General features: G+C 39.7%; 2 protein-coding genes across 6 annotated transcripts; one reads left to right on the forward strand and one right to left on the reverse strand.

Moving 5' to 3' along the window:
* Positions 1-7,313: 7,313 nt before the first annotated feature.
* On the reverse strand, positions 7,314-16,431 carry LOC102792010 (protein phosphatase 1D-like). Its single transcript, XM_006799494.2, has 6 exons — positions 15,762-16,431; positions 13,757-13,985; positions 11,566-11,690; positions 11,268-11,449; positions 10,804-11,031; positions 7,314-9,485 (listed from the first exon to the last, which is right to left on the reverse strand). The coding sequence occupies exons 1-6, from the start codon at positions 16,276-16,278 to the stop codon at positions 9,048-9,050; spliced, it is 1,719 nt and encodes a 572-aa protein (XP_006799557.1). The 5' UTR covers positions 16,279-16,431; the 3' UTR covers positions 7,314-9,047.
* Positions 16,432-34,681: 18,250 nt separating this feature from the next.
* Positions 34,682-117,956, forward strand: LOC102791155 (roundabout homolog 1-like). 5 transcript variants are annotated; one of them, XM_035911464.2, is made up of 29 exons: positions 34,682-35,248; positions 56,197-56,523; positions 92,428-92,585; positions 95,960-96,080; positions 97,481-97,619; positions 97,729-97,859; positions 100,483-100,607; positions 100,706-100,877; positions 104,920-105,125; positions 105,217-105,298; positions 105,383-105,551; positions 105,668-105,834; positions 105,935-106,056; positions 107,930-108,164; positions 108,298-108,419; positions 108,585-108,756; positions 109,094-109,291; positions 109,938-109,964; positions 110,563-110,602; positions 110,789-110,943; positions 111,093-111,452; positions 111,543-111,662; positions 111,753-111,888; positions 114,083-114,235; positions 114,328-114,773; positions 115,447-115,587; positions 115,681-115,902; positions 116,093-116,247; positions 116,538-117,956. In XM_035911464.2, exons 1-29 carry the CDS (start codon positions 35,191-35,193, stop codon positions 116,550-116,552), a joined length of 4,674 nt encoding a protein of 1,557 aa, XP_035767357.2. In that variant the 5' UTR covers positions 34,682-35,190; the 3' UTR covers positions 116,553-117,956. The 5 variants fall into 5 exon arrangements, with proteins under 5 accessions (XP_035767357.2, XP_087703291.1, XP_006799554.2 ...); XM_087847165.1 differs by having other exon boundaries at positions 114,379-114,773; XM_006799491.3 differs by having other exon boundaries at positions 97,732-97,859.
* Positions 117,957-125,439: the final 7,483 nt, after the last annotated feature.

Raw genomic sequence — 125,439 nt, forward strand, 5'->3', positions numbered from 1 at the left:
CCCTTTTGAATGACCAAGCTCCTCATCCCATCTCAAAGGGAGAGCCCATCCACCATCGAAGAATGCTTGTATCCTTAGCGAAAATGTACTTTTTCAAAACCCAAACGGTGATTTTTATCTTTAGGTTCTTTATCTTTTGATTAGATCTTAGATTGAGACACTTGAAACACTTAATTTGATCAGTTTGTATTAAATTACCATTTGTTTAATATTAATTTAGTTCCTTTTTATTCTGTTTTGTACAAAACAAAATCGCAATCTCAGACTGGTTGGTCGTGAGGGAAATCTGTACAAGGACACAAAACAGTCATCTGGTTACTGGTCAGCCACTCTAGTCTCACCCAAGATGCTCATCCATAATTTTTATCTGGCCATCCAAACACAACAGGCTAGAGGTGGCACTTCTTCACACTCTTAACTGATAACTATGGCCAAAGTCCATGATGCCCATCCAAAGTTCACCACAGTCTTGGACACACATGTGAGGCATATCACACATATGTGATGCAATCACATATGTGCATATGTGCATGACAATTTTTGTCTAAAACATGTTGCCTAGCCCAGCTTTGACAGTGTTTAGGTCAGGTTAGAATTGTCTCTCTGTGTGTGTAAGACCCTGTTTGGCTCTTGAAGTCTGCTTTTCTTTACAGGAGGTTGTGCTGAGTATGTGAAACTGTTGGTGCTAAAAGCACTAGCAGTGACAGAGGAGGTGTTTGACAGCTCTCGCACTCCCGACATGTCCTCCCGCCTTTGCTTTCACCCTAAGCCAAAGTGAAAAGACAACATAGTCTAGCGACACACATTCAGTCAGTGGAGTGCTGCCTTTGTTGCCAGCAAGAAATCAGGAATGAGATGAGTCAACGATTTCTTTTCAATTCTCTCTATGGTTTGGCATCTGTGGGCATCTGTATGTGTGCATGTACTAAGATGTGTCAGAAACAATGAGCGAAAACAGTGAAGGACAAACAGCAAGGGAGATGCTCCTGTTGTATAAGCTTTGGAAAAAGTTTTTATTAGACGAGAACTTTAGGAATTAAAATATGTTCATTTGTCCTTCCAGAGTCACAGCATTTTATCTTTGCGTTAAAGTTCTTTAAAAACAAATCAGTCCAAACTAGAAGCTTGGTGTCAAAGTCAGGACAAAGAGCCACTTGCAGACACATACGAACATTACGTTATAATGAGCCGCCTGGAAAATAATTTCCCAGTGGTTTTTAGGCACCAACAACTGGATGTGTTCCTCTTCTGTGAGAGTGTCACGACTCACGCAATAAAGCCTCTCTTTGACCAATACAAAATGCGGGTAGGTCAGGGCTGTATCATGGTGCACCATGTCATCATCAATTTTTTTCACTTGGTCAAAGGCTGAGGGTGGGGTGTCATCACGAGACTGCTCTAGTGGAAAATCTTCCATGGAGTGAATTACTGGAGCCAGCAGGGCATCACGAGAAGGCCTGTCTCTTCTTCCCCACAGTCAGCGTCGCACAACCCTTTGTCAGAGCTGAGACTACACGCTCAAACTACAAACTCAGAGACTGCACGCCACTAAAGGTCGTGAACGCATCCCCACACAAGGTCCAGACAGGTCATTAAACTCTGGCTAATCTGTTTCCAAAATTAAGAGATCAGTTAGACGCGTACCAACTGCTGCCTTTATGTGTTTTGACCTTATATTTGATTTGCAGTAGCACTATGGGATATTTGTGGACGTCCCCATGCATACACCTATCTTGCAGCCACTCTGCCTCCAGCAATGCCCCCAGCCAAATCAGGGTTTGGTGAAACAGGGTTTATGTGCAGCCTGAGTCCATATTGCCTGGCCTATCTTCTCCAGCAGAAAAGATTAACTGGCTAATGCTTGGATTATCTGAATTGACCCCTGGGCTTTATTTTGAGGTATAAAGACAGATTAGCCATAAAGATAAGCAGTTTGTTGAGAGCACATGTCTTAACTTTGGGAATATTAAATTAATGGGAGTCAAATCCTACACAGCATGGGTATCATATTAAAAGCAAACTAAAAGCGAACACTAAAATAAAACCCGTCACATTTTCTATTACATTAGCATATGTGGTCACAGATTTATAAGCTTAAGATCTGCACACTGTTTAATCAGGTCAGCTGGAGTGCCCATGCTGGGTGTCAACACTTCTCACCTCTGCTTCGACAGTGATGACCCTCTATGGCGTTATAATCCAAGCTTCAGAGGTTTGATCAGAGTAAGAACCTTATAAGAGATCGGAGGTCAGATTGATGTCTCAAACAAGAATGACTTGTGAGGACACATTAGTGGAGGATTAAACGCCATTCGGCTCTGTGGTAACGTGGTTACCAAAAAACCACCACAAAAAGGAGTTTACTTCCCGTGGATGGCAAAAGCTCATCAGCAGGTTGTGTTTTGGTGGGCTATCTCTGTGAGAGCACTTTGGTTTGATAGCTAGTGTGTCCTTTACTTAAATATGAACAATTCTTATAGACAGATTTTAATGATTGTGCTGTTTTTTGCAACAATTCTCCAGTAAACAAAAACCACAGACATTCTGAAAATATTTTCCCAGACAGCGATACATTACTAAACCCGACCTTGTACCTGGGCAAGTCAATCTGCCTTCAAACTGCTCGTAATGTGTGTGAGGTGAAAAAGATTTTACAGGGAAACAATCAAAGGACTTAGAGACAGTTAAGAATCTTAACCTCACCATACCTCTAAATCCTGCTCCAATCTTGGGCCACATCACTTACTCCCAAGCTGGCTGTAATTTCAAATTGTCTGTTGCGGCAAGTTCAACAGTCTAGACACTGTGACAGATCACAGCAGGAAAATGGAATATAATAAGTGTTATTATTTACACATGTGTTTCCCAAGTCAGAAAGCCTGTCTTGAGAAATGAAGTAATTAATGCATAAATAGTTTTTTTTTCTAAATGTATTTCTTTTTTAACTAACATTTTATATTTAAAACATAAAGCATATCATAGTAATGATATGTCAAGGTATTTCTATCCATCAGAATTTGGTGTAGTATGTTGTCTCGCTGACTTTAGCCAAAGCCTGTCTGCTCATAATGTGATGGAGCATTATTCATTGTATTTGGACACTTGGGCACATTGACACCTGGCTCAGAGTTAAATGGATTTTGTGATCAACAGGCAAACCTTTCTCAAGCAGTTCACCTATTCCTGGAAAACAGGAGGGTTGGAGGGTTTGAGGATACAGTGAGTAAGCCACGTGAGTTCATATAGTGCTGTAAAAAAGTATTTACCCCATACCCCAGATTTCTTATTTCTTTGCATATTTGCCACACTTACATGCATCATATCACCAACAAATTTTAATATTAGAGAAAGTAACTTGAATAAATAGAAAATACAGTTTTAGAATGATGATTTCTTTTATTAAACCTACCTGGCCCTATATGAAACGGTAATTTCACCTAAAGTTAATAAGTGGTTGTGCCACCCTTGGCAGCCAGAACTGCAATCAAGCCTTTGCAACACCTGGAAGTGAGTCATTCACCTCAGTGTCGAGGAATTTAGGCCCACTCTTATTTGCTAAATTGATTTAATTTAGCCATTTTTTGGTGTTTTTTGTTTGTTTTATATCATAAACCATGAGCTTTTAATGCAAATTTCCTGAGAGGAAGCATCATTGAACATTTTGTCCAAGATGATTCGGTTTTCGATTTATAAAGTAAAGTAAGAAGTGTTGAAGTCTGTAATATGAAGCAGGTTCATCATACTGAGCAGCTTATAGGGCTTTATTGTGCTGTTTTAGGAATGTGGTGCTTCTTAAGCACAATAAAAACTGATTGCTGCCCAAAAAGCAATTTAAATTTACACTTACCAGAAAGTCACTTTGACAGTACCATTTTGGACCATATTTGGACCATTTCTTCATGGCAAAGATTCAACAAGGTGCTGGAAACATTTCTCAGAGATTTCAGTCCACACGGTTTGTGCATGGTCTCCACATCCATGTTGCAGATTTACCATTCGACAGCATCCCAAAGATGCTCCAGTGGATCAAGATCTGGTGAATGTGGAGGCCATGTGAGTGCAAGATAGAGGGACACGCTGTGGTCATAAAGGGATGAACACTGCCACAACAATACGCAGACTGTAGTTTTTAAACCATGCTTACTTTAAACTTTAGAAGGTTGTCTTGACCATGTCAGTGTGTCTAAATGTACTGAACTGATGCCATGTGATTGGTTGATTAGATATTTGTGTTAATGAGTAGTTTGATTGCTTAAGCAATCATAGTCCATACATTTAAAGTCCCTACCCTCATTTCCACACTTCTGCCTTCCCTTCTCTCTTGCGGTCTCTGAACACGGATTCCCTCTTTTCCTCTTCCTTTGTCTTTAGTAGGACAGTTTCTACTGGCAACCTATTAGCCAACAGCACCAAATGAAGTCTCAATTAATGCAGACTCCTGCTGACCCAGTTTGAAAATCAAATTCATCACCATTTTTGATTTGGTAAAGCCTTTACATTGGATGCTCTTCTTCATGCAACCCTCCCCATTTATCAGAGTTTGGGACCACCACTAGGAGTACATTGGCTTGTGGTCCCTCTTTTCCCTGAGTGGGTTTGCAGTATGAGCGAATGACCGAAAAGAAGGTGTGGTGGTACTGTAAGAGAAAGGAAAAAATAATATGGTGAAAGATTCCTGCCTGATTTAAGTGCATATTGTGCAAATGGAAAGGTGCAACAACACAGTCCATCGAGTTAAGCTGCATTACTTTGGAGCCTGGTACTATTCAGTAGCTATCATCAAGAACAGTTAAGAAGCATAAGTGGAGACTTTATGATTTATAGGACAGTGCCTTTGAACAAAGCTACTAAGTAGGCTTAAAAAAGCAGCAATAATTTAGGACATCTGATGAATAAATCAAATAATGATGACTTATAATTATTATGGAAAACTGGAAAACTATCCAAGTCTAATTTTTACACTAGTAAAAAGATCAAATTTTATCTTTCAAACAGTATTTGAACACAATCCAGCACACATTGTTTGGAGAGAGACCAGGGGGAGAAAATGAGGGCACGTCATTTTACATCATGTGGAGAAGTCTCTCTCGTCATAACACTTACTCTAGAGCCTCCCAAGAGTGGCGCAGGGCAAGCCATTAAAGGTCTGCTGAGATGCTGCCCGAAGGAGACGGGACACTTGGAGAGAAACAAGTCAATTAGTGAGAGTGTGAAGGTGACAGGTGAGGAAAAGTCTAAGTTAATCAATGGAATTTCATGTGACACGTGACAATGAAGTGCAAGATTACTAAGCACATGTAAATGTTTGCTGTAGATTGTACTATGTACACACATGAAAGAGTTTGGGAAATAAACTAAAGAAAATCACATTATAAATAATGTCTGTGCTAGCCACTGGGGGACTGATTGCTGCCAGAAAAGCTTGAGCTTCAAGTTGTTTATAGGAGCTTCTCCACTAAATCACTCAGGTTTTCACTTAAATCTGCGACCGCATCCGCCTATGAGACTGAAAGTTTGAACTCTTTCCTCCTACTCCGAGTAATCTTTGGAGTTCTTTTCTGAACTGAGTTTTTCTGTCTTATTTCAGGCCTGTTTTCAGAACAAAGTGCATCGGATGTTGGTGAGGATGGTTCCCTTCATGGCAGCTACCCTTCGAAAATCCTGTTCTAATGGTGATCAAAACAAAGCCCAACAGTATGGGGGAAGGAATGAATAAAAGGGGACATTTGCAGACTAGAGATGCAGTTTGAATGTATTCATGGCATTTTTTGCTCCTCACTTTTTCCAGATTTCCCTGGAATATGGAACAGATGTACCTGATCTTCTCTGTTCCTTTTCTTCTAGCGGGACATGTCTGACTTTTAGTATTGTCTTTTTTTTAAAATAAATTAGATAGCAATTAACTGGCAACTATAACTGTCAGAGTGAAAAGTACAAAACTAAAAGTACATTAGTCTCCAAAACACAGTGGAGTTTAAGGAAGAAGCATAACCTGGAAATATGCGAGTGCATCAATAGCGTAGAACATTTGTGTAAATGCACTTAACGACATTCCTGTAGCTGTCACATCCAGTTTGCTCTCCACTGCCCTCCTCGGCTGGCTCTGATCATACTTATTTGTAAGAAATTCAGACAGGCGGAGCAGAGAGAAATGCGGTGGACACAGTGATGCTTCGCTGGCTGATGTACAGTGACAGACTGCAGCAAAAGGGAAACGTTGCGTGTTAGGTGGGTCAGCAGATGCCGAGCTGACAGTCGATGAAATATTTAAGTCAACACAACGCTATCATGGATCTGATGTCTGTAACGTGTAAGTGAAATGCAAAGTAGAGAGTGTGTCAGAGTCCATGTTACTACAAAAGATTTTATTTCTTTCTAAATATAAATGATGGTATGTAGCATGAGAAATTACATTTAACTATAAATAAAATCCCCCTATTTAACAACATATATTAAAATAGCGTAAATTAGCACAATCCTGTATTGAAATTTGTTTTTTCCATGTATTTTTCCTTTTAAAAAGGTATAAAAATACTGGACAGCCAAAGCATTTGCAAAGTCAAACCAACCTTTTTTCTACCATGTTGGGAGTTTGTTTGTTTTTTTGTCCTAAAACTGTAGCTCTTATCAGTCCATGTTTTTGACCACTTTTCTTATTGAACATCTAAAAAGAGAGGTTCAACAAGAAATTATTTGTCCAAAAACTGTATCATAAAGAGCCATATTGCAAGTCATATATATTAGTGATTTAGATCCAATTTGTCTGGTAAAGATGGCATTCAAACCCTTTACATTGCTGCCATCTACTGGATAATAGCAGCAAATGCATGGTCTATTACCTCTCTTCTCCCCCTCTACAGCAGCGGTCCCCAACCCCCGGGCCTTGGACCGGTACCGGTCCGTGAGTCGTTTGGTACCGGGCTGTGAGAGTTGAGGCTCAGGTATGAAATGTATGGTTTTCAGGGTTTTTATCGGTTTTCAGCGTTATTTTGTTATTGTTTTTATCGTTAATTCGGTTTTCCTTGGTCTTTTCACGTGTGTTATGAATAAATCTTCTTTTTTTTCGGTACCGGTACTAGTTTTATTTTGTTGTATTTATCCGCAACACCTTAAAGGCCGGTCCGTGAAAATAATGTCGGGCATAAACCGGTCCATGGCGCAAAAATGGTTGGGGACCGCTGCTCTACAGTATATCTCAGCGCCACGCTAACTCAAGACTATATACTGCGCACAAATGTCTACTGATTAAGCAGCTTTACCAAACAGCTAATCTAGTTATCAAAGTTGGGAAACTATTGAATGATGACGCTGTGTGAAAAATGAGAACTTTATTACAACACGCAAACACTTTATACCCAGTCAACTTTCAAAGTCTGTAACTTACACAGTTAAATCTTGAAAACCGGCAGCATTTGGATACAAAGTCAGACCAAAGCATTTTAATTTGTCATAACACACCACATGCCCATTAACACCCATCTGGACACGTCACAACACATGGAATAGATCTGAGCATGCCAGACTCCTGAAACACCCCCATTACTTTGCATAATGATGTACTGTACAAACTTCTATTGCATATTGACGCACCGTACAAAAACGAACAAACCCTCAAAGTAACAGGAACAAAATATTAACCACGCAGAGCAGATTTAGTGTGATGCAGTGCAAATGGTAGAATTAGACTAACTGAAGGTGCGTGGGGTTCGAGGCCGGGCCACAGAGATTGTCACCAGTTCAGTTCCCAAATATGTAAAATAATGTGAAGAGCACGTCGGACTCGGCTGTGCTAAGGCATCCATGACATTTTAAAATGGAAAAAGAAGGCAACGAATGAGCCGGGACTTTTGCTGAGCTGCCGTATAAACACAACACCACGAATCGGGCACTTAATGTAGTCAACTCACGGAACATAAAGTGTTGCCTTCGCAGAGTCAAACAAGCTGCGGATGCAAAACCATGCATATACAAAGAATACAGTATAGAACAACAAAGAGGAAGACATGTTGAAGTTGTTAGTTAGTGCCTAGTGGACAGGTAGCGTGCTTGGCTTTTCCAATGCGTAGACACCCGTTCGAGTCAATAACCTCTTTTGCTGCCTTTATTAATTAAAGTTGTAAAGAGGTCCAAAAGTGTCATTCAATTGGCCAAATGATAAATAAAAATAAATTAAGGCGAGTGGAACAGAACAATAGGAAAACCCAAAAATGAAAAAAAGAACTTGAAAACAGTAAATGACCATTTCACTCAAATTGTGTACAAACAAGTACAAACTATTATGAGAACATGTAATCTGGGTGAAGTTAGCTTTTAACACAACACAAGCTATGCATGAAATTCATCAATCATATGAGTAAAAGCTGTGATCATAACAGCACATAATTAATACAGATTAAAACCCGGAACCTGCATAATTTCCTCACACCTGTTGCTTGAACCCTAAAGAACAAGTACTAGAGGCATCTCTCCAAGTGAATACACAGAACCTGAGCCTCCCCATTTGATGTGAACTGGCTCTGAACCCTTTCCAGATGCTGAGTCAGTAGCACATTTAAACTCAGCAGGGATCCAAACAACTGATGTGAAATATTAAATCTAGTCAAACAAAGGCTAGCATGTAATACCATCCACCAAGTTAAAAACAACAACAACAAAAAAACCCCAATCTACAATAGTTCATGAATAGTTGATTAAAAATCTCGAGGATCACATGCTTAACAGTTCTGCTGAACTGATGTTGTGCCAGATTTTCTGATCTCCCATTAGCTGGCTTCTGAATATATTGTACAAACTTAAAAGTATGACACTCGGTAGCGTAAACAGGGCAAATCAAAACTCAAACACAAAGTGGGGGCAAAAAATATATAAAGGAATAACATATTCACAATATCTGATATATTTACAAAAGAAAAAAAAAAGGACTTTGTAGTAAAATTATACATTTAGGAATAGGCCTGTGGCACACCTGGTTCAAAGTCACATGTGCACATCATTAGTTCATTAGTTCAGCGTCGTGGCCACAAACCACCTTGTGTATGAGACCGGATTCAGCACACGCACAAGGCAGCGTTATGGTGCTGTGAAAGGATGCTGCGTTCCTCAGAGGAACTTCTTTCTCTGCTTTGAGTTTGAAGGGACTGTTCGTTTTCCGTCTCGCCGTGAGTCGTCTTTGGGGACAAACCTTTGTTGGGAGGCCGGCCGAGCCGACGATGAGGACCTTTGAGTTCTGGGGAGACGTGCGAACAGCGGCGAGACCTTTTTATTGGCGGAGGGGAAGTAGCACAGTCCATCTGCGTGGTTGAGTCTTGCTTTTCAAAAACATTGGCTGAATTGTCTGAAGGGGGCAGCGCGTCCCCGACGGAGTCGATGTCGGGTAAGAGCTGTGTGGTCGCACAGAAAGCGGCTTCGTAAAACCCAAATGCCTGCTCCAGAGTTGTGGAACTTTCTTTGAAAGGCGAGGGAACATTCAGTGGTTCGCCACTCCACTGAAATAAAGCGAAAATTAAAAAGTTAGCATTATTATTGAGTGATTAAATAGAATTCCAAAATCTAAGTACACATTCTTTTATTTTGAAATCCAAACACAGTTGTCAAGAATAAACAAAACAAACAAATATTTGCCATTTAATAACTTACGACTAAAAATGAGATGGACTCATGGAAGCTATATTATATGAATGGAGACAAACTCAGAGATATAAAAATGAAGCTACACGGAGTTTTATGCGTATTGCATGCACATGTGATAAATGTGCAATTGATGCAAACAGTAAATATCGATATATGACTGGCATCTGAAAGAATGATAAAGGTGAGTAAATGCAGTCCTAAAAATCCCCGTCTTCCATCTGTCCGCCTAAATAAACTGGTCATCGTTAACAATCATCATCTTCTCTGGAAGTGTAAATATACTCTCCCAATGCCATCTCACAGCGTTAGATGAGCTGCAGTTCAGAGTATGTGTAAAAGCGCTCATATCATAAACTCATCAGGGTTACCGTCTTCTTGACTTTAAGGATGCTAAAGGCACTGGCGTCAATAAACACTGAAAAATTTGACATTTTAAATAAGATCTTTGACAGAAAACACAATGTAACACAATTCCTAGACGCCAGCTGTTGTGCCAGTGCAACCTGGGAATAATCTGAGAACAGCAGCCGTTTCACCGTCTCCCACCACTGGTGCTCATTTGTCAGTAATGTTCTGGTAAATACCAATGAACAGATTTAAATAAACAAAAGCGCTACATTGGAGGTAATAATACCAGTATTTCAGAACAAATTAACTTAACCGGTTGTACAGAGATGTGGTCATCCTTTGATGCAACCAGCTGCATTTTCCTATCAGATTCAGTAAGACCAGCCTGGATCTTGAGAAGGACAAATCATGGGCTAATCATTTTTGACACATTTTCATTGCTGAGTCAGTCACCTCACTACCACTCCAGGCATGTCCATCCCTCATGTTCTTCTCCAAATACCTCATCTTCTTCATAAAACATGCCATCCACATGCTCCGCCTGTTGGGCCCCGAAAACAAAAAGTGATTTGGTAAACCATCGGTCTTCTGATGGAAACTGACTGTGTGACCTTTGGCTAATTTCTCTAGGTGTTTACCAATAATCATATTCCAACTGGTGAAAGTATTAAAATGATAATTTAAAAAAAATGGACTGAAATATATATATATAGAGGACAATACAGTGAATAGCCAAAGACAAACACACACTGTGAACACACTGTGTATATATTTTAATGGAAACAGAGCAAAAGGAAAAGGCTAAAGAAAAGCTAGGGCACTGACCTTTGGGACCTCACATGTGTTATAAGTCGTCCCTGGGCCAGGAACGTGGTCAATTCCTGTAGCCATGTCGACAACAATCTCATCTCGATGCATAGGGATAGGTGGGCCACCGCGTTCCTGTAGGGCTAGGACGATCACTGTCGTATTATCTGCACGGAGCATGCGTTCCTTCCAAAACAACAGAGCTGTGCATCCCAGCCGGCGGGCACAAGACATTCCCTTTGGCCCCTTAATAAATTAAGAGATAAAGAGAATCAATGTTTTCAGGTTTCCAGTGATACCACTTTAATTGAAATTGTGTTTACTTGAGGTGAAAGTGTGAAAATCAATTCAAAACTGCCCCACTCTAATAGGTACAGCAGGCATCTACCTTAAGAAATGTTGTAACCGTTTTAAATTCCAAACCACTTTCTATACTGCATGTAAACATAACGTAAAAATATTAAAATGGTACTATTACGTACCACCATTTTGTCGTGACTATAACACATATTAACAGCATTCTTGGGTGGCATCATGTTCCACAGTCCATCACTGCCGAGAATAATGTAGCGATGCCGTTTGGGGTCAAGGGTCATCACGGTGGTATCAGGCTCAGGAGAAACCACAAACTCTCCACTGTAGAAATCATAGCTCCAGAGGTCACCTGTCAACACACAAGAAATTATAATTAGTGGGAATAGATTAAAAAAAAAAAAGGCCATCACTCACATCGTGCACTTACATTTAAACATCTCATAAATAAAGAGTTAAATTTCTCACCAAGGGATCGGGCTACAGCCAGGAAAGGGATCTGGTCAATGACTGTACTCCTCCTCACAGGGCCATTATGGGTCAGCCTAGGCCTCTTCCACACAACACGGTTCACCCCAGATTTTTTCATTACACTACAAAATAAAACAAAGAAACGCTTCAATACAAGGTTTTGCTCAAAATCATTGTTATTAATGACACCCGCACACATCAAGTGAACTGCAGTCATCATTCTACTGCTTGCAGTTAATTGCAGCTTGTGTTCACACAGTGATAATAGATATAATCCTGCACAATGCCAGTTAGGCTGATTTGGGCATGATCAAAAAAAAAAAACAAAACACATCTAGTTAGTTCCAACTTGCTGGCCAAACATCCTCTGACTATTACTGTAGATAGCTAGCTATAGATACACCCATTGTCCAGTATGTTAGGAACACCTGTTCAGCTGAGTGTTAATGCAAATATCTAATCAGTCAGTCACATAGTACCAACGCAATATGTTTAAGGCATGTAGACATGCTCAACACGAACTGATGAATTTCAAACCAACCTTCAGAATGGGGAAGAAAGGTGATTTAAGTAACTTTGAACATGGCGGTGTTTTTGGTGCTGTCTGAGTATTTTGGGAACTGCTGATCTACTAGGATCACACACACAACTATCTCTAGGGTTTATACAGAGGTCCCTCCCCAAAAAAGAAGAAAAAAAATCCAGCAAGCTGCAATTCACTGGGTCAAAATGCCTTGTTGGTGTCAAAAAAGGGCCAAACTGTGTCAAACTGATAGGAAGACACTAACTCAAATAACCACTGGTTACAACAAAGGTAGAAGAAGATGATGCAGAAGAGCAGTTCTAAATCGACCACACACTGAACTCTGAAGTAGATGGGCTACAGCAGCACAAGACCACACTCGGTGACAGTCCTGTGAGCTAAGAAGCCTCAGGAAACTGAGGCTACAGTTCACTTGGCTCAGCAAAACTGAACAAGAAAAGATTGGAAGAGCCTTGATTTCTCCTGCAACCCATGGATGTTAGGGTCAGAATCTGATGTAAACAACACTAAACCATGGCTATTGCACCACCAGGCTGCTGGTGGTGCAATAGTGTGTGGGGGAAGTTTTTGTGGTACACTTTGCGCCCTTTAGTGCCAAGTGAGCATCCTTTAAACACCACAGGCAACCTGAATATCGTTGATGAACATGTCCATCCCTTTAGAACAATGTATCTAGATGCTTATGGCTGAACTTGTGATGCTCATCTTGTAAACAAGGACCGAAATGTCTGAGGAATGTTTGGTTGCTGAATCTATACCATGAAGACTTTTTCAGTTCTGATGGTGAAAGTGGCTCCAGTCCACTACCAACTAGGTGTACCTAATAGAATGTCTGCTTAGTGTAGTCAGTATTATGAGAAATGCTAGCTAAAGTTAGAAAAATTGATTTGAGAAATCCCAAGCTGATGTATCAGTTCAGTCTCAAGAGTTTGGACGAAATAGCCATACCCATATTTATCTGAAAGGTTACAATAACACTGTTTATCGTCTGGTTAATGCTAAGTAATATTATCTAATATGCAACCAATGCAAATTGCTCAATAGCCGAAGCAGCAGCTAGCTAGCCTTAGCAGGCTAGGTTTCTAAAGTTCGCACTAGAAAAATGCTAAATGGATTCTATTTTATGCTGGGACCAAGCACACTTGGTTATGTTTATTTCATGATTAACGGACTCCTTTTTCTGCATTATCATTAGCCAGTTTAGGAACAAGCACAATCAAGACAGCTTTTGAACTTTCACTGAGAAGCCAACCTTCAACCATTACATGTGGCTTAAAGGTATAAGACGCCACCCACTGAGACATTAAAATATTTTCAGACATTGGTAACAAAAGGTGTTTAATACATGGACAAGCTATCCAAAAGACATTTAAGCTTGACAGAAGATCAGCAATGCTGGAACTGAACAAATGCCTGGATTTGAATGGTAAATGGGCTGGTTCTTATATAGCACTTTTCTACTCTAGCAGACTGGAGCAGACGGGGATAGAACCACTAACCGTCTGATTAGTAGGTGACCTGCTCTACCTCCTGAGCGAGAGCCACTTTACATTTATTATTTGGCTATCTGACAGAGCCTCTAACTCTGTAGTCTTGACAAGTTCCTCGCAGAAGAAGTTCTCTGAGGTTCTGTTCATGACTCACCTGCCACCAAGTCGTTCAATCCTTTCCTTCTCTTTAGGAAGTTCAGGTTTATGGTCTTGTGTTACTTCAAGTGCCTGGAGCGTGATGTCAGAGTCATTTTCTTTCACTCCAACCACTACAGCTGAATCCCCTACGTGGGCAACATACATGTGAACCCCACGGATGACAATGACACTAGCTGTGGTGCCCGATGTACTGGGCAGCCCAGTAATAGTCTTTGGCCACTCAGCTGTAAGGGGAAAAGAAAAGTCAAATGTAAGTCAGCTTTCTGAGACCACTTAGCAAAAATTCTAGACAAGCGTACCAATATAACAAGAAATGGTACATTAAAAGGTAAGCAGAAGTTACATTAACATTATGAATATGATACTTAGAAACTTACTCCAGACCTATGAAGCATAGAATTATAACGAATGCAAGGATTAACAGTGGATTTCTGTTTGTGTGTTAAATCTATGCCTTAGATAAGTTGTAAATAAAAACCTTAAGCTGATGTAGGTTATGCCGTTGGCTCTACAGAGATTCACAAGTCTAAATGAAGCTTCAGTGAGCTAAAAAGCTGATCCAATAAAGGTGTTAGTACTATCCGAACTAAAGGGAAGTGGTTTCAAATGGTCCAATGATAATTGAGTTAATTGATTCCCATTATCAATGTTGGTATATGTTTTGTTTGTTTCCCCTAAAGTTGCACTGGAAAATAATGACGTTAAACTCTTACCAATGGAGCTGCTCCCTGCATAAGTCGCACACAAGAGTATTTTTTTCTTTTTGTCAATATTGTATGATAATAAAAACAGATGCATTGACTGTAAAACAACAAACAAACAGAAAAATACAGGCCTGCTTTTTCCCTGCATCGAAAAACAAAAAAAGAAACTGAATTAGAAATCTAGGCAGAATCACAGTTGGAAAGCTCATATCTAAAACAGCCTACCACATAAAAAGAAAAATTACAAGGTAAGGTAAGAGTGAGAGGCATATGTTCACTTTTGAACCCCGAAATAAAATTTTATAAAAACCTCTACACTGCCTTATAACCTTTAGGGAAACCACAGGAAACTGTGGATTTTGCATCTTTGTGACCTCTTCTTACAGCACCTACAGGAGGAAATGAAGACTGTGTGTTTGTGTGTGTGAGAGAGAGTGTGACTGTGTTTTAAGGGCGGAGGGAGGGGGCACACAGCTGAAAACTGTTTTTTCACTTTAAAAAATCCAGTCCCATAAAGCTCATGTTACCATATATACTTTAAAACCCGCAGTCCCATACTATTTGGGAAAGACTGAACATTGACTCGTGGTTAATTGCATTTCATTCCATTTATCAAAAATAATGAAACTATGAATATTTTCTCCAAAGTTCTCAGAAAAAAATAATCTCTAAAACAGTATTTTCCCTGCGTTTTAATCATTAATGTCTTTCGCGACCGGGCTTAGGGGGTTGGGAAGCTCATCTGTAACCGGAAGGTCGCCGGTTCGAACCCCGGGCTCTCTGTCCTGGTCGTTGTGTCCTTGGGCAAGACACTTTACCCTACCGCCTACTGGTGTTGGCCAGAGAGGCCGATGGCGCGATATGGCAGCCTAGCTTCTGTCAGTCTGCCCCAGGGCAGCTGTGGCTACAACTGTAGCTTGCCTCCACCAGTGTGTGAATGCGAGAGTGAATGAATAGTGGCATTGTAAAGCGCTTTGGGTGCCTTGAAAAGCGCTATATAAATCCAATCCAATCCAATCAATTAATGTCTTTGCATCCTATCATATCAACATCATATTGTGACAGCCTCGAAGGCTGAGTCGAGGTCAGATGACAGCTCGCTGTTAATTGTAACGGGATTGGCCGTCGGGGGAGCAACCAGCTGAGTGGGATGCTGCCTCACGTGACAGCATTTTGCCATCTAAGATGCCGATACTCGTAATTGTTAGATTTTACGCCCGTCGTGCTGCAATAAAGATCACAAGCGAAAAAAATATGAGGGAATAAAGTGCAAGTTAGATAACTTAGATGACTCACGTAGCTCTTTCCACATTGCGTGGTGGCAAGCGATGAAGCCTTTCCGTAGAGCGGTACACACTTCGCTGTGATCCTTCGACCAAAACCCCCGTTGCCTTTTCAGCAGACCCCACAGATTCTCCCTGGCGAAATGTGCTGCTTCTCGGCCCCCGTGGCCATCGAAGACGGCGAAAAACGCCACGGACCTTCGAGTATCAACTAGATTTTCCGCGTCTTTTTGGTCTGATGTTGGTGCACTGATGTTGCCGCTATTCCCATCTGATAAACTCTCTGTCCACGCTGCAGTAGCTGGACTCGACTCGGCGGAAACCTCGTGTCCGTGGGTCTCACTCTGAGTCTGTTTGATAGCTTCACTTTCCGCTTTCCCCGGTCCCCCGTGTCTCTGAGAATTTGGATAATCTTCGGCTGGCGTCGGCGTCGGCTCGTACTCGAGTCTTATCTCGACAACATCCTCCATGTATTTTCTCCCCCCTTGCTCGGAAAATGCACTCATACGGAATATCATTGCGTCGTCCATGACTGTGAACTCCGTGTGGCACGTACCTAAGCAATAAAAGGCTGCATGTAGTTGCGAACTGCAGCTCCAAGCTAAATTTTTAAACCGATTTTGCCGCGATTGTGTAGCCGAAGGCTTCCTGTCTTTTTTGTTTATCTTCTCAGCGACGTCCCGCTGTACGTAATGACGTCGCTTTACTCTCTCTCTCTCCCTCTCTCTCTTTAAATGCATCAACTCAGACACTTCGCTTGGCACTCCCGCCTGTCGTGCTGCCTTCATGGCAGCTCGAAAACCTTGCAACGACAAGCTCATGTTATATTACACCTGAAACATTTGCTTTGGTATTATAGTGGTAAGAATAAATAATTTTCAAAATCCGACTCTTTATTTGGCTGAAGCAAATCACCCTAAGATGGCAAAAAAGTAGACTTATTAAACATTATTTATTAATTTAATTTATTTTATTTATATAACCGGACTATCAGTGACTATGTGTTCAGAAACTTCAGTTTCTATAAATTGGGAAAAGACATTTAAACATAACTGGAAGTTATGCAAGGTTTTGGTCTCAGTTATGAAAAACCGATCTGAAATAAAGCCAAAAAACCTTGTGCTTTTCAAGGTAAAGGTTTCCAATTCACACAAAAATTACTTACTAAAATAACTGTATCCCACTCAAACTAGTTAAGTATTAACTGCACATAATTTGATGGTGGCTGTAACAAAAGCTTATAGTACTAGAGATACTCTACAAAAAAATAAAAAAAATAAAGAAATAGATAAAAAAGTTTTTAGAAAAAATAGTTTTGTCTCCCTCCATGGTTCCACCCCGCTTTGCTTCCTGTTAAAAATGAGTTTTTCCTTTCCACTGTCACCAAGTTGTTGTTCATATGGGTTCATCTGACTGTTGGGTTGTTCTCACTATTACTGTAGGCTGTACTGTCTTTATCTTACAGTATAAAGCACCTTTAGACGACTGTTCTTGTGATTTGGAAATCTATTGAAAACTGAAAATGTATTGGAAACTGAATTTAACTGTGTTTTTATTGATTGATTTAGTTATTTTCCCTTCATACTCAATCACCTCAAATTACACAAATTTATCATGACTAAGCTAGCTGTTGTTCCAGTATCCTAGCATTGTGTATAAATTGTGCTATGAGAAACAATGTTTGTGCTCACACAAAGCTACAACTGCTGGACAGAAATCTCCAACACATTCCAGATAGTGTGGAGGTGTGCGCTGGTCTTGTTATCTCTATAAGCTTTTTTTCATTGCTTGGGTAATGAAAACATTAATGTAAAAACCCACTGTGGAGATGCTTCTTACAGAGAGCTTATTAGTGTTTGTCGATAGTATTATAATTTTGGTCATAGTAGACATTTACTGGCATAATGCTCGTTTCTTGCTTAGCACTTAGTCTTTCCTGGCAATGGAGATTGATCATGTTGTAAAATAAAACCACAGATTTCATTAAAACACACCACATGAAATAATGTACAAAGTTTAGGACGTCTTACTCCAAAGCTGTGGTGGCTTTATGAGCACTTCGAGTAGTGTTACAGTAATGCCAGGTGGAGGCAGTGTTAATCCAGCCAAATAAACTATCCCTTTTTTTTAACCTTTTCTCTCATATTCAAAGATTTCAAAGCATATAATGTATACTTTCATTTAATATAAGAAAAGAAAATATTTGATCTTATGTGTCATGGTAGAACTATCATGGTTTTGTTGTTCTTCATATAAAAGGTGCTTCCACATTCCCTGCCTTGCTACAAGTAAACCAGATACACAGTTATTTATGATTTAGTAATCTCATCATTGACTCTGGCTGTAGTGCATGTTTAATGTGAATTTCTAAGCAAACATTCAAGTTTGAGGTCACAGGTGTTACTGTGCATGCATGCAGCAGCTTTGCAGCAAGCATGGAGAAGCAAACAATAGATTGGCTTTGTGGCTTTCTGGAGCCTGAGAGATGTGTCAGGTGTTTTGCTCTTATCCCACCTCACAGGCCTTTTTTCTTTTGGAATATTGACATTTTTAAATATTGGTTTAATTTGAGATATGATCATGGAGAAATATTTGATATAAACACGAAAGGAAAAGAAAATCTTGCATTCAAACATGTCTTACTGCAATCTAACAAGGCACTGAAACATAGACTATATGCATTTTCAACAAGTGCTTAGATGTGAGCTTTGTGGTGGATGTTTGCGCTTTAGGGGGAAATCTTTATGTCTCTTTTTAATGTGGGTATGTATTCCTGTCCACATGTGTGTGTCCGTGCATGCAAGAGAGGGAGAAGGGGAAAGAGAGGATCCAGGTTTAAGTGGAGAAAAAGGAATTTCCCACATTATGCTTTCTCTCAGAGTCTCTTCTGCTGCTTTATCCCTTAATACCTAAAGCTTTGACCTTGACTTTAACCCAGAAAACCCCAGGTTTTAGTATGCACCCAATTTTCTTTCTTCTTTTTCTTTCTTTCTTTCTTTCTTTCTTTCTTTCTTTCTTTCTTTCTTTCTTTCTTTCTTTCTTTCTTTCTTTCTTTCTTCCCTCCCTTCCTCCCTTCCTTCCTTGTTTATGTCCATTAATAGTCCAGCCCTCAGAGAGGTCCTGTCTGCGTATAGACCACTATTACAGATGAAGAGGCAAAGTGATTTCCATGTAAATGGTGTCAGAATGTCATTTTCAAGTGAAGCTGCTGAGAAAATGAATTCCTGAAGACGAGAGAGATTACCAAGGGGCAATGACACCTGGATTGCATTCTCAGAGATTCCCTGTGCAGCTCTTGTATAATAGTCCATCCATAAAAATAGCTTCTTCTTTTTTTTCTTTTGGTTTTCGCACAGAGTAGATACTAAAGTGTCAGTCAGGCCAACCAAAGAGGGTAAAGGAAAAAGGACTCAAATATTACCATATAAATGTATGCTAATATAGTCATTGGTCATTATTTGATATGAGCAAATCACAGTTAAACTGAATGTGAAAGAATGTGAGCAATCTTACTGAAGAAATGTATTTACACATCACTTTGTAGTATAAGTACAAGTTGTCCAAGGTAAGTAAATAGATAATGTAGAAATCACTAGACCTTAAATGTATGCTTTGTCTATGTGACACGTTCACAATGAAGAAAAAAAAAAACTCAGCGAAGGAAAGACAAAACAATTAAGAATGAAAGATGCCAAAAAGGCTAGGACCAAACGTCAACATGTTTCTCAAGTCCTTCAGGAAAAAGCCTGTTGCCAAATTTCACAAACCTTGATATAGTTCTTCATCATTCCTGTGTGACTAACCTCATGGAACTTGATACTGAGAATTTAAATGAATTTGAGATTCTAGGAGGTTTCGCTTCTGCTGTGAGAAATATGCTGTGAAGCATATCATCTGTGTCTGCAAATGCAAATGAAATGCACTACCACACAGCTAATGCGGATACAAATTTCATTAGCATTCCCATTAGCTGTTTCCTTCATTTAGTAATAGCTTTAAATAAATAACTTAGATCGAACAAAATGCAAGAGGATATCATTCACAACATAGTGCGTTTTCTGGGATAATGCACCTTTTTCTCTTCAAAGTAATTTGTGCAGCTATTGCTGTTTTCACAGAAGAACTCCAGAAAACTTGCTTTATCATTACCACAAAATACTGCATTATATAAATACATCTCACATAGGTATAAACAACTGGACATCGCACAGACTTTGTACCGTAAAGCTGTTGGGTTAACAATGATTTAATATCTGATCTGAGTGCATTGAACATTTGCATCGGCACACGCAGCTCTGTCAAGTAACGGCTAGAAGTTTACGATAATGAGTGATATCAAAAACAATAACAAGAATGATAGATATTATAAAGGTGACGAGGAGTTCATTTTTATCAGCCGAACACTTAATAGACATAAACAGGGGTGTGGCAGTCATTTGCATTCATTAAAATACAAATATTTTGCTCTATGATCAGCTTCTCCACACGGTCTCTCTTTTGTTGATTCCACCTCGGGTTCAAACTGCAAGCAGCCTGGTCATTCTAATCACCGAAGCATCATTCCTGCCAGATACAGCCATGTTTCCTTTTGATTATCTTTCCACTGTCACACTCACAGGTCTGCTCCTGTTAGATCGATGACCGTGATATTGACTTGAGGTTAATTCAAAGCTGCACTGCCGAGTTAGATGAAGGATTTCGATAAAAGTGCTGATGATAAGAGTGCAGTTGAAAAGAAAAGGGCTTTGGGTCACATGCCCTGACATTCCTTCATCGCAGCATCGGACTATGTACGGTTCCCCATCTTTTTTTTGTAAGAGCACTTAAAAGCTGTTATTATATGTGGTGTGTACTTGAATCTACAGTGCATTGCACAGGTTGGCTTAATCCTGCTGATTTACTGTTGCTGAATCCTGTATGACACATAGCTGTTCAATAATCCTGCGGATCAATTTCTTTTGTTAAACAACATCATTTCACACAAGAAGATGCATTTATCAGTCGACATTGCCCTCATTAAAATAACATAAAGCCAGTTGCTGCTGCTGCACAGGTGACGTGTTTCTGAAAAATGAAAATCACACAGAAGTGTATGGTGGGAGACAATAGAAAAGGGCAGAGCTTAATAGTCATGCGAATCAGGTGGCCTCAAAACCTCTAAAATTTCTATAGGTGAGAATGTGTTTGTCTTTGTTATCTCTATGATGAATTGGGTATTTTCCTGCTTTGTGACCTATGCATCTTCAGGTTCGAACCACCCCCCTCAATGTGTATAGCTGAATAGAAATGAGAAAGAAGAAAAAAGCATTTCAATTTCACTCACTGAGAGCACCGGCAAGAGACGCAGGCTGGTTTTGCTGCAGGTAAACGTGGATACCCTGTGGGATACTTTTTGCAGATTGTGAGCCACAAAGCAAGGCTGTTTCTCCACATTGCAACAACACACCATGGTTCTTTGCAGGTATCCTGAACTCTGCATCTTTATCGAACAGGTATACACAAATGCACTTGTTTCCAAATTGTGCCAAATCATCCAAGATGACAGAGCTTTCTGCTATACATAAACAGTTGCGATATAATCGTTTTTGTAAGAAATGAGAGGGTGGTGTTGAGCACAGATGCAGTAAAATTAATAAAATGCACATTCATTTAGAGTTGAGTGCAAAATAAAGCACTGGTATTTCTGAATACAAGAATATATTTCCTTCTCTTTTTAATAATCCCAGAAAATAAGACCAAAAATATTATTTTATTTTAGTTGAACAGTTTCTAATGTCCTTGAATGTGTGGGGTGTTAGTCCTCATCTGTAAGAATAAACTGTTAGAGTGTAGCCTTAGGACCCTGAGGATATTGGACCTAGGTTGCTGCAGAGGTAGGTCTGTGATTTGTATTCACCCCATCTGATAGCGTCTCCTAGATCACAGATGGATTATTTAGGCTCTTCCTCCAGCATAGGCACCCTCTTTTAACCCCCACCACCACCTTTTTTTTTATTTTTTTACACACGTCTAAAATGAACCCTCTTTTTCTTTTTCTTTCTGCTTTCATTGTGGGCTACTTGAATGCCTCAACAAGACACAGTGGCTGAGACTTGGCTTCACTGGGAAAAATGAACCAGTAATACTTGAGGAATAACCTGGAGGGGTAAGTTGTAAAGTTGTACTCATTCATATTACTCATTGCTTAGTAATTTTGCTGCTGTTAGTGCAGTTTTTTTGGCATAGGTGGCTTCAAAGGCAACTGAATCCTTTTTCAATTAATTTAGACTTACACGCACAGACAGTCCACGTGCTGTAGTGCTGAAAGTTGTTCATGTAGGCAGTAATGCTATAGCGTACCTGTAAACCTTAACCTTTTTTTTTCATTCTTTAAATGTGTTCTGATTATTAGTAAATCATTATTGAATGATTCTACAATTTGCAATCTACTTAGTGTTCACATGTTAAATAATAGCTCAATCATAATTTTTCACCTTTGTTATTAGGTCTTAGATAATAAAATGCTAGTCTATACTGTAATCCTAGTGGATTTGAATGGTGTCAGACCAAAAATAACCCATGCAAATTTTAAAAAGACATAACAGCCCTTTAAGAGAACCCCTTTGATTTCTAGTTCTAAAAATACGTTGGTGGTTCTAGATGCATTTGGCTGTGAATGTGTGCAATTTAATTATGCTAGAATTCAAAAGAATAACTCATACGTTACAGCTTCTCTTAATTTGGTAGTTTTCGTTTATTTATATGCATTTTAAAAGTTGCTTTTAAATGACTTTCCCAGCCAAATTAAGGTAAACAGAAGTACTACCCACTGAAAATTAACAGTTGTCACACTGAGTGGAATTAGTGTATGTATTTCCCTTAAAATCTCTTGATCTGTGCTTGTGCTGTATCAAGCACAGTTTGCTGCAGTAGACTCATTGCTGTAATTTATTTGTTGTTTTCTTGATAAAATCTAAATTCTTGATTACATTTTTACTGCTACGAATCCAATAAATCCACAGAAATAACCCATATTTCAATAATTATTTGTTAATAGAAGCCAAGAGCATCTTGGTCTATGAAAACTCTTGGTCCTGACATGCAGGGTAATTCATCCTCTGGGGTCATGCCCTTTGAGGCTGCTCCGTGGGACCATCAGTTATCTTCTTGCTGTGGTTCCTGCTCCACAGTGCCTACTCAGCTGACTGTGACTTGTTACTATGAACCCTGACGGAGCTCTAGACATATCCTCTCATACTTTTAATATCTTTTGTCTTGCTCTGATAGCTCCCTTAATGCATTATAGTGGCAGTGATGAAAGCTTGTATTTGTCTCGCTACCATCCATTTCCCCCAAAAGACACAGATGTCACCAGTAACTGCCAAGCGTTGATAAGAACTCCACAGAACTCCTTAGTTTTTCCCCGAGAAAACAGTAAGCCCTGTATAATGTAAAAGTATGTGATGTATGACTTTACCTGAGTGACACTAATATATGCAGGTGGGATGCGTGTTGTGTGTACATCAAATATCTGAGCCTCTCCTACACAATAGCGTGAGCCTCTTCCTTTACATACCACCCACTGTGGCCTTGATTTAGACTCCAAAATTGTCAGCGAATCATACTTCCTGGTGGTGCCCCCTGCTTTCAGTTAGCACCCTGGAGCTGTTGCACTGGAGAAGTCCTGATCAACCATCACAACCTGTGCAAAGTGATTTAAATATGATTGATGTTAAACCATGTAAAAATTACGTAGTACTTATTAATCATATGCAGTAGAGTCCTGCAAGGTGCATTGGATATGTCTGCATTGCATTTTGTATCCATAGTTTCTTGACAGACGTTCTATGTATCTAAGTGTCTACACTCCGCCTTTTGACACGGTACACTTGGCAGCATATTGCACTGCACGTTTCTGTCTCCATGAGGACATGGGATTAAATTTTTGGAGGTTGAAAAGATGGGAGCGCGTGTATGTGGGGAGGTGTTGAAAAGTGATTTTGTTCACGGTCCAGTGCACTCTACAGTATTCGATCTCTCTGCTCGGGTATAGGGGGAGTTCTAGTCTGCAGCATCTTATTGACAATATGTTAGATGGTGAGCCGTGATTATTTCCCAATAGGCAGAAAACGGAAGGGGACATCAGCACTTCCATCTCCTGTGGACTGCACTCTCTTCCCATTAGCTCAAAGCCTGTGCAGATGAGCCTAGTAGATACTGTCTTTCAGCAAGGGCAGCTCTGTAAGTGTTGGCTGTAAGTGGACCTGTATCCACAGCATCAAAGTGTCACACAAAGTAGAATGCAAGCTATTGAAATGCTTCTCACATACAGTAGAATTGTACTATTATGATGATTACAGATACTTTTAATCTTTACATAATGCAACTTTCTCTCTCTCTCTTTGCTTTTACTGTAGATTTGTTGGTGTGATTTTCTTTCCTATGGAGTTTTCAGCATATTATGCATAACCCTATATGCCTTTTCTGGTTGATTTTTCTTCCGCTGGCATATTTTAAAATTACATTTTGATTTATACATCCACTTTCTACCATTCCCCTCAGTATTCTCCAACAGATGTTGGATAAAGCTAAACAGTGCAATGTTATTATTACCACCCACATTTAATATTCAGCATACTGCAAAAATCTCCCTCGCTCATTATGTTAGCAGTAGATTTCAATATGAATGTTATTCATATTTCATATTTTATTCCTATGAAATATTATTGTTTCTGGCTCACGCTTTTTGAGACATCAGCATCTTTACTAGATTTGCAGAGTACTGAGCCCATCACAGTAGGATAGCTTTGAAGTACCTACAAATATGTCTAGCACACAGTGTTTTGCAAGACTCTGTGAATAACTATTAACTGGATAAAATAATAATTTAAAAAAACTATATAAAACTAACAGTTTGTAAAACAGTTCATTGGAACAGAGATGTTTTAAGCTAGATCGTTTTTGGTTGCACGTTAAACAATTCAAGTTAAGTTGGTAGAACCTTTGCAAATTAATAATTTAGAGGTGAGCCATTTACAAGCTGTTGGTTAATAACTAAATCGGTGTGTTAAGCTAATTTTTACTCCATTGTGTTGCACGGGTGCCACAGCTGGCACACGAAGGGCTAACTGATGGCACGACCATAGCTGGACTGGCCATCAGGCATACCAGGCATTTGCCCGGTGGCTCGATGGGGATTTTTCGTTTTTATGGGCCGATTTTTTTTTCTTCTTCTAACGGTATAAACAATGAAAGGTGGTGGATTTGACAGATACTGGCATTTTTTGGTGTAAAAATCACTCAGTTGCTTGGTGGTGGCTATGGCGGAGCTTCCACAGAGGCCAGCCAGCGGGTGGATGAGGGAAAGGGGAGGCTGGAGTGTCGGGAGAACTGAACTTCAGGTAAGAAGTTATGACCTGCAGTCTATCTGGATCAGATATAAACCAAGTTTAGGTGTAGTTTGTTTTCGTTGTGCTAACCTTTTACAGTCAGTTACAATAATAACTCGTACTGTGTACTAGCTAGACGGAGTTTCTATACACCTGGGTGGGTGCTATGATGTTACTGATAATGAACTTTATTTTATTCATAAGGTTAGTTAGTAGAGTTGCTAACCGTCCCGTAAAAACCGAATCGTCTCTTATTCAGAGAAAATATTATGCGTTTCGTATTGATTTGAAAAGGAACACAGTTTGTCCCGGACTTCAGCTAGAATGGAAAAAGACACAAAGCTGGAGTTATTCTGTGTCTTTGCTGCACAGCTGCCTCTTCTTCTCTCATTCTCTCCCCTCCCTCTCCTGTTGTTCCTTCAATCATGAAACTGATCAATGATCAGCTGATCGGCTTTTCTCTCTTGTTTGTTTATCACCCACTTTGCGCCAGAAAGAGGAAACCATCAGATGTTGTGCTAAAAAACAGCAGCACGTTTAAGCTTGATCAGCTGTTGTTAGAATTTATTTAATATTAATTTCTAGTATCAGCTGATGTTTGCTGGAGCCGTAAAGCTGCTGGTCATTATATCGGTTTGGTTATCTGGTGAGAGGGAAACATGAAGATGAAACCAGGAGATGTTCTTACTGAATCATCAGAGCTGTGATGGAGAAACAGGTTTACCTTTTAGGTGACATGAATGAGTTGAAGGGAAGTTATGAACTGTTTCTGAGAGACAAATAACACCAGGATCCTTTTTTTACATAGCTGACAGCTGGTAACTGTACAGGGGCGGGTCTAGCAAAGTTTTGCCAGGGGGCCAGGTAGGGCATTAACAAGGAAAGGGGGGCACAAAGAAATACTTTTCTTTCTTATTCTCATTTAAAATCTCTTGCCTTTAATAAATAATTATCTGAATCTTACAACCAAAGTTTTTATTTGATGTAAATTGTATAGAAATCATGCATATACCAACAAGACAGTGTTCATCACTCATTCAAAGGCTTTATGGCTTTTCCTATAGTACCTGGTGGGCCGGTCTCTAGTCAAAATGCCAGGGCCGATTTTTTTGTCCCAGTCCAGCCCTGTGCACGACACGCAGTGAGTTAATCTGAGAGGGTGCATTAAAAAATAAATGGTCGGGCCAGCGGTGCACATTGCAAATTAGCTCGCATAGACACATTAGTTGTGCCGCTTTGCACAACAGGCATCTTAGCTAACAACCCCAACTACCAGATTCAACTTGTAATTGGCTAAAAATCACTTAGCCTACTGGTGACAGGGACGTTGCTGGCTGGCAGTTTTTTTCAAGCGATGTTGAAATTTCTACATTCCGACATTTCAAACGCTTCAGGAGCTTTTCACTCAGCGCAGCATCAGCACTGTGGAAATACACGGATACATCCATAGGCTCAAGACAGAATTCACAATGCTTTTTCTGGACTTTCAGGTGTTTGGACCAATGTTTTCTTTTCTGATCAAACCAGAAAGCTTTAATGAGCAGCTGGATTTGTCTCGCATTAGCTGGCTGAGTTAATGCCAGTTAATGCGACATCAAAATGCAGCTGATTAAAATGAAAACCTCGACTCTGTGGGGGTCAAAGTTTGCAGAACTACGAACGCAGCTGGAATCTATAGCTGTGCGTGTTCATGGAGCTTTTATTTTCACCTGCTGGACATCACTACCTGACAAGTTTAACTGTCTTCAGAACATTGCAGAGGCCTTATTGACAGTATTTGACTCTATATATCTGTGTGAGCAGATTTTCTCTCACACGAAGAGTGTCCTCAGGTAGCCGTCTGAATGCTGGACACTCAGAGACCATGTAACATGTGTATCTCTGTATTAACAAACATGCCATATTGGCCCAGTTCATTTTTCTTATCACTGTTGCGAGGAGACCATAAATAGCATTTGCATTTTCTCTTGTACAGTTCATTTGCTGTTATGGAATTCTTGTTATGGATAAAAAGTGTCTTTTTTGTTTCAAAATAGCTGATAACTATTCGCTGATAGCTGCGAACATCTGCGAACATCTGCAAACAAATATAATTCTATAAAGTTGTTCTATATAGTGTGTAACTGTTAATATAGAGTGTTATTAAATTTATTGCTAATGCAGTCATATGGCACACTGACCTCTGAGGAAATTTTAGATGGCACTCATCATCAGAAAGGTTAGCCTACCCCTGCTCTAAGGTATCACCAACTGTTGTTGAAATATTTAAAAATCATTGATGTCAGCTGCTTGAGGATGCTGCGGTTTAAATATCCATCCATGCATCCATCCATCCATGCATCCATCCATGCATCCATCCATCCATCCATCCATCCATCCATCCATCCATCCATCCTTCCTCTTTCCTCGGGCTGCACCTGAAATGCCGGCTAAGCTAAGCCACTGTTCATCTGCAGAAAAGTTACCTGGCGGCCCCACCTGATCTTTTTTCTGAGCTTAAAAAAAATGCCAACCTCATTGTGGAATCAGAAGAAAAGAAAGTTATAAACAAAGCAATCTGAATTCACGCTCTATATCTCTACAAACCTTCTAACAGAAGAATTGTAAAATCAGTAATTGAGGTTTTTTAGTCCGGTGTGATTAATTCACATACCTTTATACACAACTGTCATATCTAGTTGACTTTTATAGAAGCACAATCAATTATTTAAGTAAGCAATTATTAACAGTCTTCAAATAGTCCAGCTTGATTTGATTTTCTTGGTTCTAAAATAAATGAGTTCAATTTTAGATATCTAAATTAAACAAATCAAATTTTTAAAAGTGCAGTCATGAATCTCATGAAACACTCACACTTTGTCAAACGACACAAAAAACCCCCAGAACCTTAAGCTAGTACAGTACCGTAAATATCCCCCTTTACACGCCAAAACCCATATCTGTGCTATGTGCACAGAATATTCATGCTTCATTCAAGTTTTTGGCACATTCACAGTGCTGGCTGTTGGTGCGTAATTCTCAGAACAATTAAAGTGGTGCATGGAGTTGATGGCCACAGGGTGCCAAGACATCCCAGGAATCTGGCTGTCCATCAGACAGCTAGGAAGAGTTGCAGTGCTGTTTGTACCACAGATGGCTGATCAGTAGAACTGATTTCTTTTTTTTCCTTGCCTGGAGCTGTCATTGTGTCTCATCACCACACTCACTTGAGAGTAATGGTTTGTTTCATTTCACTTTGTGTGTGAAAAATGTGTATTTGCAGCATTAGGATGGGCTATGCAGCAGGTAAACGTGACCATATTTCAATGGTGTTTGACTTGGAATATGTATGAGCGCATGAAATTTTGATGGAGCACTTCAGCACAAAGCGTACTCCTACTCACTTTTCCACAAAACAGACAGAGAGCGTCTTTAAGATTTAGAGGCTCGCCTGTGTTGGGGTTTGAAAGGAAATTCAGCACAGACACCACAGCAATCTGCATTCACTTGTTAAGGTTGGACTGGATCAGACTGAAGCAGGCAGACCCAAAGTTTGTCTGTATTCTGGATGCATTTCAGAGCAAAGTCCATCTGTCTGCCTCTTTTTCTTTATTGTAGAACTTTTACACAGAGACACGCCTGCACAAACTAGCCAGCAGCATAGATGATGGAGAAGGAATGATTTCACTTTGGAACTGTAATAAGAATATCTGTGGTAACAAATTCCTACATTTTTTGGGAGTTTAAAATGGTTTAAAATAGCAATAAAGCACACAAGGAACTATATATACAGTATATTGAGCCATTTATTTCTAAAGGATGTTCCAAATTTGAAATGTGCTAACACTCTTTTCCCCTATCTTTTTGTCCAAGCTTCTTTTTCGAGGTCTTCCCGAAGACCCACTTTGCCTTTTGGGACTATGCTGGTTATTCAAATATTCATTCTCATTGGCCTGCTTTGTATGAACAACCTGCAGCAGGGCTGTGGCATGGACTTTTTATCAGGTGAGAATCTCATACGTGGGTGTGAGAGCGATGAAGAGTAATATATTAGAACGCACTATTGTGATTTACTAACTTGAACTTCTCCTGCAGGTGCATTTATGTTCTCCTGGATGAAAACATGAAAACAAGGATCACTTGCATCTGTTCTTGTCTTTTTCAGTGAAATGCACACCCTGCCTTACTGTACAATGCGCATTGCTGCTCTGTGTATGCAAACTTTCATTGTAATCGAGCTCACTGATTATAATTATATACACTTTGAGCTGTCTTTGAGTGAGATTATCTTCTACCAGTTATTATGTAAAATAGATTGGAATTTGTAATTTTGCTTGATGTTCTGTTCTTTTATTTCAGTTTCAAATGACTAAATCTCCTTGTCAGATATGTAAACCTTTAGCTTTTCTTATATATTGGCGTTTATGGGCATCGTTTAAAAAACTTAAACACTTAAGGACCGAAACTATAAAAGCCCAAACATTATGCCTCTGTTCCATTTTCTTGCACCCAGCTCTGCTGTATTGATTAGGCAGTGGCGCCCTCTAGTGGTAAATTTTTAGAAAATATCTGAAACTATACAGCATATCACACCCATACCACTCACCATTAATTTCCCCCAAGATCGTCCCAATCTTGGGGGAAATTAATGAAAACCTTGAGGTTGATCTATGTGAGCATATGCATATGAATAGAATGACCGCTCACAGTATTGCAAACACACAGAAATGTACCTAAAACATTTTGAGAAATGTTTCATTCTCAGTTTAAGGTCATAATACATATATATGAATGTCAGTAAGCTATAAAAAAGTTTTACTGCATACCAAGCTAATTTGTTTATATCATAATTGATGTTGCATTAGATTTAGTTTCGGCTTACACATAAAAGATCACATTCCTCTTGTGACTAAGTCATTAGGAAAACTTCTGCTACTGCAGGATTAAATTTGAATACACTTCACAGGGTTGGCATTTATAAAAATGTGCTTCCAAAGCAAAATGTATTTATCTACTGGGAAACATCTTCTTAACTTCATCTATTTATTCACTTCCACCAGCCCAGTCATCATTTCAATACCATTAAGTCCTTTTCTAAAATGTCAACTGAAGTTCATAAAGCTTCTTTGTTAAAAATGCTTCTTTCTTTCGGGTACTGAGAGATGATTTACATTTATTTGTTCATTTTTTTTAAAACCTATCTTACGGTGTTCACAATCATTCTGCAACAATTTTCAGTGTAGTTTACTGTTTGTGGATACATTTAGGCCATGAAGATATAGATTACATATATTATGTAGGTCAAAAAATACTGTATTTTTTTACACTTGCTGTTGTTTTTCCATGCAAACAAATATAGACAAACACAGAGGAAACCACGAGGTCATCACCCAGTCGCCCGCATCTGAACAGGAAGTCGAACAAGGCAACAACCAGGGGTATAAAGGTATGATCCACTCATCAGTCTTGCGTAAAGCCGTCGATGTCGTTGTGACTACAATGTGCAGAATGCTCGAATTAATTTGGTTTTATGCTTGCATGTTCCTAGTTTGCATTTACTTTTCATTGCATTCTCTATTGCCAGTAGTTGTTCAACTAATCCTGTTGCTTTTGCTTTGGTTTTATCTTGCAAAATAGCTTCAAAGAAGCGTCTGAAATAAGCTTCAACAAAGCTGCCGGTGAAGTGTTGCCCCAGGATGTGCTGATTCTGTATTTGTCCTTTGAAAGACACAATTTTGATCCCATTTTCCCAGGAAGAATACCACATTTCCTTTTGCTGACAAAGACTCTAATACCATTTAATGCCAGTTCAGCAGCTGTCGACCGCAAGTCCTGTGTCCAAAGCCAACACAGTTCAATCCTCTATCCCTTTGCTCTGACATTTTATGGTGAGGGCTTTGACATGGGGGTATACTGTGGTGGAACAAAGCTAAACATTTAAGTGTTCTTCTGTCTCTGCAGTCTCTGTGGTTTCTGAAGATGAAAAAATCGCCCTCAATAAACTGATTTATATGCTGAGCACTCTTCCTAGCCTCTGAAGCAAAGTTAAATTAAACACAAACAGAAAATGACACGCCATAATAATTATGTGAGTGTGTTTTTCTAATCCATAATGGGCACCATGAAGATGTTTTCTTTTTCTATTATGAAATCAAAAGTGGAGTTCCATTGTTAGCTTATGTGGCACTAATGGGTGAAAGTGGAATTCTTGATCCCTTTGTCACATCTAAAATCTTAGTAGACCAGCAAGGAAAGAAAAAAATACTGTGAGATGGCGCAAAGTTGAAAAGATATCCAAGTCTTAATGAATGATGAGAGCATCCGGGCAGCTGCCAGTTTGCCAGTTTGGAGGAAGACCGAGAAAAACAGAAGGCACGGCTGTTGCATCAGCTTTTCTGACTGTGTTGTTAAATGTGAAGGCAAGGGCCGCTTCTCATTTTGCCTCAGTACTTTGCATGACCCTGAGCAACTGTAGTGAAAGGGATTTGACAACTATGATGCAAACAAGACATGAAAAAGCCAACGAGCTGTCAGATGAGGAGCAAAGAGCGGTGAATCAGCATGGAAATTACAGCTAGTAATGGGTAAAATATGTGAAAAGGAGCTGCTAATGGCAGTGATTTGTCACATGCACAACTGGTATGTGCAAAAAAATATCATGAAAGATCTTTTTTGTGTGTGTGTAACAGCTTTTAAAACCTGTCTGCATCTTTAGTGGATAAAAACAGTTGATAGTGCTTAACAGACGATCGAGGCCAAGTTTATTGCTCTGTTGAGATTCCAAATTATTTATTTTTTTGTAAATATTTTTTTTGGGGGAGGGGGAAGAGGGGCGATTTGGCTTTGTGCTTACTGGAGATATTTTCTCCCTTGGATGAGAACCAACTGGATATCCACTCTGGGGTGAAATAAATAAATAAAATTAGGTCTCAGTACCTGGCACGCTCTCCTTGAATTCCTTGCCATTTTATGCGCTGTTGTCGTGAAGACGTGCACGTCTTTGTGTTCATTTTTTTTTCATTTTATACCATCTGTTCCTGGAAATATTGGTGCTTTGGGTTGTGAAATACACAACAGAATTCACAAACTCTGCATTTAGCGGCACACACCTGCACCTGGCATTATGTAGAGGCCACGCATGCATAAAACAAAAGATGCATGGGTGAACCTCTGTTTATCTTCTTTTTGTTGTTCTTTAGCTCTACTGTGATTCCAGCCAGTATATTCATATTAATGCAGTGAATTGAGACTAATGATGCAGTTATTACATCACCAAACGATATGTCTTGCAATACAATCACAGGCCTGCTCTTCCTTATAGTCTCAGCCAACTGGGCTGCCAGAGAGTCATATTGCAGGGATGATATTTACGTGCAAGTAATAAAAGAAATGTGGGCAAACAGAGACCCCCTTTGGGAAAATAAGAAGGAAAATGCAATATGTGCAGTAAATAATTCAAAGCGAATAATGGAGGAAAGCACTGTCCAATTATCTTTTTTAATATCACTGTGTTGTTAAAATGATTTTAAACACTATAAATGGTTTAGAAAGGTAGAAAATGCATAAAGGCGGCAGAGAATCTGAGGTGTTTACAATGAAAGCCATTGAGTGCGTGTTTTATGAAGCCAGACGAGAGCTCATAGTGAGACTGTAATTTCCCATATTTTACTGGTTGTTTACCAGCTGTGATGTCTTGGCATGGAAAGCTGAAAGCATTCAACAGAGCTACCAGAGGTCCACAATGGGCAATTACAGGATTTGAGGCATGAGGGCAGGGACGGCTGAGTAAGTAAACTTTGTTCAGTCTAAATGTGACTTAAAAGAGCAGAAGCTACTGAAGATTACCACTTCTGTGGCATGAGAGTAGGCCGGGGTGGTCACATTTGCCCTAAATGCATAATTACTGTTTCCTTTTTTGTTACTAATTTCAGTCAGATATGTGGAGGAATTTTTTAAATGCACGCTTTTTTATTGCAAAAATTGAGGGGTACCTATTGTGCTCATTTCCGAATTTATTATATTTCTGCTTTTTTCTACTCTGCTAGAGTGGCTTTGCATGATTCACGGTTCAAAATAATACTTATTTATTTTTTAAAATCTGTCTGAAACAAACCATTTTAGCTCCTTTTAAGCTAGCTTTCTTAGATTTGAACTGTGGGTGGGTGGAGCGTCTGTGCATACAGAAAAATAAACATATAAGGTATTGCTGTGCCATACTCCAGATTTTGGTATCAATCCAATGCAAGTAATTACAGGACTAATATTGCCACTACCACTATCAATACCAATACTTTTACCCATCTATAAAAGCAGCATATGTAGGAGAGAGAGCAAAGAGATTAATGGGATGTCTCATCATTAATTTGCAAATTCTGAACACACTTTAATGACTAGTGACTTTGACTTACTTAGTACAGCAAAACACACCATTCAAGTTTTTATATTTTTGACATTGTTCTTTATTTGCGAGCTGAATTATAAAGGTGCATGTCTCTAAATGACTTTGGCTATCAATAAATTAGATATGACAGTCAACACAGAAAGGTAGACAGACAGACAGAGTCAGAATTCAACGTTAACATTAAATATCACTAACGTACTACTAAATTTCTAAAGGAGAAGCGAAATTTCTCAGGAGCAATCCTTCCCATGGACTGTGCTGCGCTCTTGCAGCCAGCAGAGGGAGCCCTGACCCGCTCAGACAACAAATACATTTCTTTGGTTCACTAGGTTAGAGAATTAGACCAACTGCCAAGTTTATAGTTTTCTTTATGGATAGAAAGTATTTATTTAATCGGATTATAACTGAGGATATCCAGTTATTACTTCAACGTGACATTAGGACACAATCCACGAGATATTACATTTCAAATATCATCTAATTTCACAGGAGTATGAGTGGGGGTCAGAGGGTGCGATCTGGATCGATTTTTTCAATTTCCCTGAAAAGCACAGTGACGCTTCAGCCTCACAGATGAAGGCACGCTTTACCAGCTCATTAAGATTGTAGCAGTTCTTTGTGTGTTGCCCGAGCCTGTCCCTTTTGGATATAATAAGAACACAGTGCACGTCTCTCTCCTTGATGGTGGGATAAAAATAGTATAAATCATTCATCAAGGTCAGTTGTTCACTTTCAGCAGTAGTCACACTTTAAAATATCGAGTGTAGTTTAGATGTGGGAAATCTGCATGTGACTAAAAGCACTTCTTAAAATATTGGGTAATGATGGGCACCTGACAAAGGGTTTAGTTGGAGTTTACTATAGTCCTCTGCAGGCTGCCGCCGTTCATTAAACAGGACTGATGTTGCTGGAGTTGCCTGATGTGTTACATGATCTTGTGACACTTTGCTATTTAATTTATTAAACTGGATATTCCGCGTTTCGATGGTTTTATGACATATATTAGACTTCTTCAGCCTCATCTTTTAAAAAGTTGAGCACGATGCAAAGCCTACTGGAGCCTTTTTGCTGTCAGTGTATCCGTATGCGGTTAAATGGTGCCTGATTCGCAGGAATCTCCTCTGCACAACAGAAAAGCCTGTGACTGGGTAGGCAAGCCAGACCAGCTCTGAGCGCAGAGACGCACGGCGCCTCATCCAACCAGCGTCAGTCCCACTAAATCGGGCTAACACTACACATTTTTAAACCATTAAAGTGACTGCAAGTGGACGTTTCGGATCTTTTTTTTCCTTCTTCTTCTCGATCCTTTCTCTTCATTCAGCTGCGGAAATCTTCTTTCGAAGTCGGACAAATCTGATCCCAGATGAATTCCGTGAAGTTAGCGGCATTTGGAAGTGAGGAGCTGGGTAGTGGGAGTGGAGAAAATCCAAGTGGTGTTGAGTGGATTAGGGCTACTTGTCGGATAACCCGTAAGGATGTCTCCGACTGATTCGAACTTTGATTCAAACACAAACTCAGTGTCCGAGGAGCAGTTGTGAACATTACTGTCTGTATTACCGCGGAGCTCAGGAACTCTCCCTCCACCCAGATCCCCCCTCTGTCTTCGGCTCTGCTGTAGAACTTCCTAAATTAGATGAAATAGACAAGAAAACGCATTCTCACTGGATTAACACCGTTTCCAGCTGCTCTTAGAGATGCCTGCTTATCTCACAGGAGTTTACCTTCTGCTGGTATTTCTAAACATTTCTTCAGGTATGAGTTGCTTATTGCCTAAACATTTTTCCCCTCTTAGCCTGTGTTATAGTGATGGAAAGTTTCCAAATAATACCCGACGGGCACGTGCATATGCAAAAATGTAGCGATGGTGAAGCAGAAAGTGAAGGGAAAGAAGATGATGGATTTTCTCAGTTGTATCTGTAACAGCAGCCCGCAGGTATTTGGGTCACCTTTGCTCTCTGCAGACAGCAGTACCGGTGTGTGGCCCCTGACCCATGCTGCGTGCTGACTGGAGTAGCTGGAGGTGACCCTGCTGTCCAGTGAAATACTTTTTATAAACCACTTATTATAATTCATTGGAGCTCACAGCTGAATGCATGGCCTGCTGTTAAGTTTATGTGAGAATTCTCAGTTTTGCAATAGCATGAGATCATTTGCATGACTAAGTGCAGGAGGAGTTAGCTGGACGTGGTAGGTTGTCGCCTTTTTAAATTCATTGTATAGGGGTGTACTTAAGAACAGAGGCTCTGCAAAATATCCTCTCATGTTCAGGCACTGCAAGTTGGGAAATCAGCTACCGGCCATCTTTAAACATCATTCTCACTGGGAGAAATCTGAGACAAAGACTGAAAAAAGAGAAAAGCTTTTGGATTACCAGTATGCACATTGATTATTACCCACAGAGTTTTATTTTTGTCTATTGAATGGCCAAGGTTAACCTTGAGCAGTGAAGTCACGGGTGGAGGTTGGGGGTGCATAACCTGAAAGAAAGGTTTTATTGGAGTGTTTTGTGCAATTTAATGTGATGTGTAATTTGATGGATTGGCTCAGTCTATGTTGAATAACCCACAATGACCATTTGAAAGCACGCGTTTCCAAATGTTTGCAAATGTAGCCTTAATATGTGTGCGTGTGTATTTCTGAATGCACTTTAGACTCAAAACACATGAAATGACATTTGTTTCATTTACTATTTATATATTTATTTATTTATTTATTCATTCATTTAAAGAAACCCTGATGCTTTGTGCTGGCGCCAGACTCGTTCACTCTGTACAGCAGAGGCAGCTGTCAGTAACATTAACAGTGGCCACAAGCTGCAAAAGAACTGCTGTGTTTTCAGCGCTAGAGCTTTCGTAAGTGTCTGACACTGAGTGATGGTTTTATCTGATGCAGAACTTCCTTTCCTTGACAGCACACAAGGTGATTCTTCCAACGGTTACAGCAGCTCAAATAACTTCAGAAAAGACGTGTGGCTTAAACACAACCTTACTTTTGGATCACATTCTTTAAAATAAACATACGAAAAGTTGTATTTACTTCACACTTTCCAAACCGCTGAATATGTCCTAAATGGTCTTCCAGGCCACTTTAATGAAAGCAAAAACAGCGCACAGCAGTAACGTGGCTATAACGCAGCTTTTAACCTGCTCTTTTCTTAAATTTCAGTGGCCAGTCAAAAAAAGGGGGAAACACACTAAAGCTTGCCCATCCTCTTCACCAAGAGCACTAAAATGTGCCTGACACCAATTTTCCAGTACGTTGTCTGTAAATTTGCACACTGACAAATTTGGTAACCGCATAATTCCAAGAGTTTTCAGGGAGATTTGAGAAGTACGGCTCACTCGTCTAGTTTTTAAAAAAAATAATGTCTCTGAACTCAATGCTTTTTTTTTTGTCAGGATATAAGAAGAAAACTGGCAAGAGGAAGTTTCAAGTGAACATAATAACTTCTGTGTGGTTCATGTGAACAGCCCTGCGATGAAATTAACCCCTTAGTAGAAGGCCAAATATTAATAACAGTATTTACTTCATTCTCTTTTGACTAATGCAGTGGGCAGATTTTTTGACAAATGGTCACCAAGTGAGTTGGAAGAGGTTATTAGGTGCAGAGTACATGCAATACCACAGTTTGAACCCATGAGAGCATGCTCTTATGATTGATTATAGAGAGTTTATACCTGAGATAGCTGCCATTTCTCTTGCAAATGGTCCAAATTGCAATCAGAACGATTACATCGTTTTCCCATTTCTAATGTGTTTAATATAAACACACCTAAATATGGCAAACATCCAGCTCTTCAAGCTGGATGTTTGGTGACTTGATCATACACAGAAACCTTCAGCTATCGGTGTCATTTTAAGTAATAAATCAGATAATAAGGATGATGTTCAATAATCGAAATGACGCACATAAAAAGCACGTGCTCTTGTCGAGATGGCCTTTTCCTTTTCTTCCCATGTGCACATCTTAATTATGCGTCCCCAGAGTGTTGTTGTCTCACCATTCTACCTGCTTTGTTTAAAGGTCTGCAAAGACTGCATAAAAAGGTACTTCAGGAAAATATAAGATCGGCCCATTCTGTTGTTCTTCATTAAGATGGCTGTTTTACAGCTGCGCTTTCAAACTAAGTCGAGGATCATTATAAAAACACTGCCAGCTTAACTGTCACTAGGATCATTACTTTAGCCTTTAGCAATAAGTATCCAAATCCTCTGAGGTGACATCTTACCTTTATAAACCTTCTCATCCATGCGCTATCAGTGGATTAGCTCACTGACAGCAAAACCATATTCTCAGTCAGTATGATTGTTAAGTACAAGAGGGACTCAGAGACCAGCAGGACACAGCCCAATTTTATCATCGCTGTGAACGGCAACCCTGCAGAGGGTAGTTTAGCTCAAACATCTGGCCTATCTCCTGGAGCTTGCTGCACGCAGGTTACAGATCACACATACTTATCATTTTGTTTCGTGTCCTGGATGCTATAGGTTGACTTTTGTGGCTGGACAAAACGTCCAGCACCTGTTACTCAGAGCTAGACCTCAAGCAGTAATGGTTTGACTGGGGGAAGCTGACCCTAAGCTAACAAGACTCCCTACAGTCGTTGTGATGGTGACAGTGATGAGATGACTTCCACTACTAATGAGGATTTCTTTGCTATGGATGATAGGGCTGATAGGATGTCTTTGTATGCCAAGAATTCCTTTGTTTGTTGGTTGAAATTGTGTTCCTTAGGAATAATGCAGCTTATACGCTACAGTAGACATGTGTTTGGTTGGAAAGAACCTTCATGAATGTTTATTTTGGTTTGAATACTCCAGTATGTGGAGTCTTCTTCACACTGACTGAGTACACGCTTCTTAAATAACCCTAAGCTGGTTGCAAATTTATGTGTCCCCATGAGTAGCTTTATGTTTTTCTTACTGCTCTTTAAGATACATCAGACTTATACATCTGAACATCAGATTATATGGATGCTTCATTTTAACCATTTGAATGTGATAGACATCCTAAATCCTAGTGGAATTTTTCATTGTCATTCAAAGCATCCAGATCAGAGAGTGTAAAAAAATTAGGTCGTTTCACATGAACGTTGTTTGACACAAGCATTTACTCATGAGAAGCTGGCCCATCAAGAACTGTTGAAACAGAATAACTAAGACTGCATGTTTACTCCCCCCAAACCCCTGCAGATGTTGCTGCAATTGTTTGGTTCAGCCCGAATGTGCATAAATGCATACGCAATGCCGTTAGCGTGAGCTTGTTTTTAATGTGTGTTTTCAGATTGTCTGCTGAAAGCTGTGATTCATAATTGCTTCCCTTGTTTACTCACTTGTTTCTCGCGGTGCTGTGGGGCTGAATGCGGTTGCTTGCCTGGGGAGGAACAAGCTACTGGGAGCTTCGACGAGTGCCTGTGGGCCTGTGGGCAACAGGTCATCACACCTTCGCACAGACACACAAACATACACACAGAGAGGCAAAAGTGCTTGCACATCTCATTTTGAGGGGGATCGATTATTGTCTGCCTCCCCTGCGAAGGTAGCAGGTTGCTTGCCTGGAGGATCTTCACAAATCTCTACTACCGTCTCAGTCTTTTCAAGTCATATTTTAAAAATAGAACACAAACAAAAAAAATAACGTAATAATAAGAGTTTAAACTGTTTACCTCAACAGGATAATATTTATACAGTGTCACAACTTAATAAAGCGTAACAGCAACTCATGCATGTGTGAAACAAATTATGTTGTTATAATTAAAACGTTATTAAAAGCATAAAGCTCAGCATAAAATTCAACTCTATGTCTCAGTGTAATTGTTACCTCACTGTGTATTCAATCAGGGTGATATAATATATAGAAAATCAATGAAGTTTTGTTCATTTGGCGTGAATCCAGATCAAGACACCCTCCCCCCCCCCCTCAATATTTGGTGAGCTTTGCAGGCTTTGTTCAGCAGCAATATTTTCTTTGAGAAGAAAAAAATAGTTTGGTATGATCTCTCCAAATTTGCAGACTATTTACATGCACAAAAACTGTATTGTACACTAAATGGAAAGACCTAAAAAGCAAATATGGGCAACCTTTATTTTTATTTTTTAAAATTTGGCTGTTATGCTTGTCAATCTGTGGTGTTGTTCTCCATTCCTCAAACCCTGTCAAGAAAACCTTAAATAGTAAAGCAATAGCTTTGCTCATCTGGAGAGAAAAAAATGTCTAAGCTTCAGAAATGGCTGTGGGTTTGTGGTTTTCTCTGGGTTGTTTGTACTCCTCTGGCCATAGTTTCCTGTTCTGAGGTTATTGTCCAGCTATGTCTGTGTGTTGAAGCACTTAGGATAATTACTTCTCTAAATAAATCAGCTCTCCATTGTCCTGAGGTTTTATAAATATTGTGATATTCTGCACCCAAAGTGTGTGGTTAATCTGCATAATCTGTTGTGTCATTCTCTGACAGTCAAGATGGGTTATGGCATGCTGTGCTGATATTTTCAGGGAAATCTCTGAAATTTATCATTGGGACCCATTTCCCATTGGTGCTAGCAGTGATTGGAGTGCTATAATGGTGGCAATACTTTAAAATGTAATTATCTATCCTTCCAGGGTTTGGATTTGAAAGGGTCAGAGTAACATGACCTCAGAGATACTTCTTGAAGTGACCTCTCTGAGTTATCTCCTTTCCATCCAGGCATACAGTAATCAATAGAGTCAATATTCTGTTTGATAGGTTTTTAGAAGTCGTTCCATCGTAAAGCTCAGACATACGTGGAAAACCACATGTATTCTCTTACATATCTATTAGGCTACCTCTGACTGTTAAACCTATACAGTAACACAGGCTACCAAAGAAAATGGCTGAGGATTGCGATAGACCCCATCAGTAATGCACATTACCCATTTCCTCAATCCTTCTCATCTTTCACCTTTATTTGTCTCCTGTCTCTCCCCGTCATTACTGACAAGCTTCAAAGCTCTCTATGTGAAGACTCCAGGATAAAGAACTGTTTCCCACCAGAGCATCTCCCACCGAAGAGCCCGAAACGTGCATAAATTTCTTTTAATTAGGGCACCTATTATTAGTTAGCACTTGAAACACTGTGCTTTGGATCAGTGTTTCCTTTAGGATTTTGTCAGCATTGGGGTGGGAAAGGGTTTTGTTGTTCCTGGGTAGTGCATGGGTAGTCTGTTGGGAAAAGTGTTGGGAAAGCGATGCTTGACTGTAAAACATTCTAAGGAAATATTAACTGGCATCTATTTGTTAATACATAATTCAAATTTAACATGCAACTTACAGGATATACATTAGCCTAAGTGGCATTTTATTTTTGCAGTCTGAGTTAGTACACTTCATTTTTGTGGACGTTTGTGGAAGAAGAGTGTTTGATGAGCAGTAGATAAATCTTGCTGAGAAACCGAGGATATTGCGCTTTCATATGAAAGTGACTTTTTAGTGTGATCTACTTTAGGAATCCCGCCTCAAAAAAAGAAAATGTCACAATATATTGTGAATTAATCACGTTGTTTTGCACGTTGAGGTATAATAACAAAAAGACTGAAGGAGTTTTATATTTGAATATATTCCAAACATGTTTTAGAAGAAAAGTAAAGAGGAGCTTTTCATCACACTGGATATTTTCAGACACCAGGATAGGGACAGATGGTGTGGTGTCAGCTTCTCAAGTATATGGAACTGAGCCACTGGGTGCTAATAATATATTAGAATTTTATGTCATTCAAATTCAGACGCCGAGATGAAACGCAACAGTCTCGAACAGACGAACAGAATCTCAAAGCCAAACACTGTACCCAATATTCCCGTCATTAGACAGAGGTTGACGCAGGTGAAAGCATCTCAAGCGTTTTGATATTAACTCTCATTAGCTTGTGAAGACAGTGGAAAATATGTGCCCTATGTGTTAGTCACCATATGCGTGGACATGTGGACTCTTTGTGTAAAGGTTCAAAGTATTCTAAACTTTAAAACCTATAACTTTGGTAAAGTTAGGAAATATAAATATATATTCATGTAAAATGTTAACGTCAGTCATGTTTGGTGTTTTTTGTTTTTTTAATAGAGGGATATGAGCATCTGACAGCTAATTTAGCATGCTGTAAAAGCATCAAACATACATGTTACAAATGTATGATGCCCATTGTATTCAGTTTATCTTTCACTGCTATCGCTGAATAATAACCATTTTAGTTGAATAACCATTTTCTTCGTCACTTTTCTATCATTTTTCAGCCACTCCACAAGAAAAATAATTCTTTTTATTGTTTGCCTGCTCTCATCAAGAATTTTCCATCTTTGAATTCAGCTCTGGACTTTGTGTAAATAAGGCTGAAACTAATATTGTAATAAAGCCAGGCTTAGCCTGCTTACTAGATTCAATTTTCTCTCTAGCAGTGCTGGGCTTCACTGTGCCTGAAGGCCATTTTTTGATAGTCTGTGAAACTGAGGCTTGCTGAGTGATACGATACGCCACCGGCCAGTGTCTCATCCCATTAGAAAATGGCTCAGGTTAATGAGAGAGAACGAAAGGAGCAAATGTTGACAGGGATGGCATCGGCAGGCTTTGGTCACGGCGTTGTGAAATACGTTAATTAACCCGTGTTCAGAATCTGTATGAAAACAGAGATAAAAAGAAAGTTCAGTTGCTCATTCATCTCACAGAGGTTGTGTTCACATTGACTTTGATTTTCCAATGCAACGAGAGCTAAAAGAGCAGATTTACACCATATTTAATTCCAATCCACAAAAAGAAAATACCTGCGGTGTTTTGCTGACTTCAAACAGCTACTTTGTCATGAACTTGATCAAATGAGAACTGTAGCCAGATTTGGTTTTATTTTCCACAAATCAACTGCGTTTACATTGTGTCAATACAATCTTTTGTAAGCAGCTCATTACATCATTATTTCTGAAACTGAAAACAATGTGTTAACTCTTAACACAAGTTTGTACAACACACAAAGAAGCATTTTTACCTCAGTAACACCTTTTTTTAATAACCGCGAAAGCATAAAGAGGTTATTGGATCATTACCCGTCAAAGAATCCAAAAGCAAACTCAAAAGCTGGGCTTATGCGTCAACAATCAACCTAAGAGCCTGTGCCAACACGTGCGATCTACAGCACCATTGCACATGGAGCCAAATAAAAAGCTGTTCACACAGATAAATTCTCAAATTGCTGCCACATGAGTAATCACCCTGAAAAAAATCTATTGGCCTCTCCTATGGTAAGCTTTTATCTTTTACAGAAGTAAAAAAAAACAACAACGAAACAAAAACCTGAACTTATTAGCGCTTTAGTCTTTCAAATAGCAGATATAGAGTGAAAAGAATAATATCTGTGGAGTGGAAGTGACTGACAGGATTGTTAAAAATAAAGAAATAATGGTCAGGATATTATAGACTTCCAGAAGCCAGCTCTTATTCTCTCACTGCTGTGCTTTCTTGCCACTTGTATGTTACTGCATTACTGCTTCATGCTTTATGTGTGACACTGGGAAGTCAAACTCCCATAATCAGTTTGAATAAATTGCATTACCACCATTTGTTATTATATGATTTATTTTAAGCAGTTTTACAAATGTGGGAAATACTACATTTTTTAAAGAAAGATAACCCCCCCCCCCCCGATTCAATTGGATTAAAACTGCATTTTGCATCGCAAGTCCACTAAGGCCTAATATTTCAAATGAGGAATGTGTTTTTATGGTGGTAATATAGCACCAGCAGCAGCAGCAGAAGCGGCAGCTGTGTTTTGATAAGACTTACATGTGGTTCCTCGGCATGAACGCTGCCAATGTGTGAAACACCAGTTGGTGTTTTTAAAATGTTCAGACCTAAGATTTGAAACTGTTTTGAGAAAAGACAAAATTACATTTAAATGTCATATACACTGCTGTATAAGCATTTCCAGGTGAACCTGCTGATTTGTGGTTAAAAAGTAACATGCCACGCTTCATTTATTCAGTACTTGTTAAAACCAGCTTTCAGAGAGTTTCCTCATTACAAGGAACCAAAGGACGTCTAAAAAAACAGATTCCCTGAAGGTCTGATGAGTTAAGCAATCAGAAGATATTTATTTCCCTTTTCTTTGTTCCACAAGGAGCACGAATAAGTCCAACAGGTGTCAGCCAGCTAAGATAACAGGTTGTTAGTATCATAAGAAAGTGCAATGTGCTTTGCAAACTGAGAGCGCAACCCATTTTAATGTCTTAATGTGCAGGAAATGAGCCCATTTTAAGAAATGTGCTCATTTAGTTTCTTTCCAGTGATTAAGATTAAGAAGACTATTAACAATCTTAATGTGTTAATTGGTAAACGTCAGAGATGCTTGTGGATGGATTTCCTTCTCTTTAGTCAAAGATTCCCCTTTCAGTATTTAAGTTATACTAATAATCTGCCTGTAGCAGACACAGGTGAGAACAGAATTGATCGTAACATAATTCTTGGCAAGAATAAAAACATAAATATTGACTAAAATGTAGAATATGTGTCAATGTAATCTATCTGCAATGCTAACAGCAGCACTAAAAAAGAGAAATCCAAAAAATACAGAACAATATAGCATGAAGGAAATTTCTGTATTATTTTTTATGGCTATTTTTCAATGGATTTTTTAACTTCACACCAAATGTTACTATTTAAAATGTACAGAAATGCCCCAAACACCTGAAAAAAAAAATCAATGAAGTATATACTGTATATCAGGTATATGTCTACATTTGGGTCTTATTGCACAGCAGGTGAAATTTATTGAGCTATAAAACTAATAACTGTCTTAATAAGATCTTGTGTTTGCTGTAACTATCTGTACAATCCATGACTTAGGCATCGTGTTCTGCGTCTTCATTATAGAGACCGAATTTGAGACTTTAAGAAAGAAGGGTTTGGAGGAAATTGCAAGCTTATTTGGGGGTTTAATTGTATGTGTGTCCATTAATATTATGACATGGCATAAATAGCGTGTGTACAGTATGTGTTTGTGCATGAAATGGGATTTTGCCAATGAGAAAGACTTCTATTATAGTGCTTCAGTTTTGTAGTTGAATTTAGTGCTTTGGGCAAAGTCTGGCTCCCCTCACAGTGTGACAGTTAGTTCACATCTGGGCTGTCACTACCAGGGGCACAATTAGGACCAAAAATAAATGTAGGTCATGCACATGTGACATGCAATAGCGCAGCATGAGCCTAATGGGACTTTAAAGTATTGATTTATTTAGTTTAGGAGAAAATGTTTTATGTAAATAAAACATTTATTTTTTAAGTTTCAAGTCTCTAAGGGCACAGGGAAGAAAAAAACATAGACTACAGGTGGTCTGATGTACTCAGTTTAACTGATTATACTAAGACTGTAGACTACACTGTAGCTTCAGCTAGTGAAATGATAAGACACACATTAAAACTTTAAATAATGCCTTTCATTAAAAAATCTAAATGTGTAATAATTCATTACAGATATACAAATGTGTGTGTGTGTGTGTGTGTGTGTGTGTGTTTTTCCTGTAATCATAACAAATGACCTTTTTGCCAATTCACTGTCTCTCTATTCATGGGAGGTTTTGCTCTCGGGCTCTGCTTGAGTGATAATCAATGGCCTGTACAGCCACTTTACTTTCCAGTGAACATTTAATGGAGTGAGAATAAGCCTCTCAGATGGGCTACTGGCCTTTCCAGGCAGTAGTGTACCGGAGATAAACGACTGAAATCATCTCACCTTAGCTTATGGTGCAGGAATAAACAATATGGTCAGCACATAAAAAGCCAAACATGTAGAATCTATTGACAATATTTCACAAAGCAGACTTTACTTTTAAACAGCATTAGCATAAGCTGAACGGCAATGAATGAATGGACTAATACAAAGGGGGAAAAAGTTATCTGATTCTTTCTCTCTGCAGGGACATAAGACACATGCAATATGTTTGCCCCCTTATGTGAGTTATAGACAGGTTGATGGATTCATCCTGCAGTTAATGTGTCCTGGTGACCTACTTGGCTCAGATGATTATCATGTACCAGCAATGTTCTGGTTCGAGTATGCCCAGGGGACTTTATTGTGTGTTACCTTCTCAGTGAGCATTTAACAGATGGCAACCCAAAGTGTTTTTTTTTCCTCTCTCTTTTATTTACCAGCCATAAGAGCCTGTCTGGGTTTTGTTTTCACTATGCGAGTCTGTATGTGTATAAGTGTGACAAAATGTGGTACTGCCCACTCTACTATAGTAGAAACTAGTACAACAGAGGCTTAAAGCACTTTTGCAGCTGTTTGGAGAGGATGTCTGTCAGTCTATGAATAGATGCTTTAAGTTTGGTAGATGCAGTCCAGAAACAGCACAGAAGCTTTAAAATTTAGAAGATGGGTATGGTTTAACCAAACAGCTCAAAAATTAAGCCTATAAACACACAAGTGTCAAAAACTGCAGCTTCTCAAATGTCCATGTCCAAGCTGCTGCTAACAGATTTTATTTTAAGATCACATTTATAGCAGAAACAGACACATTTACAGCTGGTACAGCCTGTCTTTGATCTAATATTCCCCTTTATAGTAGCAGTTCATAATAGCTGAAGGGATGTGCCTGAAAGAATCAAGCTAGCTAGTGTCTGCTCATTAATTGGTACTCCACCTTCTTGTCCAAACCTGGTCATTTCTGGCTCAAAGAAAAACAGAACACCTTTTGCGTGCAGTGAGAAAATATTTCCCCCTTTCTGATTTCTTAGCTTTTTTTTTTTTTTTCAAAAAACCTAAAATCAATTGTAATTCACCACATTTTTTAAAGGCTCAGTGTTACTAGCCACACCCAGGCCTGATTACTTCCAGACCTCTTGAATCACTCAAATACAACCTGTCTGACAAAGTGAAGTAGGCTGAAAGATCTCAAAAAGCAACATTTCGTGCCACGATCTAAAGAAACAGCTGAGAAAAAAAGTCATTGACAAGGATCAGTCAGGAAAGGATTAAAAGTCTGGACTTGAATCCAACTGAGGTGCTTTCTTGTGACCTTAAACATGCCATTTATGTTCAAACCCTCCAAAGTGGCTGAATTCTGCAAAGAAAAGTGGGCCAAAATTCTCTGCAACGATTCGAAAGACTCAATGCCAGTTATTGCAAAAGCTTGATTACAGTTCTTGTTGCCAAGTGTGGCACAACTAGTGATTAGGTTTAATTGTATCTTCAATTACTTTTTCACACAGAGCCAGGTAGGTTTGGATAGATTTTTTTCCCTTATAGGCACCAGCATACCTGCCGCATTGCTCGCTTTGTGCCCCGCCATTAACATCATCATACATCCATTTATGCCCAACGTTATGGTGCAGGTAGTTGCTGCAGTATTTTCCTGAATGATAGGTGTTGCAACTCACATTAAACCCAACATTAGTGCTGATATAGGAGGAAAAGTCAAAAGCAAAGGGATTGCAGAGTTTTCTTTTCAAACTGTTGCAACATCTCCCTCTGTGTAACCGGTGAATCGGTGAGCTTCTGTACTGATGTGTCATTAAAACGGCAGTAAAAAGCAAGATGATTGTACACTTGTGTCTTCAACCCAGCTGTGGTGGCAGCAGCACAACAAGGCCGGGTTACAAAAATCGAGAGGGGCACGACCTGCAGAGATAGCGACATGATGTCAGTGTGAATAAATAACTCAAAATGAGTTGCCGTACTCCCACCTTTATCTGACATATTTGATCTTACCAAACAAAAGGAGGTGCAACAGATTATTTACAGATTTATATGATTAACAAAAGAAATGACAGTTGCTTACATCACCCCTTTTCTCTTTTGTGACTTGTCTCGAGAATTTTCTTGTACCTGCTTTGGTCTTTTCACTGCTTATACAATCATTCATACCGAGACTGCTGGTTGAGCTCTAGATATCTTTAGCATTAAGCTCTTTACCTTTGTCAGCTTATTTAAACCACACATGTGAAGCTTGGGGAAAGTGCTTGAAGTTTTTCATTAACAATGTTCTTATAAATATTTTTCATGGAGGTTCCCCTATGGTTGACTTTGGCGAAGCACTTTCATAATGTCATTGAATGCAAATGATTAATTGGACAGGCAAGGAATGGTGGTTGGTTGGAATTTGGTATTCATTTAATTGTGAATGTAATCATTAAATATTAATCTCAGAATAATTTTAAAAATAAATGAAAAATGAAAATGCCTTTAGTCCAGATTTTCATTAAACCTAATTTTAGGCCTGTGGTAAGCCTATTTCCACTCTGCTCATATCTTGCCCCGAACATCTGGGTGCTGCAGTTGGGAGGTGTTATCTTGTCCATGACCTTGACTGTCCTCCCTGGAGACTGCCTCACTGCGCATTGTGTTGCAGGAAGAGAAGAAAGAAACCCTAATTTACAGCATTGCAACCAAAGTTGATCATAACTTCCCAGTAATTAGAACCATATGTACAAATGCAATTCAAAATCAAATGTTTCAGCAAAATATGAGACAAAGTGCGGTTGTAGACACCTTGTCCTGGCCGCACACAGGCATAAAAACACACTCACATTCCTTTTCCTGCATTCTTGTGTGAATGACAGTGTTGAACTGCTCCACTTAATTGTAGTTTATACAGCCTGAGAAGGAATGTCTGGCATTCATTGCGTCTTTCTGTTTTACTTAACAAATGAGTATGTGCAAATCTTTATAATATGTCTCTACCACAGATGCGTAGCCTGATTGCTTGACAGTTTGGGAAGTGCATTTCCTACCAAGAGTGAGCTGAGAATATGGTTGCAGCTCTCACATCTTTAATATGAAGCCACTAGCACGACATGGTTAGCTTACCTCAGCATAAAGACTGGAAACAGGAAACTGTAAAAAAAAAAAAATGTAAAAACTGTAAAAATGAGTTGTGGTTTGATGGGGGCAGTGTTGGGGAGTAACGGAATACATGTACCGCCGTTACGTATTTAAAATACAAAATATGAGTAACTGTATTCCGTTACAGTTACCGTTTAAAAAGGTGGTATTTAGAATACAGTTACTTTGTTGAAATAAATGGATTACACAGCGGTACTTCCCTGTTTCATATTATCGCAGGTCAGGACTGTTTGGGTTTTGTTTGACAGCTACGTTCTGTTGTTCCAGGCGGCAGCTTTATGGTTGCCATGGTTACAGGGTGACGCTCTCTCTCTGCGTGTTTCCTGGGTGAGAGAGCGCCTGCTGTTGTTGTGCTAAGCTAAAAGGCAGAATGCTACAGGTATAGCTCTAAAGAATGTAGCATCATAGGCAGTGTAGTCCGTGCTGCAGGGAGAATGGACTGCTGTACACGTTATGTGTCTGTGAGCGAGGGAGGGAGAAAAAGGAAAAGTACGAGCTGTCATCGAGCAAAAACGGGAGCTGGAAGCATGTAAATATAATAATAACCACTGCAGCCAAGAAGAGTGCCTGACGAGCCCAGTTGTAAGTAAGCTATTAAGACTCGACTGTACACCGTGTTCGTGTTTTCCTCCAAAAACAATAAGTTCTGTTGGAGCAGCCTTTCAACGCCTCTCTCTGTCTCTGCTAGCAAAGTTGACCCAGACAACAAAGTAAAGCTAGTTTTCAGCTACGAGCCCGACACAGAACCCACCGTATTAGCCAGAGGTCCCTTTACTACGGTTCGGAGCCGCGGACCTTCAGTAACAGTAATAAATCACAGCAAAAGTACATTCATGTAGTTGTAAACAGCATGATAATATATTAAGTAATCCAAAGTATTCAGAATACGTTACTCTCATTGAGTAACGTAACGGAATACGTTACAGAATACATTTTGGGGCATGTATTCTGTATTCTGTAATGGAATACATTTTAAAAGTAACCTTCCCAACACTGGATGGGGGGTTACATGCTAGAGTATATCTTGGCAGGTAGAAGCTCAGATCACTTTACCTCCAGGCTGTAGCTTTTTAATGAACAGACATAAGAGGTGGATCTTCTCTTCTGACGTTTGTCAAGAAAACACACTTGTATATTTCCCCGAAAAACATGTCGTTATTGTAGAAAAATAAAACCTAATCTGTTTATGAGACTTTTCACTCTATGATGTACTTCTGTGGCCTTATTAAAGCCAGTATTCTTGTGAGAACTCGGAGCCATTAAACAATAGCACATCAACCTTCCTAAAAGCCTTAGCACAAGGCCTCATCTTTGATCGGTAGTTTAATCGTATTTCCCTTTCTTTCAAGTTTTATAAATGACAAGTTAAATAATATGAATATTCCTCATTTGACATTCACACTGATCAATTGTTAAAGTAACGGGGGCAGATGCGACATTTACGAGCTCCCCTTTTGTGATAATTATGATTCGAGATTGGAGAAAATTAATAGTAAGTGACCGTGTGGGCTGCTTTTAAAATCACTATTACACCGTGCAGGATTTTACCTTTTGTGTCCATGTAACCTTTAGTACTACACAGTTATGTGAAACAAGCCTCTGGTCTCTCTTGCAGTCCCTTTTGATATAAAGCTGAATCCACATTAGTGAGATCATGGCCTTAGAGAAGTGGATTTGTTAGGTGTTATGCTGACATTTTAGTATAATAAGATGTGGTTAAAAGACCCACGGTGGTGCAGCGATGCAGAGCAAACACTTGCATACTATCATCTTGTCACACTAATACCTTGGTGCTCTTAGTTAAGTCTGTGAAGCACTCATTTCTTATCCAGGCAGAAGTCATTTCATACTGAAGCCACTATTTTTTTTTTAAACTGAGGTGTATGTAGATGTCTGCCCAAAGGTGGAAGTAACAACTTTCATGTGGCACTTACTGGCTCCTCAATTTAAAAATATTACCTTTTCTCCTTTGGCTTCTACCTAAAACTCAAAACACCTTCAGGCATTTTACCAAGTTCAGTTAGTTTTATTGTGCTCCAGCAGTGCTTGTTGATACTATGGTGGTCATTTGGTTGTCATGGCGGTCTCTCAGATGCTCTTTTAGCCTTTAAATCTGTCTCGTTTCAATCCCTTTCCTTAAACTCTGCCCTGAGAAGCTGTCTGTTCAAACATGCGCTGTCATTTGATGCACAAGTACCGAATTTAGAAGCTTCTGGAAATCTCTGCCTCTCCATTAAATGTGTGGACTTTGATCCGCGATCTAGCCCAAGGCTGACGAAAAAAGAAAGCTAAATGACTTTTTCCACACTGAAACAAAGGGACTGCCTTAACAAGATGTAGCTGTTCCACTTATTGCACACTCTTAAGCCTCACAAAAAAATATCTGCCTGCCTTTATTAGCTGTCTCTGAGTCCTGCTTTTCCAAAATGGCCTTGCCGTTCAAGCACAGGTAATCCCATTGTACTGGAGGTAGAGATTTACCACCACAAGAGACTCTGGTAGTCTTGGCGTCAGCGTTACTCTTGCTGCTGCTGGCAGCTGTATGATCGTGTCATACAGCTGCCAGCAACAAGGTAGGAGGAAGCCGCTAAGTCTCCAGCATCCTACACTTGCTTTTCTAGTACTTGCTTGTTTGGACAAACCACAAAGAGACAATTATGCACATTGTCTAAGAAGCGCATCTTAAGACTGAAGAACAAGATTTTGAGACTGAATGTGAACCAGAGGTGAAAACTGTAACCCAAGACTACAAGTGAGGGTCCAGAAATGTGTGTTAGCATGTGTGCTCATTTGGTTCTGCTATTTGATATCTTTCTTTGACTTGTTTCCAAACTGTCATACACCCCTTTCATGCGCCATACATCCATACATTATTCTACAGTAGATGACACTGGGGTGGGCTACCTAAGACCACCAACATTGTGCTAAATTACATTCCCATTGTGTTATTACAATCTCGGTGCTTATGATTTGTTATTTTAAAGGCCCCTCTTCCCCTATTATTACATCCTTTTTCCTCCTTGCATTCTTTTCTCCCTTACATATTCAGAATTTGAATGGCATACAAAATACCAGCCTTGTTATCCAAATATAGTTTGACTTTCTACTGCATTTAATTCTCCAGAGAGATGCACTATTCACCTCTTTTCTTCACTGTCTGAAACAAAACTACACAGACATCCGTACAAGACAACAGCGCTGCCTCAGGAACGACTAACTAAAAAAAAAGAAGGGAAAAAAAAAGATTTTTAGGTTCATAGGTGCTACAAATGACCTTTGTTGTGTGCGTGTGCACTCCATTGTGCACCTTTGTGCATGTTTTTGCATACTGATTGTCTGCTGGCTGCTGGCCCTTTGCAGATAAAGCCTGGTCTTTTTGGGGGCCACTTGTGGCAGGCTGATATTGCCTTTCAGTAATGCCAAGGAGCTCAGGGACTTCTGTGGACCCCTAGGCATCAGCCCAACACAATTAAGAACAAGGAAAACAGCATGTGTGTTGTGAGCAGGGACCGAAGGCCACACTGGCTGCCTTGTTTGTATTGTTCTGATACTGGTTTAAATGTCTAGACAGTGTGTAAAATTGCACTCAGATTAAATATTTACAGTTTTTGCACACAGCAGTATTGGTGGGATTGCCTTTTCTGTTTTTAAATATTTGGTTTGAAAAGCTGCAGAATGTGTTTTGCTTTTCTTTGTAGTGGTTAAGATTGCTAAACATCTTTTCTCTCTATGATTCAGAGCTTTTTAAGCATCTGCTTCATTCAAGCAGCATTGTTTTCAGCTTCAATTGTGGGATCAGAATGATGCATTAGAGATGCTGCTCTGTGCTGCTACCTTCACAGGCTGTGCTACTGGAGAGTTACTTACCCAATTTACTCCCCCCCCCTCCTCGGAGCTCTAGCAATTTCAGTGCACATCTTAAGTGCAAATGTTAATGGTGTCCAGAGGATGAATCCTCAGAAGCTTACTGATTCACCTACATTTAATCAAGTACATCAGATCCATTTCTTACTTCCATCAACCACTGCTTTAAATTATTATATTAAATTATTATATTGTATTATTGTTGGTCCTCTACCTTACAATATAAAGCTCCTCGAGGGGACTCTTGCGATTTGGCGCAGTATGTAAAAATGCATAAATAAACCTTAAGATGTTAACATGTACATGCTCATCTAAGATGCTCAGAATGGTAAGGTGTAAGTGCTACAGCTTACCATTCTCAATGTTAAGGCGTAGCATTTACATTTTACTAGTGGGTAAGGTGTAAATATGACAGATTATTAGGACCACGTTAAAAAAAACCAAAGCAATATTACTGCGAATTTCGACTTTAATCTGGAAATTCTGACTTTATTCTCAAAAAGGTTTTTGTTTTCTTAATGTTGCCCTAATATTCCTTCATATATAAGATGGAGGGTTTGCGATTGAATGGGGTCAAGCTGGCAATTAAATGCAGTTTATTTGGGATAGTACAAGTGAAAAATGGCCATCTTCACACACACACAAAAGTTACATGAAACAGAAATTCACATTAACAACAAATGTTTTACCACCGATAAACAATGCAATATTAACATTGTGATGGCCAACATATAAACGTAGCATCATATATATCATTACCAAGCAACTGCTCAAAACACCACAAGTGTTGGAGACTAACTAGCATTGCTTCAACATTGTAACCATCATTTTGTAGGCAGAAATCCCAGCTGCAAAAGAAAAAAAAGGATAGTTAAATGGGTTTTCTAACTTGTACAGTGGTTCCAAATGGTCCCTTGGTGGGGAAAAAATTTCCAGTTGATTCTAATTTGATCACTATTGATTGCATGTGACTGTACTGTGAACCTTGTGAAAGCCCTCTGATCATTTAGACTCAGTCAGTCTACAGTCAGTGTTTCAAGGCTTCCAGTTTGTGCTACAGTCGTACTAGGGAAAACAGTAGTCGAAGACCACAGCACATTAGTGAGTTACTGCAATTGTATGCAGTGAACCTGCAGTCTCCTTGTCTCTGAAATAGTTATTTGACTAGGTCACTTGCAATTAGTGCCATCTTCAAAGTGACTTTGGTGCTGCAGGATGGCAATTTAACTGCAAAATGACAGTTGGTAACCAGAATACAACCAGTTGGCAACAGGTTGAGCCCCATACTGCAAAGAGACATGTCACAGACAAGTTTTACTCATAAGTTCAGACTGACTCAAGTTGATTGCAACATCTTGTCTGCATCTGTGTGCATTTAAAAATTAGACGGCTGTTATTTGTAAACCTTTGACAATCTGATCGCAGTTAGTCTGAGTCCAAAAACAACTTTCTGGAGATGAGTTGCCTCCCACCAGATGACCTGTGGAGTCACCTTGCAATTGAAAGTGATTTGACCACTGTAGCTACTTATAATTTGTCACTGAGTGCAATCACTGAAAAACCACCAATATTTCCTAGTTGCAAAGAGGGTTGCTGTACTATTGTCGTTCTAGCGTGACTTAGCTATTGGCTGTCTGTTATATCTTTTCCAAGAGATAACTGGACTTTAGCCCTGTGTTGCGTGCACTGATCTCTTTAGGACAACAGGAGCTTTTTAAAAAGATACTGAAAGCGATACATCATTTTCAGACACCGAAGCAATCTCTCCATGTGATTGCCAGCTTGCAGTAAAAGCCCACTCAGATGGCCAAAATCATGCTCCATGCTTAAAAATTCAGCGCATTCATTTTCAGGCATCTGTTTAAACAGATTTGTATCATTGCTACATGCCTTCAGGCTACTTTTCCGCCATGCCAAGGTGTTCTTGTTAAATAAGAAACTGCTGTGGAGCTCCTGCTTGATTCTGAGGATAATTTTTTCCTTTACATGTGTAATTATCTGTTTTATGTAGAAATCAACTTTTACCAATTTTTGCATTCATTAACACGTAGCCTATTAGTTAGATCAATCATTTGACAGAAAAAAATGACCAGTAGACAGAGGAAATAATTTGGTGAAAGGTAATAAAAAAATGTAAAATTCATGGAGTGGGAGGACTTATCTCAGCTGTCTTCATCCATTTAGTCAATCGGCTACTGTCCATGAATTATGGAGTATTGTGGATGCAAAAGATACAAATTCCAGCATATCTTTCAGTTTTAATGATAAGCCTGCACAATCCTCACCTTTTTGTTCTTATCAGTTTGTGTACTGTGTGGTTGGGGGTTCTATTCTATGTACTATTTTCTTTTCTTCCTGAGAAAATTCAGTTTTATACAAACACCAGAACTGCACCACACTACCCAGTAGATCACATTCTCACCCATTTCACAAGGTGTTATCTATCTGAGTAAACACTTGTCTGTGTGGGATTTATTGGTTGCAGCGGGAGTGTAGGAGCTCATCACTCTCTGGCACAGTGTGATTATCAGCTTTACAGGGCCATTGGTACGTTAATGCAAGACCGACTGAAGGCTGTATAAAGTACTGTTAGAAACAGCAGGAAAGAACAGAAGTGTTTCCACAGTCATAGAACGGGTAAACAGCAGTTGCAAAATGGCCATTTACGTCCTCCCTCTTCTATTGCGCGATGCTACCGCCTTTGCACACACCTAGTTGTGCATTTTGTGTTAGGGTTACAGGTAATCTAAACTAATTCTGGAAAACAATAACACCTGTGGCAGTCTTGCAGAATCCACCCAAGACTCAGAAAATACAGGAGGGACGGAGGACAGAAAATGAGTAATGGTCTGTTTGCAGAGCTGTTGGTAGTGTGCTAGTGTGTGTGCTTCAGTGTGATGGGGGTTGGAAAGAGATGAATAGAATGTAAGATGTACAGAGGCATTGGAGTTGTGTACCTGGCTCTCTCATTAGGGAGGTTTTCTTTGTCCTCTGCTTCACTGGGATTCATTCTTGCATGGTTTCTTTTAAAGACCAGTATGACTGACATCTCCACAGTATTTCATGGATTAGAGGTGATTTTGTGGGCGTTTTGTGTAGGTGTGGCTGCAGATTTCTCATTTCATCTTGGTTTGCTTAACAATTTCTGAGGCGATGGCGAAATTGGCTTCAGCTGTAAACACGTATCATAAATAAATGTGTGTAAAAATATATATTCAACTGAATAGGTTGGGGAGAAAGTGATGGTTTATCCTGAGGACAGGCATTCAGAACAGGCAGCTGCAAAAAATACCACAGAAGCTCCATAGAGGTTACACGAAAATATTTTGGAAACTATAAATTCCCTGGGTCATTTATAAAGTATACTTATTGGAGATCTTTCTGCCACTCGTTTCAGTTTTAACTGAAGTGCAGTCTTACTACAGTTAAATAGGCTAAATATTTAAACTAGCACAATAAACGCAAAAAATCTACATCCCAGTGTTCAGTGGGACCACAGATAATGCCGTAATCCTATTATAGTTCAGCTTAAAAGATTTTCTTAAAAGCTGTGAATACTTACGTCTTATAAATACACATTTGAAGGCTAGACATGCTTTCAAAGATATTACTTCCTGAGGATTTTGCGTGTCATCATCTTTTTCTTTTCTTTTTAATTTACGCTGCCTCGTGGGGTTCCAAACTACTAAACAAGAACAAAACATATTATGGGGAGGGATGTGTAGTATGAGAGGGGATGTGTTTGTGTGGTAATTACACTGTCAGACTGGATTATTGCTTAATGAAGGCACTTACACATCAATAATAATGTGCCATGTCTAATTCCTTTAGAACTGCTGCTGTTTTGATTACCACCACTCTTTATTGAGTGGAAGGATTATCTGTTATATTTCACTGTGGCTCGTTGTTGGGGTGTTTTTGTGTTCGGCTAACATGTATCTACATGTAGTTTAATTTCTAATAAATGCTATGCCTGAAATCTTGTGCCATTCTTCCTCTCTAGGGTCTCGTCTTCGCCAGGAAGACTTCCCTCCCCGCATTGTGGAACACCCTTCTGACCTCATTGTGTCCAAAGGGGAGCCAGCCACTCTCAATTGTAAGGCAGAGGGTCGTCCGCCGCCTACGGTGGAATGGTACAAAGATGGGGAGCGTGTTGAGACGGATCGGGAAAATCCCCGTTCCCACCGTATGCTGCTTCCCAGCGGGTCCCTCTTCTTCCTGCGTATCGTCCATGGACGACGGAGCAAGCCAGACGATGGCAGCTACGTGTGTGTGGCCCGAAACTATCTGGGCCAGGCGATCAGTCACAATGCTTCTCTGGAAGTAGCCAGTAAGTTCCTTTTAATTTGTGTGTGGGTTTTTTTTGTTGAGTTTTTTTTTTGTTGGTGTCTTCATGTTGGCAGTGCCATTAAAGAAAAAAGATGCAAACACCAGGAGGGTTTTATCTATCAGACACTGCATCTTACAAACAGGATCAGTGGAAGCAGTCAAACAACACCAAAGTGTGTCTCATATCTGTAAGTGTTTGATCAAGAATTTAAAAGTTCCATCTAATACCCAGGTCCATTACCCACACGACCAGATTTTAATCACCAAAGCTTTTATAAACATTTTAATTAAATTTTCCAAAAACACAGATAGCAGCAAATTTAATATCTACTTTAAAAGAAAGCAAGTAGCTTCTTCTCATTTGCTCACTGTTTCCTGCATATAACCTTACAATAATCTACATGATTAAAGTTATTCAATTATTTGTACTAAAATGAGTGTTTATTTAAGTTTTTGGCACCTTCCAACTTAACCACTTTCATGTATCTGATTATACATGAAAAGCATCATGCAGTTCCAATCTTCTTTTTATTTTGTAACTTTCATTCCTAACTAGCTTGTTGTTGAGAGACCATAAAGGAAATTCAGACAGGTGTCAGCTGTGTGTTCCCAACAGGTGACAACCTCAACTTGCTGAATCATGGCTCTGAAAACAGCCAGCATGGGGAATTGCCAGTTAAACAGTCCCTTTACTGCACTATGTCACAGGCAGGAATCCATCTGCTTGCATGCAACCAATCATACGCGTGTGTTTATGTGTTATCTTGACTGTTGGAATGGACCATCTGAAGTAGAAGAGGCCAAAGAGCAAAAGGTCAGGACTTGCGAGCGTCAGAACAGGGTGTGCACATACACTGACAGTCTTTTAGGCATTTTTTTGTAAGAAATGCCAGGATTAGTGTGAATGAAACAGGAGTAAATAATGGCCTGAAAGTGCTGGTGACAAGGGTTAATAACCACGACCGTGCCCTCACACACTTCAGAGCTCCCCATCTTTTACTGTCAATCCCCAGTTCTGCTCAGCTGCGTCAGCTTTGCAGTGCGCTACCCAGACTCAATCTCATGGGCAGACATCAAGGTTTTCGAATAATAATACCCCTCCAGTATCTGGTTCACCTTTTGAATTATAATGAAAGAGTTGGTCAAATGCTATCATGGTAGTGCTAGATCAGCGCTCCTACCTTGAGAAGCTCAGCCCTCCAGGGAGAGAGTTTATTACTTGTAGTTCACTAAATTTACTGCCAGGTTTTAAGGTTGAGGGGGAACACAGAGAGGACTTGTTGAAGCTGCCTGGATGAATTATGTCTCCCGGCTTTATCCTTCAGAGGTCACACGGATTCATGGGTCACCCTGGGGCTACATGGTAAAACAAAATGCCCTCTGGCAAATGCTGCTGAGTTAAGGTGTTTAGAAGAGAGAGGTGAGGAGCTGGGGAGTGTTAAAAAGGGGACTGACTTTACTCTGTCAAAAGTGTATGAAGTAATTTGTTCAGCCTCTTTAGGGTAATAGTAATGGTGTAGGATTGCTTTGTTTGAAGGAGATGCTTTCAAAAAGGTGGCAGTGGATGTGTTACAGTTTCTCTTTAAAATCCAGCTGTTTCTAAAACGTTGCGGTGCTCTGCGAGATGCAAAAATGAAATACAGTGATTGAAAAATCTTTTTAATGCTGTATTTACTTAAAATACTATATGCACAGTTTCAACATCAAATGTTTGAATTTGAAGCCAGCAACACCGTGTAAGTGCTCAGCAACTACGACGGTCACTTCTCGTAGTTTGTAAGAAAAATGTTTTCTCAGTCTTGCTTGATAAAGGCTTTTATCTGCTCGGTCACTGAGGGCATCCTTTATCATTTTTCTTTGTTTATCAGGGGGCTAAATGTTTTCTGTGGGTGGTAGGTCAGGTGACAGGCACTTTTACTGCCTGGATGCTGTAATATGTGCAGGAAGTGGTTTAACATTGTATAGTTTAAATAAACAAGGTCTTTCATTAAAAAAAAAAAAGACAATGGGGTTCATTCACTAGCATGTGCAGAAATGTCCTTACCCTGCTAACAGAGCAAGTGCACGCACAAAATTATAGTTAGATACAGTAAACGTTCACACCACTGTGCATTGTGTTTGCTATCTGCAGTCTGTGTAGTGAGACACAAACTGTGCTGGTTAAAAAGAGCTGGAAGCTGGAAGAATGAAGCAGGTGGTGAAGGGCATCAGTACAGCATGGATTCATGCATACAACACAATATGCGAATGAGATTGCAGCATATTTATTTAAGCATTTACAGGTAGCCATATATATGTCCCACACCTGGGAGGACTTGCAATCACATGATGGCATGCACTTTGCATCAAAAATTAACTCAGGTCAAATGAGGTTTTTCTTTATGAACACATGACAATAGTCATTTGCTGTAACATATAATATAACATTCTTTTTTACTAATGTCCCCCAAAATCATTAAAGAGGTCATAGTCAATTAATATGGCTGTCATTATTATGCTGCCACTTTATATAATATATGTTTTTTGAATATGTTTTTGTACTGTGATTGGAGATTGCTGGAGTACACTGACAAGAATCCCACAGAGAGATTTAGCTTTTTTCATCTCTTAGCGACAAAGAAAATGTGAGCGCTACAGTGGGAAATAATAACTTACTAAAACCTCAACTCAATTCCAAGTGAATTTACTGTATTAAAACCATTGCTGCTGCTGTTACAATTTAACTAACATCGGGGGAAGATGATGAAAAGCTTTGAGACGACTGACAAAAGGCTGTTGGAGGCTGACAGATGTAAAGTGATGGGAGCAGGAAAGGAGTGACAGAGACAGACTGGAACAGAAGACATGGAGGAAGAAGTATCTGTCCTTCAAGGCACAGAAGTGGAACTTGTTTGCAGAAAATTGAGGTGAAGTTGTAGAGACAGTGACAGATGTACTATGTGCTGGTGCCTGAAGCATGACCACAGGGTTGAAATACTTTGTAAGCATGCACAACATCGGCACATGCATGAGCACAGGCATACACACTCTCGTGCACGCACTGTGTAGAGGAATCCTCTCTAAAAGTGGAAGAGATGAAATTAGAAAAAAAAGGGGAAAAAATCTAACTTCGTTCGTATCCAATAAATGTCACTGAAGACACTCAGCATATTTTTTCGTGCCCGCAGGGACCCTAGTGGACCCTGGGAAATGAACATATGTCCTGTTGACCTCAGCCACTTGATTCAATCATGGAGAGCTTTATTGAGGTGAAGGCAAAGTCACAGCTTGTGTACTCCAAAGGTTATTGTGTAGTATAACAGTTTTAGGTTCAGTAAGAGAGAGAAATAAATGTTATTCTTAATGAAATTGGACATTGTCATCTGCTAGAGGAAAGTGATGCTCATTGCAGGGCTGAAGGTTAAGCAGCAACACTGCAGTGATGAAGTAATGAGCCACAGGGAAAGACATCCATACAGAACCGAGACTCGTCGTGCAATTAGAGCGTCCCACAAGATTTCTCTGTTTGTATATACAATTTATTGGTATATGAACTAATACATTATTCATACTATTAACAGATGTGCTCTACAGAACCATGTGTCCCCTGCTCACCAGCAGATGTTGCAACCCTGTTATTTTGACTTCATGAGTCTATATTGAAGCATACCACTTGTCATAACTTGACAGTTTACAGGGAGCTTACGAGCTGAAATTAGGGAGCATTTCATAACCCTGTTTTTCAGTATGCTGTAACTCAAGAAACTATTTTTGATCTATTATTGTTAATATTTTATCTTGTTCTTTTTATATTAATTGACACCTACTGATAAGACACACTCAATATTGTAATGTACTCTCTTTTTGTTAGAAAGACAGACTATGGAAAACTGTAGTAAATATGTAATAAGTATGCCTAATATCACTAATATAATATTATAATGTAATACTGGTGGTATTAGCTAGGTTTAGTCTACTGTGACAGTTATACCAAAGAATCTGAAACTATCCTTTTGGTCTCGGTCACTGATAATTATTATAGTGTGACATAAATTGCCGATGAATGGAAGGGTTGCTGGGCCACACAAAATATTACTGAGCCACTGTTGGCTTGTGGCCACACTCTAGAGAGTTGTAGCTGGGAAGTCAGTGGAAGCCATATGAAGTAGTAATTACACAAATGCGTTACATTAATAGACATGTCCACTGTATTATTCTCTTTGACGTGGACAGTGAGATATGCTTACCTCAGTCACCCTGTCAGATTGGCAGCTTGTGATGGGACCCTGTCTTTTCTCTGTGGTTGAAATCTTGTGCTAAAACTGAGCAGGTTCAGGAGATACACAAGGCAGCAAAGACAGAGAGGTGGCTTCTTAGAGTGCTTGTCCCCCTCTGACTGCCCCTATCCCTTAAATGATGTCTCTTTACTTCAGATGGCTGTCACTGCCGCTGACAACATCCTGTCTCCAGTCACTCTGGATAAATGGAGTAAGAGACTTTAAGTGGCAGTAGAGTGGTATATCACAGGAACGCTGTCATTTGCGCTCCATATGGACGGGAAGCGATGTTATTTTATAGACAACCACCGACACGTTGCGAATGGTCTTCAATTCACAGCCACAGAGCAACATATCAGTATTTATTTCTAATTGCCTGTGACAGTCTGTGGAAGCTGTGCTATCCTCTCGTTCCTGATCCTGTGTTCCGCTCCCTTATTCCCTCCCTGTTGGCCTATGGTTAGATCAGTCAGTGAATAAGTATCACACTCCAGGGACAGCTGGTTTGTGTTTACAGTCTGGAGACTGGGGGCGAGTGCTCTTCAAGTATTGTCTAAACAGTTTTAGTTGCTCTATTCCCCTCAGCTGAGCTTTTCCAAGAGCCAAGTTTGTACCAGACTGTCAGGACGTAGGGAAAGACTTTGTTTGGCTTGCAAAGGCTTGGTGAAAGGAGAAGGGAAGTAAAGCACTCAAGAGCCTCTGACAAAGACCATATGGCTCCTGGGTGTGTGGCCATATAATCATGACGCAAAAGCTAGCCCTTAGTCTGTGTCTGTGTGTATATTTTATGAGAATTGGGCTGTATATGTATGCATACTAACCGAAACAACAGTTGGAGCGTCATGATAGAGGAAAAGACTGACCTTCACATTTTTACACTCTGGGTGATTACTGAATGACAACATTAATTGCAACCATCTTGCTTTCCATATAGTTTCTCTAAACAAAAGAATATTGTGTGTATGTGTGTGTGTGTGTCTCTGTGTATGCATGTGTGTGTGTGTTTAAACCAGCAGAAAGAAAAAACAAAACTGATGAATCTACTTTTATATATGATCACACATATGTCATTTAGGTTCACTGTAGAAACCCAGTTTTACGTTGCATATTGTGTATTGTAGTCATGAGGTTATGATTTTTGAATGATTTTTGTGTAGAGTTTGCTTCTGTGTGCCCATACATGAGTGGCATAAAATATATATTAGCGCATCTCTCCCTCGTTTGCCTTGCATCTCTTCATTTCTTCTCCGCCCATTAAATCATGCTAGGCAGCATTTTGCATTTAATTAATGTATTCTGCTCTAATTGTTGCCTGTTAGATACTGTTTGGCTTGTCCCATTTCCCCTGACAATAAATCCTCCCCTCGCCTTTCACACTCTAAACAAAGAACTTTCTTGGTGGTTGGATTTTGTTGCATCCTTAGAGCAGTAATACAACCTGATTTTATCTATTTCCAATAAAACCCTACGCTCGTTGTGTCAGGTTGCTCTGATGTCATATGCCTTTTATGCTCACCCCTTTGCTGATTTGTAACTTTGCACAAGAAACAATAAGCAGCATTAACATGCTTAACTGTAGCAGTGCATCTAATAAGGGAATCAATTAACAACAAAAACCTCATCATCAAGTAAAAACTTCTGACAAACCATTTACGGACATAAATTATGATACGTCTGCTGTGCCATTTTGCTTGTGAAACTGTCACTGTGAAAATATTAAGTGCTTACAGCGTGGCGTAGTAATCCCGCTGTCACCAACAGAAGAGTGATGTCTGTGCACTTGCTAAGATATTAGCGTTATCCATCCTCTATCTGTTACACCACAGTCACCAGCACCCACCAGTCTTATGTGTGCTCAGGGTTAATGCTAACACCCTCAGGTGCCAAACGTTTTGCCTTTTTTTCCACTTTGTGTGGAACAAGTTGGGTGTTGATGCGTTGAAATAAATAAAGAAATAACTCTATGCACAACTCTGACAGTCCCTTCAGGCCATGAAAATGAAAAATGAACACTCTCCCAGATGGCGGGCTGCGTAATTGTGGTTTGATGATTGTTTGTTAGTGTTTGTGAATTAAATGCCAACTTTTTGGACTATCATTAAGCACATCTAAATTCAATTGCGATCTACTAGAGGCGGGCATTTTTATTTTATTCCTGCCAAACACAATCAAATCTTATATGTTGTGAATAAATACCAGACAGCCAAATTGCTGGGAAATTCATCTCAGCAAACAGATCCTTTCAGCGCCGTTCGCGTTTTGCTTAACAAAGTAAAATTGGGACGCCATTAGAGTAAAATGCTTAGCTTTTGCTTCAAAGGCACGTAGCTTCTCTGGTATTATAGCCATCATTGCTCATCTGAAATAGGAAACATAAATTAGTTTTTGCACAATCAAACAGTGATTTAAGATGATTAAGCTAGTTTATACCATTTCTGAATATTATATTAATTATGTAATTATTTTCTTAGGTCCTTGTTGCCAAGATACAAGATTCTGAATATAGGTTTGGTAAATTCATAAAATCAGAATTGGCTAAATACATTTGCAGTTATTTATTTAGGTGATGAAAATAAATATCAAACTGGGCTGGTCTTACTATAAAGTAAATTACATATCGTTTGAAACAAATACTGAATAAATGTTATATTTTAAACATCATTACTGAAGCACACTATAAACAAATGTGCTATAATGAGGCCGATGATCAGTGTTGACTTCAATGTAATTCAAATTAGAGTGTTACCATGATCCCATTACATTTTTGTTGAACGCAGTCATGTAATGCATTATTGTACTAATATATTAACATAGTTACATATAAAAAAAATCAACACACCCATCTCCTGTGGCTTTGTGCTGGGATCACCCAACTTGAGATTGTGCAGAGGAATGGCAAAAGTGTGCTGGGGAACATATTTATACAAGTGGGAAAAATGAACTTATGTGGTTGGAATTTCAGTTTTATTGAAAAGGATAAGAATGTGGTGTTAAAGTGCAAACTAGCCACTGCTGCTAAGACCCATAAAGGAACATTTTTAAGTAACATAAGGTGTAATGCTGTCACTTTTTGGAGTAACAAGCACATTTAATCAGACAACACTAATGGAGAAATAATACGAGAAACTGAGAATATCTCAGCAGAGTATTTTCACAGAACTCACACTACATGAAAGCACTGAGAGACACTTGGAATCAGAGATGTGAGCAGTTGCTAGTGCAGCAGCAGTGTAATTGACTGTGTATGCAGTGTTGTTCCTACTGCTTACCCACCACAACCAAAGATTCTGGTATCTTCTCTAATAGGCTGCAGATGTGGTAATTTATAACATGCAGCAAAAATGGGGGGAAAAAAGAGTGAGAGTGGGTGCGTGTAGGGGGGTTGTAGGGGTGTGGTGTGTTCTCCCTGGAAAGGGGAATAATGAGATGAACAGTTCCAAGGCACCACATTCTTGTGTCTGCCTGGCTGTCAGTTCTGCATCCCCTATTTTCTGCCATTTTCTTCCTGCTTCTCCTCCTTCTGGAGCATCGTTACCTCGCTCCTGAGGGAATACTTGCCGACATGTTTGCGAAGGAGCTGCTGTTTGCTGAGAAGCTTTGATGACCGTTAATGTGTCATCCATTGTAAAATTGCCATGCCTACTACTGTACAAACTGTATGCATGTCTGTGAGGGAGATGGTAAAACAAAGGTGTGCCTGTGTGTTTTCATGTTGATGCTTCGCTATCCTTAGTTTTTTTTAACATTAATATTGTAGCACATGAAAAAAAAAAGCGAAACATTGTTGTCATTGTCAATGTTTCCAATTCCTTTAAACATAATTGAATAATAACAGACAATTTTTCGTTTTACCTTTTTACATTTTATGATATTGTTTCAAATATGCAAGTTCAATCATTTTTCCAATTAGTTGCTAGGGTGGCTGTAGTAGAAACTAAAATTCACAGCCTTTGTTTTCTTGGCTGGGTTCTTCCACCCTCACCCACAAAATAAATTCTTCTCTGTCATCAAGGCCAATTTCAGGGTCTGTGTCATGTTGTGCGAGACAGGCAATTGAATGAAAGCCTTCTCCAATCTACTACAACCTAGCAATCAGGTACAAGTGTCTGCAAACACAATTGCAGTATATGCTTACAAGTAGGCTTTCTATCCCATTGATTCTCTCAAATGTATGGCAGTATTTTATCTTGAAATGATACGGAATATGAAAAGACACTTCATAATGCAATTTCCATCTGCCAATAGATCCCTGCTCTGTTTGGCCATCCTCTCTCAGTCTGTGTTTTTCTCTGTAGAGTATTTGCTTTGCTGGTTCTCCCAGAATTCCCAAGGCTATCACAGAAATATAACAAAGAGGCACAAATGCAGACAATATATTAGAAGGAACTCTGGAAGCTTAAGGAGAGGATAAAGCTGAGTTGTAAATGAAAAGTAAGACACACTGAGGAGGAACTGGAAATAATTAAAAGGATATTCTGAGTGATATGGCCTTTGGCACTGTGACTTTGTATTCATTTATACAAATATTAATGCCCCTCCAACCCCAACCACACACACACACACACTCATCTTCATATCTTAGTGAGGACATCTCATTGACATAATGCTTCCCCTAGCTGCTTCCACTAACCCTTACCCAACCATAACTAAATATTAACCCTGACACTAAAACCAAATTTTAAGCGTCAAAAATGCCTTCAAACTCATGGGGACGTGCATTTTGTCCCTATAGTATAGTAGCATGACAATGCTCTGTCCTCTCAAAGATGTCTAGACATGTACACACACACACACACACACACACACACACACACACACACACACACACACACACACACACACACACACACACACACACATTAAAAGCAGGTAATGTGCCTATAGTCAATGTGCCCCCCCCCCCACTATTTAATGAGATATGCAAAACATGTCAGAATTCAAGTCATTTTCAAAACAGCAATCTACTGGCAATTTACCACAGTCAACCATAACAACAACACTGTCATGCACCAATATTACTTTTTGGTGGAGTTTATTATAATGTCTCTTGTATTGTTGTAGTGCTTTGTTATTTTCTTGCGGTAACATGTTTTCAGGGTGTGATATCCAATTTAAATATTTGAATTGTACTAATAAACATTTGCCTCCATTTCTGCTTCATGTTTTGCTACTGAGGCAAAACGACATTTACAGCTGATCTGTCAGATGGTATTCCATCATAGTCACTTGTTTTCAAAGTTAAGGATGATAAGGGGACTATTTAGAGCTTATTTTATGCATGTAGAGTTTATATTAATTGATTAGCTTCTGAGAAAAAAACATTAATGAATCCTGTTAGAACGGTCTATTTAATGTATGACTCCAGCACTAGTCCCCCTACTAATGTAGTGGGGCTTTATTGAAATGATGCATGCAGAGTAATGAACAAATGATAGCTGTAATCTGTCAAACAATGGGAAAGGACATAAATATCCCTTACATCAATCTTGCCTGGGAGTTAACTAGATGTAAAAATGTAAAAAAGTACAAAAGGAAAAAAAATCTCTTTTTAAAAAATGGTCCAGATGAGTCCACATGAGTGTGAAGGTGGCTATGGGTCATGTAAGTGCAACAACCACCTTAAGAAAAACTAAATAATGCATGACACAGTGGGTTGAGAGTGAGAGGCAGAATGAAGTGCCAACCACAGCTTTATGGTCTGGGAAAACAGGGCCCAGGTGTTCCCAGTTGGTGCTGACAAGCCGTGCCCCGCCCACCAGGGCGCTGGAACACATGCAGAGAAAAAGGTTGCGGTTCGGGCAGAGGCCGTCACATGTCGGTCAGTAACAGGAACGCATTTTCACTGGAAACTGATATATATGCACATTACCATTGTTAATCAAACTTTAAATATTGCATTTCATAGCAAAATTTACTACGCTTAGGAAAAAAGAAATCGTATTAAATACAGAAGCTTTGTTTGTACTAACATGAAATTTCAACATCTGGTCCACGCTGACTAGGTTGAAAAAAAAGCTCTGCTTGATGGCACCACTATTTCCTAGAGCAGCATTATGTATAGTAGCAGATGAATGACAGACAGGTACGCTCTTACAACCTAATGTGCAAATTGTCTCAGCTGTAGAGTGCTAATGTTGTTTGCTTTTAACAATACCTACACAAATGCATTTGAATTTTCCACTGAGAAAATACAACAAAAAAGAGCACATGCTTCCTTTGTTTCTCAGTGTGAGATCATAGTTAAATATTATTAACCTTCATTCTTGATATGAGAGACAAGGGAGATAATACCACCAAGATCAAGTCAACCTAGAGAGTTAAGATATAGACGGCTGGCTCGTGCTTTTTGATAGTTTTACTACTTCAGTGAGATGTGTATTCTCTCAGATCTTACCATGCATGTCAAGTCTGAATGGGTCTCATGATACAACTGAGTGTCTGAATTTCATATTGACTGTAAGCAAACCTCCTCCTGGCAGGTTTTACATCTTCTCATGAAAGATTCACATGCTGATAAGAATTTTTTTCCAAGCTCCATATTCCTATATTTTATCCCAGTGGCTTCCAAGCAGAGCTGGTTAATTATAAGCCCACTGAATTCATTTGGAGTGAACAAATTGAGCCAGGTTTCATAGCTGGACTGATAATTGGATTGATCAGGTACTGGGAGGCAAAATCTCCCTCATCTAATTTAGTGCTGTGGATAAATAGTCCATTGACATAGAAAATGTTGAAATGTATATTTTTTTTCGTGTCCGCTTTTTGCATTCTCAGTACCATTACTTAATTGTCCAAGATTTTAAAAAATGGAAAGCTCCACATCCCTGCTGAGACTCCTGTGAACAACAAGATTCACTTTTTCTGTTTTTGCTCCACGTTGGCATTTCAGTACATCCCCCCCCCCTATGGGCCTTCATCAAACCAATCTATGTCATATATGCCATGAAAAATGTCTCGCTAAAGGTCTTGAACCGAAATGTCGAGAGACAAGAACACATATACAACCACCTGTCATGCACGTCTTTTTTCACCCACTCTCTGCTTTGAGTGTGAGAGGCTTCTCAAGATGAGTGCTTGTTTAATTGACAGCTGCTTCACTAACTGGTTCCCTTCACTGACAGATGAGGAAGTTTTTAGACTAATAGCCATTGGACACCTGCACCTCTTGTCAGCTTCCCTTGAGGTTTGTTGACACCGTGTGCGGAGACAGCGACTGTGATGCAGGAGTGCTGTCAGTCTGATGTCTTACACTCTTGCTGTCGCCCTTTTTTTTCTCCTCACATTCGTGCAATTTATAAATAGATGCTGAAAGCATGTGGTGTTCTTTTATTGCTGGAATACGTTTTTTTTTATGTCTGTATACAATAAAAACAACAATTTTGATTGCTTTAAATTGTTCACAATGACAGAACTACAGATATCATTCCTTCTCTCCTTGCTGGCTTTTTCTTATATGAACAGAGCTCAGCCTTGAATCGGCCTCTCTCTTCCTCTCTCTGCCTTCTCTAGCCAGTGCTGCTCTGTTGGCATTGATTATCTCAGACCCGAGGTCTCCACTGTGTGTGCACCATATGTGTTTATGTGTTTCTCTGTCTCCAGCATTGCTGCATGCTGAGAAGGCAGATATCTCCAGAGGCACTGTAATAGAGCAGATACTATTGCCTGCCTCGCTTTGCCATGGGGGGAGTTGGAGGTGGTGTTGGATACTAGGGAGGAATGAAAAAGAGAGAAAAAAATAGGGTAGAGGGCAAGGGATGAGAATATCTGATGCTTGCTTGCAGATACATATGAAATCCTATCTGTTTGATAAACCTGTTTACTCCACATTTCACAACCATGACTGAATTGTGTGTCTTCAAGAGACATTGTAAATGTTGTGTACTTGTCTCGGTCTGGATCAGTGGTCGGTTTGTTGCCATTCATTTTGACATTATACATCTTTCGTGTGTGAACTTAAGTAACAACTGAAAGATTGATATTGTAGAAGAAGATTCAGTTCAATCAAATATTATTTATACAGCGCCTTTGGCGACAGTGAGGGGAAAACTCTTTTAACAGGAAGAAACCTCCAGCAGAACCAGGCTCAGGGAGGGGCGGCAATCTGCTGTGACCGGTTGGAGTGAGAGAAAGAAGACAGGATAAAAGATGCTGTGGAAGAGAGACAGAGGTTAATAACAAGTATGATTTAATGCAGACACACATAGTGAGTCAGAAAGGTGATTGAAGAAGAAATACTCAATGCATCACGGGAATACCCCAACAGCTTAATCACCTGGTCCAGCCCTAACTATATGCTTTAGCAAAAGCAAAGTTTTCCGCCTAATCTTAAAGTAGAGATAGTGTCTGTCTCTCGAATCCAAACTGGAAGCTGGTTCCGTAGAAGAGGGGCCTGAAAACTAAAGGCCCTCCCTCCCATTTTACTTTTAAATACTCTAGGAACAACAAGTAAACCTGCAGTGCGAGAGCGAAGTACTATATGTCATTAAGATAAGATTGGGACTGATTATTCAAGACCTTGTTTATGAGGAGCAGGATTTTGAATTTAGTTCTGGATTTAACAGGGAGCTTCACTCTCTGTGATACGAGGGTGTTACAGAAGTACAGACACTGCTCCAAATTAGAAGGGAGTTAAGGTACTCTGGCCATCTGATTAGATTGCCTCTAGGTGCCTCCTATTGAAGGTCTAAACTGGGCATGGTCAGCTGGGATGAAACCTCAAAATTGGCTGAGAATCTGGTAGAGAGTTTATATCTCCAAGTTGGAATGGGAGTGCTTGGGAATACCCAGCGATGAGCTTGAGAAAACTGCAGGGAACAGGGATGCCCGGCTTTTCCACTTTCCCTATTGCTACCAAGACATTAGGTTAAAGATGTACGCCTCACTGTTTTAAGATGTTCATCTCTGAAATGTTTTCATCTGTCCAAATGATGTAAAAAAGAAATCTGTTTGTAGAGTACCAACACAAAAGAAAAAGTATATTTATAATGTTCATGAATTAGTGTCCTTAACAGGACAGTTTCAGGACAGAGTTTTAGAAGAAGCAGACCAAAACTGTGGTTAATGATTTTTTGGATAATACAGAATATAGTTCCAATGCAATGAGTAATGTTCTAGAAGGATATGTTGCTCTTGAGGTTTCATTATCTAGTATTTTCAGCGCTGTGAGCCTAACTAAGAATTATACAGTATTTTCCTCCACTGCACTGGGCTGTAGCAGAAATCTCACAGCCAGTTATCCCCTGTAGTTGTTTGAGAACAGTTCGTTGTAAAGACCAAATGTAGGCAAGGTTGGTTATTGAAGTCAGAGGCATGTGCTTGGTTGAACATTTTCTTTGCAATTCATTTCCTTTATTGGGAATGTATAACTGTGATAGGTATCTGTGTTTCATTCCTGTGTGTGAAGACCTTTATGTAGTTAAAGGCAACAGTGCCACTTGGTAACTCTGGTACTGAATTGCTTTTGGGAAGGTAAAGTGGAAGATGCTGTATGCACTCATGAACACACAGCAGGACATGTGGTGTACATTGTTTACAGTATACACAGTCTGCTGTTCAATAGTACTCCTTGTCGCTCCCATTTGGTTTCTGAACAGAGTGACAAGCTCAAAAACACCAGGACTTTAACAGCCCATGCATGTTAGTCAGTACGCTTCAATGAAAGCTATTAAACATGGGCTACCTTCACCACAGACACCTACTGGGTCTAATCAAGGGTTTCAGTCCCAGTAAGGCTCACTGTTCTTTGCCTTGTAAATTACTGTAAGACTACCGTAAAGGTATGTTGACCTCCCACTTTTTATTCGAACCCCCAAGCAATTGCATATTTATGTCAAGCAGAGCGGAAGAAAACAGCGTGTCCAACAACAAACCAATTAATTTGGACACATGCTGCCAAATGAGACAGTGAATTGAAATTAAGAGAATGGAAATCAACCAAGGCTAGATTTAAAAAAATAAAAGCCTTTGTATGGCGTGGAATGGGGTGCTTTATTGTGTGTGGGAGTGGGGGACTGGAGCATGAATGATATTTTACTCTGACCTCGTCTCAATGCTAATTCTCTCCTCTTTGTGTCGCTTTTTTCTCTCTGCTGCCTATAGAGACATAAAAGACTCTCAACAGACTGTGAAGGACATTATTTAATTTTAGCCCACAATGCAAAAAGTGTCTTCCCAGAATAAGGTTATCCCTACCCCTAACTGCTCTCTTTCACATTTATTCCTATTTGGATCCAGACAGTGCTGAGTCTGCTTAGAGCCAGACAGCTGGAGGGATTACAATGAACTAATTATAAGCTATCTGTCCATAATTGCAGCAGATTATGCTATTATTCATACACAGCTTAGCTGCATAAAATGCTCTAACCGCCATCACATTACGTAGCATATATTGCTATGTATTATTCATTATTTGCACAGCTAAAACTAAATACCACATTTCGGTTTGAGTAGCCTTAAGGGTAAAGGATAACCAAACCTCATTACAGTATTACAGCTTTTTTCTCAGTCTGTAACATATCATTGATGACTCGATTAGGCTCATACATTGTGGGCACTGATGTGCAGAAATGAGGAAATGATACTGTCCATTCAGGTTATTGTTTTTGGAGACGTGCACGATTTGAATTCTAGGCTTAAGGTAATAAATAGAGTGTCAAGGAAAGCATTACAGCTTAACTTGTCTAAGCAATCCTGTCATCTCCTGTACCCCTTACTTCCTTTGTTTATGTAATAATTGTTTAAAAAAAAAGTGGACTGGAGAAAACTACAATACAGTGCAAAAGTGAAGCAACTCCTCATTTCTCCCATTTTTTGTCTTCTACAGAGCCAGACTTTCTTGGATTTTTTTAATGTGGTCTTGAGCAATAGTTCCTAAGGCTCTCTGAAGTTTTTCTTTGCATATCTACTGCTTTTTCACAAATTTTCAGTAGGATAGTGTGCAGGGTGAGGAAATTGGATAAGTGGAGGCCAAAAGAAGTGGTAAGTCTTACAAAAACTATCAACAGTATCCGAGGCCTCATCAGAAATGTTCCGAATGGAAGGGTGGCTGTCAAGAAGCCATTTATGAAGACATGAAAGAGCAGGAAAGGCTGAGGTATGCCAAATTACACAAGAACTGTTCTGAAAATCAGTGGCAACAGGTCTTATGAAGTGACGAATTCGTGTTTAAAAGTTCTGATTCCAATCGTCAATCAACATGTACCAAGTAGGTCAAGAGAGGTGCAATAGTGAGTGTCTACAGCCCTCACTGGAAGATGGTTTGGGGCTTTGTTTGTGCAAGTGATGTTGGGGATCTTGTTGAAATTGATGAAATTATGAATGCTACTGTAATATCCACCTTTTTATCCACCAGAAAAACACGGATGCCAAACAAGCTGCCAATTCAGTAGAAGTATACCTTGATAGAAAACACACAATGGGGCCTGTATTGAAGCAGTGTTATCTTGACATGGAATCAAACAAAAGGCAGTGAACATCCAAAGAAGAACTTTGAATGTCCTTCAGGAAGCCTGGAGAACTATTCCTCAAGACTTCTTCAAGCTAAGAAAGCTTGGATAATATAGTTCAGGCTTCGCGGAAGAGTAAATGTGCTTATATTGATTTTCAAGCTCTGCTTTAGTCTTTCCATGTATGTTTGTGCTAATCAATTGTGACATTAGGTTCCCATTTTTCAACCAACATTTAAAGAAATTAGGTGTCGCTCAAGAAATTTGCATGGTGGTGTACAATTTTACAAGTAAACCCTGAAATCTGTTTTCTTCATTGAGTAGTTCTAGTAAGGTACACTGAAACACTGTTAATGGTTTACTAGACTAATGGCCATTGCCTATAAGCTGTTTGGTGCAATAGTACAAGTATATTCCACTCAGATCAAATGGTGAAGTGTACTGGAGCAGAGCTTTATGGTGTTTGTTTGAATATGCAATCAAGACAAAATCATCATTTTCATTCAAAGCAGACATTCTATATTCCCTGGCAAGGAGGCCGCATAGTGTTGTGTACTGAGTAAAACTATTAAATGTTAGTCTGATTTGTACAGTTAACCTTTAGATTATTGAATAAGAGCTATAAACAGCTTGAAAGAGTCACAAATGCTATATCAGAGTAAAAGAGAAAATATTTCAAGAAGCCTAACTATTGGTTGAACCTTATTGGTTGGAACAATAATTATCAAGCATTCTTTAACAGCTTTGTTAGCATAGCCAAATATTAAGATTGAAACGCCAAACAAAGAAAAAAGAAGCAGGCTTTTTCTCATCTCCGGTTGTTTTGCAAGAAAAAGATCAGGAATAACTGATCTGGTGGTCTTAGGCGTTACTTTAGTTATCAGCATAAATGCCTACCTCTTTTCTGCTTCTTTGTATGGTTCTTGTTTATGACTTTGCAGAACCAGAGCAAAATCAATCCCCTGCCTCAGAGCCTTTTGTCCTTAGTGACCGCATTGACTAAACTCTGCTTTCAGCATCCCAAAAAACTCATTTTACTAGTGAGATCATACCCACTTACCCAAGTTACAAAACAAACAAAGCAGAGAAAGCACTTGAGGGTTTGAGTGGGAATGGAATAGATGCCATTTGCCCTTCTACAATTCACTGTGTAATCAAAATGATTACCACATTATAAAAAACGGGTTGTAGTCATGTTTGAATATCATCCAAAGATCTTATTTTGTGATCTTCTGCTTTTGAGACATAAGTTTTACAGCTGCCATAGAAGTGCAGAAGACACCAAATATACCATGTAAAATAATCATTATTGAATAACCTGAAAAAACATCTGTGATATCACAACTTGTGTATACATCATTTCAGTCTCATGCCACTTTTGCTTACTTTTCTATAATTGTCCTGTATGGCGAGTGGGATAAGGAAAGAAATGGTTGGTAACATACCAGTAAAAGAGTCTTGGCTAAACATCGAGAATGATTCACAAATGACCAACAACTCTAACTACCCCAGGATATTAACAACACCAGACAGAAATCTGTCCTTTGCGTAGGCTTCAATGGGATTAGAGGCAAAGTGAATATTTGCAGAGTATGGTAGTGTGTGTTTGCGTGTCCTTCCATCCATCTGCATCCCTGCGTTTCCAGGCTGACAGTATGTTGTTTATCAACCTGGCTGGTTTTTAAAATAATCTATTTAGCAGTATGTTCACTTTGCTCCCTCCTACCTCCTACCCATCAGAGCAGCTGTCTCTGTGCACATGGTGCAGCAAGCCAACCTTAACGTTTTCTTTGCACTGCTGCTAAAACCAATTAAATTTACAGCAAAGAATTCGCCAGATTCTAAAGCTCAGCCCGCCCCGCCCTCTTTCGTTCCCCCTGGTGTGTGTATTCATGTGTGCATCTGTGTTTGCATGCCACCAAGGGCAATGTTAAGAGCTGATCAGGTGGGAATGTGACATACTTTCAGCTTGTGTGTGCGCCTGTCTGTTTGCTAATCCATATGGGCGCAGCACTAATTAAATCCAGAGGCTCAGCCATTCACACCAGTGACTGCTTGGCACTGAGCAAAAAAAAAAAAAAAAAAAAAAATCTGCTGGTGTTCTGTCAGGTAATATGACAAAACCAGCAGGGAGAGTTTTAGTGAGCGTGTGCGTTGATGTCACTGAAGGAGACCAGGGTGTCGTTTTTGGGCTGCAAAATGATTTTGTTTGCGTACAGAGCAAGCTCGTCTATAGAGGCGGAAACATTAATTCTAGTCCAGTGTTTGTAGATTGAACAGTCAGATTGTCAGCTGATGATGTAGGTATTTGTGTAAGCGGAAAGCTTGTGTCAGCAGGGTTAATAGCAGAGGGGGACATCATGTCACACGAGGCACCTCTCGGCTGAGCCAAGCCGGTCAGAGTCACCGAGACAGACTGGCTTGTCTCTGGAAGTGGATGCCTCACTCAGCAATTTCCAGGCCTTATCAAATCTAACCAGTATAAATGTTGCCTTCTAGCTTCCCTGACCTCCCTGACTCCCTAAAGCTTTTTCCAGCCTTCTTCCATCTCCACAGTAGAAACTTATTACCGGGGTTATAAGTGACATATTTTTGCCCCCAGATTTATTTTCTGAGTGCATCCTTTCTATTTTGCTTTCTCTCTCTCTCTTTTCTTTTTTAGCAGGAAATGCTTCGCTGTTGTGTGCAGATGCTGTGAGTAATGGCACTTCTCTGAAGGGATTCTATAATGTCTTTTTGATGTGTTTCTCGCTTTCCTTCTTTTCTTTTTTTAATCAGGAATGTGTTCGTGTACTCTACACATTGTGCGATATGCTTGATTAGCCTGCTTGGGAGGGCTAATGTGTTGGTTTATTGGCATTGTGTTAACCGGATAAAGATTTATGGGGGGGCAGGCCAGCATGTGTTCTGCAGTTCACACAACACATAGATAAATAAAGGGAAATTGTGTCCATTTGTCACTGTCTCGGGCTGCTCGGGATGCCGTCTACCTGTGGAGTGCCGAGCCCAGCAGAGATGTGACAGTTTGTCCTTGTCGGTCTGTTATCGCGTTGTCTATCACGCCGGCACCTGTAAGCTTGTTGCAGCCTCCTGCCTGCGCTCCTATTGGTTCACTACTCCGAGGCAGACAGCTACAAGGATTGTTTGAACTCCTGCTGTTTGTGCTTGTACATTTTTAGAAGAGTTATCTCTGGCTAAATTTGTCGCTGTAATAAAGAGCTACATGGAACAGAAAACCAGCAGGATCAAGATCCATAGTTTCTATATTTTTGAGGTGGGAATTATTTGTACACACTTTTTTTTTTTTTCAAATTCAGCGCAGAGAGTCATTTTTTGATTGGCATTTCAGCTTCTTAAAATAACTAGATGGAGAAAGTGGATCCTTTATGTGTGAAAGTATTGCAGCTACTTGAGTCTCCAACTCCACTGGATGATTTGCTTCAATTAACTTTTTTTTCTTCAGTATTTCTCCCAGACCACAATCTATCTGTAACCTCAGAGTGAAGCATAAAAATAAACTTTAATTGAGTCTGAATACTCTGACTCTTCAGTGACAACAATTTGCAAACATATTACTTTGTCAATCAAAACGGTATTACTAATGCCCTTAACGTTTCTAACAAAACATATTTGCGGCAAATTAGTACTGTGAAAACATAATTTCTAGGAGACGGGATTGTTTACTAAGCGGAATCCTCCTGTTATTTCCTCGGGGATATAAGTTATGGCACAAAATTGGGGGGAAAAAAGCTTCTCATGCACAATATTTGCTGAGTTTATCAGAAGCAACAGCAGTTTCTTGGGAACATGGAATAACTGGGTAAGTATCATGTTTAATGGTAGCTTCCACGACTGCATGAACAGAGGAAAGTTAAACCTAAGCAGTTTTATTTAAAAAAAAAGAAAAAAAGGCTGCATGACCCCTTATTAGTTAAAGATTAACAAATAAAAGAATAAGCAAAGAAAAACCCCTTCGAGTTAAAATATTAATTTTAAGGTTTTTATTTGCACTGTGAAGCATTCTTTTTGCTTTTGTGTTCAGCAGTTTTCAATTCATTTTTTTGTACCCCCCTTTTTCATAGATGGCGTAGAGAGACACTGAAGCAGAGACAAACATGAAGCCACAGTGCAGTTGTGCGGTTTACTCTGGTATTCTGCAGACACTGGATCCATTAGGAGGGTTTGCAGGGTTGGGGGTAGGAGGTGGGGGGTGGAGAATGCACAACAGAGCTGGAAGAGAAAATGAGGAAAGCTCAGGCCTAAAAAAAAAAAAAAATAACAGGGAGGAAAATCTAGCCTTGCCGAAAGACTTTACAGCAGGTTTGAAGTAGAGGAAAAGAAAAGAAGATAGGGAGGAACAAAGCCCTGGGAGATTGTGAGATGGCTTAGAGGAAACAAAAGGAGATGAGAGTAAGTAGAGATTGAAGTTAGAAGACAGGAAAACACAAGGGGGGGAATGAAAAGTGATGAGGGTGTATGCAAGGGTAAGACATAGAGATGAGAGAAGGAGAGCTGGTGGGTGGCTGATTCAGCTTATCTTTGCGATGATGGGGAATCACAGGCACATGGCAGGACCTGCATAAGAAAAATCGCAAATGAAGAATGTTTGCAACTTTCGACATCACATTACAGCAAAGCGCCATCAAGAAATATCCAGGTGTGAACTTGCCTTAACCGAAATTGCTAATGACTCACACCACTGACCCTGTTTTGGCCTGCTTATTTGCACACACGCAGTTAGATGAGTCATCTAATGTTAAAGCAGAATAAATGCAGGCATTTATTTCAGCCGCGTTTATTCATGGGATACCTCACCCTAATGAAAAGGCAGAATATCTACATGCACACTTAGTGATCTTTCCTGTGGTGCCCAAATTATACCCTCCTCCCCTGTCATCGCCAGAGCCTTGCACACCACCGGGTGGGAGTTTCACAGTATTGGAGGCTTGGAATACCTGGAGGTTAGCGTCTTCCGACAGCACATCAGTCAGCCATATTTAAGTGGAATCAAACATCGATGGATGAGTGTCTGTAGCCACGGGGCTGTAAGCAGTGTTTGTGATGGGGAGCGAATGACAGGCGCTGTATTCACAGCATTTTCCAAAGCGCTTAATGTAATTACGGACAGTCCTCAAGGATGTTCTTCTGCTCACTTTGTTCACTTTCGTACGAACATTCCCACATGCAAATGTCCACTCATCCCAATTACTCCTCTGACCACGACATCAAACGGAATGAGCGATCAGAGACGAGCTCTGCGAAGCGTTCCAATATTAAAAAAAATTTCTTCGTATAATCACGTTTTTCTCATCCCTTTCCATATCGTTTTGGAGCCTTCTCCCTTTTCCCTCCCCCACACCTATCCATGGACTCCAATCGTCAGAAAGACAAATTACCCATTGGGCTGCTCTTTTAGCTGTGCTTTCTGTACAATAATCAATTTGAGGTTGAGGGAAAGGAGAAGGCTAGAAAAACGTGAAATTATTCATCAGGGTCTCTCAGTAGCGGGGTTGAAGCGGTGCGGGGGATGGTAGGGCTATGTTGTCCTCCACGAGAGATAATTAGGAAGAAGACCAGAAAGCAGAATTAAGGGGAGGACTGCAGGCCACGGTGAAGGCAGGGCGGGGGGAGACTACAGATTGAGAGTAGTTGGTGCAGAGAGCAGTTTGTCGGGATATTTGGAAATCTTGAGGTGGTGTTTGGCTTGTTGTCCCAGCAACAGACAGATACACAAGGCAGAATGGAGGCTAGACAGCTGCGACTAGCGATGAGTGAAGGGGAACTGCGAGGAGGAGGACGAGCTATGAGGGGAGCATGGCTTTGAGTTAGCTTCAGTTAAACGAGTCAGGAGAAGAGGATAGGAGCGGGCAGAGAAAAAAAATGAGCCAGGCTGTGTCTCATGACAAGTGTTTATTCAGAGTCCTCTTGTTTCCTACCAATTACGGGGCTGGGAGTTGCTTCGGCACAAATCCTCCTGGTTGTCTTCCCTCCTGTGCTCCATTTGCAATTTTGGATCACTTAAACATCTTGACCATGGATGTTTACATATGTGTCTTTACTCTTCGAGTCTACCTTTCTGGCATTTTGACACATGTGCTTAACATATAAATGTGTGCGTAATTATCGCTTTCATGTGTTTAGTTATCCTTTGTGTGTTTATCTCACGTTAATTACTTGTATTATCTGGAAACCTGCGTTTGCTCTGTTCTTATCTGTACCCTTCCCCTTGCTGCTGCAATGACCCAATTTCCCAAGAGGGATCATTAAAGTTTCATCTTTCACCCCTCATTCATTTCTCTTCCCATTCATTCCTCCCTGGCGCAGCTCGGTCCAAACCAAACAAGCTTGTCGTAATACCCGATTTCTGTTCCCATTCCTACTCTAAATTACTGGTTTTAGCTTCGTCATGACTTGAAGGGCTTCTAAGTGCCAAAGACTACTGCTCCTAGGCAGTTTTTTCCCCTAAACCATTAACAGGACATGGATTTTATTTGTGCATCACTTATTAGGTTTTAAATGATCATTTATTTTATTTCCGATGACCTCTGGCAGTTCATGGTAATAAGGTGTTTAGATATTTATGTTTATCCAGTGCTATTTTTTTGGTAGAAAGCCCTTTTTCCAGAAGAATAATTTTTTTAAAGAGAGAAAAAAAGAGAGAAATGCTTGCAGAGCATGACTGAAGCACCGATGCTTGCCAGAACATCCTATTATCAATATCTGACACCTGATACGAAGCACTAAATGGATGTAAATCAGCCAATCATTCATTTTTCCCCCACTTTGTGCTGCATCTTTTCACACATCCTTCAGTTACGCGGAAATTATCGATGGTGCGGTGTCAAACCTTTCGTGTCTTGGGTTCGTGTAATTCTGCTATCACTTCATGCAGTGTCAGCATCTTTGCATGTTCTCAAACCGCAGTTTCTCCCGTTTGAATGAAAGCATGGGCTCTGGTGTGTTGTGGTGCTCGGTGCATAATGTATATCTGTCAGTCACTGTAATATCCTCTGGAATATAATGCTGTAGTCTCAAAATATTTGCGTGAACACCATCCGTTGTTCCGTCTCGTACTTTTCCTCTGATTTATATTATGCTTTTTTTTTCCTTCTCTTTTCTTATGTAATGCACACCACAGTGCATTACATATTTGCCCACAGCCTCTTTCTCTCCTGGGCCTTAAGTTGTCTTTCAGATTGATGATGAGGGAGAGACTAGGGCACCTCTGGGTACATTAAGATGCAGAACATAGCTGTAACTATGAATGTGTATATTGCGTGTGATTTGTGTGTGTGTGCACGTGTGTGAGAGTGCGTGTGTGTTTTAACACATAACTCCTGCATCTTTTGGCACCTGCCTCGCCATAAAGCAAACAGTGACTACAAAGTTGTCTTATCCAGTGCTACAATGACTATACCTCTTTGTTTCTTTGTGTCTATATCTCCGCTCTCCTGCTTCTGTGTCTTTGTCTGGCTCACTTTTCTCTTTGTTACAATGCATTGCCCTCCCCACTACCAGCTCTTCCTGATCCTCCTCCTCCTCACTTTGTGACCTAGGTGCACTCTTCCCTTGGAGCATCTCTCCTGGGTTTTGCACTTTATTATTTCTATCGCTACCCACTTTGTCTTCTTTCACAAACAAAGGCCAGGTAGAAATTAGGGTAGATACTCATTTAAACATTGAGTTGCCCACTCAGGGTTAGATTTATGCTCTGTCTGCAGGGTGTAATTGCACATACCCTAAACTTTGCCCCTCTCTTCTCTTTGTGTACAGTTCATGAAGGGTGCTTATTTAGAAATCAAGCTAGCCCAAGGAGATTTTCCAAACACTATTCTAAGGTCATGCTGCTCAAACAAAGGTTTCTATGGGCCAAAATGCTGGAATACATTTGTCTCAAGGTCTGACTACTGTCTACTATCCAATTCTTTTGTTTTGCCAAACAAAGCCGGTAAAGTCTTTCACACCAATCTCTCTCCTTCAGGGGGACTCATTGGACCTATTAGTGGAAAATCTGCAAATGTGTTTTTGTGTCTGCGAAAAAAAATTAATTGACATACTCGCACACGTACTTACACGGACGCCTCCCTCCGCTTACCACATTTTATCTACTCGTTAATGTTCCCAATTACTCTGTCAAACACTGCCAACGTTTTGCAGCGTGGCACGCTTATTGAAATGGTAATGCAACCAACTCAAAGTGAAAGTCTTTCATTCGCTGACTTCTAAGTGGATTTATTCATGACAATTTACTGTTCTCATGCAGGATTACACTAATGAGAGGGTTAAAGTGTGGTGTGTGTGTGCGCGTGTGGCTTTTCTGCTTTCATGTGAGGGACTCTTGCCCCAGAGAGAGAGGGCCACTCTTCTACTGCCTCCAGTTCTCTCCATTATTCAGAAGAAGAGGACTTGATTGGGTTTTGTACCATTCCCATTCTCACTGACATGCATTTCCTGCTTTCTAAAGGATTCAGGTGTTTGCTATTGCTGTCACAATTAATAGTTATGTTTTTTCCTTTTGTGAGGTTTTTGATGCTTTACATCACTAACGAGTGTATATCCTGACAGCCTCAATACAAATCTCAGTAAATTACATCACACATGGAATAGGCTTCAGGAGTAACAAAGGAAAGCTGACTCGGGACCGTACTGAAAGCCATCTTCTGGCATGAGATGCAGTTCTAATAAGCAGGTGTTTTTAGGTGAGATCTCAGCATATAGATCATTATGCGTTGCGTTAAACAGTTCCTGAGTTTTCCACCCATCTAACCAGACTCCTGTTTTAGCCGTATTATTCAGTTTTATATTTTATTGCGTTAGCGAGTGGCTATATGGATTTATTCCATTTGGTCTAAAAGGGCTTGGTGTGCAAAGTGGGTGCTATTTCCAAAGTAACGGGTGAAAAGCACAGACACAACCCACACACATTTTGTTTAGACTTCTAAAAGATTAATTAATGCAAGGCTTGCATCACTAGAAACCTGAAGTAGTGCTTCATCCTTGCAAATAAAAGACTGCAGGAAAATAATGGCAACCTCATACCTTTAGTAGATTATATTTCTCTAACATGTTTCATTGAACGCTGCATTTTCACAATTATTATGTGCCCTAAGGAAGGAAAACGTTCCCTGAATGCATTTGCACTTATTAAATTGACCAAACGGGGTCTGATTTATTCTCTGTTCATTTATTTTGTCCAATACAATCTTGATTTAATTAAATGGCACACCTTGGCGAAAATTAATTAAAAAAAATACTTGAAAATAATTAGCTTGTTTAATAATTGTGTGTATTCAGTGCCTGCAAGATGAAGCAGTATAATACAAATAATTTTAATTTAAAAAGAAAGGTGTGAGGCAATCCCTTTTGACGACAGGACACCGTGTTGTAAAACCATGGGTTTTCACATTCCTGCATCATTTTAAATCTAAAGGTAGTTATTTCTCATGTCACTTGCACACTTGCTATTTGTTTTGCAGTGCTGCAACACAACTTTTATACCTTATAATGACGCTATTGTAACAATTTATGAAGTGTATATACAGTATGACATCAGAGATAGGTATATAATCGGCAGGCCTGATTATCACTACTGCAAATTAAATCATTATACCATTAGAGCAGAAACAATAGTTGTAATGCAACGCACATTAAGGTGTGTGTTAACGCACAACCTTCACCAGAGTGGATGTCCCAGCAAATTCAAGTCAGACCATAGTGTAACCATGCAATCTCATCTACAGCCCACAGTTAGCATGCTAAATCCTAAAGTTCACGACAGCACAATTACAAAATGACTCAACAAGTATGTCTTACTTGGAAGGACTGCCAAAAGAAGGCTTCTTCTCTCTAAAAAGGACACAGCAGCACAAGACTTTCCTTTGCACAGCACATGAGCATGACACCTCATACTGTCAAGTATAACTGTCAAATATAACTGTCAAGCACAGTGGTGGATGGGTGATGATTTGGGCTTGTTTTGTAGCCACAGGACCCGAGCAACTTGCAGTCATTGAGCTGACAATGAACTCAAAGTCAGATGTGGGACCATTGGTCTGACAGCTAAAGGCTGGCACAAATTGTGTCATACAACACAAGTGATATCCCAAGCGCAGCTGTATTCTCCAATGTGAAGCCATCTGTCTAACAGCTAAAGCATGGACACAGAAGTCATACAAAAGAATGATGTTGCAGAATGATCCCAAGCACACTATCATATCAAAAACCGAATGGCTGAAAAAATACAACGAAAAGAAATGTAAAAGTTGTTGCTGTGACCCATTTTTTGTCGAGATGTCAAAGTAAATGAAATGTTGTGGTGGGAATTTAAGGATGAATGCCCCTGAACTTTAACTGAAAGAGAACTGAAAGTGTAAAGAAAAATGGGCCAAAAAAGGGGGTTCTATCAGATATAAAATTTATGGCTTGTACTTCATTTTTAAGTTAGCTGCTTAATTAAAATTTGAAATAAGAAAATATTTCTGGTCATATGGGAAATTACATGAAAAATCAGTGAGAACCGCCCACCTGATCTCGTCAGAATCAGCACTTCTTCTTTGACTCTTTTTTATTTAGTCCGAAACAATTGCCAAATGATAACTGTCAGATTATTTTTATTCAAGAAATTAAAACCACAATAAAGTGAATGACTGATCACTATACAACATGCATAAAGGTGTCGTTTCCACATTTAACTTTGACCTATTGCTGATGGTATGAGAAAAAGTCCAGTCCAGTCATGACATCAGAAAATGATAATTTCCCAGCTAATCTTCATGTGCATGTGAGTCATAAGCTGATCAAAGTCAGTCCACATAGGAATTTAACTTGAAGACTCAACACACCCCCTAGTGTTCTGACAAAACCTGATAGATCTGTATACCTATACAGGTGGCATTTTAACAAAGATATTTACCACGAGACAACCTATTGCAGAAATCAGTCATTGTAAGAACTGGAGGAACCTGTGGACCTATTTAATGCCTTACAGCCAGAGCTAGTTTGCAACAAACCAACAGCAGTCACATTCTGACTCCATAAAAGCTCTTTGAATGGTCTACGTTTTCTATTTTGATGCCAACAAAGCACACTTAATAGCACACTGCAAATCCAACAAGAAAGTCCCAGCAAGATGCAGCCATACTTTACTACTGCAACAGCATCAGCAGTGCCATATTTGGCAAACGTCTATGATAATGTATGGTGCCTTGTATTATTTCTAGGTGTTGAGGAAAAAGATATTCATCTAGAAACAATCATTTCCTGACTTTGTAGAAAAGAGATACCCAGATTATACATCATGTGACATCTGAAAATGGAAACAGGCTGACAGTACAAACTAACAGAGGTAGAGAAATAAACTGCATCAGAGCAAAACTAGAAGGCAAGAAGGCAAGGCCACCGCATTGGTGTATTTTTTCTTTTTTTAAAGAGAGAGACTATCAAAAAATGGATGGATGAACCTGTATTATGTTTGTTTTGACAAGCCAAGTATGATATATATACCCACACAGTTGGTATGTGTTATTTGTATGTATTGGTGTGTCTCCTCTCCTGAACGTGTTTTTTTTTCTCAACCAAATATATCCAAGACAGTAATTGACAACTCTACTAACCCTATTAGAGCTGTTCAGCCTCTGTTTCACCCAGCTCTTCTGCCACTTCACTAATTCTCCTAATCTTCTTCATGCTCGTCTGTCTTTTCATATCTCCCCTCTCCTTATTCTCACTGCAATGCTTTACCTCTTAGAGAGGGATGGGATGAGTGAAGAAGATTAAAATAGAGGTCACGCAATCCTTTTAGCTGGTTTTAATATCTGCTCCTCGAATGATATGTTCTGCACGTACATCAACAGGATTAGAGTGTCAGAACTTCCAAGAACTGATGAAGCAGTGCATCTATCCCTGTACGCACATTCACATGGCACCGTGGTACACATCCCCTGCCAGGATGTAGTGCTGCTTAGCAGATGATATGCTTGTCCATTTTGCACATACAGTGTCTTTTTTCAGTTATTGTCTTTTCTTTTATACATATGTGTGTTTTAAAGAAGAGAAATAAGCAACACTGCCAGCATTATCATTCCCTAACAGAGGATTTCGATGTATTGAGGCGTTAAAGGGTCGTTCTCTGAATCTAAAAGGTAAGGACAGCAACAGAAAAGCAAAAGTTCAGTATTAAAAGACCCTGCAAATATTATAACATGGAACTTTATCATATGAAGTGAGCTACAATATTGAGTTAATTGGTTCGCCAAACAAAGATAGATATATGGCCCTGTGTGCAAGAAAATGTTTGCCCTGGGACCGTTTTTTTAAATAATGATTTCATTGTGGAAAATGAAATTCAAATTGGGGAGCCCATGGAGGACAAGCAAGGAATTTTTGTTAGTTTATGAGCCTTATGCACTGTCTCCTAGATGCTTGTGTTTATTTTACAAATCTCCTGTGGCATAGTTATGAGACTGAGCTCATGTATGTATTCTAATTTGTATGTGTGAGACCCTTTTATTGGATTTGCTTGGTTGCAATTCTTATTATGTTATTGGCTTTGGTGGGTGCTTGCAAAGGAGAACAGGGCCCACTGGACCTCCCGTGTGAGAGTACAGTATGTGTTTGTTGGTCTCACTCTCTCGCTCTCTCTCTCTTTTCAGTCTATATTACCAACTATTAGACATGAGCTGCGCATATTGGTTTTTCTGTGAAGCAGCTGTTTCTCTCAAAGCTTTCTGCCTCTCCAGACTAGTTTTTTAAGAGCAAGGAGAAGAAGAGGAGGTGGTGCTAGTGGAGGAGGGTGGTTCATGGTGGATAAACACACCAGGGGGTGGGGGTAGCGAGAGGTCAGGAGATAGATTGTGAGAAAAGCCAAGGATTTCATATCTGCTGGGACTGAACGATAGCTGTATTTTCAAGGTTAGCTTTGGGTATTTATTGCATGCCCGTTTCCAAGTTGCTGCTCTGTGATATTTTAGTCAATAAGGGCTGGTTTGTCTTTGAGCTGAAACAACAGGAAATGCTTTAAGCACTGAGCGCATTAAAATTTCACAATGTCAGTTCTTATTTTCGATTAATATTACTTGCTCTTATAATATCATGTTTTTTGTGCGGTCACTGTGATGAGTGCCAGGAAACAGACAGAACCACAATACTGCTAAGCATCTGCCTCTTGCCCTTTTCATTTCAGTACGTACACATCACAGACAGGCTGAGGCTGATCTATAGTAACAGTTTAGCATTTTGGGAACCTAAATGAACCAATAATCAGTAGAAGGTTAAAAGACAGTCGCTACTATCTTACTATCGGAACTGTCCTACAAGTGACTCCTTTACGGTGGCCCTGAGAGGCCAAATGGACTGCAACTTAAGAAAACACCAGCAATAAGGAAAACGCTGCAAAAGCACACAAAACACAACGGAAATAGGAAAAACGACAACGGAAATAGGAAAAAGGAGAACAAAAATAGGGAAATCGAAAACAGAAATAGACTCTGTGCGCCTTAGCATATGCTGCTTCCGGTGGGGAAACTCCTCTATAGTGCTTCGTTTCCGGTGTGATATTCGCGACTTGTTTACGGTCGGGTTTTCCAGAACAAGTCAACCAAATAGATGAATCAAGCGGTGATTTACATTTCTAAAGATGTCTTGGGCATTTACCGAATATATCTGTAGATGATGTTCATTGACTTGAGCAAAAGAGAGAAATGATTCAAATTCTATATTTCTCAGTATTTGTATACAGTGGTCCCTCGTTTATCGCGGGTGTTATGTTCTAAAAATAACCAGCGATAGGTGAAATCCACAAAGTAGCCAACTTTATTTTTTACAATTATTATCGATGTTTTAAGGCTGTAAAAGCCCTTAATACACACCTTATACACTTTTCTCAGACAGGCATGAACATTTTCACACTTTTCTCTCTTGTTTAAACACTCTTAAAGTTCAAACCTTTGTAGAAAAATAAGTCCAGTACTATAGAATGAAACCAAAGATCAAACCCTGTTTTCAGGTCCAGAACATCAATGAATCAGAAGTCCAACTTTTTGTGCGTTGGTTATCTTCTTCAGAGTCACGCTGCTAGCGATGGACGTAGTGATTCTGTACTGAACAGGAGAGACGGCACGGAGGAGATCCAATAATAGTCTACAGCCGATCACGACTCAGAACACAATGTGCTGTAAAAAAAAAAAAAAGCATGCAAAATTGCACTAAAAAAATCCACAAAACAGTGCAGCCGTGAAAGGTGAACTGTGTTATAGCGAGGGACCACAGTAATTTTGAAGGTAAGTCACAACATACCCTTCGTAAATACTAATGTATATAAACCCTTACCAGTAATCATTCATTTTTTTGTGTGTGTGGCTTCTTTTCACGGTTTGTTGACATGCTGTGTAGGTGTGTACTTTGGAATGCAGTTCTGCTTGTGTTGAGTGATGTAAACAACCAATTGATCTACACTCTTCAAAAGTCAAAATTGATCATTTAATTTTTTTTATGACACAGCAATGGTGAGTGTTCGCGCCCTCCGCTCTTTGGAACTTAACGCGATCTTACCGTTTTCGTGTTTTGGACATGATTTTGGAGTCCATCGCAGTAGCGACTGACTGCAAGATAAGGCTACCGGAAATGTACAACCCTACACCCGGTCTTAAAACAGGAAGTTAGCATTTTCTCGTGCACAGGGTCTATTGGAAAAAACAGATTTCCAAAAGCACAAGTGAAGTGTTTCTAGGGAGACAATAACCCGACAGACCAGTTGCAGGAAAACAAAACATGGTAGGTGTGTTTTATCATGATTCATATAATACTGATGACGGATTTTTAGGCTAATAGTTAGGCTAACACACTTACCTCTCATCTTTTCTTTCCTCACAAAACCGATAGATCCTCCACTTCTTTTAAGTGTCTCCCAGCGCAATTCTTAGCATATTTTGGTTCCTGCAACTGGTCCGTCAGGTTATTGTCTCCCCAGAAACACTTCCCTTGTGCTTTTGGAAATCTGTTTTTTTCCTATAGAGATTGACAGACCACGTGACTTTGGCGCATTGCATGCTCGTGGCAAAACAATCCAAGTACCGCATCAAATGCAAGCATTTGCAGCACTGCAAAACGTTCATTCTCCAGTTCCAATACCTTCTTGCTTTTTCTTTGTCCCCCAAAAAAGTTATGTACAAAACGAAGGAGAACAATGCCGGTCCGTACAAAGACGGACTTGATGAAAAGTCAAAGAAAAGATACGAGGAAAAAATCAAAGGAGTGAAAGGTTTAGACCCGTACGAGCACACAGAGTGGACAAAAGACGTTAGCGTGCTGCCCAACTTTCACCACGCTCATATTTATAATTATACGGTTCTTGGAGTGAGTGCATACACTCGTGAAGTTTAGTAACTTCAGGTCACTGCAACAAGCCCAGGTACAGTTTACCGACGGATGGGTACAGGACCTTGAAATGCACCGTGTAGAACGAAAGACCATCGTACGTATCATAAGTTTACCAGTCTCACAAATCGTCTTCATAAATACACATTCGTTAACCATTTATTAATAGGAACTTTAAGCTCAACGGTAATTAATTAGTAGTGGAAATAATTTCTGGTGCGTGTTACAGAAATGTAGCAGTGACAATAATATTCTATGCTGTAATCGTACTGTGCAGTTAGTGATACAAAACAACTGTTTTATCCTGTGAATAAAAGTATATGTTTTTGTTAATATACCAGGGCAATAACAGAAGCGAAACGCAATATTCTGTCAGGACAATTCACTATTTATGCACAATAAACAAAGGAGCATAGCACGACAATTTCTGTTCAGTGCCAGACTTGCTTGTAACCTATATCACCAATTATGTTATAAAAAATGACGTATTAACTACAACAGAAGACTGACCTTTGTGGAAATGCTTGGATCAGACTAACATGTGAGCTGGAGTGTTCTGGGACGTTATATTTGGTCTTTGAATGGCTGCAATCCAGGCCATCCGTCGCCTCTTTGTTACCTTGGAAACATGGCTCAAACATTTTCTCTTCAACGACGTAATCCGATAACAACCGATCTCTTTACCCGTTGGCTTCCCGTGGCTGTCATGCGACCGGCTATTGCAGTTAATAATACAACAGCTTGCCATTTTTTGTGTTTCTTTTTATCGCTGTGTAATGTAATTTCAATTGAAAGCCTGCGTGCGCTAGTACCTCTTGCCACGAGTTCCCAGAATCCTTTGCGGTTTTACCCCTGAATGACGTCACATTTTCAATCTCTATTTCTGTTTTATTTTTTCCTATTTCCGTTGTCATTTTTAATATTTCCGTTGTGTTTTGTGTGCTTTTGCTGCGTTTTTCTTACTGCTGGTGTTTTCTTAAGTTGCAGTCCGTTTGGCCTCTCAGGGCCACCATACTCCTTCCTTTTTTTTCCCGTTTCAGTTTTTGTACTGATAAACTGTTAAGCTAAATGGCTACTAGATAGCTTTGTAGGATATACAATGATTTTTTTTCTCCATTTAAGTCTTAACCAAAACAGCAGTTAAGCATTACAATGTTAACTTAATATAAAAAAAAAAAACATTAGATATTAGGTCAACTCCTCTGACGAGTAAGGAACTTAACTAAATATCTTTCTAGTAGTAGGTTATTGCAATAGACTATGAGGGTAAAGTGTTATAACAAGATATAAGATTTGTGAAAATACATATCAACCAGGTGATAAAAATGCCAAAGTGCTCTGCTTTGCTTTCTTTAAAATACTAAAAAGGACATTCGAATGCATTTTTTCTCCAATATAGCACAAGGTGAAATCTGATTTTAACCATTTTAAACCATCAGTGTCTTAAGGTAATATTACTATTGACTTTGGGACATAAAAGTTATGTTTTATTACTGCAGTATGCAATAACTCTTACTGCTACAGGATAGCAAATAGTAAATTGAGGAGAAAATTGAGACCATCACCACAGAAGGTGTATATGGCTGTCGTATACAATGATAGTGTGATAAGGTTACTGTCTGTGGCATATCTCAGGCCTGTCCTGATTTGATTGTATTTCTTTGGTCTAGTTGGACTCTATAGAGAGGATTATTGGAGCCCTGCTACAGTAGGCCTTTCAAGCTGTGGTTCAGGCTCCAGAGGACTAACAACAAGTCAGACGCTGTCAGATCCCAACTAGTGAGGCCAAGGGCTGATGCTTTGAAGTGGGCTATGCGATTCTCATCTGGAGGGATCAGATTGAGGCAGAAAAAAAGACGAGGAGAGGTGCAAAGCTTGAGCTAAACAGGCAAGTTGGGTAGGCCTCAGAAGCTGGTGAGGTGGTTTTCACTGAATCAGACCTACATGGATGCTACATACCATCAAAAACATACGAAATTCCTGTTCATTATGCAGCTTGTGGAATAAACAAGTGTGATTTGTTTTTAAAACGGAGTGCAGAGCCTTAAAATAGATGCAAGGCATGTACAAAGAGAATGGAAAATCAGATTACACTAAAAGTTTTTAAAGTTGGCGGGAGGACACAAAAGAAATCATAATAGTTCTGGTTCTGCAATCAAAGCATGCTGAGAAAAATATATGGTAAGAAAGAAGGTTTAATTTGTGCTGATTGTTCCTTGCATAATTCTTCAAATCCTCTTAAAATCAGTATGATTTTCTTTTATTATTATTATTATTCTCCATGTAGCTTGGTCATGCAAATGCTGCTGACTTGGGAAGATTTAAGGCTAGACAGTGTTGTCTAGCCTTAAATCTTTAAATCTCTGAGCAACATCACTCCCAAAAAGTAGGTTGTCAGGATATGCTTCTAGATAAGCAGAAATTATATTAATTGTGTGGAGCCAGTAGATGATGAGAGAAGACAGTAATGTAAGAAAACAGGAGGATTTGACGACTGTCGAGAAACTGGAGAGAAGAAAACAGTCTTAGTATGCATAGTTTAGGTTTGGAGATCACAGTACATGCACTGGTGTGTGCTTTCATGGTTTTTACTTGGGCATGCATAATTTCCTATTACTATGTAACAGGCAGATACTTTTTCCAAACTCAACATAAACAGTCAGTTTTACAATCACAGCTTTTAGATTATCTGTGTGCTTACCCAGCACAATAGCATAACATGGAAAAACTAACCAGTTTCTCCATGTTCACACACACACACACACACACATACAAATGGGTGCACACTTACAAAGACATTCCTTCCTAACCTTCGTATGCTCCCTCTGATTTTAATCCTTATCTCTTCTTGTCTTATTTCTTATGCTAACTGCAATGCTATCACTGAAACTGAATCTTTAACAAAGGGGTTCATGGATGCAGTCCAGGCTTTCGATTTCTGTGAAAACATTTGGACCTCACACAATAGTAAAAGCAGATGTGCAACCCACCATTGGAATTAAGCGATAATATCAGTCAATCAGTCAACATGCACGCACGCAGTGTGCGCAGAATTATGACGGTCTCCTTTTCTTCCTGTCTGAGGTAACCCCAACCATGTTTTTCGCGTCCCACGGGGAGTGCCTTTTATCATGCGACATGGTGGTGTCGGCGTTATTGGGGGGAGTTGTGGAGCGGGGGTGAGGTGGGGTGGGGTTGTCAGACAGCTGTTTCCCATCAGCACTCAGTCAGGCGGTCGCAACCCTCCTCAGAGGATCAGAGGGGGCAACGCAGCGAAGTGAGTCTCAGAGATATGCGTGGGCCAAAATACTTCCAATTAGAAGGTCATCCCAATTTGTTCTCTCATATCCACGGTGCTTATCAGGCGTCTCGGGCCCACTTGGTGTTATGCACAAAAATACGAAACCAGAGGTGAACGGGTTGTTGCTGCCATATGGGAGTGATTATGCGTTTTCCTCATTGTTTCCTGTCTTTTCACCCCAGCTCTACTGAGTCTTGCTGCTCTGCTTGGTCTGCGTTGGCTCGGCTCCCTCGGCTTGTTTCAGGTTCTAAGCCCCTCCTGTAATTTAAGTCCGGGAATGCTTAACAACAGTCACCCATGCACAGGCGTCTACATTAGCACATGTTGTTCACCTCATCTGTGGCAAAACTGTGCTCACCGATATGGAATTAAAGTTGTTTTTCATCAAAAGAACTTTCTTTTTCGTTTCTCTCCTACATATCCTAATTTCACTTTTATTCTTGCTGTAATTTTGCAAATGATAGCCCATTCAATATGATGCAGGAATCTAATAAAAACAAAAACGGCTGCAAACACCACAATATAATGTCTATGGCGGAGACAGGAAAAAGCTCTCTCTGACCACCAGAATTCACGCTGGAGTAGATGCGAGTTTGCTTTGTCTCTGATACAGCTGGTGGCTGAAAGATCTTTTTCTGCACACAACCTAGTCGTTGTGGAAAGATGATAAATTGCTGTGGTTGCTTTCCGCCTCCTGCTAGTGTAGGCTGCTGGATCCCACCTTTACTGCAGAGCTTTATATCTTCTCATCTTACTGTCAGCCATTAAGAACAAACTTTCTCAGCAGCTAGTCTCAACAGACCCTGCTTGAGCGAAGGAGTAGTCCCACGAGGGATCCTGACAGGCTGATAAATGAATACAATTTAGATGAGTGGATAATACTAATACTATACTATATTAATACTAATATTATCAGATATTATTTATTATTATCAGATTACTAACAGTGTAGCTCTGTAAATGCATTTTGTGTAGGTGTTTGTGTGTCAGTGTCAGAAAGTGGGATTGACAGAGCTAGTAAACAATCAACTGAAACTTGTACGGTTGTGTTTTTGACATGGGAAGTCAAGTACAAAATATCCCGCTGGTAAAGCTGTTAAAGACTTGGGATCGCAGCCCAGTTCTACCAACAAAAAAAAGGTGTTAATATTGTTACCAAGAGCAAAAAAGCAGCTAAAGTCCAAACTATAAAATTTGCACCTTAAAAATAATAGCTGTTAATGCCACATCACAAAAGTCATTGAAATAGACTTTTTGACATACTAAACACAGCCCCACTTGAAGACACCAATGATACGAGGACGTATTCACCTTCTTAACATCATTAAAGTCTGATTGAATGATTGATTGAATCTTTATTTTGAACATGTTAAAAAAGTACAACAACATAGAATTAAAAGAGACAAATAAACAAAGCAAAACAAAAAGAAAACGAGCAACCACAAACTACAAAACAACAAACAAATCCTTTCACACAAACATGATTAAAGTCCTCTCTGTTTTCTGTTCTGCTTGTCTGTTTTTTTCCCCAGTCTTACGTGACGAATTTAGGCAGAATCCTGTTGACGTTATGGTCGCAGTGGGTGAACCCGCGGTCCTGGAGTGCCAGCCACCCCGTGGACACCCCGAGCCCACAATCTCCTGGAGGAAAGATGGCTCCAACTTAGATGACAGAGATGAACGCATAACAGTAAAAGCAGCTCTTTTGATTTCACACATTTCAACTAATGATAATTTATTCTGTTGTTGTTATATCATTATATTCATGGGAAAGTGCAAGTCATTACACTGGAGATGCTAGAACGTTGAAGTTATGTGAAGAACAAACTTTGACATGAAAATTGGTGGGGTTCAAAAAGCCTTTCAGTGTGAAATTCTGATGCTTAGTTGCCTTTTTTGTAACATTAACATACAAATTAAAGCTCTGCAGGAATTTGGAAAAGCAACCCTGTGAAGTTGCAAGATAATTTTCTTGTGGTCACTGAAACCTTTTCTGGTTCTCATTACCAAAATGCTAGTAGGGATTTTGGAGAGATGATTTATTTGGCTCATACAAAACCTTAACCACAGAGCAGCACATCAGAAAAAAAACAAAAGTGTACATTATACTGTACAGGAAGGAACAGCATCGTGTGCTAATGTTAGCTACTGTATTGATGTATGGTCTTAGTCTAATGTATTAGGTCATGTGGCACGCGGCAGACAGCAGTGATTTTCCTTTTCATGCTTTTGTATATCCTGAATTTATTTTGCATTTAATGGCTTCCTGCTCCTTTAACTTTGGAACAGAATCTGGTTTCAACAACTCAGATAGCTGTGTGCGTGCATGTGTGTGTGTGTATGTGTGAGAGAGCTGATTTGTTTATTTGAGTCTTTGCTTCCATGCTCCCAGGAACACGCAGGAGATTCAAAGCTCATGTTAGTGTGGAGTGACAGGTAGAGCATCTCTGGGGAACTGTGATGGACAGAGCAGCTATCTCTGATTTAAGAAGAGGAAAGGATCAGAGCCAAGGGGAAGGCTCCTCTGAGGGAAATACAAAGGCTGCTTTTCCCTTTGTACTTGCTACGTGCCTGGCTTCGTCCTCCCTGATCATCTTTTCTATATGGAAATGTGTCTTTGCCATGACTGTTCTCTCAAAGACATTACTTACTGTACAAAGACCAAAGGAGTCTACCACAAGTGATTCATGGCTACTTTTCCTTTTGAGTGTTTCCCTTGTGGCCTTTAGCTGTCAGTTATTAATAGTGATATGCAGATCAAGTTGTGAGTTAACAGTTGGATTGAATTTTATGGATTTTAATTAAAAAGCTGAGTGTCTTCATTGCAGGAAAATACGTACACATCACACTAAGGCAGCTAATGTGTTTTCCCTCAGGGTATCTAAGACTATGTAAAAAGGAAATAGAAGACACCGAGGCACAAGAGGAAGAAAAGCTGAGGTTTCAGTGTCCGAGATGGAGGACTGACAAACCACATTTTCATTTCTTTGCAGTGGAATTTTTGCTAAAAATGAGGAGCGGTCAGTCGAGGAAATAAAAAAGCTCTCAGTCTACTCTTTAATCAGCTGCTAAAGTTACAAGTGCAGTAAACAGAAAAAAAAAAGTTGCAGAGCATAAGTATAACATTAGCCAGTGGCAACGGTTAGATCATCTTTGCGATCCTCGAGAAAGACTTGCAGCAAGGGGTAACTCGCAAAACCCTTTCTCCAGGATTTAAATAGGTAATCGCAATGAGCCAAAGTCAGTAAACTCTTTGAAATGTAGAAAAGAAATGAGACCAAATAAGAAATCTTTTAACTGACATTGCACTAGTTTGAAAAAGAGCCTGTGGTATATCTGTCTGTGTCATCCAGTCCCTCTGCAACCCTGAATTGGATAAGCAGTTAAGAAAATGAGTGGATGGATGGGTTATTCATGAATCATTCACAGCAGCTTAAACACCCGCATTGCATTATGTTTTTAGTGAAATACAGAACGTTTTATTTTAGTGGCTATAATGTAACTCCAAACATCCAAACCCAATCCAGTGAATACTGACAGGAATGGCTGAATCTGCAATACTAGTTCCCAAATTCCCCCACGTGCCCCCTGTGATTACCAGTGGTTGGCAATGTGCATCTCAAGTACACACAACCACAAGTCACCCCGCAATTTATTAAGTCTTCCTCTTAAAACCGCATGATTTACAACAGATTTGAAATGGTATCCACTCTTAGGCCACTCTTGGTCTTTTTATTTTTTAATTTTTTTGTTTATTTGGTGGACAGTGTCAGCCGTTTGTGGTGGAAGGTTAGCCTGGAGGAGGCTGACTAATAAATGAAAGGCTGCTGGTTTTATCCCTGCAGCAGCGATTTAATGATGTATTCCATCTGTAAGCATGAGAGTTGAGAGTTCCTACGGAGCCAGGTGCTGTCTGTCATGTTGCTGAATTACTCAATGGACGCAGCTCTGTAGGCAGCCTTGACCTCTGAACTCTGCTAAGAAATGGCAGCGCTGTAGCGTGTGTCGTGTCCCTAGCAAGAATGCATGAATAGTTTGATTCCATGGCCCAGTGTGAGCAGGGAAGAAGCAATCTAAGAGCATAATAACTGGGCTGAGAGTTTAATTGAAGTTGATGCCTGGTTTCACATGTCTGGTTGCAGAGAATGGCTTTGTGTTTGTTTGGAGGTCAGCATGCTTCCCTTCTCCAGTTTCTCATCTACTCACTACTGCTCTGCTGTCACCTCTAACACCAAGCTGCTGCATACTATCAGTAGAGGATCTCACATTCAAAGTACCTCAAAGACATGGTGTGTGGAGGCGTGTGGTGGACAGAAAAGGCTGAAAGCAGTGGGCCACCCCAGTAGCTCACCTGGTAGATCGCGGATTTCTCACTGAGCCTGAGTCCTTTTGTGCAGAGCCTTGGGTTTGAATGTAGGGTGGGCTCTTTGCTGCATGTCATTCCTTCTTTCTCTTTCATGCCTCTGCTGTCTATCTCAACTACATCTACCAAATAAAGAAGAAATGCCAAAAAAAATAAACATGAATGTGTGGGTGTGCCTGCGTGTGTGTGTGTATGCGTGTGTGTGTTTGCCGATATGCTTAGAGAAAAGTTTGGGAAAGGCAAAGTAGGCTGACAGAACATCTAAGGAGCGTCTCTACAAAGAGGCAGTCCCTTTGTTCCCAAGGTTCTCATGTAGTGCTAGATATGAATTATGTAATTTCATAATGTGTGACCTTCTGTGCAGATTGAAAGGCAGTGAAAATTCTATTCCTAAGCAATAGAGAGCCAGATTGATGCGCACAGGCTTGCACAACACCATGCACTTCTTTTTAAACGAAGGACAGTCAAAGATGTGACCATGCAAAAGACGGCATCATACTTTCAAGTAAACATGTCAAAAAGAAAACTTGAGCTGAGGCATATTTTATCACAGAATACACAAATAGCAGCCAGATTATTACACGCTTCATGGATGTGATACTCTGTTAGTAATTCACAAACACGGTGCACATACAGATGGCTAGATCCTCCACAAATACAGCTGTGCAAATATTGATTTTTTTTTTTCTGTTGTCTTTTAGATTCGGAGCGGCAAACTAATGATCACCAACACTAGGAAGAGTGATGCAGGGAAATACATCTGCGTTGGAACCAACATGGTGGGAGAGAGGGAGAGTGAGATTGCCGAACTCACGGTGCTTGGTAAAATATGCAGCTTTTTGATTGCATTTCACAATGTTGCAGTACTTCACTTAGTCTAAGTACTTCCAGTTCTCAGTGCCTTGCCAGTCCACTGTATAATGCTTTTTTCACTGGGGTATAATAACCCATTAATTATTTTGATTATACAGCTCTACCACCCAGTCTACCAGCTTTAGCAAATTTCCCCGCTGAACATGCTCTGAACATCTAACAGTGCTACATCTAATGTTATAACCTTTCAGTATAAGAGCTCCCTATGGTACTGTGCTTCTTCTAGTGCCGCCTCCTGCTTCTAGTCTCTATTCTCAATCCCCCACTTATTTTCCCAACACTTTCCATCAGAATAGAGCTCTTATCTGTACCACATCGTTAGATGGCTTTGGTTCAGGTTGCAAATATACAAGGTAGTGGCTCAAAGAGCCTGTCAAATAAATGTGGAAAATCCCGCTGAATGCAGAAGCATATTAACATGTGCTGTTTTCCAGGCTGTGCAAAATAAATGGCTTATGGAGATAAATATATGATTATCTATAGAATTTCTTTATGTTTCACAGTCATGTCAAACCTGATTTTATTGTATTTATTTCATCCCAGCAAATAATAATTTATACTTATTTGGGTGAAAAGTTGAACCACTGAAAAATAACATACTGATTCTAAAAGTTTGTTCAAAACTCAAATGTACCTCAAATGATTTGAAAAAGTCATTAATATGAAGGACATTTCAGCTTGTTCAGAGGGGTTAAAATCAGATGACTTTGGAAGAAAGTTCATGACAGACAGCATTTCATGGTCTTCTACTACAATAGGCCTTGAGAAGCCATAACATGCATTAGATCCCATTATTCTGCTGTAATGTGAATCGCACTGCCAAAGCATTTGATCTTTTCCCCAAAATTGTTTTGTAGACAGCTACTCATTCTCTGTGACTGCCATGAACCAGAACATTCCACAGAACCTTTGCTGGTTGTAGTCCTGCTTTCTGTATCTCAGACAAGTTGCTTTGCAATTTCTAACTTTTGCAAAACTTGATGTATTGATGTCCTGTTGGTGTGCATAGTCCTCAGTCCAGTCCATATGATGCAGAGGAGAATAGAATAACAATCTGACTTCTGACGCTTCAGCTGTTCGAACACGCTGTTTCCCACACAGAGTACTCAGTAATAAACTCTCAACCATATTTATAATAGGTGAACAATTGCAGCAAGTTGATTTACTTGGGTGAGCCTTTGATGAGTAGATTAAATCAGTCTGAGTGCCGTCTGATCCCTACTTCAAAGGATTTGATATGATACAAGACTCAGCTTTTCAGTACAGTCTCATACCTTCTGAGCCCACAAACACAATGAATTTGATCCTGTAATGATGTTTGTCCCTCTTACTACTGTGCTGCCCTATAGAGCGTCCGACCTTTGTGAAGCGGCCCAGCAGTGTAGTGGTGCTGGCAGAGGAGAGCGTGGAGTTCAGCTGTGTTGTCCAAGGAGACCCTGTTCCCACTGTCCGCTGGAGGAGAGATGATTCTGACCTGCCTAAGGGCAGGTAACGCACAAAAACCCTCTACATTCAGTAACTGACCATGCAAACATGGTGTTTCCACTTGTTCTTTCATCTCTTGGGCATGTGTGTGTGTGCATGTCTGTCCTGCCAGCAGATTTGAAATCCTAGAGGACCATACCTTGATTGTTCGCCAAGTGACCTCTGCAGACGAAGGCTCTTATACATGTGTGGTGGAGAACATGGTTGGGAAGTCTGAAGCGTCTGCAACGCTCACTGTACATGGTCAGTACAACCCAGCCTTCACACTTAATGCTCTACAATCAAAGCACCTTCTTCTCATGTATATGCAGTCCACATATTTTTTTTTCAAGGCCTCAGGTTTCATTTTAATGGATGAGAAGTGTTTGCCTAAGAGTTGTTCCTAACAGGAGACCTAATCCTGTGTCATAGTGTCACAAATTTACCAAGAAATGACTTTTACACACGCGTTCAGCATGACCACGCTTTCATCATTGTGCCTTCTTGTACCGAATAATTGTTTCTAGGGTGCATTTGTCTTAAGGCCTGCGGGTCATATAACAACAGCTAAGAAGGCATAATAAAAGTTTGTTTGTGCAAACTAAAATGAGCATCAGAAGGAAATGTTCGTGACTACAGGAGCTAAACTAATTTGGTCTAAGCTGTAATGCCACAATGACACCCTTAAGTTCTTAAATCAATGACATGAAATAGGCAGCGAGATATCTCTCATGGTTGCACATGCAAACCAGTACGCATAAATACACACATACAGAGGAGCAGTTGGTGACACATACTGCAAAGACTGTAGGACTTAATTAAAGATGAGCTGGTTACATGCTGGGGACTGACATGATTCCAATTACATTGTCTTCCTCCTCCTCCAAAAACCTGAGAAAATGAGCATCGGGGGGGCATAGCTAAATTTGGCAAACAATGGAAAAGACCGGGAATACAGCATTTGATGTTGTATTACTAGATTAAAAAGATAGTTATTTTAGTGAATGGATGTTTCATATTAAAAAAGAAGAAAAGAAAAAAAAGCCCAACCTCTGTATGGCTCAAATCATAGTCACAACCCTAACCACAGAATCATTTTTACTGACCTAGAACATTTGGTTGATATTAAACAATTTCCAGTATAAACAGTTGTAGTAAGCCATAGAGCTTAGTCATAATAATTTTGCACAAGTTCCAAGTATGACATTGTTCTGGAATAACTAAATTAATATGTATTTATTCTGCCTGAATTACCTCTCTCTACTTTTCTCTCCCTCTCTCTCTACTCTAGAGATGTGGATAGATATGGCTATTTATACAGAGGGTGCTTAAGCCAGGCTTTACCACAGTCTCCACAGCAGTGTAGCTCCAAAAGCAGCTGGTTAGCAAGCAAATCATTGCACTATAAATCTAGCTTTGACATCTTAAGATTTCCAGTTTTTCCCATCTACAAATGCAAATGTTTGTTAGTGTGGAAATTTTACAGTAGCTCCTACTTTCCCCCTCTATCCAGACACAATGCTTCATCCGCATCTCACCCTTTATGAGTTTTATGTCCTCATTAACCAATTGTACGTCTGTTAAACTATCCCTCTAGGCTGGCTGGCTCTGACTCAAACTGGCAATTACATGTGTTTTTCACACGTCACAGCCAATGAGTCTGCTGCACATAACTGGGGATAGACAGCCTGCTTTACTCTTTAACATCTGTGCTTTTCTTCCATTTCTTTAACGAGACATTGTGGGGGGGGTAACCTGTGCCACTTGAGATCCCTTTGAGAACAATAATCATATTTTTTTAAAAAAAGGTCAATACATCATACATCACACTTCATAAAAATAGAAGAGAAATAATAGTTTTGAAATGCTACTAACCACAATGATGAAGAATAACTGGAAGGATTATTGAATTGGCCTAGTGTGCACAGTGCAGGGTACCGAAGGGGCCAATGAGTTCCTAAGTAAGATCTTTTCATTTAACGTGACCAACAATGAAATTAGTAAAAGAAATTAAACAACTAGCTTTCACACACGCACTACAGTCTTTCCGCATATTAGCGCAAATGTCAGAAACAGTCCAATCAGACATTAAATAGACCTCAACCTATGTGATGTCCACTATTGCATTATTTTGCAGTGTGAAAATAGCTTGTATTACAGTCTGGTGAAATCACAGCAAGCAAGGCTGTTCTTCTGTCTGCACGCTCTACCCACACAGCACCATCACATAAAGCAGACAGAGCATTTCCTAAAGTAAGCAGGTCGTCTCTTAAGGAGCACCAACCGGGAGAAAGTGTAGCTTTGGACACCTGATGTGAACTACAGAGAAACTAAATGATTACAAGCTCATGAACAGCCAAAGAAATACACAAACCAGCCACGGAGAGACAGAGCGAGAAAGGGAAAGAGATAGAGAACAACCACAAGGTGAAGCAGAATAATAACAAAGCAGCTCTTTGACAGTTTATTTTAGAAGTCTTGCACATGTGATCGGGTGCCTACAGTTTCATAACCTTTCAATGAACTGTAGAAAAAAAATCTTTTAAAACTGTCCCTGCATCATTGCAATTGTGTGTGCATTGTGTGTATTCACCCTGATTATTCATTGCGCTGCTTTTTTGTGTCTTTTTTCCCTGTAGTCAATACTGGTAAGTTGTCGTCCATCCCTCATCCACCATCAGACAGCAACAAGAACTCATGAGTCCCTGTCACTGTCCTATCTTCACTGTAATTCCATCCACCACTACAGTATGTAATTCATGTTATGTGTGGGTAAATTAATAAAATATGTAAAGCTTTTCTCACACACACACACTAGTGTTATAATGCTGAGAATAATAAAAATGTGTAATGCTGACAGGTAATTAGGACCTCTCTTCTTCTGCAGTGCCCCCGGCTTTTGCCATTCGTCCCAGGAACCAGGTGGTGGCAGTGGGCAGGACGGTCACCTTCCAATGTGAGGCTACCGGCAACCCGCAGCCTGCTATTTTCTGGCAGAGGGAGGGCAGTGAGGTGAGACTGACCCTTAGTCTGTCATCACACTACTAAATCACTGCACAGTGTAAATAAAGATAATGAATGGCTAACTGTGATCTTCATCTCCCCTCTAGAGTCTTCTCTTCTCCTACCAGCCACCGCAGCCCTTTAGCCGGCTGTCCGTCTCCCAGATGGGCAGTTTGACCATTACCAATGTTCAGCGTAATGATGGCGGCTTTTATAGCTGCCAGGCTCTTAACATCGCTGGCAGCGTTATTACCAAAGCGCTGCTGGAGGTTACAGACTGTGAGTAAAAGGAGGTGGTGATGGAGGGCAGAGGAGGGGACTTGTATGTAGCTCTTTTGCAGCTTCATTCTTTTGTCTTTTGGCTAAGTGGACTACTTTGTGGCAGCAGTCTTGTTTTGTTGAGCAGGTAAATTAAACTACAGTTTTGTTTTGGCTACAGACGGCAGTAATATTGGGTGTGGTGGTTTGCCTTGGCTTCAGTCAGGAGAGGGATTTTATGAGATATTGTTCACATGTTGGGCTCAGAATAGTTGGTTTCTGCGGTGACTGTCTATAAAGAGTGTCTGTACTTACAGCGCTGTGCAAAAGTTTTGAGCCAGTCCTCAGTTCTTTACATTTACTTCCAAGGGGTCAGAATTTCTTGTAATTTTTTCAAAGTGGTTTTGAGGAGTACCTCTGCAGTAGTTGTAGTAGCAGTAGTTTTTTTCTCTCTTTTTTTTATGTTTGTTGCTTAACCACAGTAGTTTTATATTTTCAGATTAATACTTATTTGTTTATTTTTATTTATTTGTTGTTAACTCAAGCAACAGTATCTGTAAGTCAGGTCATTTCACAAATGGGGAAAAAAACCCAGCAAAGACCTGACACTGGACCTGAAAGATGCATCTAGCTCTTCAGCTGATCTGTCTACTTTTGGATGAAGCCTCACCAGAAATGATCTCAGTGGAATGGTGGCTGTCAACTAGCCATTCTTAAGGAAAGGAAACGGGGAGAAGAGGCTGAGATATGACAAATTACACGAGAACCATGCTAAAAATCAGAGGCAACAGATGCAATGATGAATCCAAATTTGAAGGAGGTGCTAAGGAGAAGTACAACAGGAAGTGCTTACAGCCATCTGTAAAACATGGTGGAGGCTCTGTCGTGGTTTAAGTATCTTGTCAAAATGGATGTACTTATGCAGAATATGTGCCATCAGATTTTGATCCACCATGCAAAACCATCTGGACAGTGTCTGATTGGCAGCAGCTTCATTTTTCAGAAAGACAATGATACCACACTGCCAATGCAACAAAAGCATACCTGGATAGAAGAACTTGGGATTGTCTTGGCAATAAACAAAACAAAAGGCAGCTTTTTCTAATCCAAAGAAAAAGAGCTCATAGATCCAAACAGTCATCGTAAGATATATTCAGTGTTGGGAAGGTTACTTTTAAAATGTATTCCATTACAGAATACAGAATACATGCCCCAAAATGTATTCTGTAACGTATTCCGTTACGTTACTCAATGAGAGTAACGTATTCTGAATACTTTGGATTACTTAATATATTATCATGCTGCAGTAGTACATGAATGTACTATTGCTGTGATTTATTACTGTTACTGAAGGTCCGCGGCTCCGAACCGTAGTAAAGGGACCTCTGGCTAATACGGTGGGTTCTGTGTCGGGCTCGTAGCCGAAAACTAGCTTTACTTTGTTGTCTGGGTCAACTTTGCTTGTGAGACAGAGAGAGGCGTTGAAAGGCTGCTCCAACGGAACTTATTGTTTTTGGAGGAAAACACGAACACGGTGTACAGTCGAGTCTTAATAGCTTACTTACAACTGGGCTCGTCAGGCTCTCTTCTTGGCTGCAGTGGTTATTATTATATTTACATGCTTCCAGCTCCCGTTTTTGCTGGATGACAGCTCGTACTTTTCCTTTTTCTCCCTCCCTCGCTCACAGACACATAACGAGTATGGCAGTCCATTCTCCCTGCAGCACGGACTACACTGCCTATGATGCTACATTCTTTAGAGCTATACCGGTAGCATTCTGCCTATTAGCTTAGCACAACAACAACAGGCGCTCTCTCGCCCAGGAAACACGCAGAGAGAGAGCGTCACCCTGTAACCATGGCAACCGTAACGCTGCCACCTGGAACAACAGAACGTAGCTGTCAAACAAAACCCAAACAGTCCTGACCCGCCACAATATGAAACAGGAAAGTACTGCCGTGTAATCCATTTATTTCAACAAAGTAACTGTATTCTAAATACCACCTTTTTAAACGGTAACTGTAACGGAATACAGTTACTCATATTTTGTATTTTAAATACGTAACGGCGGTACATGTATTCCGTTACTCCCCAACACTAGATATATTAAATTGTAAGGTAAAGACTCTACTTAAAGACATTACAAGAAAGCTTGCCTAAGAGAGTTCAGGCTGTGTTAAAGACTAAAGGTACTCATGCCAAATATTTTAGCTCATTAGAATTGTACAAACTCTGTTTGTTCCATGTATGTTTGCAAGTTTCAATAAATTGCTTCATGTGTTTCCGGTTTTCTCAGCAACATATAAAGAAATGTGTTTTGACTCAAGACTTTTGCACAATACTATATAAATCTTCTCTTAAAGAAACATTTCCTAACCTGCAGTTGTGCAGTAAATAAAGATGGCTGCACTGATCACCATTAATCATTAGTTTGCCTTAACACAACACAGCACAGACTGATTTATTGTACTCTAGATCTAGAGTTCAGTATATGAGGTTTTTATAGAAATTGGTCTGAGGGACTCTCATCCAAACTATACATGATGAAATAACTATGCTGATTGCCTTAAAAAGCAATTTGAATGTGCTCGGAGGCCTAAAAAAGTAATTGCAGACACAAGTAATTGTGCACCTGTGTGGTGATGAATAACTACTTGTACGTCTGTGTGAGTTCTATGTACGTAAATACATTAAAGAAAATAATTGCTTCAGTTTTGAACAGACTGGTAATACATCTACACATTGAGTGGATCAGTGCAGCTCTGTCAGTTGTCGTGGACAGTATTCTGCCCATACCGATAATGTGCCCTGCAGCCACCTTAGTATGAAAGTGAGAGTCTATTCAGTAAAAAGGAGGTGGGCTGTTCATGGGTGTTTTTAGCATTTTTTCCAGCAGTTTGCACAGCTCTACACTCTCACTTGCACATTTTTTTTCTCTCCACTCTCCCCTCCCCTAAATTCTATCCATCCTACCACACGCCTCTCACCCCCATTTAGAGTAGTGCATTTGTATGGTAATAACTGGTTCACATTACCTCTGGCAGTTTTCAAGGCACACTTCCATCACCTTTTTTGGAGTTTTTTTTTGTGTTTTTTATCTAGAGCCCCTGCTCCCATCCAGGGTTTTTTTTTTCAAATGTAAGAGAGCGAGAGAGTCTGTTATCTAAGTTAGACTGTTATTAGTTGGGCTTTGCCGACATGATTGGATCCGGCTCCAGCAGTACCTACAACCCAATGAACGATTAGTTGCTCTCCGCTGGAGGGGAAAAGTTGATTTCTTTTTCCTCCACTGCCTGCGCAGCCACCTAAGCTTATTGTTCTCCCTCTTTACCAATTTACCCCTCAATATCTTCTACATCTTATCTGTCTTTTATTTTTTTCCCAGGCCTTCATTTTCTCAACTATTCTCAGTTCTTATTTTTATTTTTCTCTCTTTCTTTATAACTTTAACATTTTATGAAAATGAATTCCTAATCTCAAATTCTGTAATATACCACTGGCAATGACACTGTTGTAGAGAGGAAAATGCAGAAAAGAGTTGGAGGGGGAAAAATGTCAGCTAAGATCTCACTTGTCCCCCAGCCACTGCCCATATATACATATGCATGTATGTGTATGTATATATATATATATATATATATATATATATATATATATATATATATATATATATATATATATATATATATATATATATAATTTACTATCACGACACTGTTCACATATATTGATGTGTTATAAAAAACAGTGAAACTGAACATGCACTAGATATAGCAGTTTAATTCTTTAAACAAATTCCTAGACGTTTTTTTCACCAAATTATTTGCATGCGTTTATTTATTCTCACAAGTTGCAAGCAAAATATTTGTATGTATTTATTTTGTTGTATTTTATTGCCATTCTTTTTTTTTTTTAAACGTGTTACATCTGTTTTTTCAAAAGCTTTTACACCACATGCTGTTTTGACACTGACTGCACTGTGTATTTCCAATGAGACATATCTATAATTAATACATGTCATTTTGTGGTTTAGTCATTCACTTTTCCATTTTTCTTTCCTAGCTGGGTCAGACCACCCTCCTCCTGTCATTAGACAGGGTCCGGTCAATCAGACTGTTTCTGTAGACAGCACAGTAACTCTGGGTTGCCAAAGTGTTGGCACTCCAACGCCTGCCGTTCACTGGAAGAAAGATGGTGTCGTGGTGTCTCCTGTGGACTCCCGTATGTCGCTAACAGAAACAGGATTGCTGAAGATTCACTATGCTAAGGTAGTAGATAGTAATACAGCACTTACTAAGAACTCGCACTGAGCCAAGGCCATCTGTCAATGTCTGCCTCCTCTGTATCTTCTATCCTTAGCTGGGAGATACAGGTTTCTACACCTGCGTTGCTTCTAATTCCAATGGAGAGGCTTCCCGGACAGCGTACTTGCAAGTTGAAGGTAGGCTATTCGGATATACAGAACTTTTTGCCAAAGTCCTGCTGGGTTAACTTTTGCATGATTTTGTTGCTGTCGCACTGGCAGAGTTTGGAGTTGTTGTCCAGTCTGGTCATCCCTCAGACCCTAGCCTGATTCCCAGTGCTCCATCTAAACCTGAGGTGACTGACATCAGCCGTACCTCTGTCACTCTATCATGGAAATCTGGCCCCAGCGGCGCTGCACCACCCACCTCTTACCTGATTGAGGCATTCAGGTTAGAGATTTGCAGGGTCAAACGTGTTTTAACGAAGTCATTCTGTTTAACATGGATCAAGCTTGACAAAATATTCCCTGTGTTTGTGTGCTGTCATTTTTGGCCACTCTCTGCAGTTACACATTAGGCAGCAGATGGGTGACCCTGGCAGAGCATGTGAAGGCGCAGACCTTTGTCCTGAGAAACCTGAAGCCTGGAACTGTATACCTCTTTATGGTCAGAGCAGTGAATTCTTATGGCCTGAGTGACCCCAGTCCAATCTCTGACTCCATCAGAACACAGGGTCAGTCTGGATTTTCCATTAGTTTTTAAGCTTTTAAATGCCAGCTTAGCCACAAACACACTGAAATTTTATGCTTCTGTCCTTCCTTTGGTACACACAGACAGCACTGCCACTATGCAGGGAGTGGATCATCGTCACATCCAGAGAGAACTGGCAGATGTTGTTATCCACCTGCGCACGCCAACTGTCCTTTCGTCTTCCGCAGTCAGAGTGCAGTGGACGGTAAGCGAAGCGACTGGCTTGAAGTTAATGTAACTACAGGAAAAAATATTTGCCTTGTTTGTTTTTTTTAAAACATGTGGACAGATTTAACAAATGATATGAAAACCAAGGGGTCAGGATTTTAAAATAAAGATTATTGGTGCTGGCAAACCTTTTATTTTAGGGATTCTTGACTGAGAATCTAGACTGCCCAGTTTCCCAGCATTTATTAGCAGAGAATAAAGCACAGCACAGAGATGCAAATTTAATTCAATTCAATTCAATTCAATTCAATTCAATTTTATTTATATAGCGCCAAATCACAACAAAAGTCGCCTCAAGGCGCTTCATAGATACAGAGAAAAACCCAACAATCATATGACCCCCTATGAGCAAGCACTTTGGCGACAGTGGGAAGGAAAAACTCCCTTTTAACAGGAAGAAACCTCCGGCAGAACCAGGCTCAGGGAGGGGCGGCCATCTGCTGCGACCGGTTGGGGTGAGAGAAGGAAGACAGGATAAAAGACATGCTGTGGAAGAGAGACAGAGATTAATAACAGATACGATTCAATACAGAGAGGTCTGTTAACACATAGTGAGTGAGAAAGGTGACTGGAAAGGAAAAACTCAATGCATCATGGGAATCCCCCGGCAACCTACATCTATTGCAGCATAACTAAGGGAGGATTCAGGGTCACCTGGTCCAGCCCTAACTATATGCTTTAGCAAAAAGGAAAGTTTTAAGCCTAATCTTAAAAGTAGAGATAGTGTCTGTCTCCCGAATCCAAACTGGAAGCTGGTTCCACAGAAGAGGGGCCTGAAAACTGAAGGCTCTCCCTCCCATTCTACTTTTAAATACTCTAGGAACAACAAGTAGGCCTGCAGAGCGGGAGCGAAGTGCTCTAATAGGGTGATATGGTACTACAAGGTCATTAAGATAAGATGGGGCCTGATTATTTAAGACCTTGTATGTGAGGAGCAGGATTTTGAATTCAATTCTGGATTTAACAGGAAGCCAATGAAGGGAAGCCAAAACAGGAGAAATATGCTCTCTCTTTCTAGTCCCTGTCAGTACTCTTGCTGCAGCATTTTGGATTAACTGAAGGCTTTTCAGTGAGTTTTTTGGACATCCTGATAATAATGAATTGCATTGAAATTTATTGGTCTGCTACATTGCCAATTTGTTCCAAGCACATAAGAATGTCTGATGCATTTTTCTGTGTGGATGCCTCCACAAAAATCTTTAAAAGCATCCCATTTCGTAATACTGTGGTTCAAATGGAAAGTGCTGAGTCCTATGCTGGCTTAATTTTAACCAGAACCTTACTGAATGGAAACCATAAATGACTTCATGTTGAGATTTACAGTGAGAATTCACAGATGAGAAAATGATAAAATGCATCACCCTAAAGGAAAACTGAATTAACTGAGTTTTAACAGATCTGTTAAAACTGGTAGATGTTTAACTCACATAGGAATATTATTGTGAACCTTTGAATTCAAAGGAGCTTGCAAAGAAAAGCATCTGGACTTCTTTAAGTTGCTTGAAGACGTTTCACCTCTCATCCGAGAAGCTTCTTCAGTTCTAAGGTCAAATGGTGGGGTCCCAGATTTAAACTTAGTGGGAGTATCCCCCCACAGAGGGACAAAAGGACCCCCTGATGATCCTCTAATCACCAACACAGCCAAGGTGTGAAACTGGGTGTGGGTCGCAAACAGCCCGGGTTTCGGGTGAGCTCCTTTGCAAGCTCCTTTGACTACGATAACCTGGATGACTGAGAACCTTCACAGACATATGAACCTTTGGATTGAATTTGTTTAGTTTCCGGTGTTCAAAAAGAGTCTCATTGTCATGTGGTCTGATATCTTAACAACGTGTTTTTATCTCTGTTAGGTTGAGCAGCAGTCCCCGTACATCCAGGGTTACAAGGTTCTCTACAGGGCGTCTGCTGAGCATGGCCAACCAGACGGGCAGTGGATTGTCCAGGAGTTACGTGCCCCACTTGAGGACGGGGTGGTGATCGGTCAGCTGAAGAAGGGATCCATCTACGAGTTCAAAGTGCGTCCCTTCTTTGACGAGTTCCAGGGAACTGACAGTGAGGTGAAGGTGGTCAGGACACTGGAAGAAGGTGAAGTTTTGTCTAAGACTATCTATAAATACCAAAGAGATAGTGATTTTAAATATCATTGTACATGATCATCATACAATATCAGCAAGTCTGTTAATGTCTCCATTATTAACTGTGTGCTTCTTTGTCTTAGCCCCAAGTAGAGCACCCCAGGGAGTGACAGTCACAAAGACTGAAGCCAATGGCACTGCCATTCTCGTTTCCTGGAAACCTCCTCCAAATGCAGAAGATGCTGGACTCATTCAGGAATACAAGGTTATTTTTTTAAAAAAAGACAGCTATCACTCACTCACTCCTGTACTTCTGAGTCTGTGTATTGCACCTAAAATGCAAATTGTATCTCTGTAAGACTGAAGGTGCTCAGTGTGTCCCTCGGGCAATCACTGCCCTCTCATCTTCATCTCACCTTCTTCTCGACAGATCTGGTGCCTGGGTAATGAGAGTCGCTACCATGTAAACCAGTCAGTGGATGGCTCCACCTTCTCCGTGCTCATTTCCAGTCTGGCACCGGGGATTCGCTACAGTGTGGTGGTTGCAGCTAGCAATGGTGCTGGACCTGGAGTACAGAGTGACGTTGCTTTCTTTCAGTTAGGTAAATGTTCTGCCAAAATGCAGTGTTAAAATTAGAAAGCCACAGGTCTGAGCACAGCAAGAGCACAGAATGTTTTAGAGAAAACCTCCAAATGCAGTTGATCAGAGCCTCCTTTGTGTGTTCAGTGAAAAATCTGAATGGAGCATAATGCTGTTCTTAATCTATTCATGGTTAGATTCACATTTTTTTATGTTTAAGCAATGCCTTTCTCTCTTTGGGCCCTTTAACATTTTTTTTTAACATACTAAAGGGTTCAGTTATACTTTCTGCATTTTCTGTACATATGTATGTGTGGCAATATATGTTTGAACCTTCTCCTTTTGTTTTTACTGCTCAGACTCTGCAGGCCAGATGATGGATATCAGCGAGGAAAGAGACACATTGTCCCAGATCTCAGATGTGGTGAAGCAGCCCGCATTTATCGCTGGCATTGGCGCCACCTGCTGGTTGGTTCTCATGATTTTCAGCGTGTGGCTGTACCGTCACCGCAAGAAAAGAAGCGGCCTCAGCAGCACATACACTGGCATCCGCAAGGGTGTGTGCCTTTTCCCTATGTCCTTATTGTACAGTAGTAGATGTAAATATCAATTTCACATCTATATGGGCCAAATGTGCCTACATCTGAAGACTTTTAGGACTGTAGAAGGGATCAAGCCATGACATGTTGCCACCACACTGATCATCAGTTGTCATTTCAGTGATATTAAGGAATATTTTCTGTGGCTGATAAGCAGATCACATCAAACGGTCAGGCACAAAGACTTCAGAAACAAATTTGCATTTGCAGACATTCAAAGGCTGACCTTTAATTGCTTATTTGTAGAGTGCCATTTCCTCAACATAGCACAGTTCTTGGAACCACTGACCTGTCAAACTGCCATTACCATGTGTGCTACAATATTGCTGATATTTCTTCCCTGTCTCCTGGGTCGCCTGTCACCCTTATTAACCTTCTTCTGGGCACTTGTGTCAGAGGCAGCACTAACACAGGTGGCATGTGGTTATTAAAATACTTGTACACCTTAAACTTTTACATGAGGAGATGCCCATCACACAGCAGAGGTTGCATACAAAGGTCTGCAATGTTATAATGTACTATGGTAGTGTCTAATAATTTAGATACTAAAGTAACTAAGTCACAAAAGAGTAAAACTGATTTTTCTTGTCGTTTGTTCCTTCAGTTCCCTCATTCACCTTTACACCTACAGGTATGTACTATGTGCTTTAGCTGCTAATACATGTTCGATTTTATGTGGCAAATGATTGGATATGTTTATTCATATAAACATCCCAACCATCTGTACTTAATTGCAATCTAAAATTGGAAACAGTTTGACATTTGTTTCATAGAGCAATGGAGAGAAACATATGTCGTATGGACACATTGCAACAATGTACTTGTCCCATTGGACCAAGTGCATTGGCTTAGGTTAAGTTAATTTGTTTATATTTTTTAAAATATGGAATCTCTCATACAAGATTAATGTCTTTTATATGACATTTTACTGCTGGAGAAACTGTGAACAAGTGTTACTAAATCGTTGTTGTGAAGTTGTGTTGTGCTGAGATGTGTAAAGGAACAGACAATTATTTGTGGTGTCTTCATGCAAATGAAACCAGACAGTTTAAGACACAGAAACCAGACACAAACTATACACCCCATGGATAGAAGCATGTAGACTTTTTGCTTTAATTTTTCTCTTATTCTTTTTTTGCTTAGACTTCTTTCATGTTTTTTTCTGCCTTTAGCGCTTCATCTTTTTGACAGCTCATCAAGGCTGAATGTTTTCCTCTTTCTCTTTGCAGTTGCATATCAAAGAGGAGAATCAGTATGCAGTGCTGGCAGGTATTTTTGTCCCTTTGTGTTGAATAAAAAAATAATAAATGAAATGCACTTGCACAGTGGAACCACTAGGGGGAGGTGTCTTCTTGCTTTAAATGTGCTGTAAGGCACCCAGTCCATGCTCACTCATTACTCATTTATGAAGGTGGCAGGTTGTGATTGACACCTCTGTGATCCTCCTTGTTGCAGACCTGGCCTTCTCAGCATGGGTGAACCCCTAAACCAGCTGTGGCTGCCAGACAGTTGGCCAAATGCATGTGCCAATCATAAGGACTGTAGCATCAACTGCTGCAATAATGGCAATGGCACTAGTGACAGTAACATGACAACATACAGCCGACCAGGTGAGTGCAGTCTCACAAACTCAGACTTGATTTAGCTCTGTTAGAAGCTTAGATACATATTGCTCAAGTAATAAAAATCATACACCTTGTAGCTGTGCGAAAATTTGTGTTCTTGCATGCTCATGTGCTGCTTTGTTTCACGTACTCAGCCGACTGCATAGCCAACTATGGAAACCACCCAGAAAACAAACAGGAGGGACAGCTTGGGTCTGAGACAGCCATATACACTGATGTGAATCTCTCCAACAAACTCAATGAGATTAAAACATTCAACAACTCCAACTTGTGCTATGCAAGTCCAGGAGGGGATTCAGCAGCCACATATGAGCCTATTCCATATGCCACCACACAGCTCATTCAGGCCAGCATTAAGAATAAGGCAGCCTCTGGCGGCTCAATAGCAGAGCCTCTGGATATACCCTGCTGGAAACAGCCCCCCAATTTGCCTCCAATACCAAAGGAGATGGCAGCACAGATGCAATACAACTTGACTGAACAAAAAAGTAATGGTAGGAAAGACCACCTTGATATGTTTTACACTATTTTTATTTAAAAAAAAAGAAATACAGGTACATTTTTTCCTGCTGCTTTGTCTTCAGATCATTTGCAAGGAGGAGAAGGAATGATTCATCCTAAAGCTATCCCCTACAACCAGACCCGAGATCACAGCACAGGTGGCTCACACCACAGTTCAGACAGAGGCAGCAACAGCACCTCAGGTGAGGCCAACAACTAGTCTGTACTGTTTAATATTAATGAGGCAAACTGCAGGACTTTGTTTATCTTTATGTTTATTTTTCATTTCTCAGGGAGTCAAAATCAAAAGAAGGCAATACGGGTCCCAAAGATCCCAAAACATAATCCAGTAAGCTGGGGAGAAGCCCTATCTCCTCCTCATGCTAATGCCTGGGACTGTGATGAATATAGCCTTCCCATGGAAAGAAGGTAGGAGGAAAAGATACTTGTATTTCTACACAGCACATGCTGATAGACAGATTAGCATATCCCCTTCAGTTGCCAAAAGCAATATAGAAGCAATTAGAAGACTCATCATGGGCATGAATGCGATGGTAATTTTGGGATTCTAACAACATCTTTCTTTTAACTGTTCTTTTTCCGAGGTGGAAGGGTTGTACATCGTACATCTTTAACACTTAAAGAAAACAAGAATTAGCTTTACAAATTTAAATTCATTTTGGGTTTTTCTATAATCCACAAAAGGACAATAGTATATTTACAGGGTCAGATATATACATACATCCAAATTAATATTTGGTTAAATGTCCCTTAGCAATTTGCCCTCAGCCAGATGCTTTTGATAGCCACCAACAAGCTTTCTGCATCATTCTAGGTGGGTATTTGACCACTCATTTTGACCATTCTCTTTCAAAGAATTGGTAGAGTTCATTTAAATTGATAGGTTTCCTGATCAGGCCCAGCTTTTAAGCATAGTCGAGGTTGGGACGTTGGAAAAACCATTCCAGAAGCGTAAATATAACCTACTTTATCCACTCCAAAACCAGTTTTAAAGTGTATTTGGGATCATTGTCGTGTTGGAACACCCAACTTTGCCCAAGTTCAAGTCATCTATCTGTTGAGTTGAGGTAAAGCTGAAAAATATAGAGGTAGTCCTCTTCCATCATTATTCCATTCACTTTTTGCAATGTAGCACTACCACTGGGTTCAAAACAGCCCTTGAGCATGACGTCACCAACACCATGCTGTGCAGTTAGTACAGTGGTCTTAGGTTTGAAAGCCTCACCTTTATTTCTCCAAACATAACTCTTGTCATTGTGGCCAAATAACTCAATCATCTGACTATAAAACATTTCTCCACAAGGCATGTGGCTTTTCCAAGTGCACAACTATAAAGTTCAGCCAAGCTTAAATGTGCTGATTTTGGAGTAGGTGGTTTTTTCTCAGACCATCAAGTTGTGGACAGTGATGCTGGTGTTGCAGTAGTTTTCTGTTCATAGCAAGCTTGAGCCTTGGTGGTTCCTGTATTCTTCCTAACATCCTAACTTATTTACTCACATCTAAGTGTAACAGTTTGAACCTTCTTCCAGACCCTTGGCAAAGTGGTGACACACTGAATAACTTGTACTTACATACAATTGTTTAAACTGATAATCTGGAAATCTGCAGTTTATTAGAAATGGTTCCAAGGTACCTGTCCAACTTGAACTCAACAGTTCTCTCCTTCTTAGATCTTCACTAAGGTCCTTTGACTTTCCTATTGTTCTGAATATTGGTCAATCCAAATCCAATTGTTGTCAGACAAATTGTTTATAATACGGCAAAGAGAAACTACGGGTTGAAGTCAATCATGATCACTAACAAAAAGTTAAAAAGGCATTCTAAAGCCTTTAGCACAGTTTAATAAATACGTAAATGTATACGTTTCAAAATTGTGTCCCTTGTGGATAAGGCCCAGTGTGGATTAGATTAGAAAAAATTCAAAATAAATTCAAATTTGTGCAAAAAAATCATGTTTTTTTTTTTTTAAACTGTAAAACATGTATGTTATACACAAAGGCCTAGAACACCTTAAAGAAATAATTAAAAAGCCCCAGATTACCATGACATTCATGGCTATGATGAGTGGATATAAACGTCTGACCACAGCCTTACATAAAGTAGTGCATTTCAAACTGCTAGAAAACATGCACTTCTTTGTGCAAAAATATTATTACTTTTAGTTATTCTTCACTGACCCCCCACCCCCTGGCCCAGGACAAAACACGGTCTCATTGTAACAGCCAAACCAATTACAATATTCACATTTATGGCATTGTCTGACAGTCAGTTTACTATTAGAGCAGGATTATATAACTGGAATTACATTATGACATGTTTAATGAAAAAAAGGTTGCCATGCATTTTACAAACCACTGGTTTGCCCAAGGACCTTAAGGCACCAATTACTGCTGTGGATAATTTAATCTGTCACAATTGGGCAATTAAATTGTGCTTTTAGTTCACTTCTGTATGTTCTGTATTTTTATTTGATTTGATGTGTTGATAGTGCACTGAGGGCTTTGCATTAATATCTAATGAATTGTGACTAATATGTCAGGACTTTGGCAAATGGTTGGACTTCTTTAGCCATTTGATTATGTCAGCTATTCTTTTTTATCAGTTTTAATCCAGAAGAGAGAACTGAAGGCTGTCCAACTCCACCAGTTAGAGGGCAAGTCTCATCCTCTACTGAAGTATCTTATAATCACCCACCTATCACAGCATCACAGGGAGACCTGACTAATGGCCTACACAATCCAGCAGAACATCTCAGGTAACCCACGACCGAATTCAACGTGCACACATTTATTAAAATAAAACTATTGTCATGACAGAATTTGACAGATTTTTAAATTCATTTTACAGTCAACACATCACAAGCAACCCTCGCCCTCTTTCCCCAACACATACCTACAGCTCAATACCCCTCTGCGTGGATACTGATGGACAGGAAGAGAATGATGAAGATTTGGAGGAGGAAACAGATGCAGAGCTCACTGAAAGTCATTACAGCCAAGACCACAACCACGAGAAGCACAAACACCAGCTGCACCACCAATCCCCACACAAGCAGCTGCTGCATGGACTGGACCAGACCCCGGCCTCCAGCACTGGAGATCTGGACAGATCAGTCACAGGGTCTATGGTTAACAGCTGGGGCTCAGCATCTGAGGACAACATCTCATCAGGCAGGTCCAGTGTGGTCAGCACTTCAGAAGGATCCTTCTTTACAGATGGAGATTTCAACCAGGCAGTAGCCTCATCGCGGGATATTGTTGGCCTGCGCATGTGCAGATACCCAGAGGAGTCAGGTGAGGAAGCATATGGGGAGTTAATACAGTTCAGTCCATAAGTATTTGGATTAAGACACACATACTAGCCATACTAACTATCAAAATCCTCAAAGCACAAGCTGAAGAGGAGTGGCAGCAATCTCTGGCTTATTTAAATGAAAAATAATCTGGTATTTACGTGTGTGTGTGTGTCAACGTGCAATTCATGCAGTATTTCACTAACTTTTATATGTAGCCCATCATTTTTAAAGGATCAAAAATAATTAGACAAACTAACATAATTTTATATGAAAGGGTTTATTTTAAGTATTTTGATATAAATCTTTTTGGTTTCATTAGCAAAAAAGAAGTCCCAAAAACATCCAAGCATCACCCTAACCTGGATGACTGACAACCTCAGACCTCATTAAAGAACATTTGAAATAGCCAAACTGTTCAACTTTTGCAGAAAATGTAGGGCTGTATTACTCACAGAAAGAAGCTGGTGGAGGTGTTTTGGCATAACTATTATTATTATTATCATAGAGACAAAAACAAAAGTCAAATTCACTTCCAATTATAATAATAATTGATTGCATTTATAGAGCGCTTTTCAGGGCCCTCAAAGCGCTTTTACAATTACAATAATAACTGTAAGTTTACCATATGTTATATGTTCATCTGTGCTATCTATGTCCATGGGATGATTTAGGGCGGCGGCAGCAGCGACCCAGCAGTCCCATGTCCACAGATAGCAACATGAGTCCTGCAATAACACATAAAAGGCCCAGGCGACATAAACAGAACCAATCTGCTCCACAGGGTTACCAACCCAAAGACGTCTTCAGTGATGGTAAAGAAAGACCCATGGATAAGTTTTGCTGTTGCATACTGTGTCTCTTAATGATTGCAATATTTAAAATTCTGTGCACTGCTCTTTCCACAGACACTTGTATGCCTCTGGATTTCACCAGCCAGATGTCCCATGGTGACTATAAAGTGAGGGGGGCCACGCTGCCTCGGATGGGCCCTGGGGAGGCCCGGGGTAGACGAGGCAGCACTGGGACTCACAGGGTCAAAGAGGCTACAGTTGAGGAAAGAGAGAGCCAGGAGAATCACAAGATTCCATTAGCAGGAAAAGGAAGCAGCAAAAACCGACAGCACTCTGGTACTATATGGATAATGTTGCTCATTTTGAAACTTAAATTTACACCCAAATTATAATGGAGATTTTTTGCATTTTATTATTTTATGTGATCTTTTTTGTCTCTTATCATTTTAGGCCATTGAATGTGTGATAAATTAATTAATTAATTAATTGACTGACTCTTTAATTGATTGATTTTCTCTTTTTCAAGAATTTGGGGACATTCTTCTGTACAGTCGTCCCTCTTTCCCATCAGGACAAACTCAGACAGTGCCAAATGAGTCTAATTCATCCAAATTTGCATCATCTGGAGACTCAAGGACTAAACAGGGTGGACAGGTGGCACCTTTGGGACAGGTGGAAGAGGTACATGAAAATGTGTAGCTAACATTTGGCATGTGTGTATACACACACACACATGAATATATATATATATATATATATATATATATATATATACATACATACATACATGTATATATATATATAAGTATACATACATATATATATATATATATATATATATATATATATATATATATATATATATATATATATATATATGTGTGTGTATGTATGTATTCATGTGTGTGTGTATGTGTGTGTGTAGGAAAAACAAAAAGAGGAATGAGACTAATGCTGTTTTGTTTCCACAGTTCCTGAAAAGCTAAGAAGCAATGTGAGCTCAACAGGAATATCCTATTGTTGCTTCAGACAAAGGACTACAACCTTTAAAAAAGTGGAAAAGACTCCAAAAATACTGCACAATATAAGTTTTTTTAAAAGTCAGATTTCTCATTAAGTGTTGGAAAAAAAGGAAAAAAAGTGCTCTCATCTTTAAGTCACTAGACTTTTATTTGATGCACTGTTTATTGTTTGCTTTCTTTTGCTGACCAGACTCCAGGACACTGACCTGTTGGAGGCTGGCTCTAGTAATATAAATGCACATTTGATGGCGGTTGTGAGTGTCTACAAAAGTATTGTCCACAATGACTGCTTGATGCGGTCCAGTATGATCTTTGTTTGTCAGTTGTCTTGTTACTTTGCTATAATTGATATACAGTCATTACCTGCCATCTTGTAAATTGTTTACTGCCACAGAAGTGCTTCAAATTCAAATTTTATATAACAGTGTTAATGTTTTCTAAGTGATGTATATGTTGTCTTTGTATTATTTGTCCTACTTTGGTTAAAAAAGCACAATCACATAATTTTATTCTAAGTCATTGCTATATGAATTTTCAGTCCTACAGAAAACACGTTTTTTGAGTCTTGCTGATCATTTCATCATGCTGAGAAAAAGATTGTTGATTGTGATTGTGCATTCAGTTGCGTACATTTCAGCTGTTTTCATTCAGATCTGAACTATCTGTTGTGTGTACTGAGAGAATTGCATGCAGATTCACCTGTAGGAGGTTTTACTTAACACCATGACTGCTTTGTCCTCCCACTGGGATGATGAAAGTTTGTTCACGGACTGGTTTCATTTATTGTTTCTCTTCACTGAATTAATTCTATCTACTCCTCTGTTCCCCTGACCCTGGCCAACTTATGGTGTAGAGCTGGACAACATGCCAGTTTGCCAAAATAAAATATGTGACTCGCTTACTGATGTTAATTCATATATTGTAATTTGAAATGCCTGCTTGAAACCACAGTGACTACACCAGTCAGTGATATCCAACTACAAGTTTAGCAAACCAAACTGTTATCAGTCCAGAACTAGACTGAAGAAGTCGCTTGAATGAGTGACAAAACATTTCTCCCACTGAAAAAAGTTTTGTCCAGATGAACAGAGCTGAACTTTTTGGGAACTAGGCAGCCAGTTACCTAAAATGTTAAACCGGTCATATGTAACCAAACAAATGTTGAAAGTCCATTTAAGTAAGGTCAAGTAAAAAAATAACATTTATATTAAAAAAAAAATCATATTTAAAAAAACCAAAAACAATCATTTTACTGTTTATATGTTCTAGAGTTTAGTCATATTGTCCAGCTCTATTCTGTAAGTTAAATATGGAACAAATATGTCACTTTAACTACTCTCTTCAAATAAATATTGCTGTTCATTAAGCGACAAGAAATAAGGTGGTAGTTCATTTACTAACACAATACTGACAATATTTATTCCACTTTCCAGTTTTAAAGGAGACAATCGTTATATATGGAATCGAATATATATGGCTAAATCTGGCCACTGTACACACCATGACATGTGCATTTACCCACATTTTTTGCATCTTTTTTCAAAAGTTAACAAACTGTCTTTGAAATGTATGTTTCCTAATGTGAGATGACAACCCCAATGCTGGAGACAAGGGTTGGATGCAACATGCATACAAACAGTAGCCTTTATTAATGAAATCAAAAGTCCAACCATTAGACAATTTACAAGGTGGAAAAGAATGATGGCATTACCCAGTGGAAACAACCAGGGAACAGGACGTTATAAAAGGAAACACAGGACTATACAGACACTGAGAGGGAGCTAATTACACAGTGAGACAACAGAATGAGCTGACCGTTGGTAAAAAGAATTTGTGACAGGCAAGGACAATGGAGGGAAATGAACAAAGCAAAGCTCAAACTACACACAACAGAACACTATGTCAACATAAAACGGGAAATTAGAAAAAAAAAAACATGCAGAACAAACAAAAATACAAGAGAAGACAAGAGGAGAGGATGGAAATAAAACAATGATGTGAACTTGTCCTTTTGTCAGCTTTTGTCTGAAAATACAGAAAACACAAAATCCTGAATGTTTCCCCAGTGCTCAAGAAGTTCAAGTTATATGACGTACAGTTCTCTGAAAAAGTATTTGCCTGAATCCCGATTTAGTTTTTTGCATATATTTCACACTTATACATTTCAGATCATCAAACAAATGTTAAAATTATACAGAGATAACACAAGTAAATAAAAAATGCAGTTTTTGAAATGACTTAATTTCTTAATGAAAAAAAGAAGGTATCCAAACTTACCTGGCCATGAGAGAAAAAGTAGTTGCTTAAACCTACTAATTGAAAGTCACATTGCAGGGGAGGAATTTTAGTCCACTCTGCTTTGAAGAAAGGGAAGTCAGCCACATTGGAGGTCTTTCAAGTATGAAAGTTTATGCTCGTGAAGGATCACAATTACATATGAGTCCAACCTTTGAATACGGCATATAAAAATCTGCATTTGTTTGTTTGGTCATTTTGTTCATGTTTTTAACCGTTCAGAAGTGGACTTGGTGATGTGTTTTGAGTCATTCTCCTGCTCTGAAACCCAAATAGAGTTTAAGAGCACAAAACTGATTGTTGGAAATTCTTCTTCAGGATTTTCTGGTAGACAGCAAAATTCATGGTTCAATCAATTATGGCAAGTTGTCCAAGCCCTGAAGCAGCAAAGCAGCCATGGGCCATCACACCACCAGCAGCATGTTTGACTGTTCATTTTATGAAATGCTCTTAGTTTAAAAAAAAGTTTACTGGAAGAGAGATCTTACAAAAGGTTCAACCTCTGTCTCATCAGTCCACAGATGTTTTCACAAAAGTCTTTGGGATCACGGGATGTTATTTTTAGGAAATGTGACATGTGACTTTGTTTCTTTTTGGTCAGCATTGATATCTGGAACTCTCTTCCTATGGGTTCATTTTTTCAGTCTCTTTCTTATTGTGGAGTCAAAAATTCTTACCTTAACTGAAGCAAGTGAGACTTGGGGTTCTTTAGAAGTTGTTGTGGGTTCTTTCTGGCCTCCTGGATGAGTAGGTGATAGCCTCTTGAAGTCATTTTGGTAATCTGGTCATTCCTGAAAAGTTCCATGTTTTTGCCATCACTGTGATTTTCTAGAGTTCCAAAGCCTTAGAAATAACTTTTTAACTCTTTCTAAGCTGATAGATATAAATGGCATTGTTCCTTACCTGTTTGTTGAGTTTCTTTAGATTGTGGCATGATGTGCTACTTTTTGAAACCTATTCACTTTGTCAGACACAGCTAAAGAAACTGAAAAGAAACTCCACTTTCTAAAGAAAATGCCTAATCACAATTAATTCATGATATCTGTGACATTAGCTATTATGAACATGTCGTCAAATGTACTTTCAGTCATATTTTTGTATTTGGTAGGTAGGTCGTTAATTAGTTTTTTTGGTTTTCAATTTACAGATATTACTCAGTTTATTCAGTTTATGTTGTGCACTTTGCAGTACAGCTACAGTAAATCCATCCTGGTTTGTGATTGTAAGGTGAGGTAAATTAGGAAATACAAGAAGAGAAACTGAGATTGTGTGGTGGGATATACATTTTAATTAACATCATATAAACCTTAAGCAACAGAGGAGTAAAACCATGTGAAATAATTTAAAAAAAATGCTATTTCATATGTCAACTCTCCCTGGACTGACACAGTAAGTGGTATGTCACCCACAAATAATTACTGTGATTAATTCCACTATAGTGATGATCAGTGTTGGGGAGTAATGGAATACATGTAACGCCGTTACGTATTTAAAATACAAAATATGAGTAACTGTATTATGTTACCATTTTAAAAGGTGGTATTTAGAATACAGTTACTTTGATGAAATGAATGGATTACAGGGCTGTATTTTCCTGTTTCATATGTTAGGCTATGCCCTCTCTATTTTTAGTTTCCATGCCGGTGGAAACCCAAACAAAACACGCATTAAGAGGCTCTAATGCCTGTGTCTCAATTTCGCGGTCCATGTCACCTCTACTTGCGGCCTGCAGAATGACGTGAAGAAATATTTTTAAAAATTATTCACAAAAATGATTTAATATGAAGGCGACAGGCAGAGTGTTACAGACATTGCCTTAAAGAATGTAGCCTCATGGGCAGTGTAGTCTGTGCTGCAGGGAGAATGGACTGCCATACCTGTTATGTGTCTGTGAGCGCGAGGAGGGAGAAAAAGAGTAGAAAAGTACGAGTTGTCACAAACCAGAAACGGGAAATGGAAGCATGTAAATATAATAATAACCACTGCAGCCAAGAAGAGTGCCTGACGAGCCCAGTTGTAAGTAAGCTATTAAGACTCAACTGTACAACCGTGTTCGTGTTTTCCTCCGAAACAATAAGTTCCGTTGGGGCAGCCTTTCAACGCCTCTCTCTGTCTCTCACAAAGTTGACCCAGACAACAAAGTAAAGCTAGTTTTCAGCTACGAGCCCAACACGGAACCCAACATATTAGCCAGAGGTCCCTTTACGGTTTTACGCTTTTACGGTTCGGAGCCCCGAAAAAGTGCAGCCTTACCTAATGTCAACCTACTGTTACTCATTTTATATTAAGATTTCAAATCTAGTTGGTATTGGTATGGCAAATAACCTTCATTAAAGTAATAAATCACACAGCAATAGTACATTCATGTAGTTGTAAAAAGCATGATAATATATTAAGTAATCCAAAGTATTCAGAATACGCTACTCTCATTGAGTAACATAACGGTTACGTTACAAAATACATTTTGGGGCATGTATTCTGTAATCTGTAGTGGAATACATTTTAAAAGTAACCTTCCCAACACTGGTGATGATGAGAAATTTATAAACATAGCAGAATAATGACCTTTTCATGTGTGCTGGACAAGCACATGATTATCCTCCAGAGTACATACTGCTTTAAGCCCTTTGCAATGATCACCTGAGGTTCTGTAGCTGCCCTTTTGCTTTGCTGAAATGACATTCAGGAGTTTCATGACTGTGCCACAGCAATACTCAAAGCAACCTTTAAACTGTGTAAGAATTTTATTTATGTCATTTTGTTTTAGACTAAGCTATTGAACTTCTGCCCAGATATTTCAATATGACACCTCACCTTAGAGTTTGATTATCCATGTAAATACCAAAAATTGTGCAAGTGTCTTCAACACCACTCACTTCACCAGAACTTGCAAGCTAAGAATGATCATTTTTCTCACCCTACATTGAAAATCAAACATTAGTCAACTGTTTAACAAATGTTTTAGAGGGATTTCAGTTCTTCAAATATATAGAAGGAAATTGGACTCTATCTATCTATCTATCTATCTACAGTGGGGCAAAAAAGTATTTAGTCAGCCACCGATTGTGCAAGTTCCCCCACTTAAAATGATGACAGAGGTCAGTAATTTGCACCAGAGGTACACTTCAACTGTGAGAGACAGAATGTGAAAAAAAAAATCCATGAATTCACATGGTAGGATTTGTAAAGAATTTATTCGTAAATCAGGGTGGAAAATAAGTATTTGGTCAATAACAAAAATACAACTCAATACTTTGTAACATAACCTTTGTTGGCAATAACAGAGGTCAAACGTTTACTATAGGTCTTTACCAGGTTTGCACACACAGTAGCTGGTATTTTGGCCCATTCCTCCATGCAGATCTTCTCAAGAGCAGTGATGTTTTGGGGCTGTCGCCGAGCAACACGGACTTTCAACTCCCGCCACAGATTTTCTATGGGGTTGAGGTCTGGAGACTGGCTAGGCCACTCCAGGACTTTCAAATGCTTCTTACGGAGCCACTCCTTTGTTGCCCGGGCGGTGTGTTTTGGATCATTGTCATGTTGGAAGACCCAGCCTCGTTTCATCTTCAAAGTTCTCACTGATGGAAGGAGGTTTTGGCTCAAAATCTCACGATACTTGGCCCCATTCATTCTGTCCTTAACACGGATCAGTCGTCCTGTCCCCTTGGCAGAAAAACAGCCCCATAGCATGATGTTTCCACCCCCATGCTTCACAGTAGGTATGGTGTTCTTGGGATGCAACTCAGTATTCTTCTTCCTCCAAACACGACGAGTTGAGTTTATACCAAAAAGTTCTACTTTGGTTTCATCTGACCACATGACATTCTCCCAATCCTCTGCTGTATCATCCATGTGCTCTCTGGCAAACTTCAGACGGGCCTGGACATGCACTGGCTTCAGCAGCGGAACACGTCTGGCACTGCGGGATTTGATTCCCTGCCGTTGTAGTGTGTTACTGATGGTGACCTTTGTTACTTTGGTCCCAGCTCTCTGCAGGTCATTCACCAGGTCCCCCTGTGTGGTTCTGGGATCTTTGCTCACCGTTCTCATGATCATTTTGACCCCACGGGATGAGATCTTGCGTAGAGCCCCAGATCGAGGGAGATTATCAGTGGTCTTGTATGTCTTCCATTTTCTGATGATTGCTCCCACAGTTGATTTTTTCACACCAAGCTGCTTGCCTATTGTAGATTCACTCTTCCCAGTCTGGTGCAGGTCTACAATTCTTTTCCTGGTGTCCTTCGAAAGCTCTTTGGTCTTGGCCATGGCGGAGTTTGGAGTCTGACTGGTTGAGGCTGTGGACAGGTGTCTTTTATACAGATGATGAGGTCAAACAGGTGCCATTCATACAGGTAACGAGTGGGGGACAGAAAAGCTTCTTACAGAAGACGTTACAGGTCTGTGAGAGCCAGGGATTTTCCTTGTTTGAGGTGACCAAATACTTATTTTCCACCCTGATTTACGAATAAATTCTTTACAAATCCTACCATGTGAATTCATGGATTTTTTTTTCACATTCTGTCTCTCACAGTTGAAGTGTACCTCTGGTGCAAATTACTGACCTCTGTCATCATTTTAAGTGGGGGAACTTGCACAATCGGTGGCTGACTAAATACTTTTTTGCCCCACTGTATATGCTAAAAGTTAGACAAAGGTTCAGTACATTCAGTCTTATATGATGAAACAGTACCTAAATTACATGATCTGTATACTAGTAGTATAGACATTTTCCATAGAATTATGTCTTCATTACTTAGGAATGCTGAATCTATGCTGACTTATTCATAGTGCTACTTCTTGTAGCGACATCAGATGCTAAAATATTTATCTAATGATGGTGCCAGAGCCTCTCTAACGTCAGTTTTCATTCCATATATTCAGACTTCCATTTAATATATTCGGATTTTCATTCAATATATTCAAAGTTCATTAATTTCTTGATTTTTGACACACGGTCAACTGATTGCCAAGAGGACACTAGGAGCCAACATAATCTTAATAATTAAAGCCTTTTTCATTAATTAAACCTTCATCTCTTGCAGTCCATTGCTCCACTCAACCTAGAAACAATTAATCTCTCTGTTTGGCTGTTTACCAACTCTTGCAATTTGGTGTTCAGAATGTACACAGAATGCCAAGGGTAGGGGGATGAATGGATGTTCTCTTGACCTTGTAAGTAGGGCTGCACATTGCACTGAAGTCCCTGCTTCATCCTGCTCTTGCTTTAACACAACACAGCTGAAACATTTTGTGCAAAAAACGCAATGTAAAGACCTTGGTGGGTTTCAATCTACAGTCACCATCATCCAAGTTTTATTTTACAAGTGCCCTGAAAAGTTATCTATCATTCAGTTAGAGGACTTGTTGGACAACACCCTTGATTCAAATTACATAATCTCTGTCATGATAACATGAACCATTTACTTGTGGCTACAATTCACAGCACTCTACACATTCATTTGCTACATTACAAAAGAAAAAGACACAAAATACTGACACATTGTGGAGTTACTAATACATATTAGCTCAAAATGTTTCTCTACAAAATGTGCCTCAGTTTGCATTACCATCTGCTCCTTAATACAAGCTGAACTCTACTGACCCCATTAGACTTCTTTTAGTTAAGTGGCACAAATAGCCATTCAGTTGAGTAGCATTCTTGGAAACCTTTATGCATTGCAATATGCCATAAACAAAGTTATAGACATTGATTTTGCACAGGACACGATAAGAAGCGGGCAACTGGAAGAATAACAGAACATATTCCGTTTTCTGAGAAGAGAAAAACATGTTTGAAAACAGTACAAATATTGTGCTTTTACTTTTCAAGGTTTAATCAACCACTTCATGAGTAAATAAAACCTTCCTTCAATAAAACCATGAGACGATATTATGTGTCCAATATGTACATAAAGGTTGGCTTCATTTACAGTTGGATTTCTTGAAAAGCTTGAGCGATATGGCAGGTAAAACTAGTCAGAAGGTAATGTCCATCCCAATTCTCCTATAGCGTTTAAAAAAAATCTGAACTAAACTAAGGCTACGTTCACACTGCAGGCGAAAGCGCATCAAATCCGATTTTTTTGACCCTATGCGACCCATATCCGATCATGCTATGACAGTGTGAACGGGACAAATCCGATATTTTCAAATCCGATCTGGGTCAATTTCATATGTGGTACTGAATCCGATACATATCCGATGTTTTAGAAAGCGACTGCTGTTTGAACGGTCATGTCGCATTTAATCCGTCTTTTACGTCACTGACACAAGACAGACGCCAATTCAGCGCCGGAGAAGCGCCCGCGAAGACATCGTGAACGCTTCCTGGCCATCCAGCGTAGATGCCAGTGAAACTGTTGGAAAGACAACGTGAACATTTTATTTGTACTGTATAATCTGTAGATTCTGACAGAAATTTGCAACTTTCCTTTGAAGAACCGCTCCTCTCTTAAACAGCAATAAGGATAATTATTAGGTTATCTACATTATTATGTAAATAACAAAATAACTTAAAGCAAAAATTGGGAAACGTAAAGTCCGAAGTCTTTAT

The sequence above is a fragment of the Neolamprologus brichardi genome, chromosome 10 (genome assembly GCF_056152115.1).
Source record: "Neolamprologus brichardi isolate AB-2024 chromosome 10, ASM5615211v1, whole genome shotgun sequence".
NCBI classification, from domain to species: Eukaryota; Metazoa; Chordata; class Actinopteri; order Cichliformes; family Cichlidae; genus Neolamprologus; species Neolamprologus brichardi.

Excerpts from the sequence above, each read along its gene's own strand:
- LOC102792010 (XM_006799494.2), bottom strand. The coding sequence starts at position 16,278 with ATGGACGACGCAATGATATTCCGTATGAGTGCATTTTCCGAGCAAGGG. Across the intron at positions 11,450-11,565 it reads GGCTGTAGCCCGATCCCTTG|GTGACCTCTGGAGCTATGAT; the intron begins GTGAGAAATTTA and ends GTGTGTTGACAG. Across the intron at positions 11,032-11,267 it reads ATAGTCACGACAAAATGGTG|GGGCCAAAGGGAATGTCTTG; the intron begins GTACGTAATAGT and ends TAATTTATTAAG.
- LOC102791155 (XM_035911464.2), top strand. The coding sequence starts at position 35,191 with ATGCCTGCTTATCTCACAGGAGTTTACCTTCTGCTGGTATTTCTAAAC. Across the intron at positions 105,126-105,216 it reads TGAAGATTCACTATGCTAAG|CTGGGAGATACAGGTTTCTA; the intron begins GTAGTAGATAGT and ends TTCTATCCTTAG. Across the intron at positions 110,944-111,092 it reads GACAACATACAGCCGACCAG|CCGACTGCATAGCCAACTAT; the intron begins GTGAGTGCAGTC and ends TCACGTACTCAG.